The following is a 144,179-nucleotide window of genomic DNA, read 5'->3' on the forward strand; positions in this document are numbered from 1 at the left end:
ATAATTTTAAATTACATTGTTACTGGAATTTCAGACTATGTCAGCTAAGTTAAAGTAATTTTCATGACAGCTTTTTATTTTAGTATTTTTCAGACCAGAAGGTAGAAGCAATTTTGGCTTAATAGGTGAATCAGTCCCTCTCTTTTCTGAGATAGGAGCAGTAAATTCATAAGATTAGAGAGACAAACAAAAATTGAAATTAGAATCCCAGTCCTGGCATACTCGAGAAAAATATTTAAATTATTCATAATATTTGAGCATGCAGACCTACACATCTGCATGTAGCAAAACACGAGCCTATGATCTAAAAAAACTATTTTTCAAAAGACTTGTGTCAATATGAAGAGGGAAAGTCATCAAGTGCTTTAGTACAATCTTAAAGCTTTCATAACATTATGCCTAATGCCACGAGTAATTGAGCCAGTCACCTTTAGGTAGAGACAAAGTAGCTAGATATACTGTAATTACAGAAAATGCATTTCTGTCACAGTCGTGACTACTTGGTGATGGTGAAATTCAATTATTGTATCTCCTTAAATTTCAATATATTAAAAAAGATGGCAAAAGTTGTTTAGTTCAATCAGGGTAGTTAGACTGGTAATTTTTAATTCTACACATATATTCTCAAAGGGATTATTTTATGCAGCCTATAAGAAAACTAAATATTAGCAGCTGATTTACTGCTGTTTTTCAGATTAAGTAAAAGTTTCTGGTCCTGATCACCGTATAGCCTGTGAGAGGCTGACCATGCTGGTCCAGTAAAGAAGCATAAGCACATGCTTAATAAAACCCCCAAATTCATTCCATCACATTTGGCAGATGGCACCTTCCACAACACATTTCTCCTCGTTCTCTGTTAGAGGAGGGGAGTACACCACCTACTGAAAAACCACAGGTCTCCCACACAAATCCTGATACCAGAGGGACTACATACATAAACCCACATGCTTTTCTAAATGAAACCACAGTGTACTTTGCAGGACCATGCCCTTAGAAATAAGGGTACCTTCCTGAAAAGTAAGGCCCTGAACTACCTTGTACCACTCTTCAGCACCTGATTCCTGCAGTAGTTTCTAACATCCTTTTAATAATTTAATAAATGCTCTTTCACTTTCATTTGAAAATACTGTGTAAAGCAGCAAGTATGGAATGATTGCTGAACTGGCTGCAGTTTGGTACTGTAACTCAGCAACCTATAGACAGAGTAACTATAAAGTGCTATAGAATTGTTTCACGTGAAAGGTGCAAATAAATACTGTGTCCTCTTATGTGATCTCCCTGGAGACACATAGTCCTGGTGAGCCCACACTTGAGAGTATCCTCAAATTGTTGCTGCAGTTTAATAATGATAGTGATTTGTTACACTGGAAAATGCTTCTTTCTCCAATATTTAGTTAGTGTCCTACAGCATCATAGCCAGCAGGCCTGCTGCTTGCTCTCCACTAGCTGTCTTGCTGGATCCAAACACACTCTTCTGGATAGCTGAAAAAAGTTACAGTGCTACTCTGGGAATCTGCATAAAAATGGTCCCTTTAATGTGCAGAACTTGGGGCTGTTAGTTGCTTCCTTCTGATTGCCATTTGCTGAAAAGATGAACTGTCAGCACACTGTGCAGTGTCATTTCTCTTTTTGGTTAATAGGCTCAACATTTTAGACACTGAGTACAGCACATCTCCACAGCAGAATGCTGACAGGTCTATCAATTGTCATATTTTCCAGGATTTGGATTTTACCATTGAAATAGCTCTGATGAATGTCTATATAACTCACGGTACAGCACTGCAGTGCTTATAATCTCCTGTTCCCAAAAGATCTGACTATAAATGGCAAACATCTTTATTATTTTTATATATGAGGAACTGAAGCTCTACTGAGCGTGCAAAGTGTGTCAACATAGAGTCAAATCCCAAAAAGACTCAACGGAACATATTCTGTTGTAGTACACAGAACTCCCCTAAGAACAAGCAGTATTCTGTATTTCTACAGAGTAATTATTTCATACATTAGGGGTAAATTCTGTTCCCACCAAAATCAAGGCAAAAATCCCACTGAATGAAGTACGATCTGGGATTCTCATTATATTTGGAACCAAACTCAAGTACTTTGTCACACATAGCAGAAGTATCAAATAGCCTCACAACATGCTTGATGCAGTCTATTACAACTCTGAATGACAACAATGCACTATCAAACAAACATTTTGCCTTCTTCAAGTTTTTTCTATTCACATTGTGTTTCACAGGACTGCTGTTTTCCTTAACCGTGATTACTGCAGACTAAAAAGGGAAAAAGAAATAACAAAGAAAACAGAACACAATAAATCCTATTACCCAGTTGACTGAATAAATGTAGATTATCACCATGTCCATATCAAACCGCCATCCACGGCTATCATCCTCAAAGTCCATGTAGTCCATCCTGTGTGCAGCATGTGGGAAATGCCTCCTTGTTACAGTATCGGAACGTCTTTGAAATCCTGCTGAAAAACAGACTAGGGGATAAAAATCTTTATAAAAGCAACCAGATTAAGTACAAAATAAAACTTATCCCTCCTTCCCTCAGTTATTTGCGGGACAAATGGAAGCAGGAAGTCTCACACCTCACTGCTAGGTTCCTCACTTTGTAGGACATGAAGCTCTGTGTGGAAATGATTTTGAAATATTCAGAAAGTAACTCTGTCTTCTATGTCTGCAAAATAATGTGTACATTTGTTTGGATTTGGCACTCTATTATACTAAAGTAAAGCTATCTGCTTACATTTTCCAGACCTATGAGCACCTCTCTTTTGATGCCTTCTTTCACTGAACTTGATTCAGTGATCTAGAAGTGAAAGGCTCCATATACTGTAATTAATCTCCTGAGCAATTAATCTCTGGATTTCCTAAGTCTACTCATCTGAATTCTTTAGCAGTCGAGACACATCTCTATGTGTACACATATAGTTCAACAGTGCAAATACATATGAATTCCTATTTCTAGCATTTGAATATTTTTTTTTCAAAGCAGTCTTCTAAATAAATCCTGCTTGCTTCAACATTATGTCTCTATATGATACACATCAGGTTAAAATTCAATTGTTAAATTACTGTCTGTATGCTGATAATACCTTAAAAATATATAGACAGATGCAAACACAGTCTTTCAAGTGGAAGTAAAAATCCTGTGACTCCAAGAACGTGTGTCTGGTCCTGCCGAAAGGTCCTTTCACTTCATTCCCCCCCTGACTTCTCTATGTAGTAAGAGAAGTACTACAGGAGTGTAGTTCTTGCATACGTCAAGATATGAGGTTAGAGAAGTGTCTGTGCAGCTGTGTTAAACAGGAAAGAGGCTGTGAGCTGCACTGCAAAGGCAGCAGATCTGTCCCATTCTGATGAAGGATGAATGCAGTCATAGTGGTATGGATTTCCATTCTGTTTTCAGGTAACTCTCAATCTTTACGATGCATTCTTTGATTTTGGAAAACAGGTCTTTGCTGAGCTGCCCAGACTCTTTTGCTCTGCACTGACATCATGGCTTTTGGAGTCTCAGGGTGGGTAGGAAGTGTCCCCTTCAGTGTGCACCGCTGCACAAGAGTGTGCCTCAGCATGCGTTCCTGTTTTAATCTAATCTACTACTGTGCTGCCTTCTAGTCCAGCTCAGTTAAGCCCTCTTGAAGTTGCTCAGTCTTCTGTTTTTGTCTAATATAAATAATTGTGTATAACTGGTGTTCACATGCCAGTAATTTTCATTTTAATATCCTCAGACCTTATCCAAGATAACTGAGAAATATATTTTTAAAAAGTGTCCTAGTACAGAACTTTGCTGGAATTTCACTATTTTTCCTTTTCAGAGGTGGATATTGACTGTTTCTTTGTAATTTTTTTTTTTGAGTTAATATTTTGCCCAATTTATAGCACAATTGTTTCCATGCCTTCAAAAGAAAAGTATTTTCTCTCTTTGGTATCCTTTTTAAGATAGTTCATCAGAGACCTTTGACTCCAAATTACACAGGTAAACTGGTCCTCCTGTATTTGTTTAATGACTACTTTATTTAGAAATTTGACTAGACTACTAAGACACAGAAATTCTTGCTTTGCAGAATCACTCATGGTTAGACATGATGATGTCATTGCATTTATTTTTATTTTTTATTTTTAATGACAATTTGGATCAGTTTGTTATGTAGAGATACTAAGTTTCTAGATACGTGTACATCAGAATTTCTTTAACTTTATCTGTCTTATTTTGGAGACTATAAATGAAATCTTCATGATAGCCAAGAGAGTGAGGATGTTCTATGATGGTTTTCAGCGACTCCAAGTGGGCTAAGATTTGCCCCACAGCTAAATATGCTATACTGACTCTAGAAAAATAAATGTAAAAATTCTAGGGATTTACTTTTTACTTTTTAAAAAGAGTTTTAAATTATAATACCACAAAATTTTATGCAAGTGTATGAGCTAAACTTCTGCTTAAAGATGCTGAAGATCCGCTTTAAGTATGTTATGGACCTCTCTGTTCTTTATGTTATACTTTAGATCATGTTAATTTAAAAGAGTATCTTTGATTACTGAAAAATAACATTAGTAATTCAGTAACAAAATTCTGAAAAATGTTAGTCTTCCTTAAATATCTTTCTGACAAGTTGCAATTTACTTGAAAAACGTTCATTTAAAAACTTACTTCAATTTCAAACCTGTATTCTTCTTAATTTATCTTCTAACACTGTTTAAACATTATTGTCAAACAGAAACCTAAGTTTATGTTACTATGTTCTACTTCTTAAATTTAATTGCAAATGGCATTCAGTTTTATCACTAATGCTATATCATTCGCATTGCCTTTTACACATGAATTTTAGTATATATTATCTGCTCTGGAGGGTCTTAGTCAAGACTGCTACCCGTGCTTTTTTTTTATTTATTTCTAAACTTAAAGTAAATACAACACAAAATGCTAGAGTCTGGTTTTGAATCAACAGGGATAATCAGATAATTGTGCAAACATGTAGCCACATTAGCTTTGACTTGGTAGTCCTTGCCTTCTAGAGGATTTGGACAAATATGATCCTTGATTTCTATGTCTGTACAACTCACCTTAAAAAAACTTGCATTGAGTTTATCACAGATTAGACTTTGTAATGTAATCACTCGACATTCAAGAACAGCAGTTTCAATATAGGAAACTGGTGTTCTCTAATTGCTCTTCCTATAGAAAGACACAGAAAAATTGTTGATGCTGTATTAAAGGTATGTATACGATCAGGAACTGCTTACTACACACCACGCATAATCCTTGTGGCTTCCCAGAGTAAAGCTATTGAAAGTTGACGGCGAGTTATGTGAAATAGATTTCAATTCCATTGCTGAAATAGTCTCTTTTTTTCAAATCTGTGAATTAAGTAAGCTTCATCTGAAAATGCCAATAGTACAACTATTCTAGGACTTAACAGGGGCTAACAAAAATGAGAACTATTTCTTTCATGTGAAGCATATTACCATAAATTGCATACCATACTGAAACCAAGGATCAGATTTAGAAACCCTGTGTGATCATGCACAAAGGTTACTGCAGACATTATGATCCATACTGTGACTACTGTCTTCAATAAATTCTGGCATGAAAAATACCTTCAGATGTCTGCCTCTACAGCTAGAGTGGAAATAAGCCATGTCTCTGCGCCTGATTCTAGCCATCTGCAAATAAAAACTGAGAGCTGTAGAGTTCCTCAAAAACTGTATAGCAACATAGAGTAGGGGTTAGAACAGTGAAACAGAAGAGCTGAGGGAGCTTCAAATAACTTCTAATGTATTTGCTCCTTTTTTATAAAAGAAACTGTATCTTATTTGATTAATTCAGTCCCTAAATAATTTCTACGTGGGCATGTATTTATTAAAACTTATATTTTACTTTTTTGTGCATGCCTGTGTTGCTCTACTCTGAACAAGAACTTCCACTCAAATTCCATGAATATGTATGCATAGTGCCAGTGGAGTCTGGCAAACTGTTAGCGGAAACCTGATACTGGACAACAAAGACAATGTTGTGTGCAAATCACACTTTTATACCCACCAAAGCATGCAAATCAAAAAGGACTTTCACCAGAGCATCAATAGGCACGTCTGCTGCATATGTCCCTGCCAAAGTTTTTGCAACCTCTTGTTGAGGTACTAGCAATACTCTAAATAAGACCACAAACAATTTAAAATATTCTCCCAATTTTATAAATTGACTGACCTCATTTTGCTATGACTAAAGAATATAAGATATGAGATCGAAAATTTTACTCTAAAAATGTGCCCAAATTAATAATATGCAAGCTATAATAACCAGTTACCTTGTAAGTGCTCATGTAAAATTAAATTATCTAAGAACAAGTGTTCTTAGGTAATCAGACGTACCAAGGTAATTTTGACTCAGTCTCTTTTTTCTAAGTATGATCTGCAGCAGATAGATAGAGCTACAGAAAGACTATGAGAAAAAAGGTAAGTACAGACTGACACCTTCCCATATTAAGTCCTCACAGCAACCAGCAGCTTAGGACCCCAGCACTTTGGAAGCTGTGCTCAGAGCAATGTGTTAAACAGGCATTGATAGGATTTTCTTTCCTTACATGTGTCTGTGCATACTTTTGAACCAGATTTCATATTGTCTCCACTTACTGTGCTTTGTGTCCCTTGGTGTAGTAGTCTTAGAGCAAATAAATTTATTTCCTTTCAGGTGAAACTAAACCAGAAGATGAGCTCTGAGAGCTCTGATGTGTTCCAGTAATACGCTTCAACCACTAATGGGCATTCAGCCCTTGGGATTCAAAGTTAAGTTGCCCATGTTCCCTAAAATGCAAATGTGGACATCTGGCTCTCAGCACCAATTGTTTTGCCCTACCTATTATAGCTGATATAATTGCTAATGCAAGAATGCCTCTGAAAGACAGTGAACAGTCTTTCCTAAAACATCTTTATGCCATTCCTAATTTTATAGACCTCTTATAACTGTCTTCTGTGATATCCTTTAACGCGTAAATTTCCTTTGTATGGAAAAGCTTCCATACTTCAGATCATCCTTTTCACATTATGCTTCACACTGCTTTATCCTTCGAGATGATGTAATCCATAATTATATGCAAAATTGGAGATGTGGTATCACCACAAATCTAGGCAATGACATAATGTTTTCCATTTTGTCATGATCTTAATAATTCCTGCTTACCTTTTGACTATGGCTGTGCATTGAATGTTTTCAGAAAATTAATCACAGTATTACCCAGATCTCTTTTCTTAAGTGGCAATAGCTAATTTACAGCTCATCATAGTGACTATTATGTATTAGGGAGATTGCATAGCCTCTGCGGGCAGCTGCTCCATCACTTGACTGTCCTCACAGTCTAAGTGTTTTCCTTTCTGGCAGTCTGAACCTCTCATATTCATTATCGCTCATTTCCTGCCAAGCACCACTGTGAACAGCTGGACTGTCCTCTTGATGGTCTCCTTGTAGGTATGGTAAGGCTGCCTGGAGATCCTCCTCAAAGCCTACCTGTCTCCTGGGCAGAGACTGGACAGGCTAGTTGTCTCAGCCTCTTCTCACAGGTCAGGTGCTCCAGGCCCCTGAGTATCCTGATCTCCCTCCACTAAACCTGCTCCAATTTACTGCCATCTTTCTTGTATTGGTGGGGGGCAAACCTGCAGAATTTCAGATGTGGTCTGCTGAGGAGCAGGAGATAAAAACTTCCCTCAATCTACTGCTATTCATACATCATGCCTGTTCATAAAACCCAGGAAGCCGTTGGCTTTCTTTGCTGCCAGGGCACACTGCCAGCTCATGCACAGCTTGCTCTCCATCAGGACGCTGAGGTCCTTCCCAGAGAGCTGCCTCCCAGGCTGTCAGTGCCCAACCTGTCTCATTGTCAGGGGCTCTTCCTTCCCAGGTGCAGGACTTAGCATTTGTCCTTGTTGAATTTCACAAGGTTCCTTTCAGCACATTTCTCCGGCCTGTCTTGGTCTCTCTGAATGGCAGCCCTGCTGCTGAGTCTATCAACCTGTCCTCCAACTTGTAGTCCTCTGCAGATCTGATGAGAGTGCATTCTGTTGCCTCCTCAAGGCTGCTAATCAAGAGAACTGTTAGCTGTCAAGTTCATACTTATTATCATCAGTGAACTGAGTAATTTAGTATCACTAATAAATTTTATCAGCTGTATATATATCACTATTCCAAATCCCCTATGAATATTCGCAACTACACTGACTACTGTGGAATTCCAAAAACAATCCAATGTAGTTTGTTAGATGCTCTTTTACATCATATTTTCCATCTTCTACCTTGGTCTTCTTCACTTTTTACATGCTCTGCTGAAAGGGACTTTACCTGCTGAAGCACCTGCTTTACTGTTTCAGCCCATATCTCCAGCCTGTCTTGGTCTCTCTGAATAGCAGCCCTGCCACTAAGTCTACCAACTGGTCCTCCAATTTCTTGTCATCTGCAGACCTGATGACAGCATGAAGAAATTGGCCAACATTTCCAAGCATTCTGTACTTTTTTTTTTGCGAATAGAGTGTTTTTATGATGCTTTCACAAAGGAGGTATCATCCCAAACTTCTTGCATAAATATCGGCCTTCTTCCACACGCACTTCATGCGGCATCATATTCCGGTTATGCCAATATAATAGGTAAATTGCAAGAATTGCTAGTTAAAATGAGCAATGAGATCTGTATTTCCAACAAAGAAAAAAGACTATATTCCTAGAGAGGTTTATGAGAGGGTGGCACTTATGCTGTGTGAATGCCTGCAAGCATGTCCATTGACCCCTGATCTTACGTCCCATGGTCTAACTCAGTCTCAAGCCCTCCACCAAACTCAAGTCCCTAAAACATACAGTTCCTTCCCCAAACCAAGGCCATTTTTATACTCACTATGTTGTCTGTCTTACTAGCTATAGGACTTTTGCAAGGCTTTTGGTTTAAATCTTGAAATCTGTGACAGTCCCAGAGAGGTAAATTGTGTGTAAGCAGTTATTTGCATATGCATAAAATGTGATTTATTGAATTCACTGTGCATACAATACAGAGTCCTTCTGCACCTGAACAAATCAGCAGCATGAAGGCAATTTAGTGGGGAATACAGAGTAACTGGTTTTCAAGCTGTCAAAGAACGTTGTCTGCAAAGGGTCTAGAAAAGCAACTGATTACTGCGAAAATCTGAAAAAGCCATATCCTGAAGCCTTTCACATGGGACACAAGATTTGATTTCATAAGGGGCACTCCTTATAAGGCAGAGTGGTTAGGAACCACTGTTCTCCACTGTTACAGCTAGCTTTTTGTTTTGTGACTTTCATAATACATTTGATGTAAAAAAAAGAACATTGTGCTGCAGACATAACTATGTGGAAAGCCCAAAATGTGGTAAGCCACTAACTGACATATATATCATCTGTCAAAGCAAAAGGCTTATAAAACCTGTAGTCCTACAAGGTTATAAAACCTTGATATACAGAAGCAATCACCAAGCAAATAATGTTTCTTGCTGATCAGTATCAGCATAACTATTGGCACTTACATGTAAGAATCATCTCTACTCTCTTAAAACTCTATAAATCCTACATAGATTTGGGAAGAGAATATACACAAATGAACAAAAAATCACTTAGCAAGTAGAAGAAACCCCCCCCCCAAAATAACTCATGTAAGTTCTTACCAATATTTACTTCATACTGCTCTAACTGTCCATATTGCTTTCAAGATTATAGATACGACCATCTATTCCTTTTTTTTGTAGCTATTGTCTGACTTTTTCTACAGCGATATGTAACCAAAATAAGTCCTGGATTTAAGGTTATATACTACACATCAATACATAAAAGCCGTACTTGAATTAGACATTTCTTTGGACCATTTATTGTTAATCACGGCAATTAACACCTCTCAGGCCTCCAGGACAGAGAGGAGGCAACTTCTCATTTGAAGTTTTCTTCCTCCATGAAATACTGTAAATTTCATTCAATCAAAATTACAAATATTTACACTTGACAAAGAGGTCTGACAGTTTTAGTCTGGATAGGAAATGAAGATGAGATTTTTTTCCATTCAAATACAGCCCATGGGATTTCAGTAAGGATTATTTATAATTGAAGTTTTTTTCACATTTCTACCACTAGTTTGAATTCTAAGACACAAATATAGCGCCTCTGACATAAATTAACAATGACATTCTCAATATTAAGTAAATAAACAAATAAAATATGTAAAGGCAGTTACCTATTCCTGTTTGATAGACTAGTAATTCAGCTTTTACCATTAAAACACAAACCATAAAGCTCGCTAGTATATCTTATAAAAGAATAAGGTTATTGGAAAAGAAAACCAAAGAAAGCTTTAAAAAATTACAAAACCCATAAAGCCACATTAATTGCATGCATACACAATTTACATTGAGTATTTTGCACAACTAACATTTCCACTAATTTATTAAATACAAAAACTATTTCCCAATTTTATGAGAAATATTTAGACTGCTGTGCCCAGTCCCTTCAAGCACAACTAGAAAAACTTGTGTTTTCTATATTCAGCTGTTTATTTCCCTGGAAGTAAATGAATCAAGAAGCAAGAGGTCTGTGGGAGGGCAGAATGAGCTTAGAAAACATACTCTGTCCAAACATCTGTGATGATTCTGTAATTATCAATACTTGCACAAATACAAGCTAATTGGCTAGTTTAAGTGCTGGGATGCATACTAAACCAGGAGTAATTGATCTTACATTCCACAATGCAAAAGTCATTTGACTGTGGAAGCCATGAAAGAGTTCTGATAGCCAGTCTGCAAGCAGGTTTTTTTTTTTAAGTAACAAAGTGAACTATTTGTTTGCTTTTTCTTTCTTCCCTTAAGTACCAAACAGGCAGGACATCATATAACAGCTTTTTAAAATTATTTATAGCAAAACCTACTCTTCTACTTTAAAACCACTTTATTTCAAAATTCAATTAAGGGTGATGAAATAAAAATAATATACAAATTAAATAAAAAGAATATATAGTAATTGAAATATTATGTCCCTGTTTTTCAGGGTGGGAACTAGCTCTGTGAATAAATGAAACATCGGCTTCTTTAACTGCCCCCCCCTTCACCATATCTGTTCTGACTGCAATCCCTATAGTTCTGATGACTGATACCAAGAAATTAAGCTTCATGGTCTCCCTGTGATCTAATGTCATGGATCTAAATGCACTGTATGCACACATTCTAGACCATAAAATGTCTTCTTTTAATTTTAAAGGTAAGTTTTCTACATGTATATTGATGACATACATATTATAGTCACGGTAATTTTCATATATTTGCCTTTAAGAGGGGGATTTGTAATCACTTCTGTTCACATTTGCACGCAGATAAACTTTATTTTAACAGTGACTTTAACTTGTGGAGAACTTCTCTCCTTGCCATGACAGTGCAGACAACAAAACCCAGGGACTCTCAAACAGTAACCTAAAATATTTAACTTTCCCTGGTATGTGCAGCAATAATCTATATGAAAAATAATTCTAAAAACTATTCAGAATATTCTGTCTCTATGAATTTTCTTACTAATTTTTTATCTATTTTCCATTTCTCTTCCACTAAATATCTTAACTCATCATGGTCTCAAACTCTATTCATCATCAACACCCTCTTCTTTGTTCCTACTTTTTATCACTGAACATTTCTAAAAAGCATGTTGCAACTTTATGTTTTCTTTACATTAGTCATCTCCCCAGCTGATTAAATACTACATTTCAGCTGTCAGCAACCCCTGCTAAATTATCATCATAAGAGCCTTCACTCTTTTGTATCATATTGTTGTAATGGCATTACCTCCCTCTAGTTTCATTCTTCCCTACAACTCCTCCCTAACTACTCACATCCCTTCAGGCTCCATTTGTGTGGACTGCTACTGTACAAAATATGTAGAGGCAGAAGTTATTGATATTTATAGATTGGCTTAATGTAATAGCTCAACATGACCGAATAAGTATAAAGTAGCATTAAAAAGGATCTCATACCAATGCTTGTCTTTAGTGTGAATGCTACTTGGCTTACTGCTCAGTTCTTTTAGATGCTTATTTCCTGAATTGTATGATTGCTGTATTTCGTTAAAAAAAAAAAATTAACATTAAAGATCACTTAAAAAAACTTTACAGAGCTCTGTTATACACTGCTGTCCACAAGCCTTTCAGTGCTTAAGGCTTTAATGTTTTAAGCCAATTTTAGCGGAACACTGTAAGACAACAGCAATGGAATCACTTCCTTAAAAATAAATTTATGAATTAGCTCTACTTGTCTTAAGACAGGGTCAGTCTGACAGCAAAGGTCACAGGGAATATAGAAGATAGCATGCCAGGGCCTCACCACATCCCCCTATAAGACAAGACTGTATGCCTACACAAAGCATTTAGTTTATTTGCAAATCTACCTGTCTGGCAACATGCCTCCCTTAATTCCTCCAGAGAAACTGGTGAACAACCTATCTCGGAGGCATGCCGTTGTCTTCAAACAAATTCATATTCAGCTTTAGCTAATGTCAACCCCAAAAATTCTTACTTCCCCTCTCAGCAAACAAAAGAAATATTAATTCCTCCAGAGAATGAAAAATGCAAAGCACATATTGAGAAAGCTGGCATAGCTTTTCTGAACTGAAAGTTTTCTGATGCTGACAGTACTTAACCAGCTTTCAGGAAGCTGACCAAGGTTTTATGGAAAGACCTCTTTGAAAAGCCTTCACATATGTTCAATATAAAATTAAAAATAAATTGTCACACAGAAAAGTAACTTAAAAGGTTATCAAGAAAGAAGCTATTTAAAATTAAAAAGAAGTTTATGAACTGTTAAAAAATCCTTCCGTTAATCCTTCATTAAATGTGTAATGGTGGTTATCTCTGACTTTTTCTGACATAATTTCAAACATCCATCTTTATCTACTCAGTTAACATATTCACCGAAAGTCTCCTGACTTTATTCTGCTGTTTGCTCATCTCTTGCTTCTTTGAGAAGGTATGCTTAATCTGGTTCTGATCTAAAAAAAACACAATCACCTTTTCTTGCTTATTCTTCTCACATGTCATCTTGAGTGCTTTCATGATTTCTCTTCTGTCCCTCATCAAATTCAAATTTCAGCTTTTGATTTCACTTTTAGGGGGTCTCCAAATTTCTGCCTTGCCCAAAAAATGTTGCCTCACTTTTTATAATTATGCCACGCAAGCACCATATTCCTCCAGAAATTCTAGCAGCTTTCTACGCAAAGAGTGCTCTAGGATCAAACTGAACTTGTGTTCATGTCCAAATTTTGGAATTGTGTGGATCTATCTGTCACTGTTCAGGTGTATGAAACAGAAATCACGGGCATGTTAGGTAGCAGAAACACTGTACGTGTCCTACTTTCTTCTTTATTAACTCATTGATAGCGATGAAGCCAACTGATATCTCTACAATATATTCTCAGCCAAAAGTCCTCTGTTATTCTCACAGTTAATGGGATTTCTTGAAGCATTGAATTAAAACTAGGCAAACTTAAATTTCAAGGTAAGATGTGTTTACAGTAGCAGAGCTGAGACTCTTTAGGGGCTACTTAAGTACAAACTGCTCTCCTATGCAGTGCATTTCAGGGCTAAGTGGGTCGGGCAAGTGTGCTGTGGAAGCATGTCTGACATAACCTTTACTAAACATAATTAGTTCACAGCTAATTAGCAGTATAACCAATTTTACTGGTCATTGCTCAGCCACGATCTACCTTTTTGCCATTCTATTTGGCGCAGCTGGCAAGGATCATTCCCCATTTCCACTAAAATGCATAGAAAGATACATGCTAATTCCTGCCAGTGATGAAGACAGAAGGCATCTTTGCTTCCACATGTTCACAGAGACCTGTCATAACCTGAACTAATCTCAGCAGAATCTTACACACACAAAAAAAATAAGACCAAGAGATAATTTATGCTGTAAACAGATTCTGTGATGAAAGACTACCACTTCAAAAAGCTAGTAATTCAAAGTTTACCTAAGGTGGTTTAGCTAGAATTATATTGTTCTCAGATGTCTTTAGCGGGCAAATAATAAATATTTAGGTAACCTTATTTGATAAATACATAAAATCCTTTTACAATGCCCAAGTTAAAATTGTAATGGAAGACACCATTGTCATCAAATCATAGAATATCTCATAAGAACACGCATACTAGTCTTCCTACTCTATCATTCTTTCTCTGACAGAGTCAAACAATGAGGAACTGGCGAATGGCAAGGAAAGAACTTAAGAACAGGGCACACAAATTGCAGTACTTTCCTGGTATTCTCTCAGCTCCCAGGGACTTGCAGCTCAAGGATCTCCAAAGGCAAATGTGGTGTCTTTGAGTTTAATACACTTCACTCCATTTTACTTCCACGAATCTGCCATTATTTGAAACCATGTTCTGCAGTAATGATAATTTTATTTAATGTCCTCTAGTTCTTTTATTATGAGACAGTGAATAACAGCAGACCATTCACTTCTGCCATGCTTTTCATGATTTTCATGACCTCTATCACCCTCCCTCTTTAGTCATCTCTTATTTTCACTGAAGCATTCTAGTCTATTTACATATTCCTCATCAGGAAGTAATTTAAATCTGACATTCTTATTTATATTCTCTGTACCCTTCCAGTTTACTACCTCCTTTTTTAATGAAAGGAAAACAATGTAAACGTTGCTGAAGATCACTCTGTACCATGACAGTTTTCTGCCACTGCTTGCACTTGTCTTTCATTTTTATTATCCTGAATATTTCAGTACTGTAAGCAAATGCTATCACCTCATTTCTAGTAACAAATATTCTGGATAGTACAAGCTGTACCGTATACACATCTAGGACCAGACTGCTAATGTGCCTCCAGTGAGAAAAATGAATCATTTATTTCGATCCTTTGTCTGGTATCTTTTAATCAGCTATTAATGGATGAGAGGACTTGCCCTCTTATTCTGAACAGAACTACGTTTTTTTCAAGTATCTTCAGAAAAGAACCTTCTTAAAAGACTTTTGGAATTTGTAAGCTGCTTGGTGAAAAGCACAATACCTCTATCTCCCCTACAAGTTCATTTGGGTTGCTACAGTACAGCTGTGGGACCATGGCTGTGTAAGAGGTCTAAAATGTTCTTAGTTCGTCTTATGAGCCAGTATGAACACTTGGTTCCCTAAGCAGAACCAAAGATGCCAATCTAGCATCCATTCAGGGACATTTCACAATCCTTGGTGTTGCATAATTATATACATTTTCCTAGTACAGCAGCCTTATAATATCACGGCTAAATGGAAACAAGCAATCCTGATGACACATACAGATTAGCTAGAATTTGATTCCTTTCAATGCACTGATGAACCAATAGAGTCGACGGAGCAGCCATAATTTCTGAAAGGTGTATCTCTCTCCTACACTGGATAGCTCTGGATGTAGTCTTCAGGACTGGGAAAAGGCTAAGAAATATCTATTCCAATAGGACAGTGCCTCTGAAGAAGTCCCTAAAGAACAGCCTCTGCAAAACAGCTTAAAAGATAACCAAGGCTATTGATAACTTACACAATGCTTTGTACGAATGCTTTTGGCAAAACATCAGGGACAAAAGGCGGTAGTGCTAACAGGGCTGAAGCTTAAGACACTTCTGTGTCACTGACCTTTGTATTTTAAAGTTCCTTTTCTATTTTATTTTGTTTTTCTTTCAGATTCACTTCTGTTTGGTGAGGTGCAGAAGTGAAGGCTTGAAGGCTAGTGGGAGCACAGCTGCTCCATGGGACCCAAGCTGGACCTTGGAATCAAGAAATCAGTCTCATGTTACTTACCAGTGACCTGTTGTAGCTGAAAGGACTTGTGGGCAAAGAAAATGGGTGCAAGTGTTAGGGTCCAACTGCTGACAAATCAGCAAAATGACAAAGTTGCCATCAGTGCAGCTAATCTAAGACACCCTCAACCAGGGGTGCTTGGATTCTCTGTTTTCTGTCTTAGTGTACTATAGGCATAACAGATGCTCAAAGACAGTATTTACCAGCAATGTGTGTCTCCTTGAGGTAGAAAATTCACTTACTATGAAGACTATAGACTGTAAATGCATCTTGTGAGAAATGCGTATGTGCAAATTGGCTTTCTGTGATTCCACAAGATGATACTGAAGAATTTGATGGATCCTGGCTAAAAAATGAAAGCCTTCTGGTGAAGAAGCATGGTGAAATGCATGGTTCCACAACTGCAGTCTTGAGCAGTATGACAAAGTAACAAACAACTTAAAGAAATGAGGAAGTATAGAAATTAACGGAAAGAAAAGTGCAACAACGAAGGATGGAATAGTAAGATTTGGGGAAAATAGCTCATCATATGGATTATTCTGAGAGACTTCTTATACTTCAGCTTTACTCTTTATACCTAAAATCAATGCTGCACCTTCTATTTTCAGTAACACCTATCTTGTTCCTCTTCTCAGTAGATCACAGCATCAGAAGCTTGAAAAGCAGCATCACTTTTTTTCTTTTTAAACAGAGAAGTATGAACTTAAAACCTAGCTGAGGCGATTTTATAGATGTAAATTTTCACAGCTGTTAACATGCTTCCTTTATTGCCTATCTATCTGAAATCACAATAATAAGAATCTTGAATCAAGAAAGATGATTTTAAAGTGCTGTACCTCAATTTTAAAGACAGAGAGATACAGAACTGTATCAGCAGGTATTATTAAAACCACATTCACAATATTTATTTTTTTTTAAATATGTGCAAAATTGCGCACCCTTTTCTCTAGAGAACGATTACATAAAAGGACATGGCAGATGTGACCTACTGAGGTGGTTGGAATTTCCACTGGTATTAGCAAGTGTTGAAAACACTGTATCTTGCAGTCCTTGAATGATGAAGTCAATAGCTTTTTATTAAGGCACCGAACAGATGAGATCAATAAAGAACTAGCACAGATTTCATTGTATGCAACACTGAGGCAGTGTTTTCTAGATGAAGCATTTAAAAAAACAGATGAAAAGAATTACTCTATTTCTAAATAGCCTTTCCCACTGTCAATTTAATGATCATATTTTAAATAAAAACATTAGCATAAAAACTGTTGGAGGGAATTTCTTATCAGCCTAGGAATAATTATATCTTTAAATATCACCAAGCACTGTAACTCAAAGGTCTCATAATCCCTCTCTCTCATTCTGAAAACTTAGCTATGTACTTATCTTCAGGCATATCTACAATCTTTCTCTATATGCAGACAGCCAGCACCCTTTTACAGTGTTACCATTACTGTCTTGACTACTCTATCCTGTACCTCTGGTCTCTTCAATGTATTCCTATCTCACATTTATGCAAAAGCTTTTGAAATAACCCTTCTAGGCTCAGTGCACTAACTCTCTCAGTCTGTTTTTTTAATTCCCGCACTTGACTTCACCAAAGTCACTGTCAAATGAAGTATTATATTTTCAATTTAAATGATCTTCATAATTTCTTTCAGTGCACATTTGTGCTATGAAATTACTTCCGGAGACTTACCTTTAGTTTGTGAATGTTTCTGCAACTGTACAGTGTTTATAGAATGTAACTCCAATTTAATGGCATGCAAAGGCTATGCTTATGATGTTATTAAATTACAAATATATAACAGGACCGAATCGAGTGTATTTGCTATTTAACTATCCTATTCAAACGACACTATTTATTTATTTTTAAATCTGTTTAAGGAAACCATTATTTGAGATGTTATTTCTACTGTGCAATTACATTTTTAAATGTTACCAATACTCCAAACAGTAACTAATGTAATATCTTTGTTTATCCCACATAAAACAGAAGACATTTTAGAGGAATATTTAAAATTAGCTTGTGTAACAGGTCTGCATGGCAAGGTTTTGGTAGCGGGGGGGGTCACAGGGGTGGCTTCTGTACGAAGCTGCTAGAAGTTTCCCCTATGTCAGATACAGCCAATGCCAGCTGGCTTTAAGACGGACCCGCCGCTGGCTAAGGCCGAGCCCATCAGCGACAGCGTTTTTCGCCTCTGGGATAACGTATTTAAGAGAGTGAAAAAGTTGTTGCGCAGCAGGAATTGCAGCGAGTGAGAGGAGTGAGAATAGGTGAGAGAAATGTCCTGCAGACACCCAGGTCGGTGCAGAAGGAGGGGGAAGAGATGCTCCAGGCGCCGGAGCAGCGATGCCCCTGCGGCCTGTGGTGAAGACCACGGTGAGGCAGGCTGTCCCCCTGCAGCCCATGGGCGGTGGAGCAGATGACTGCCTACACCCCGTGGAGGGCCCCCACGCCGGGGTAGGTGGATGCCTGAAGGAAGCTGTGACCCCGTGGGAAGGCTGCACCGGAGCAGGCTCCTGGCAGGACCTGTGGCCCGTGGAGAGAGAGAAGCCCACGCTGGAGCAGGTTTGCTGCCAGAGACCCCGTGAGGGGGGCTCAGGCTGGAGCAGTCGGTTCCTGAAGGACTGCACCCCATGGAGGAGACCCACGTTGGAGCAGTTCATGAAGGACTGAACCCGTGGGAAGACTCACGTTGGAGAAGTCATGGAGGACTTTCTCCCGTGAGGGGGACCCCACATTGGAGCAGGGGAAACGTGTGAGGAATCCTCCCCCTGAGGAGGAAGAAGCGGCAGAAAACATCAGTGTGATGAACTGACCCCAACCCCCATTCCCTGTCCCCCTGTGCCGCTGGGGGGGAGGAGGGAGGAAAATTTGGATCAAAGTTAAGCCCGGGAAAGGAGGGAGGGGTGGGGGGAAGGTGTTTTAAGATTTGGTTTTATTTCTCATTACTCCTCTCTGAGTTAATTGGTAATAAATCACATTTCCTTTCAGTTGAGTCTGTTTTGCCTGTGACGGTAAATGCTGAGTGATCTCCCTGTCCTTATCTCAACCCCACAAGCCTGTTGTTATTTTTTTTTCCTCTCCTCTCTCCTGTCCAGTTAAGGAGGGGGAGTGATAGAGTGGCTTTGGTGGGCACCTGGCATTTTGGCCAGGGTCAACCCACCACAGCTTGTTAACTTTCACATGTATTAAAGATCTGAATGGTAAAAGAAGATTAGCTTTCATTCTTGAATAGCATTCTCACTTTACCATGAACCTATCCTTGACCAAATAGAGCATACCACATACAGTGCAATACCATATGTACTGTTTATGAAACAAATGGGAATTCTGTAATGATTTTAATTGGAAAAAAAATTCAGTGCAGTATAAGAACAAATTACTCTGGAGCAATTTTCGTCAGCTTGAAAGCACAAAAGTGCTACAGTGCTGAGGGTTCTTACTTTCTGTATAAAAACTCAAAAACTACTCATGTTTTGGTTATTTTTTTTAGTTAGAAGATAATTTTACATTCCTCACGGAAATTCTCATATGAAAGAAGACTCATATATTGATTACAAAATCTGATTGGCACAGTGAATCAGTCCAGGAAAAAAAGTAAGGAAAAAGAAAAGATGCCTGACTTTATCTAGCAGTCCTGCAATGTTCAGAAAGTCTAAATCAGTTCAAACTGATAAATCTTTATACAATCTAGGCTTCTCAACAGCCATCTTTCTCTCCTTGCATCCCAATCCAATTCTAGGTCTGGTTTTATCAAGTTTAGCACCACACAGTTTATCATTCAGAGTTTACCATTTTTTATGTCTAGAATATTAAAATAATACTGTTGAAGAGGTTTTGTGATATGGAAAACTGGAATCATATGAAGTTTGAAAAAAGCTGCTAGATTCTCAGTGCCCATTGAATCTGCTGGATATGAACTAGACAAAAAAGCACATGCATTTCTAACAGGGCCACAGAACTTCTTCTTTGACAATGCAGTATTGTCTTACAAAGAGGCAATTGTTCTCACATTCAAAACTGCATGTTTTTATTGCTTTCTAAGAACTGTAATCATATCCCTTTTCAGTCCAGTCACTCTACTCACATACCCACTCTGTTCTTCCCATTCTTTTTATTCTGCCTGCTCCAACTCTAACACTTTGTAATAAGGTTGTCACCTTCCTAATGAAACGAAAAATTAATCTAAGCAGCCTTTTTTCCCCTACCTTTCTCAGTGATATTAGAGTTTGCATTTGTGAGGGCATCTATTATGGTGTCAGAAGTCTTTTGCTGCCAGTGTGCTCAATCTTCTATGCCTGTAAAGTCCCTGGGAGCCTCCTGAGGCAGGGAACATGAGCAAAATTGAGAAAAACAAATATGGAACTTGAGATACTGCCAAGCACAATTTAACTGTAAACCCAAAAAAGCAGTTGAGGAAGAAAACATCGTACACTTGCGTTTTAAACTAGCACAAATCCTGCAGTAGCTTTTATTCAAATAAAAAGTCAGAAGAGAGAGACATGGCAGAAACATTTCGATTTAAGAAGACAAAGACAGTTTCAGACAACTATGTGGTTTGGGTTTCCTATTAACTAGATCTAATCATGTTCCCATTCGGTGTGGGACTTCTGGGCTATCCTTTGGAGACAAATATAGCATTCTGAATTACCAGTGTGAACAACATGCCAAATTTTCAGGTAGTACAATACTGAAACTGAATGACCTCTCAAGTTCTTCCTTTTATTTTTAATTATTTATGTTTTGTACAAAGCTCATCATGGTAGCTTTTCATATTTATGAAAGACATAGCTAATATGACACTATGGAACATATATGAACTATGTTACACACGTAAAGTAATGCATTACAATAAACCAATAAGCTCAGCATCAACATCCACACTACAGTAACTGCTGTTAGAGAAAAGAAATGCTCATCTCTGTTTTTCCTGCCAACAGCTTCCCCTCTGAGCATACCAAAGATGATCTACCAGTTCTCAAGCTTCTCAAGTCTGCTTATTTTTGATAGCTAGAAGCATTTCTTGTTATTTTCATTATCAAATCATGGTGTTGTGTGACACAGTTTTATAAGTGGAGGACCAGAATTTATCACATTTGACCTGCAGAAAGGCCTGGGTAGACTCACAAAAGGAATATAAAAATGATGTCCTGTTTTATTTCTTCCACATACATTTAGAAGCAATCTACATTGCTCTTACAAACAGGAAAAATATATCTGCTAGCAAGACTTATCACTATGGGAAGAAACTGTATAAGTAAATGTAGATGAAGCCTGGTGAAAAAGGCCATTAGACTGAAAACAGGGCAACATGGTTAAACAGTGAATCCCACATTTCATTGGTCTAACTTAGATGTTTTTCCGTTAACAAGCAGTTAATAACCATGAAAATGTTTAAGTGTTAAAGTAGCAACAAGGGGCCTAAGCTTCCTTCATATAATAAGCAAAACCACTCACCACACCCTTTACTTTTTTTTTGTATGTATAAAACAAGCAATACAGAATAATATATATTATATTATTCCAACTGTTTAATACGACTTGTTTCATGAAAGACTGATTCTGATTTTCTTTAGAGAGGTCTTTATTGACCACACTCAGAACTAGTAACTTTTTTCACAGAGTAATTTTCTTTAATCTACTACACAGAGAAAAATTTTTCCAAACAGAAAACTACATACAATTATCCTGATAATATGCAAAAAATTAAAGATTTAAGAATACATAAAAAGGTACATGCACAAATTGTCTTTTTACAATTTGCAGTTCATCTTTAGATTCAGAGCACTGTGTATGAGTCACCCAGGAGAATTTAAGTCAGCTCTATATTAATAACCATTCATCTCTGATTCTATGGCATATATTAGCTAGAGACTTATTTTCAAATATTATATGTGAGACTGAGTGAAGTTTAGGGAAAAACTAAAAAACTTACCTTCAAAAACTCTGAAACCTTTCTTGCAGCTTGGTAGAGGCCATTTTGCAGAATTTGATTTTTGAAAATTTTCTTTTAACTTCAAATATTCCATAGGGAAAAAAGATTTGGTAGAGTTGTTCAGTTCTACAATAATTAATGGGAAAGAATGTACACATCAATGCTATAAATATAGCAATAATTTGAATACGTTTATCCTACAAAATAAAAATGCCTTGTCTGCTGTGTAATCATTTTTCTGATTATAACATCTCTTAAATTGTTTTAAAAACACAAAAATTCAAGCATTTCCAGATAAGCAAGAAGTCTTAAACATGCTGTTTCAATTCTGTTCCTCTGAAAAAAAGCATTTAGGAAGGATTATGCCAAATTCAAGCAAAATTAAGTCCATAATAAATCAGGCTATTTAACTTACAAAACTAATATGACCTCTATGAATGAAAATGACTTCTATCAAACTGACTATGGTATTAGTTCTCAGTTCATATTTTTTTTGTGTAACACCATCACTCAGTAACAGTAATGCAAGCAGAGGGGAAGAGTGAAAAAATTTTTTGAGATTTTTCAAATGTTCTGGATTAACAGTGATTAAGACGATATTTGTAGAATTATTACTGACTCATTTCAAGAGCTGACAAAATTTATTAATCTCAAGAAATCATCAGCTTCTTGGGATAAAATTTGGGGAAATATCTACATGGGCTGCTACTCAAAACTGTCAAACTAACCTATCCACAGCAATACAACAATAGAAAACAATTTTCAAATAACCACATTTTCCTGCCACAGAGAAGAAGTGATTGGCTGGTAACAGACAGAATTGCCAAGGTAGTAGTTAAGGAAAACTGCAAAAGCCCCATTTTGGCCCTTGACACCACCATGGCTCCAGATAAATACTAATAATAGCAGCCGCTACCATAATTCCTTCTGTACCTTAAAAGAAAGAAAAAGCCCCTTCACAGATCTTTGAAAAGGCTTGTATATTATTACTTTACCTGGCTAATTGCAATTGTACATACTTTTTCAATAATCAATATTTTATGAAAGGATCACATCTTTTTCTCTGGAAAATTTGAGAAAGCTAAGCTTTTTGTGAACAAGCTCAAGAAAGAAGAAAAAATTCCAAATGTCCTTTGGTTGCAGCAGCTTCTTCTATGTAAGAGGAAGGCATTAGCAGATTTGAAGCACAGAAGTATGCTGGTCCTACTCCAAAAACTACTCTGTATTTCATGGTGTCAGAATGCAGGTGGAATGAGGCTACACAACACATGCAGAGTACCAAAATCTCCAAATCCTTCTTTCTCATTGTGTAAGAACAGCGCTACTGTACCCACAAACCTCTATCACTGAAGAGGACATTTTCTCTCCTAAATGTAAAAGGAACAAGCTGTGTATTTTTCACTAGTGTTTTTTAATTTTTATATAAGAGCTTTGTATGCTACTGAATGTCTTTGGATTAAGAACTATTTGGATTCAGAGAAATAGCCTCTGATGAGACTCTGTTTGCCTCTCACAGCATCAACAGAGAACAGTTTCCTTCCACAGGCCATAAAAATTGACTCAGTTATTTCAACTTGTCCAAATTTAAAGACTGAAATCTCTTGTGACGAATCTAATTCCTGTTTTTCAGAAAAGGCAGTGGTGAAAACTCTTAATGGCTTTTAGAAGGTTGCTTGGTTAGGCTTTTAATGAAAGATCCTTTCAGGCTGGCCAGGCCACATCTCTGTACATATGCGACCCTTTACCTGCCACATGTCTGGACCTCCCGTGCACAACCACTACACTGCATCTGCATTTCTCCAAAGTGGTGGATTTATTGTACATGAGTGCCAGATCTGGCCCTTCTTGGAAACACCTGACATAAATGAAGCTTTATACGAATGGAATTGTAGAAGCCAATCCCTGGCTCGCTCTTTCCTCCGACAGGGGGGGCATTTAAAAGACAGAGATGCTTGAAGTGGGTTGCTGCAATCAGATCAAAAGCTGTGGTCTTACATGTATCCTGGGCACTCCATCATCTGACCAAATGTGAATTTATCCTGATGGGAGAAGGATTTTTAAGAAAGCCTTTAAGAAAAATGGAAATGCGTGGCAGACACTAACAGAGCAACTGGCTCTGATCAAAAAAGGCTTTTTGCCTTCTGTTGCAGTTGTGTTCAGTTTGCAAATGTGTACAAGCTAAAAAGTGAACTTCTGAATATATCTTTAAATGTTTTCTTTTTGAGACATCCTTGTGAAATAAAGTGCAGTCATACAAAAGGAAAGCTGCAGAAAGTATGCAGAATAAATTAGTGATGGAAATAAGACACCCCAGCTGTAGTATTAGAGAAATATGTAAAAAATGCTAGCAACTTTGCTTTGCTGGCTGCACAAACCGATAGCAGCAGTGACTTTACCATAACTTTTAAAAGTCTGAATAAATCTCCTGAGTAAAAAAAAATATTTACTACCCTTTACATTGGTCTGGCACCATCCATCTTCCTTAATGTGTTGATTTTACTAATTTCTCTCAGGATATGATATCACAATCAATATTTCTTGGTTGATTTAAAAGCTGCTCAATATGTTATGCACTGGGAAATTACAAAATTTTTTTCATAATATATGTATAATAAACCAAAGTAAATTTGGTGTATCTACTTTCAAATATATTGCTAAGTCAAGCATATATTGCTATATACTGAATGGCAATACACAAATAGCTGCTGTAAGGCCATATGGATTTGTCTCATCTGAAGTTGTTAATACTATACACATCTCATATTGTCATGGCTATTTACAGTAGACTCTCTATTTACATATTTATGATAGTGTATTTACACGTTAGCCACACAAATCCTTTTCCTCAAAAAAACTACATACCTTTTCAATATTTTCACAGGATGGATTAGGTTGGAAGGGACCCCCTGAGATCATCTAGTCCACTCTGCTGCCCAAGTAGGGTCAGCTACAGCAGGTTGCCCAGGAGTGTGTCTGGTTGGGTGTTGAGTGTCTCCACAGATGGACACTTTACAGCCTCGCTGAGCAACCTGTTTGACCACCCTCACAGGAAAAAAGTGTTTTCTTGTGTTCAGATGGAATTTCATGTGTTTCAGTTTGTGTCCACTGCCTCTTGTCCTGCCAGTGGGCACCAGTGAGAAGAGTTCGTCTCCCTCTTCTTCATTCCCTCCCATCAGGTATTTTACACATTGTATATGAAGTATTCAAAGGCTACAAACAGTCCTGTTAATATTTCACTTAAATGACAGTACTTTAAATGTGTTGAGAAGTTTTGCAAATACGTATTAGCAAGCATCTATATTCTCTCTTTTTGTTCTCCCAGCAGTATTTTACTGCAGCAAATCTGTTAAATAGTTTTTATTTAAATCTAAATAGCCCTAAATCAACTAAAAGTAATTCTCTACTGGTGAAACACACTTCATCTGTATATAAATCCAAAGGAGCATCAAACATTAAGCAAACTAAATGAGAACAGCTTGAAACCTCTATACATCATCCAGGCAGGGTGCTAAGAGTGCTCAGGCTGCAGCTTTCCATTTTCTCTGCTGCAGTGCCGACATAGTCAGTCTCTACCCTGGCCACCAGCAGCTCCCCAGTGAACTATCCTGGGGCAATTAGCTTGTCTGAAAAATGCCTCCTTCCCACCCAAATGAGTTCTTATTTAGCCCAGTCAGTTCCTTGAACTGGTCTGCCACCAAATTATACGAAGTTGAGCCTGTGCAGAGGAAAAGTCTTGTCCACAACCAGAAACAGAAGCTGGGCAGCTGTTGATCAATGTGAAATCATACTTCAGTCTGCATTCCCAACCTGTCATCATCACAGCATTCTCTCAGTTTAAAGACGATCACTGCAAGATCCCTGCAGCATGCAAAAATAAACAAACACTCCTGCATGGCTGAGTCATTTCCATCACTTTGTGACCTGTCTACGCACAGTTTTAAGTGCTGTAAAGGGACTAGCTCCAGGTAACATAGTGTAATTTTATCCATGGTGCTTGAATTTACCTTTTTAAGCTCCAGGCATGAAAGACTGACTCATACTGTTCCAGGTATCCCACCTACAGTACTACTCACCCTCTTCTCTCCCTTTACCTAGTTGGACATCAAACACCCCCTAACCACCATGTTTTCCTACTGCTAAAAATCAGGAGCACTAGAGATGAAGGTGTAAGAGGCCAGGAAGGCAGAATTTAAAAACAAGATTAGTTAGGAGGATTCTATAGTTCTGCCAGCCTTTGTTTTCACTTGTGGCTAAATTAAAGCCGTAAACCCAAGAAAACCGCCTTTTTTTTTTTTTTTGTGATTAAGTTAGTAATTTTAAAAATGCTTTTCTGGCAGGGTATTTTGAGAAAATATTTATTATGTTGGAGTTTGTGATTATTTAGCAAGAGGAAACCAAAGAAATGCAAAATATGAGAATCTCACTACAAAAATCAAAAAGTTTTAAAACATGCATACAGAATAGTTTCTTGCCACTGAAGAAAGCCTGTATGGACTAGTCCTAGGAAGAGTTCAATGCAAAGAAAACCTCACTGTGGATTAACATCACCAAATTTTGCTTTGCATGCATTTTGGATGTGGTCTATTGCATATGATTTTTTTCTTTTTCTTTTTCTTTCTTTCTTTCTTTCTTTCTTTCTTTCTTTCTTTCTTTCTTTCTTTCTTTCTCTTTCTCTTTCTTTTTCTTTCTTTCTCTTTTTCTCTTTCTTTTTCTTTCTTTCGTTTTCTTTTCTTTCTTTCTCTTTCTTTTTCTCTTTCTTTCTCTTTCTGTTTCTTTTTCTCTTTCTTTCTCTTTTTCTTTCTTTTTCTTTTCTTTTCTTTCTTTCTTTCTTTTCTTTTCTTTCTTTTCTTTCTTTCTTCTTTTTATGACTATACTTGGATACCAGGGTTTTAGTATATTTTTAAATGCATATTTATTCAGGCCAGAAAGAGGAAGGAAAGCTACAAATATTTTTCTGTATTGTAAAAACTTTCAGTTTTATACCTGTTTGGAAAAAGACTCTCGCAATTGTAGTGCGACACAGTGGACATGGAGTGCTGGCTGGATTGTCTTTGGCAAGCATCCTTAAGCAAGGTTCACAAAAGATGTGGTGGCATGGATAACACATGTAAGGATTGAAATAAACATCCAGGCACACTGCACAGAGATAGCTTTCTTTATCTCCTCTGAGTTCATGCTCATCGTCAGTATGCAGGTTATCATTTGCAGTCTGCAAAAGGAAAAAGAAAACATCTTTTTACAGCTCAGCTGATAACTATTTTGGATAAATCAATCAGCAGGAAGTTGACTTTAAATAACACTTAAGAAGTTGGTACACACTGTTGATATTCTTAATTTTTAATATGGGTTACTTTTAATGAGATGATGAAACACACTGATAAGACAGGAATGTCACAACAAGCACTCTGTGAGAAAGGAGAACAAAAATCATATGAGACAGTAAAAGAAGGAAATAACAAAACCAAAAAGGCTGAGTAAAACTGTACTATGATCAGATTTCTTCTTTTAAAATGAATTTTAACAATTTATTTGTAACTTTATTAGAAAAATACCTGGTTACTTTGCCAAGAAAGGCAAAACAAAACAAAAATCTCTAAAAATAACCTGTGGATTGTTCTGACTTTGAAAGCTAATTTGTGAAAAGCGTGTTTCATCAAGAATAATGACTCACAGTTTGAAACAAGCCACAACTTTATTACCACAATGCAGGACCTAAATCTTACAGTAGAAAGTCCAGGAAGCCCTGACATCTTTGGTAACCACTTGGTTTTGCCAGCACATATGCTCTGAATTTCCTTGCATTGATATATTTGTAAGGGACACAGCTGGACTTCCCAAATGGTGTACATGCCATATGAGTGTAACAGCTTGTGTATATAGCCAGGGTCTTGCTTTGCTCTTGGGAGATTTGCACATAATCTGAAGATCTTACACTACACTATCCAGTGGTTTTGGCTTAAAGGAAAACATTTTTTTTTTTATTTCTATGGGAGCCACATAAGGGACATTAACTTTGCTGTAGCTCCTCTACCCATCCTCTCTCTTTCAGTTTCACAGCTAACAGAACTCAACATAGCCCAATATCCAAGAGACCCACCAGGAAAGAACCAAGACAGATGAGGGTGTCAGACACTGCTGAGTATCAAAATTCTTCTCTCATGCCCCTTGTTCTAAACTCCCAATCCTTACCTAATGATCTCAGTTTAAGTGTCTTAATTTAAGCTGCCTTGTATCAGTGACCTCTTGCAAGCTCCAGTATCCATACTCAATACCCTCGTGCCCCGTGCTCAATCACTGCTCTGTACCTACCGTTTTGCTAGCCCTGCAATGCCAGTCCTGCAAGTCCTTCCAGACACCTACTATTTACATGAAGCACCCAAGAAATACTACTCTGGGCCAGAGCAGCTGCATTATTTGCATCTAATTTGCATACCCACTAGCTGTGTATTACATAAGCCACTTTTGACACTCATAGGCCATGGCAGACAACACTGCATGATACCGGTATACCAAATGTTAATGACAATTATTTTGTGCCTGCTATAGAGATGGGAGTGTCTAGATCTGTTTCAGAGATGGTAACATGTATGGCTTATCAGTTTGGGTTTCTGTTGTCCCTCATTATAGTCAGTCCTGTTCTACCTGGGATACTGAAGACTGCAAATAATGAATAAGCCCTAACAGTATAGGTACTGTGGAATGCATTTAAAAATACAAGCAGAAGTATTTACCCAGAATTTATCAGTTCTAGATAAGCACTCATCCTGCCAGTCCGGCTCAGCCTTTGCATTGCACTTTCCAGAATGCCAGGTGCCAAGAGGACTTATAAATTCTGGCCTGCTGTGACATAAATGCATGGAGACAGTTTGGTTTTAGCACTGTGTCCAAATGTAAACTCTTGTGCAACCCTAAGCATCGATAACTACATGGCTCCTGTAGCACTTACCTCAGCACTTATTACTCCAGCTTGATTTTCTCCATGCCAGACTTGAGATGGGCCCAGAAAACTTCAGTGTGTACTGAAATTTACTGCAGAGGCAACCAGGCTGTACTGACAAGCAGCCGGTGTAGGTCTAGCTGGGACTAGCTTTTAGCTTCTCTAGCAGCCACAGAAGCTAGTCCCAGACAGCAACAACTGGGACTATTACTTCTAGCTCCATGCTGTAGAATAGAGTGTTGGAGCAGCACTGTATTACAACTAATCAACACTGTTTAACCCAGAGTGTCTCTACCAGAACAGAATGGCAAAAGGTAATGAGTTGATTACAGCTTTACAAAAGGTAAAAGTTGATTACAGCTAGGTAATTTTAGAATGAACGAAGCCTCATAATACTGTTTCTTTGACAAAAAGTGGAAAACAATTGGGCACAGAAAGTGGAGAAAGTAGTCTGAGCTCAATACATGACAGAGATGACTTCAATAGAAATTACAAAACACTAATGCATTGTTACAATAACAACCCCTGCCAACCCAGTCATGTGGACTTGGCAGTATTAGGTTAATGGTTGGATGTGACAATCTTAAAGGTCTTTTCCAACCTAAATGATTCTATGATTCTATGCAATAACAAAATTACAATTAAAAGCTAGCACAAAACCAAAAGGGGCAGGAATCAAGCTTTTGCTGACTCGTTTTGATGAACACTGATTGGAAAAGAAATATACAATGTGTATAGAGGAGCTGCCTGTTCCATGGGCTGCAAGGTAAACATCTCAAATGAGCCAATTATGTAAATGCGAGAGCTAGAGGCAAAATGGCTGAGGACTCAAGGATAATGGTTGGTTCTGAGACAGGTTTGTAACAATGGTAAGATGCACAGACAGGAGACTCTCAGAACCAATTGCAATTAGAAAGAAGATAAAAATTATTCTAATGTGTAACTAGACTCTAGTTAAGAGTAATTTGCTTAGTGGATCAGAGAAAGAGCTGTCTTTTCTATAGCTTTGCGCCCCTTCTCAAAAGACCTATTTAGGCGCATGGCATCATTTAGTAATGCAAAGCTAAAATCAGAGCAACTTCGTTATGCAAGAAGCTAATGCACTATAATTTAAACAGGCATTATTTTTCATTTGCAATTAAGCAGTGCATATATGTTTCAACTACAGCTAGAGCTTCGGTGTTTGAGAGCTTTACAAGCATAAACCAGAATGTTCTTGCAGAATTATAGTACAGACAAAATTGAGAAACGTCATGTAGACATAAAGGATAGTGATGGGAATAAAAGATCACCAAATACTAACAGGAAAACCTTGAAAGCAAAACTATTACTCCTAAGAAATGGAAGAAAGGTAAGAGCCTTCAAAAGTTCCCATTTTCCCAGATCACTTGGGAACTGCTAATACTGACTGGATCACCTGATGGTAACCCCTCATATTTCACTGGCTGGATGGCAGAAGGATGTTACCCAAAAAAAAAAAAGGAAAAAAAAGAGGGGAACAGAGGATCAAATTCTGCTTGAAAAGCCTATAAAGAATGTTAAATAACAAGGAGTCTAATATAGTATGGCTGGACTACATGAAAGTATTTGATTCAGTCCCACATTCAAAGAGAACACATGTACCAATCAATAACATGATATTTAATGTAAGATTTACCTTTAATCATGTGAAAGACCTAGAACTAGTGAACACAGATACTAACAAGACAAGATTCTATATGTACGCTACTGGTAAAAGGAGATTCAGAGTAAAATAAGGGAATATGATTAGAACAGTGATAGAACTAAATAAAGCACATATAACATTCGCCCTAAGATGCCAAACTATGAAAAAAACCTTGCAACCCCCTTCATTTTAAATAGACCAATTCAAAATGCTTTCTAAGCTCAGAAATGTCCACAGTTAAAGGAACTGATGACCAAGAAAAAAATCAGGCCTATACTTCACGTGATTATCTTGCAAAGACAACTGACTGAAATACAACTTGGAAAAAATACATAAAACTGTATTTCACAGAAATATTAACCCAGCAAAGATTACTGATCAATGAAGGAATTTTTCAAAAGGCCTTGAAGTTAAGTAAAAACACTAGATTTCTCTTTCATGTTTCTATGAACTACTTTCGTCTTTCATATATTTCACTTTTTAAACAGAAGAATCATAGAACGGTTTGGGTTGGAAGGGACCTTAATGATCATCCAGTTCCAACCCCCCTGCCATGGGCAGGGACACCTTCCACCAGACCAGGTTGCTCAAAGGCCCATCCAGCCTGGCCTTGGACACTGCCAGGGAGGGGGCAGCCACAGCTTCTCTGGGCAACCTGTGCCAGTGCCTCACCAGCCTCACAGTGAAGAACTTCCTCCTTTCATCTAATCTAAATCTCCCCTCTTTCTATTTGAAACCATTACCCCTCGTCCTATCACTACCCTTCCTGATCAAAAGTCCCTCCCCACCTTTCCTGTAGGTCCCCTTGAAGTACTGGAAGGCTGAAAACTCCAGCTCTCAGCCTGTCCTCACAGGAGAAGTGCTCCAGTCCCCTCATCATCTTTGTAGTCCTCCTCTGGACCTTCTCAAGCAGGTCCATATCTGTCTTATGCTGGGGGTCCCAGAGCTGAACACAGCACTGCAGGTGGGGTCTCACCTGGTTTTCTAGGCTGTGAGTGCACATTGCTGGCTCACATTCGGTTTTTCATATACCAGCACCCTCAAGTCCTTCTCTGCAGGGCTGTTCCCGAGTGTATGCTTTATCAATGCAAACATGACTACAAGTTAATTAGTAGCTGACTTACTATTAGTACATAGTAACTGAGCCAATAAATTGCCCCGAAATGACAGTAGAAGAAGAATCTAAATGTTTCCTACGCCTACATTCTTCTATTAACCAAGTGTTAAAATAGAAGAATGTCCATCTAAATTAAATTAGTGTGAAAGCAGAGTCAGGGATAAGCCAATCAGCATGAACATGCCTTTTTCAAGGGACTGCTTTGCAATGCTGTAGTACTAAGGATGAGAAATAATCTGTATAGTTTTAGATGGGATGTGCTAAGCAGGACAGTGCTGTGCAGTATGGAGGGCTAGAGAAACACTTAGCAGTGTGAGATGCTGGCCTGAGTACACGTTCACTGAAAAATAGCCAGGCGTTAGATAGCACAAGACAGTGCATAAAATTGTGTAAGAGCGATAGAGAGCTCTGTGGAACAGAGACTGGGGTAACAAGACAGATGCATTATTAATGTGTGGCCCACCAAATATATCCACAAGTTTTCTAAAAATAAGGAAGGCTATTCATCCTTGCCATAGAACTATGGAGATCCCATTCTAGACTGCACTTGTAACATAACAGTGACTGCATGCTCCACTGGGCAATCATAACCTCTTTCAGTAATTCCTTACTAAAAGATACTGGCATAGGTGGTGATCAGAATACATATTCCGTTAGATGTTACACAGACTGGTTAGGAGGGAAAAAAAATTTTTCTGTCCTTGTATGTTAATGGTGGATAAAATGGTAGCTGCTTTGTAGAGGAAACTCCTTCACTGTCCTGACATGAACAGTACCTCAAACGGTACCTCAAAAGGGGAACAGGGGTGTGGGAGGCTCAAGAAGCCACAATTTCACCCTTACAAACCAGGAGGAAGATCTGATTTGCTGCACATTCGCATACTTCACATTTTGAAAAAGCACAGTATGCATATTCTCCTTTCTTCTCTTGGAAGCTGCCTCTCGGTAATCTGTTCCATGCTATTGGTAAGCTCTATATAAATAAATCTACAATGATTTGCAGCTCTAAAATAGACTCTAAGCCTTCAGTTATATTATATAATCAGAATCATATATCCCAAGTCTGAAAAAGTTTGAAAAAATGAATATAAATCCTGTTTTGTACAGAAATGGATCCAAAAAAAAAAAAATAGTTCTTGACTGCTGCTGGAAAAAAAAAATCAGTGGGTTTAGCCTGAATTCCAACAGAAATGCAGCTTAGGGGAGTGCCATGTCTATCTATCTGTCAGGTCATCCCACAACAGCTTTTGAACCCGTCAATTGTAACAAATCTGACATAAGTGTTGTGACCTCAGGTATATCTGCTTCCTGAAAATTGCATAAAAATTGACTGAAATGAGTGACATCACTATGGGAAAGTCTGCAGGCTTTATTGCTTTGAACAGAATTTATCTAGCCTAATTTCTGCAGACTGAATTGGCGAATTTTTATGGAGTTTCAAAAGCCAACTCAGAAGATAAATTGAAGTCCAATTTTAAAATGTAGGAAAAACCCTACCAAAAATCTTTACTGCTAAAACTGGAAGTTCTTCCAAATCAGGCCATAAGGTCCACCAGGGTTTGTATGCCTTTGAGCACTCTATTTTGGTTGACTGGTATGATGGATGCAAAAGGGCATCTTTTCAGGTGTCTGGCAAATTTAAGCTTGAAACATGTAAATCATAATAGGGCAGAGGTGCCAGTGCCCATGGCTTAAGTATCTGTACAAATTAATAATTCAGTCTGCACTCCCATGCAACATTTCAGAAAAGAACAAGGGCAAGCCAAAAGCTTCAAAGCAGGGCAAAGCAGCCGAAGCAGCTCTCTGGAGCTACCTACTGTCATATCCTCCATCCAGAGCCTCTCTGCTGCATTTGGGCTGGATAAATTGCTCAAGGGGAAACAACTGAAAGACATTTTCTTCATTCTTCTTCTAGCAAACTTCTGTCTAAAGCTAACAGTGTATTTTATTTTTTTATGATTCCGTATCATTTACAAGTAGCTTTAGGCAGTGGAGTTGTTCATCTTGTGCTTTGCAGACCAAGGCTTTTAAGGCAATTGCTGATAGGACACCTATACTCTTTGTATACAGGGCTCTAAAGAGACAGCAATAAATTAATAGAATAAATAATAAAAGTGAAACTCAGAATATTCTCAACAGATACTTGCACTCTAACCTCTAGTTAGCCTCTTCCATGCTCCAGTGAAAAAAATCACCTATCTTCTTGCTTCTCAGAGAAGATATGCCCCTTAACACTCTATTTCCCTTTCCCTCTCTATTTGCGTTATCAAAGGGTGTTCTCAGGTCATGTTTATTCGTGAGGGTTACCGCTTTTCAGACTTGAAAAGACTTTTTGACCCTCCAAACTTTGTTTTTCCACACTCTAGCAGTTTGCCTAACCAAATACGCTTTATTTGATTTGTTTAATCAAATATATGTACACATACTAACTTCTATCAATCTTGAATTTTTTCTGTCTTTAGGTAATGACGGCTACAATAGCATTACTACAATCTTTTCTTAATGCTGAACGTTCTCTATATTCTTAATTGCTGAATGATAGTGAACAACACAGGCAAATAAAATTTCTTATCTAGTTAAAGTTTTCTGAATTATTATGCATAGGTCATAGCTGAGAAAATTATCAGGTTTTTAATGTTTACTGTATCCAAATACTACCCATGCTACAAACAGAGCCAGGTCACTAACTCTATGAGTTTATCATACTCCCGTCTAAGATAGTTTTCCAGTCTATTATTTTAGTGTCTGAGCACTTCACAAGTGCAAGTCATCACAACTTACCTGGTTAGCTGAATTTATTTTCTCTAATATGCACCTAAATTTATTGTACTTGCCTGCTGTGACTTTGTACTATTGCCAACCTACTCAGCTATGACAAACTCATGAAGTTCTGCACAGTGCTGTTTGGGCTTTACTAGGTGACTGCCTTTGCATAAATCACTGGTGAATCATTAGAAGGTCCAAGTCTGTTAGCCACAAATTAAAATGCATGCTGAAAAACTGGATAGTGTACAGAAAAGATATTAGAGATTGAAACAGTGAGCCAACAGCCTGAAGATAAGATGCTCATAGAGAGTGAATGACGCTTGCTAGTTATGAACCCTAATGTGTGAGCTGGCACAAGTACTGTTTTCTTTTGTTCAGATGCAATAAGAGACAGCTCAGAGGAAGGACCAAATGTGCTGACAAGGCTGTGCATAGTCAACAAGTCTTTGACAAGTGCTCTGAGTTCACTACTCTTCTCAAGAGTTAAAAGATGCCGTGTTGTGCGCCCTGAAATATAAATAAGTCTTCTCATATCCTGGCCTGGAAAAGTTAGCTTGAAGGTGTTGAAGCACAAAGAAGGAGATAGAAGAGGAGACATTTTTTTTGGTTGCAGATGGAAACACCTGAGATAACTGGGAACTAGGAGCTGAGCAACTATGCATGGACACAATGTTTTGCTTCAGTGCTTACAAACACCCTTTGGAGCAGCTCTACTGGAAACTATTCCTTATGACTAATAAGCAAGAAGTCAACTGTCCAGAGCTAAGGAATTATGCAATTCATTTAACCCATGTAATGCTTGCCCCTTTGATGAGGCCGTTCACATCAGCAGCATAGCCGAGATCCCACCAGTGGAAGATGTAGGGAAATGAAGAACCTGCCAATTCTATGGAGCCTTGTAAGGCTAAAAAATCTTCAAGTATTGAATGACATGACACCTTCATAACCAAGGGTAAATGTGGATCTAGAAAACCACTGGAAGAATATGTGCTTGATGAAAAGGAGTTCCCTCTTTTGCTGCCTACACAGACTGCTTTTAAAGGGTCTCCTAAAGTTCTGTACAGGTTGTTACCGAGATCTCTTCTAGAATAACATACCCAAGTTTGAACATCTACAATTTAAAATTGACTTGGAAAACTGGAGAGGGCACAACGAAAACATATAAAAGCCTAAAATACACCCTACAGCAGAAGACAAAGGAAGCCAATCAAGCTGATTTTTTAAAATCTACCATAAAAAGCAATAATAAGATGCCACATCTTACAGATGCAATTAACACTTCAAACTGAAAATAAGACACAAATCTGAAGTGAGAACAATAACAATTTAAAAAGATTATCGTGATAAACTCTCCACCACTTACAGGCTACATATGTGGACTATTTTTTCCAAAATAGCTAATCTCCTGTCCTGTAAGTTAATGGAGTAGGTATAAGACACAATAGAGGCTATTTATGAGTGTATAATTATTACAGTGCAGCTGCAGACGGAAGTCAACTAAGAGACAGTACTAGCACTGAAATGGCTGGACTAATTCAACACTATGGAAAACAAAGCCGATCCTTGTAAAGGTGCATTTCATTGGAGTCTAAGTAGGTTTCGCCTGCATTCTTCTTCTCTGGAGAAGCAGTTATACTCAAAAAACATCAAGGCAATCTTATCAAGTCAGACAATATCTGACTTTCATAGACCTAAAACTATTACAAAGAATCAACAAAAACCATGACTTACTCAGAATGAATTTAAAGTTTTACAGGATATATTTATTTAACCTGGCTGTTCAAGGAACCATGTCCTTTTTACACACTCCATTAACTACCAAATTAATTTAGAGCATTTATTAAACTTCTGGTTAGAGATTCATAGAGAGTTACAGAACTGTAATAAACTCAGTAGCCTGTCAATGGCAAACATTATTTAATATTAGTTAAATGCATTTTTAATATGATTTCTTTTAAGTAAAAGGACAATTTGAGGACATAACTAGAGTACCTTAAGAAAAACAAATTTATAAAATGCCTTGATATATTGCAAATTAATCAATTTGTCTCACTGAAATATTTTTACTTCAGCAGATCTTTAATCTTACTTATGACAGGAGAGAAAGGCTTTTTTTGTGGAAGAAGTGAAAAACAAAACTCGGAAAAACAGATAAAGGAGAAGAAAATTATCTCTTTTCTTTTTATTCCTGTACACACTTCACAGAACTAGAATGACTCTTTTATTGTATTACCAATTCATACTGTTTTAATCAGGTTGAAACAGGCCACACAGAACAGAATATCCTTTGTGCTAGATGTTGTACATGCGTATTATCCCCTTTCTTTCCAAGCATCTTATATAACATATTTCAGTTTCTTGTTATGCTGGATTTGAAATTATTTAAGCATTTTTTGTTATGCAATTTGGTTAATCTCTGCAGTTCCTTCTATGGAGTAACTGAGCCTTTGAGCTTTTGGAATATACATCTAAACTAGTAGCTCTAGGTATTATTGCCGTCTTGAAAATTTCTCTTAGGAGAATCATATTTACTGTTTAAGGAACATCTGTAAACACAGCTTTTACGCAGATCTTTTGAAGATTATGGCAACTACTTCATTGACTTATCATAAAGAATTATTCTTATTAAAATAATTTAATTATCAAGATGAATTCAGAGACAGGCCACTGGAATATTACTCAAAAGTACTTGAACCACAATCATCTTAATGCTTTAATATCTATACCCACCCCTAAACTATTATATAAGAAATAAGTGCCGTGTTAAAAGTCTACCTTAATTTTTAGTTTTCTTTTGCATTTAATAAAACACACACAATATTTATTCAGGCATTTAAGAGAATATGTGAGCATTATAGCTAAGCTGGCAAATGAAGCTTCATGCCAAAAATAAATATGCAGAGTAGAGCACCCAGTCATAGCTATTAGTGTCACTACACCTAACAATAAAGCAAATATTAATAACCATTCATCTTTACTGTAACCGGTATTTCAAACAAGGAGAAGGACAATTCATTCACAGAGGCTTGCAGAAACTTCTATGAATCTACTAGAGCCTTGATGGCAATGCCAAAATAACAGATAAAAGGTTGTTTTGGCCCTTCTGGTGTGAATTCCATACAGAGAAAACATCTTCCTTTTTTACAACTTATTTTTTGCACAGAAGTTGTAGGGGGAAAAAAAGGAGAGTATTGTTCCTCCTTCTGTTATTCCAGATCTCCTTTGCATTTTGGAAACTGAAACGATGTAGAACTGGCAGTAACATGTGAGCTAAACATACTATTGAAGTTTACAGAGATATCTGGACTGGTTAAGGTTAAATTATAGTCCTGAAGAAAAGAAGCTGCGAGCACAAATATTGCCTTCTGTCAGACCAAAGCTGTTGCTATCTACTTCTGAAGAGTCCTTCTCTCTAGTACAATAAGAGTACAATTGCTCTCTAGTACAACCTAGTAGTTGTTCTGCTACATGGTAAAACGAGACAGTCCTGTCAATTCACATACATAAAGAGCTAGAGAATCAATAAAATATTTCTGTTGAAATATTAATGTTATACCTGTAAAAATACCATATATTTTAATTTTAACAAAGAGATATGCAGCACTGAAATAACAGACAATTCATGCATTTTTCCATTCTACTTCTAAGCTTTGAGAGGATGTATATACTATTACTCTGTTAGGGAAAATACTCATAACAAAATATCTGTAAAAGAATACCTGAAACAATGCTGCTATAGTTTGGCACCTTTGCATAAATACAGTCATAGTATATCAAACACTGCATCTGAAATTCTTCTTGTCATTCAGCATAATCTGAATTAACAGGTAGTATACAAAAGGTCCTTTTGTGCAGAACGCCTACTCTTATCAAAATTGGTCTCTTCTCCAGCATTATACAGCAGAAAGTGGAACAGACAACACGGGAAGAGTGCTGGTCAGAAAGGGAGGTCCTCTCCTGTTCTCAACAGCATTTACAAACTGTTTATGTATCTCCACTTCTGGAACACTGATTTTTAAGTAACAACCTCATTCTACAGATTTGAAGTTTCCTTCCAAAGCATCACTGATCCTGGGAATTGTCAGTTTTGTCACAATTCTGTCTGCTTGTACCGCCTACAGCAACTGTTGTAGATCTGTCTGCTAACAGTTATCAACAGATCAACACAATGAGAGTTACACAGAGTTTCTGTCTGCTATATGTGGTTATAGAAGACTTACTGCTGTTTTGGATAGAAAAATGGCTTTGCTGAACTTAACTTTCACCATAAGCTTTTTAAAAAATGACTTTAAATAAATTTTACACAAATTCCTTAGCAGTATTGCATGAACTGCATGAACCTCCTTTCAATCATTAACTGTTGTGGCTACATGATCACTCAAATTTTATTGATATCGTAACACGGACTTCCAACACAGGCTGATGCAGAACTGAGAAAGTTCTTGTCTTTTATTCATCAGATAGAAGAGAATTTAGTAAGAACCATCACAACTGTGACTCAAAAGAGGTATTTACCTCAGCTAGATTAACTGTGCCCCTATCTGTATTCACCTGGATGCACATTATGGTATGCCCAACCCCAAATCTTCAGCTGGGCACCTGTCGAATGTGACATCCTTCCAACTGAGCTGGGTGCCCACAGTCCTTTGCATTGGGCAGAGATGTGCCTACCTCTCACCGCAAAGGTGACCCTAGATTTACGAATCTGCAAGTACCCTCAGTTTCCACAACTGAGGTGTACTTTGTGACATATTACAGTAAAAGAAGGATTCACCTAGTGAGATCAATTGCTTTAAAATAAGTCACCCTAAAATTAGGAACTAAATAAAACTATATTTAGACAAGTAAATGATTGTCCCAGTTTTTCAAAGTTTCCTTATCTGGATGGAGCAACTGAGTGATCACCTTGCTCAGAACAAATCAGGCCACCTATTTAAAGTGTCTTGGCCAAGTTTATTGAACTCAATTTAATTATTGATTACATGAATAGATTCCATCTCTAAACACCATTTAAAGTACAATTTTCCTTACACTGAAGGAAAATAAAGACAAGTAAAAGGTTTCAAAGAAGAATATATCTGAGAAAATTAGGGGAAAGGTAATCAGATTTCATCACTGTTACTTCATTTTTTTATACCTAGTAAGATCACTACAGAATAATCCTAACCATCAGAAGTGAATCTTTGTACTCACTTCTTATGAGTTTCAGGATGACTTGAAAAAATCATATACAGTTTTTCCTTAAAATTGAAACAAACAAATCACTGAAATACATAAATAGATGGGTTTACTTCAAAAAATCAGGAAAATTATAGTAGCTTTTCAACCACTACAAATTTGCAAGAAGTTCAAATCTGATTTCCTACAGAATTTGTATTGCCTTGCTGGAGATTTTCTCTAAATGACACTTTGAAAAGAAAAAATTATTTAAGGTTAAGACTCTATGAGTCATAAACAACAACAAGCAGCGAGATCTTTTTATCTGTTTTGATTACATAGTTACTCTGACTCAGTGAAACTTGCAGTTTGCAATCCATCCGTAGTACACATTGTAATACAAAATTAAAACAATAAACCATCTCAATACAAAAGTGTTTCAGATGTCTTCGTGCAGCAACAGAAAAAAAAAGTCCCTTTTGTTTCTTCTTTGCATGCAGCCTTCGGAGACTGACATTGAAATTTGATCCTGTGCTGCTTAAAAAAAATCCAGGTGGATCTGCAGTAACAAAATGCAATCCAACTGTTCCATATATTGCTTTTCTGACAAATAATATCTAGATGCTCAATTTGATTAACCAATCTCTCCTCAACTCTTATTCTTTATGGTATTTTATCAGAAAATTTATCAGAAATTTTTTCATAAATCATGATTCTGTGATAGCAGCTGTCAGCAATAAGCACTACATACTTTCCTTGGTATTTTATCCAGTCATATCCAAAGTCATCCAAACCGTGTAAAAGCTTGTTTTCCTCAAATTTAACCATTAGATGCCTCAGTCTGAAAGTGCTGAATGTGGATGGCTTCAAAGGGGTCAGCTGTCCATATACTGATCCTTAAATATATCCTCTTTCCAGATACTCAATTTAAGCTGTTGTTATCCAAATATTTTCTGTCTGATAGAGCAGAAATTACTACTTATTTTTTATTTCTCAGTATAAGTGAAAACTCTTGTATGCACACATGCTTATTTCTGTAATAATTAGTAATTTCATATGTCCTTCATAAATATTTCTTTTCATACAGAGCAGACTACATTCCCTGAACAGGTATTACAACATTCAGACTTTATTTTATGCAAGGCACGAATTTTCTGTGTTGTATAAGCAGCATATTGCATCCTACTTCATTTTCTCCAGAAGTTATTTATGAAGACGGTAAGACCATTTTAAATTTTAGGGTGGCAGCTTTTCTCTGAGCCTTCGTACCAAAGCCTTGAGGGGTCTGAATAACAACCTCTGACGATTTCAATCTTTTTTCTCTGCTATAGTTTAATACTGCACATTTTCCTTCCAGTGAAGTCTCTCATAAAGCTTCTCAGAAACTCAATATGAAAATCACACACACCCCCCCCCCCCCCCCAAATCAGAGAGTTTAAAGCATTTCTTTGGAATGACAGGATGCTGAAATAGAAAAATCGAGCCGAGCATCTGCTATTTCACATTTCACTGCCTGGATTAAAAAAGTAGGATGCAACTATTAATGTTGCAATATACTCACCAACAGCAAGATTTAAGAATTACTGCACTGAAGTCTATAACTGACTATAAACAGGACTAGTAGCAAAAAGAAAGCAACCTCAAAGTAATCAGCAACGGTAAGAGAGAGCATACAGATAAAAAACCATCCCAGACCATTTACCCTTGACCATCACTTCTCAAACATCATCTTCTTTGCAATAACTTGTTTAAAACATAAACCTTACAAAGGGTCTAGACAGTCAACAAACTGAAGCTTTCTAAATTTTAAGCAGCAGACCGATGACAAGATCTTTTGACAAGTCCTGCCAGCTGTCCCCTTCTCTTATAAAGAAATCTCTTCACTTGTTAGAAGGGGGCTAGACACGATATGTGGCATCTCTTTAACTGACATAAAGTTGTTACACACACTTTTACTTATAATACACATGCTACTCTGCTAATTATTATGCCCTAAGTTTATGTTTAAACAGCATGTCACTATGAGACTAGAGTTTTGGATTAAAAAAATCAAAAGAAAGACAATGCTAGATTTTGCTAGTAGAGCAACTGATCTCATCTACTTGAACTTTTGCAAAGCAGTTGACACTATCCTGCATGACATCCTTGTCTCTAAATTGGAAAGACATAGATTTGACAGATGGACCGCTTGGTGGATAAGGAATTGGCTGGATGGTTGTACTCAAAGAGTCACGGTCAACATCTTGATGTCTGAATGGAGATGAGTGATGAGTGGCGCTCCTCAGGGGACAGTATTGTGACCAGAGCTATTTAACAACTTTGCCAGCAATACGGACAGTGGGATTGAGTGCACCCTCAGCAAGTTTGCTGATGACATCAAGCTGTGTGGTGTGGCTGACACACTGGAGTGAAAGGATGCCATCCAGAGGGACCCTGACAGGCTTGAGAGGCAGGCCCATGCAAACCTTAGGAAGTTCAACAAGGCCAAGCCCAGCTGGGTTGGGGCAATCCCAAGCACATATACAGGCTGGACGACAAGTGGATCAAAAGCAGCCCTGTGGAGAAGGGCTTGGGGGTGCTGGTGGATGAAAAACTGTTCATGAGCCAGCAACGTGCGCTTGCAGCCCAGAAAACCAATCACATCCTGGTCTGCATCAAAGAAGCATGGCCAGCAGGTCGAAGGAGGTGATTCCCTCGCTTTGCCCCACTCTTGTGAGATCCCACCTGGAGTACTGTGCTCAGCCCTGCGGCCCCCATAAGAAAGACATGAACTTGCTCGAATGGGTCCAGAGGAGGGTCACGAAGATGATCAGAGAGATGGAGCACCTCTCCTATGAGGACAGGCTGAGAGAGTTGGCGTTGTTCAGTCTGGAGGAGCGAAGGATCCGGGGAGACCTTATAGTGGCCTTCCAGTACTTCAAGGGGGCTTATAGGAAAGGTGGGAGCTTTTATCAGGGAGTGCAGTGATAGGACGAGGGATAACAGTTTCAAAATGAAAGAGGGGAGATTCAGATTAAATATGACGAAGAAATTCTTTACTGTGAGGGTGGTGAGGCATTGGAACAGGTTGCCCAGGGAGTTTGCAGATGCCACCTCCCTGGAAGTCTTCAAGACAAGGTTGGATGGGGCTTTGAGCAACCTGGTCTTGTTGAAGATGCCCCTGCCCATAGCAGGGGGTTGGAAGCAGATGAACATTAAGGTCCCTTCCAACCCAAACCATTCTATGATTCTAAGATTTTCTTTTCTACTTGCATTGCTGATGAAATTTTATGAGCAATAGAAACAAGCACTTGGCTACATTGGTACAGGAATTAATGCAAAATTTCTCTTGTCTTTGTGTAAATTAACTATAGCCCTGTAGATGTCATAGAAGTGGCAGAAAAAGTTTTGCAAAGAATCAGCTGGATGAGGAAATAACAAAATCTGTCCCCTTCTCAGCATTTCAGGGTAGTCTCATAAAGGCAATAATTACTAGACAGAATTAGACTGCTCCTTGCTTAGAACATCTCGGACAACAATCTTCCAGATGTAGGCTCACTGCCAGTTACTAAGCTGAGATCCGTTGCTTGTAACATCACAGTTTCACTCTTGACAAGATTCACTGCTACAAGCTAATGTTGACTGAACATAATTTGTCTTCTGTGACTTACAGGGACAAGGTATCTGCCTCAAGACAGGCACCCATGTCTCCCTCTTCAGAGGGGATGTGAGATGTAAAGACAACTCAGGGGAAGGGCTATCACATTGTTGCAATGCTCAACAAAAAAGATTGCTTTTTTGGTAGCAGGGTGAAGCTCAATTGCTCTTCTTGCTCCAGTAAAGTTAATCCACTTTCGGATTAGCTGTGTAGGACAGTGTAAACAAATGTTTCTATTTTTGAGAAAATGTGCCTAGCAGTAAGTTATGGTTTTGCTACCCTGGGTGTTCTTTCATTCAGTGTATTTTGTGTCTTTCTTGTAATATTTACATTCACACTGCACACTAACCTGGCCTATATCTTTCCATTATTTTGGAATGTTAATATTTTAAATATTTTAAAATTAAATTTAATTTTTAATATTTTTATATAAAACAACCACATATTTTGTTAATGAAAGGATCTGTTTAGAAATGCTCTTTGTGTTTTCATTTTTACAAATTATTCTTTTGATAAAATTTTCTTATTACAAATGTCTTTGTAATAAGAAAATGTGCTTCAAATCTTCGGAATTGATTACACTGTAACAGAAACTTTATTACAATATTTTAATTACATCATCTCCAGAAGCTGAAGCTACTCCAACATATTCTGTTATAATTGAAGAATTCCAATTTCTTGGTAATTTTATGTGGCAAATACATTTCACCTATGTTTATCTCTAAAGAGAGCTCCAACTAACTCCTCCTTCCCATTTTGCTTACATGAGCAAACATTTAAAATGATAAAGCTTCCTTACAAAAGAACCAAAATACTTTGGTAAATGACAGTGAGTAATAAAAGATCACCTATGAAAAGGTTAGAAAAACCTCAATGGACAAATTCAGTCCTAAAATAGTGATAAGCTCTATAGCTAATTAAATTGCCATAGAAATCTTCATCAGCTTTTGCTGAAGCTATCATTCAGATTGGTTAGGTCAGTCTTCTTGAAGGGCCTTTACAAGGGTGTTCAGGGGTCCCATTTCACCTACCAACCTCCCTAAGAGTTACAGAAAATGACAGTCAACTAGAACACACAGGGAACACAACTTTATAATTAAGAAAGCAACAAATTGCCAAGCACAGCTGTAGTGTCTGGATATCTGAAATTGCTAAAAAAAGAATAAGAAGGAAACGCTCAAACACAATTTTAGCACTCCAAGAATATACATCTGATACAAAATAATAATAAATAGAATTTGAAAATAATGATCATAATTCTGGCTGCAACGCTAAGTACACAGAAGCAGAGAATTAAAGCAAAATAATTTTTATATTCAATTAACCAGTTAGCCAGTATCTGAAGAATTCACTAGTCAAATAGAACCAGCAGCCAAATAAAGACTAAGTTAAAAAAAAAGTATACTTGGAATAACTGAATAAGCTTCACACTGTCTTTTTTTTTGTTACTCAACTTACTGGGAATATACTGCTTCAGTCAAACAGTATGTTTTAGGGTCAACTAAAAAAAAATCATACTGAGATGTTAGGACAGCCTCTTACAGGAAGAATCCACTTCAAAGCCATATTACAATGAACATTTTCATAGTTAAGAAGCAGAGACAACGTCTGTCCGTTGGGATTCTTCATTAATTCCAAAAGCTTGCTGGACCCTATCTTTCAAGACTCAAGAGTATATGAAGGAAATAAGTTAATAGGACAGAATTAATTTCTTTTACTGAAAACCTGAAATACAATATAGAACGAGATTACGGGAAACAAAGCAATTTAACTCTACCAAACAGCAAGTGTAAATTTATAAAATACTCAAAATCTTCTGCAATTATAGCAATGCATTTTAAAGCCACAGTACTTTTGGCACTTTGGTAAACAACAGTGTGAAACTGCTGTCCCATTAAAGTCACCTGGACAGGTCTAGGATTTTGTTCTGCAGCATTAGATAAGAAGACTAAGCAGGCTAGTAGGGGTTTATTACAACAGTATAGCACGCAGTCCTTTAGAACTACTACACAAAACAATTGTATCTACAAAGGTACAGGTTGTAGCTACTGATTTTATGATATAAACAGAGGTAAAGTAAGTCTTAGCAGTTACTTATCTTTCAACAAAAGCAATATTACCATAAAATACTCTTTGTGATCCTTAGATGCAGGAAAGATTGTCATTTATAGGTTAAAATTTTTCAGAGAGTAGTCCAGAAAAAAAAGCCCAAACTGTAAACACGATCATCATCTGATACCTAAAATGGATCTCAAGCTTCTGAATTTGTCTTAGCACTGGTATACCTTATCTAAAGAGCTTAACTGCTGAAGCAAAACTGCCATATACATTCATTGAAAGTATCAAGATACCTGGATTTACAGAAGCGAATACACCGCCCTATACTTCATGCATTTGACCTAACTTAGATATATGACAAAACGAACGCTCCAATCTGACTGCAGTAGCCAACATACAAAACAATTCATCATCAGTAGACGAGGCATCTCAAAAATTTTATTGCTGACATCCTGAAAGTCCTTGCAAGACTGACACTAAGAAGGTATAAAGAATTTGGAAATTCGTAGAAATATAAACAAAACTGGAACACACAGCTTACAATGTTTTCATGTGAAGAACAGTTCAAAATATACACAAGGGAAAAAGGAACACCAGAAAGGGTTATTTCAGAGTCATTGCTCTAAATGATCAAAAATGAACTGCAAACTACTTCTGTGGCAAAGCACAGTATTCTAGCTTGATATCAGAATATACATCCCCTTTTTGAAAAATTCAATACTACAAAATTCTAATACTTCCCACTACAATTAACATGTTAGTTGAAGATGGTTTTATCTTTAATTATCTGTACTGACAGTAAGAAATGACACTACTTCCTACTTTGCATCTAGTAAAAGTGGGGGAAAAAAAGGGGAAACTATCAAAATAATCTTACTAGACTTCAGCAGAAGATATATCTTGCACAAGAGCATTCTGCATAATTCAGGACTCTCAGGTGAGGGCTTGGAAACTTTCTGATGTTAGCTACTAATTTTAATTTCCTTCATGTGGGCAGCATCCTATGTCCTAGTTTAGCAGAACAGAAAAAGTCTTTTCTAATGGGGAAACATAACAGGTAAAGACAAAAGACCAAATACAGTGAAGCACACAAAAAGAACCAATGCCATTTAGTTTGATTTTGCTGGGTTGGTTGCCTCCTTAATTTAAGTTTGTAACTGATAAACTGTGATCATTTTTAGATGTATTATTTATGTCAGTTACTCAGGCAAAAGCAGGGCATGTTTGGAGCAACAAAGCTCACTTCTATATTGTTCAAAGACCTGCCTACCTTAAAAAGAATAAAACCTTTTAGGTTACATGCTTTTCATTTTATGGCTTTCACAGGGCATTCAATGGGAGGCTACGACTTTACTTCGGGTCTTAAAGGACGCAAGCTAAAGCCCTCAAGCAGATGATGCACCATAAAGCCTTTGTGAAGGGTATGACCAGCACAAACACTTAGGAGTGCACATGACAAATTCAGATCCTCTAGTACCCAGCATTTTGTTACTAAAAAGAAGTTCTTAGCCCTCATTCTGCAGATAAACCTTCAGAAGTAATAAAATTTAACTGGTGGAGACAACCTGAAAGAAAAACTCAGTGATGCGAACTCTGCCCTTCTTAAGCCTGAGTGCAGTCTTAGCTCTGAAGTCCATCACTGTCAACTTTAGTCACTTAACCACGGATGATTTAGTGAATACATGGGACATGAAATGGCAACGAAACAGACTCAGCTGGGAACTGGAGATGCTGCTGGTAAAACAATGCAGAGAAAAATACAACAGTGTTTCAAAATCCAACTACCAATGACAGAAACAAGAAAATGTCTTCATAGTAGTCTGTATGGGGCTGTGCTTTGTATTTCTGGCCAAAACAGTGCTGATGATAACACACCAGTGTTTTGGCTACTGCTGAACAATGCTTGTACAGTGTTAATTCTTCCTTTCTCCCCACCGCTGCAATAGACTAGGGGTGGGCTTGTGGTTGGGAGTGGATATAGCCAAGACAGCTGACCTATACCACAGGATGTCACACTTGGCAATAAATCCTCACTGAGATGAGAAGGAAGATGGGATGTTTGTGGTTATGACATTTCTCTGTGCAAGCAACCATCACGTGTGCTGAGGCCCTGCTTCCCTGGAAGTGGCGGGACATCTGCCTGCTGATAGGAAGGAGTGAATAAATTCCTCTTTTTGCTTTGCTTGCACACACTTCTATGCTTTTGCTTTCCCTATTAAACTGTCACTGTCTCGATCTGTAAGTCTTCTCACCTTCTTCTATTTCCCCCTAATCCTGTGGGAGAGAAGAGTGAGCAAGAGGCTGGGTGCATGTTTGGCTGCTGGCCAGGGTCAGCCCACCAGAGCCCTGAAGGTACTGAGTAGATGTTACTAAATAAGTGCTTAATTATTCTTCCAAAGACTGTATCTTGTCAAGAATAAACAGGCATACAGATCACGAAATAATTTTCTTTAAAAACCAAAAAAATATTCAAACAAAAAACAAGTCACCTGTTGTGTAACTGTGGAGGATAATTACACAATTAAAGAATATAAGAAAGCATTATAAATTTTCCTCTGGGATGTATACAAGTTTAATAGTTCTTCAGCACGCAATCACAATGCATTCACACTGCTGCTTGCACTACTGTATGCAAACTTCTGAATTTCAAGACTTACTTTTTTAAATGCCAGAAGAGACCACTTCATATTAAGTGCTTTAAATGTTATTTAAGAAGATCTTCTAAGAAAGTCACACCAATACTACAATGTAATAAAATCCAGTTAGATGTTACTCCTGTAATATTTATAGAAAACGTCATCAAATGTGCCCCTAAATGCTGTTCTTAATTCAGTATCTCATAAGTATAATTCCACTTTTAAAAATGACAAGAAATTGTGAAAACTATTCTTTTGCACAATATTTGCACAGCTGCAGTAGAAAACTACAGAGTTAAACTGTACTTCCATGGAAAGGCAGACTGAAATGACATACTGTATGCTGCAAATGTAATTTCCCTAAGTGGTAGAAAGCAGAGTGTGTTAACTCACAGTATAAAGAATGCTTTATCATTTCCAAGTATTTCTAAAATAATATTTGAAGTAGTTGAGATTATACATCAACTGAATACTAGTTCGCAAAACAAAAATGAAGTCCATATAACATCTCACTTCATACCATGTGTGCTACCATTTCAAAATATATAAGCTTACTAGATAAGACTTTATATAATAAATATAAAACGCCTGCATAAAGATGGCAAAAGAAAACATTCACATTAGCTTTTGAAAAGACTAGACAGCATCTAAGAAAGTTAATTGAAAAATGCAAAATCAGTTTAATCTGCAAAATCAAAATATTCCTTCTAAATTACTACCAGTTCTAAAAAGATCAAAGCATTTGATACTGTCGCACACAACATCCTTGCCTCTAAAATTGAGAGACACGGGTTTGACGGATGGGTCACTTGGTGAACAAGGAATTGGCTGGATGGTCACACTCAAGAAGTTGTGGTCAATGGCTTGATGTGCGGGTGGATACCAGAGATGACTACGGTCCCTCAGGCATCCACATCGGGACCAGTATCATTTAACGTCTTTGTTGGCATCATGGACAGTGGGATTGAGTGCACCCTCAGCAAGTTTGCAGATGACACCAAGCTGAGTGGCGTGGTTGATATTCTAGAGGGAAGGCATGCCATCCAAAGGGGTTTTGATAGGCTAGAGAGGTGGGCCCATGTGAACCTCATGAAGTTCAACAAGGCCAAGTCCAGCTGGGTTGGGGCAATCCCAAGCACAAATATAGGCTGAGCGATGAGTGAATTGAAAGCAGCCCTGCAGAGAAGGACTTAGGGGTTTTGGTGGATGAAAAACTGTTAATGAGCCAGCAATGTGTGCTTGAAGCCTTGAAAGCCAACCATATCCTGGTCTGCAGCAAAAACAGTGTGACCAGCAGGTCGAGGGATGTGATTCTGCACCTCTGTTCTGCTCCTGTGAGACCCCACCTGCAGTGCTGTGTTCAGCTCTGGGGCCCCCAGCACAAGAAAGACATGGATCTGCTTGAATGGGTCCAGAGGAGGGCCACAAAGATGATCAGGGGGCTGGAGCACCTCTCCTATGAGGACAGGCTGAGAGAGTTGGGGTTGTTCAGTCTGCAGAAGCGAAGGATCCAGGGCGACCTTATAGTGGCCTTCCAGTACTTCAAGGAGGCCTACAGGAAAGGTGGGGAGGGACTCTTTTATCAGGGAGTGTGGTGATAGGAAGAGGGGTAACGGTTTCAAAGAGGGCAGATTTAAATTAGATCTTAGGAAGAAACTTTTTCCTGTGAGGGTTGTGAGGCACTGGAAGAAGATGCCCAGAGAAGCTGTGGCTGCCCCCTCCCCGGCAGTGTTCAAGGCCAGGCTGGATGGGGCTTTGAGTAACCCAGTGTAGCGGAAGGTGTCGTTCCCTATGGCAGGGGGGTTGAAACGAGGTGATCTCTAAGGTCCATTCCAACCCAATCCACTCTATGTTTCTATGAAATAATATTGTATCTTACACATGTGACAAGTGCTTAGAAGCACTGCACTCTGAATATGTATATTAATTATACGAGAATGAGTTTACAGGCAAAGGAATGGACAGTAATCAAGAATAGTTAAAAAACTGTAACAAAAATATTATTCTTCCAGGAGAAACTGCGGTATATGGGAAAGGGGAGAATGACACATCTTGCTTTACACAACTTCACATTTTGCAAACCAAATACCATCCCATATGCTCAGGCCATAGTCTTAGACATGCAATACCTACTCATAGTTTCATGTTGTAAAGATCACCACAGTGGTACGCTGTAGCAGATATAGCCACTTTGACCTGACAAAGGAGACATCCAAGACCTAATTACATCTTCAGACTGCAGAGCACCATCCGGGGCTCTGACCCAGAGCCAAGTGATTCGCACAATGGACACAACTAGTATGCTCTGGCAGTGAGTGAGCAATAAGCAGAGTCACAGGTCAGAGGATGACTCCTTGGCCCTCATTCAGCAATTACAAACGTACCCAGTACATCTACGTGCCTGACCTAAATCTATTTAAACTAGTGCAAGGTCAAAATATGATCTGCGGTGGCTACAAGGTCTTAGAATTACAGAAAATAGGATTGAAAGACTCTGAATCACTGAGCCCAGTATTCTAAAAGTGTGAGTAGTAAGACAGGACATCCACAGGCTGCCTTCTCCACTGCCACAGATCATAAACCCCATTTCAACATCCTGAAACAAGTTTTAGATTTGTACTGAAAGGCAAAAGCAAAAATTACAGCCTAACAAACTAAGAGGAAGGAAAGCAATGACAGATAATATTGGAAACGAAACTATGCCCTTGTCCAGAGGTCTGTACTACATACCTGCTTTCACCAGTTCAACCTGTGTGAAAAATTTCTTCCTGGAACCAGATCTTTATGTATACTTAACGTTAAATATTCATTAGTATCTTTAAAATGCAGATAGCAGCTCTATGAAAGCATATATAATCTTTTATAAGATAATAAATTAAAAACTCTTTTACCTGCCAAATGAAACTAAATTAGTAATTCAGACTGCTCCATAATACTACAGTCAATGCAGCAGCTTTCAACCGACCTGAGAAAAATACTTTGTAAGACTATGATTGTTCAAATAAGAGATGATTTGTTGTTTGCACAGGGCATATACTTACATATACATACATATTTATATATAAAAAGAAAATTCTTGCAACTGGGTAAGCTGGTCACGTAAGAAAACATGAATACCCCAAATGCCCTGCAAAGCAAACATAAAATTGCTTCTTTCAGTGTAACCTTTTGTAACACTGTAACACTGGAAATATCTTGTGAAAAATCACTAGCAACTGTCTGCTGCCATTCTTGCATTCTGCACAGGCAACTATCTGTTTCTGGGACATCTGTTTGGGCTGTGATTAACTGTCAACAGTGCAAAGACAACTGACTCTTTGCACAGTCATTTATATCTAGCAGGTCTCATATGACAGATCCAGAATCACATGAAAGCTGATCTTAACCTTCCAGTGCCAGTTAGATAAATGAGCAGTTCATCCACTTTCATATGGTGTGAAGAAATAAATTTAGCACATCAGAGACACTTCTGTGCAACGTTAGCTCAAATACTTCTGCATGATAAACGCAGAAACGGGAATGTATAGTGAAGACACCCGAATGACCCTTCCTGGATTCAGGTTGATTCATACAGAAGCTCTCAGATGGTCCTGCATCATGCTCTTTCTTGATGGTGCAAACCATGGAATCAACTTGTGTCTAGCCCTCAGTGCATTCATTCTAATTGTCCTGTGATGTTGCAGGAGACAGCAAAGGAACTCAGGAACATCTGCAGAATTCAGCTTGCTCCCTGAGACAGGCCTATTGGACATGATTCATCACTGGCCAGGCCAGATCCAGAACATTGCACATGCAACAATAGAAGTGCCTCTTCAGCATGGCTGGAGAATCCATTTTACTTAGGTTTTTCATTATTTCCATCCCTTGAAACACCCCAGCATTCCTAGTGCTCCAGATGAAGTACCTATGCTGTGCTCAGTATTCTCAAAGAAAAACCTCTACCTGAAAAACGTAATGTGCTTAGTTTTGCATCAGATCTAATCTAAATTTTAATTAGCATACCTAATCTATCTTACCTCACAGCACCATGTCTGTCAGTGTTTCTAGCCTCACCATAGCACACCTTTTTAATCCAAGTCTCTAAAAACTTTTTCTCGTACTGTAACCCCCCGAACGGTCTATTAGTTTCCACAGCACCGATTTCAGCCACAGTGAGTAAAGCATACACTATTTCTGATTTTGTTAACTAAATTAAGTTGGTCATGTGCTTCTTCACATGCAAGTTCTTGTTGAGCATTTAATTTTATTTCGCCAATTTTTATTCTTTACTTCAGCTGATCTTCACCATTTTAGTTGTCTGTTCTCTCCCACTGAATCATTACTGAAAGTAAACTGCATGCCCTTGAGGCAGGGATTATTGAGTTTACCTACACTTAAAAGCATCTAACACATCTGAAGTTCTCTGAAACAAATAAAGATGCTAGGATACTCTACCTCCTAAAGCTTTCATTGACAACACTACAAATCATTTCTACAGAAAAGCTACAGCCTAAATAAAATGTTTAATGTTGTTATAAACCAAATGGTTTAGATGATCTTAGCAATATTTAAAACAAACAGTATAGCAGGTTTTTTGGGGAGCTCTTACAGTTCTTATGCTCTCAGGTACTGTCACTGTGTATTTAGTGTGACTGCACACTGTACGTTGGTACATTTCCACACTTAACCTCATTTCTGCCCTTGCAGAATGTGATGTCCTTTCTTCCAATTTGTGACTAGCATAAGCAAGCTTATGTATCTCAAGAAGTAATACAATTTGTGGGTTACAAATAATCTGTGATGATGGCTGTTGTTTAGATATAAAGCAGTCTTTTCCAAAACAACACTACTGGAAAAAAGAATATAAAATAATTTTTATAGGCTTTGAAAGGCATGTCTAATGCAGTATGATAAAGCTAAGCTAAACCAAGTCCTCCTTATAGAGAGAAAGAATCAAGAACAAGAATTAGCCTTAATATTCTGGCAAACCTTTTCCTTTCAATTGCGTAATTGTTGGTATCCATTTTGGCATTATTGCTAGAGCAATATTCTATGGCAAAGCTGCAGTGTTGAAATAAGTTTACTGTATATCTTTGGCTAATTTATCAATGCACTTACTGCAGTGGACCATGTTTCGGAAATCTTTTATTCCTAAGAAAAAAACAACAGGAAGAAAAACACTCTCATTGCTTGACAGAATACAAGAGTACAGCATAGAATCATAGAATGCATTGGGTTGGAAGGGACCTCTAAAGGTCATCTAGTCCAAGCCCCTACAATAAGCAGGGACATCTCTAACTAGATCAGGTTGCCCAGAGCCCCATCAAGCCTGACCTTGAATGTCTCCAGGGATGGGGCTTCCACCACCTCTCTGGGCAACTTGTTCCAGAGAGCTACCACCCTCATATTAAAGAACTTTTTCCTAACATCCAACCTAAATCTGCCCTTTTCTAGCTTAAAACCTTTACCCCTCGTCCTATCACTACAAACCCTTGTGAACAGTTCTTCCCCTGCCTTCTTATAGGCCCCTTTCAGGTACTGGAAGGCCACTATAAGGACCCCCAGAGCCTTCTCTTCTCCAGGCTGAACAACCCCAACTCTCTCAGCCTGTCCTCATAGGAGAGGTGCTCCAGACCTCTGATCATCTTCATGGCCCTCTTCTGGACACACTCCAACAGGTCTGCATCCTTCTTGTGTTGGGGGCTCCAGAGCTGGACGTAGTACTCCAGGTGAGGTCTTGGACAAGCTGAAGAGGTGGACCCAAGTGAACCTCATGAGGTTCAACAAGGCCAAGTGCAGGGTGCCGCACCTGGGCCGGAGCAACTGCCAGTATCAGTACAGGCTGAGAGAAGACATGCTTGAGAGCAGGAAAAAGACTTGAGGGTACAAGTGGACAAAAAGCTGGACACGAGCCACCAGTGCGCAAGTGCAGCCCAGAAAGCCAATCGCATCCTGGGCTGCATCAAAAGAAGTGTGGCCAGCAGATCGAGAGAAGTGATTTTGACACTCTGCCCTGGTGAGACCCCACCTAGGTAATACAGTTGTTACTAATGAGGCAGTGCAATAGCTAAAGCTATGCTAGTATTCCCAGAATATATTATCTTTTCAGAACATATTTTTCATTTTCAGAAATTCCAACATGGCCTTACAAATTTTCTACAGAGATAAAATTAAAACATCACTGACTGAAGTTCTCTAAAACATAGTTGGACACTTTTTCTGCTATCAAATAATAAAATTATAATAACTTCTGAAATTCAGGTTAGTTTTAAAAACACTTGTAGAGAGTAGTTAATAGTAACTATGTTTATGATGTACTGCCACGTCCACTCAGGCTCCATTTAGCACAAAGTATGGAGCCAAACGTGAGAGTGAACATCTGACTTTCCTAGAATCATCTGAGGACTAATTTCGACCTCAGGGTACATCTTTAGACTTTGGTTATCCAATGTTATCGGCATGCAAGTCACAATTACTAGGTAGGATGCTCGTATTCATTGTTCTTTCATTACTGTGTGGAAATTAAAATGTACCCCACAGCATTAGATATGTTAATTTCTTAGGAAACACTTAGGAATCACCAGATACATAGTTTGCATTGTATTTTTTGCTTTTGTTACCATGCCCATTATGTAAGCCAAGAATATGCTCAGTGCCTTGGGGAAAGAGGGTTGTACATAGCTAGATAGGCAGGCTGCTCTTGGCGCCTAAGTGCTCTGTAAAATGATCGCTGTCAATTACTTTTCGTTACAGGAGTGGAACAGACAGCTGGAACTGGGGTCTCAGATTCACAATTCAGAATTAAGTAAAGAAATATTCGTATTAATATCCTTTATAAATTCCCCAATGTAAATGGTACTGCATAGTTACTGAAGCTGATTTTAATCAAAAAAGAGTCAATACATGCTTCTTTCCATGGTACTGGTCCTCCCCATCCCAGATCCCCAAACGTTTTAAGATTTCTTATATAACATACGAGAACATCTACTTTCAGAGTTCTTAACTTTTTGAATGTTTCAGATTCTGCTGCTGAAAAAGTAATCCTTCTCAAAAAAAACCTAAATTGTTATTTTTACAGCAGTATAAAAATGTTATAGAGCCAAAATACAAACTCCATGACTATGCTGCAAAGCAATGTCACGCTAGATTAGAATAATTAATGATTTAAGTATGGAATATTAAATACATTAAATATGTAAGGCTACAAAAGCTCCAAAGCAGATACAAAAGCCCATCTTAAAAATTTATGAAGATATAAGATGGATCAGTTTTTATATTCACATTATAGAGTCAGGGTATCAATACACTGTGATTACGCACTAGTCCTCAGTTCCATTCGTGGCAAATCAGTTCTGGATAATGTCTCAGACATTTCCACTGAAAAGAATTACATTATTATAGCTATCATAAGAAACATCCATCAAGTGAAGATGATTTGCTGATAGGAAACAGTATGACTGCAAACGACTAAAACTCTAACGTTGGCACATTTTCTAGCAGGACTGTTAAAATTTGAAACAAATTAATAGTTACCAAAAATAGTGAATATAAAGCCATGATTTCATGTTATAGCTCAGCTGATCTATCAGCTAACATTTCTTTATGTTTAACCACACACTTCCAATGATACTCTTATGCTGGCTGCAGTGACCTAGTGAACCCAGCGTGAGCTTAAGGGGCAGAAAAATCAACAGAGAATTATTTAGCTTTTGCCTTTTTTTCCTCTCTGAATTGGGGCAGTGTGGAGTCAGATGAGACAAGAGAAGGAGACAGTTGTGGTCAGAATTGTATGGGGATGCCTTTTCACCCACTGTAACATGAAACCACTGCCTAAGTTGCTTGCCTACTCATGCTATCATTTAAACTAGAAAGACAACTAGATACTGGCATATTTCGGCACTGCCATGTGGTTCTGACTATGTCGGCATTTTGAACAAAGAACCGTGGAAATTGCCCCGAAAGTCATTCATAAAACTATGCTGCAATAGCTTATCACTGACATGGTAAGTCATATACCTTCCTTGCTGCTCATGCTTGGCAAAAGCAAAACATAATTCCTGAAAAGTTCTGGTTCAGTCACAAATCCACTGTGACAATCCACCATTCTGACAGGCAGGTATTCTTCAGAAGAAAAGACTGAGAGAGGATCTTATCAACACTTATAAATATCTAAAGGGCAGGTGTCAAGAGGATGGGGTCAGGTTCATCTCAGTGGTGCCCAGTGATAGGACAGGGGGCAACGGGCACAAGCTGGAGCACAGGAAGTTCCACCTGAACATGAGGAGGAACTTTACTCTGAGGGTGGCAGAGCACTTGAACAGGCTGCCCAGGGAGGTTGTGGAGTCTCCTTCCCTGGAGATATTCAAAACCTGCCTGGACACGTTCCTGTGTGACCTGCTTTGGCAGGGGAGTTGTCCAGATGATCTCCAGAGGTTCCTTCCAACTCCTACCATTCTGTGATTCTGTGATTCTGTGATTCTGTGATTCTGTGACATAGATAAAATTCATTAAGATCCTTCACTGCTGTTGCCCAAGACAGGTTTTACAGTTCAGTCTGGAGACGATGCAGAGAACAACTGGGACCCCATCTCAGCACTCTGGCTGGGCAACCACCTCCTACTGCAGCTCTCCATTAAAAAGTGAGATCATATTTTACTAATAGTGGATCAAGTTAATCCCAAGAGATCCTCATCATACTCTGTCCCCACTGTTGTGGGTCACAGATTGTACTTTTTGGCATATGTCTCTAAAATTCAGTACTGCTCACGCATTTGTATAAAAATTGTTTCAGTGCACTAACCAATGCTACATTTATACTTAAGCTAAAGTGAACTGCGAGACTTTTAAAACAAAAGAAATCCAAAAGACAGACATCCACACAGTGGTTAATACCATTCCAAATATGGATACATTCCATAGATTACCAGACTTCAATCCAGAAAGATTTATCTAGTAGTAATTCTAATGCATTATTTATATCCGCCTAAACCAGCTTACTTTTAGAAACCAGATTGATCTGTTGTGCTGTGCTGCAGAGGGAAATAACAACATATTGCCACATCAAATACAGACTTTCAGTTTAGTAATTCCCTGTAGTAAAGATTTGATCATTCAGAAGAAATGTTTCTGTTCAGCTTTTTTTTTTCTAATGTATAAAACCAAAATTGAGTTTGCTAGTATATCAAAATCAGTATTCACCTTTACTGTAACGTAATTAACATTCTCATTTCAGCCTGGATTTTGGAGCCACCTCAAGAGGCATACTACTTAACAGCACAAGCTCTGTCATTATACAGCCAAGAGGAACTACCAGGTCTGTCTGTATCCAATCTTCAAACAATGTCTTTGCATACCCTGTTTTGTAGCAAGTGAAATTGAGCATTAAACCCACTTAACACCTGGAAAAAATGCAAAAAATAAAAACCATATACCATCGTCCAAATGCAATGCTGTATTTTTTCTCTGCTATTCTAGAATGTTACTGCTCCAATGTTGCCAATAAAAGAAGTAGTTCTCTAAACCATAGAAAATCCGCAAACTGTGCTACTAACAGGGAAGGATATACTTAATAGTTATCTGCTTCTGTAAGGTGCAACATTAAGTCTCTGTGATCTTAACAGGTATGGTAAGTTAAGTATATTTGGTATGGATCAGACTCGAGGAACATATGTAAACTAACCTGACTGAAGAACACCTGGTCCTATCTAGGACATGCTGCTTCTGGATGTCCCAGTGCTGGCAGGTCTGCTACCATGGGGTTGGGTTTCTACAGATTTTTGGTTTATAACTAGTATTTTTTTGTTCTGCAAAGTTCATGTACAGCATTTCCCACATCAGAGCACTTAAGAGTCTCCTAAGTTTACCTACCTTCCTAAAATTTCCTAAATGTGAGAACTTATCTGAAGATAAAGCTTACCACACCATAAATTCTGTCTGAAATGAACAAAGAGGATAAAAAACATTGAGGAAAAAAGGAAAAATGTAAGTTTTTTTCCACATGAATGCCTGGCACTCAGTTTTTACCTCTTCCCAGAATCTCAGGTGTAACGTTTTGTTCTAAGTATGCACACTTTCTTTTTCTTTTTCTTTTTCTTTTTTTTTTAATGACAAACTTTTTGCTGCACCCAACTGGAAGACAGTCAGAATGTTCAAAACCATCTACTCTTTCCAATTCAGGAAGCTCACTGAATGTAACACTCCACACTGCAGTTTCTTTCACTATTTTAATGGTTTTTCTTCCTTAACCATGAATGCAGTCAAACTCTTTTTCATATTTTAATGAATGTTCTTTGCTCTGTTTCTTACTAATTAAACAGCTTTCTATGACATTTTCATAACTTGTGGATTGATTTGCATGAAAACTAATACGACAAGAATAACAGTGAAGTAAGCACACAGTTGGAGTTTTGATTTTCCACTAAAGTGCATTTCGAAGTTGCACTGTAATTCTAGCTCTCCTCAGACACACTAACTTTCATCTGCAAAAGGAAGCTGAGATATTCTAAATTAGATCTATTTGGAACTTCTAATTTTATTTTTTCAAAAAGTTCATGGAATTGTTTTTTCTTACCCCATTTTTTTTGTTAGACACTTCTTCATTTTCCATGCAGCTTTTACTAAACCATGACCTAAATTTCTGCATCTGTGGAAGAATTAGAGAATCATCTTTCTTCACCAGTTGCTTCCTCTCAGTCTCCCTTAGCTAAGGCCACATTTTAGTTCTCAAACTCCTAGCTAATTATTTGCAATTTGCTCCAGAATCTGTGTTAGCAGTTCACTTTAGCAAAAAGTCTAAATCACAATCAAAACTCAAAACGGCTTTTAAAAGCTATTGAACAAAAGTCAAACTAAATAGATAACGTCATTAAAAGTTGGGAGAAGCATCAAATGATTTATTTCTTTGAGTAAGTGTTCATAATGTCAAATATTTATTTGATTCTATATACTTATACTAATCATACAAAATTGATTAGTAAAAGTAGTGCAAGCTCTCCTCATTCTGTACATAGAAGAAAATGAGATATACAAAATATGACAATAAGATAACTCAAAATTTTTCAATTTTTTGAGCTACAAGAGACTAAGAATTGATCAACCTTTTGTCAAACTGTTGGATTTCTTTCCTAAAGACTATGAGGAGTAAGCCTTACTTAATGAACATGAATTTCTGACTGATGGGATTTTAAAAAATATGAGATCATTACTGAATCAGAATGTTTCTTTTCATCATGTTCACTATGTCCAAACATTTTCTTATTCATACTCCAATCTCCAGTCTTTAGAAACAACACATCAAATCTCCTAATGCTCAAATGAAAGCTGAAATAATTTTAATTGGAAACTTGATTGCAAATTAGTAATAATGGGAACTGACAGATTTCTAGCATCTTCACACAAAGTAGATTAAACTCTTGAAAGAGAAATAAAAAAGAAAAAAATACCACACATTGCATTCCCCGTAATTTTAAATTGTATTAAACATGAAACATGTTTTTAGCTAAGTCATCTATAAAGCAAACCTTTCTCTCCTGATGTACAATCATTTTAATTTAGGTGTTGATATAAAGCATTAGGGAAGCACATGATATCAGAAAAAGCACTGTACCAACAAAATCTTGGCAACAGCTAGCTTTAAAAAATATATGTTGTCACAGCTTTACAGCCATAAGGGTGTTAGATAATAATACAGGAAACTTTTGTTTTATTTAACTTATTGGTATGAGCTTGTACTTTGGATGTGAAAAAGACGTTCATACGCCTAAAAGACTGCCAACTTCTTCAGCTGTAACAGTAGATGCTATCTTTCCTTATATTTAATTCTGAAATGCAGTTACCATACAACTCTTCAGTATTTTGCAGTACTATATATAATAATTCATTTCACTAATTTGCTACTTTAATTTTTCCATTTCCTACTAGAATCACTGATTGCTTATCAACTTCAGAAACAGAAAGTTTGTATGAAATCTATTCTGTTCTGTTTGTGTGACACCTTTTTGATGCATACAGTGACTTCTACTTCTCAGTGACTGACTGTAGTTTTACCTAAAACAGTTGAAGAAATATATGTAAAAAAAATTCTTTTCAGATAGCATTATTTTCTCCCAAATGCAGACATAAGGAAAAAAAATGCTTAGAAGTCGGATAATATAAAATTTAAAGGGGGGTCATTGATGAGAAACATTCATAGATGTATTGACCACTACAAAGCTTGAAGAAATAGTTCTTTAAAAAATATGGCGGGGAGCTTTAATTCTCCCAGATGTTAGGAATTTCATTTTTCCTGAAAAAAAAAAAAAAATTATTTTAAATTTGAAGAACCAAGCCCTGCACTCTACTTATATCTCCATGCAAGCAGCCTGTAATTTACCTCAGTTTATAGGTATTCAGAGAGTTCAGTACCATGAAAACAAATTAGAAATATAAAACCTACTCAAGTTCTTAGTCACTGAGTCAGTGACCATAGTGACCATTTGCAGAAGTAAAGGACTACAGGCTCGGAGCACAAAATTCTATAAAATTTATAACAATACATTATTTTCTTATGTAAAGTCTCATCTTAATCTCCCTCCTTACTGTGTATTTGATGTGGTCCTTCTGGTAATAAACAGTAAATCTCATATATACGAAAAGTACTCTTGTATTCTTGTTCATACCACCGTTGAACTTTGATTTTTATCTACCATGAGACATCTTATATAACTTCAATTTAGTATGCTCCTCACTCTATCTTTGTAATAAGAATCCAAGCTGAAATCATGGGATACACCTAACTGCACACCATAGCAACCTACCTCCATGAATGGGTCCTTGTCTTTCCTAGCTGAGGGACAGCAAGTCTCACAAATTGTTATGATCTAAGTAGTCTGTGGGCTTCTAGAAAAACTAAAATAGTAGTTGCTAATACTTACAGTTTATACAAGAGAAAAGCATATAGTATTTCTACAGTTCTAAGCTGTTCGTCAGAATTTTCTTCGAATAGCGATCAACATAACCTTGGGACAGCAGCAATGACTTATTAAAAAAACCCACTTTTTGGCAGACAGTCAACAATAAAAGAGGTAACTCACTTCACTGGGCTTAATTTCTTTCCTGTGTTGCTTTTGTCCAGCAAGATACAATGTCTGTGAGAACGGATCAGGATCTAATCTGAACATTAGCTCAGCTGTTGATCCTTAGGGTTGTAGCACTACAAGTGCAGAAAAACTACACCAAGGATGCTGGAAAAGCACAAAAAGGTCAGTGAAAATCATTGCCTGTTCTTAGCGTACTAACCAGCAAATGTGGCCTGGCATATGAAGTAGCAGATGATCCCTGCTTTTGCAAGATGGGCACTTAATACACAACAGCTTATGGAGTTCTTTCTGAGATTATTCTATAGCATCTATACATTCTAAAAGTATTTTATAGGCAAGCAGCCTTTTCATATATATTTCCACTTAAATTAAGGAATGTATTCATAGCACAGCCAGCTATTTTGGCCTTCAGTAAAGCTATAATATGAAAGTCTAGCTACACTATATTTTACTCTATATATTCTAGCTTCGAGATGATCATAAAAAATTTTAGAGTTTATACAGATACACTGAGACAATCTTGATATGTTGTATTTATCCAGCAGCTCCCTGAATAATTTTCCCTCTTTTCCAACATATGAGTGAAGTGCTAAGTAGTTTACAACACAATACATGACAGAAGGCAAGCAGAGTTTCCTCCTGAAAAATCCCTGGCAAATTTGCAGGGCTGTTTATCCCACTGGTTAATTTATTAAGACCAAATTGTGTAAAAGACATATCAAACAGTAGAAGAGGCCAGGTCAGACAACGCCCTCAAAAGCTGTAATCACAAATAACAGCATGAAAAGACTGCAGCTAAATGTAATTAAACTCTAAAGTGATGGGGTTTAAAGGCTTGCAACAGGAGCTCCAGATGCACCTCAGAAACCAGTAATGTTCATCTGCTACTCTCACAGAAACCACAACTGCAATTTAACAAAGATAAGTCATGCATTTGGGCATGAATCCATCTTTCTTAATACCTTCTTGTCAATTCAGTTTATAATCAGTGACAGAATTAATCTCCTAATTACAAAAGTCACTATGTAGTAACAATAGTTACAACCAAAGCAAAAGTAAAGACGGACAAGCTTTGGCTCAGAAGCAACTCGTGTCCAAAATTTCTCCCCTACTTGTATCAGCTAGTTAAAAAAGATACTGCTTCTTACTCATAACCACATATCCCTACAATGCAGTATTGCTGCTGCTAGGAACAGCCACAAGCTTTGAACTGAACCTGTGAGGTCTCAGGGCTGAGGCTGGCCATGCTTGCTCTGGCTGAACTTCCCTTGCCCTGCCTGCTGCTTGGTTTTACTTGGTTTAGCTGTGACAGCAATTTCTCTAACAGACCAGGTGTCTGTGGCCAATTGGTTTTACTTTTGCTATCTTTGTATGGGACAACCACTGACAGCAGTTAGTCCACGTAGAATGAGATATTTACAACTCTAATACAGTAACATGGAGTAAAGAAATACAGGCCTGCTGAGGATAGCAAAGGCTTTGAGAAATGGAGACCCAGGATGCAACACGGAGGAGGACAGGCATGGGATCACACGAGATGAGGCACGTGATTGGCACTGGAGACCACACAGCTATGAGCAACTTCCCAGAGGCCTGTTAAAGAAATGGATAATTGGACCTGGACAGAATCGGCTTTAAGGGTAGCAAACCAAACAAAGAAACTGTATCTTACATACATAAAAGGCACCACATAAGGTAATTTGGATGTAGTATGAAGCTGCAGACTAGCGAAGAAAGAGCAAAGGTATAAAAGTGTGTTATCAAACACATAAAAATGACCTCAAATGGACTCTAGGGTAAAGAAAAAAGAAACCATCAACATGAACACCATATTGCTCCTAGCCAAAGACTCCAGATACTGGAAAGACACAGTAATAGCACCCCCCACCAGACCCCAAGCTCTGCTGCCAGGCTGCAGACCCCAAGGGGCAGCACCACCAGCAGAATCGCAGGAAACCAGGAGGAACAAGTGAGTGCGTATAACAGTCTCAATGGCAGTATTATTGTTCCTTTTTTCTTTAACAACTAAATCGGGACTAACAATAATCACAGTCTTAAGATTTCAGTTATACGAAGAAAAAATTCTCGCCTTTATATACACAACCTATGTTTCTCTTTTGCCCATAAACAAGATGTGAGTGCAACACCCTGCTGCCTTGCTGCTCAATGGCTCTTAAACCATTATTGCTATAGCACCATCAGTGCAACACTACTATTTCAGAAAGAGTAAATCATAAATGTGTCAGGTCAGGGACTGTGAACTGTGCAACAACATGTTAACACAGAAGCACTTCAGCCTTCTTTATCTCAAAGTTTATTGTCCTTTAAACATAAGTTCAACGAGTTAAGTATAGAACATAACAATTCCTGTATTATTCTGAGAACTTACTCAGAGCAGGGGTGGTTTTGAACACCGAAATCAGAGTTTCCACCTTTTTCAAGTTGGAAAGGTTTGTATTAATATTTGATCTTCGTTTCTCTTTACAGTCAACCAAGGAAGTGAATGAGAAAGCTGATGCAGATAAGTACGAGCTGCACAGAGTCAAAATGTGCTCCCACTATTGCATCCCTCAGTCTTAATGCTGGGGATTCACGGCTAGTCAGTCACTGCAACTGAATATTACTTCATATTAAATCCACCATCCACCATCTTTTGGTACAGATCTCATGGTATGGGATTAGGACTGCCCATTTTCCCGTGTTTCCTCTCTCCTTCTAAGTTTAAGCAATTGAGACCTTGTAGTTACTGCTTGTCTCCTGCAGCTATGACTTCATTTCACTTTCTTCTCTTCCTGCTTTACTTTGGCACCAACACTATATAATGCTTTTCACCCTCCAACAGCCATCTGAGGAATCCATAAGCAGTCTGAGGATAATTCTTGTCACAAGTATCATCATAGAAAGGGCAACTGAAATCCAAGTACATAAATACATGACAAGAACCTGACACATTTACAGGTTAAATACAAACATGACAGTGCAAGAAAAACAATTATAAACCAATATACACATGAAGAAGAGACAAGCATAGATTAAGCAAAGTAAGGTCACAAGTTAAACCTTTGAAGCCTAGTGTCTTCACTACAAGACTGTCCGTTGCTGCAGAAAATCAGTATGGACTTGAAAACTGAAGGCTGCAGGGCAAGATAACAGCACCTGACAGTGTGGATCTACAATGCCGTACCTCACCCATCTGTTTATCATGAGCTCAGATTAACACTGGGAGCATGAAAGCAAACTCACTTCATGGAAACTTCATGGTCACCTTTGTAAGTAAAAATTTTCACATTTTGAAAAAACCCACAAAATAACTGGTGATGTGTCAAGACATAAAATCAAGCAAAAAGGCCAACAATATTTTTTTCTGACGGATCATGATCATTTACAAGAGGATACTGCAATTTTGAAGCTGGCTACATAGTCCTCCTCTATGTAAAATGATTGTCAAGAGAGATGGAATAAAACCGGAGAAGCCACAAATGGTATTTGAGCTCTTTCAGAAAATTATGACAAGCTTCAAACATTAGCAAACAATGCAAATATATAACAAGATATACACAAAAAAAAATTTATAACAGAAATACTTAATCTTCTTAGCTATAGCAACAAACCCAAGACTAATTATGAATATTGGCAATTCCTAGACTTAAGTAGTTGTTACCATACCCTAACAATGTACTAGAAAACCTAAAAATCTCCCCTGAACACAAACGTAAGCACACACACACAAAGTGCAGGTGTCCCCCTTCGAGGCGGTAAGAACTTCCCCTTGTAAAGCAGAAGAAGCTTGGGTCCCTCTGCTGTTAGCAGGCTCGCTCAGTCCTGCAGCTACACCTCAGAGCCTGCATCAGTGCAGGCCTCCAGGGGCAAGTGCCAGTCAGGAGCCCACAGAATCGCTCCTCTTTACAATCCCAGGTTTATACACTTCAACTTAATAACAGAGTGCATCCTGCCACAACATAGAGTTTATGGGCACATTTTGGCTTACCGCAAGACAGAAAACATGTGATAGATAAAGTTATCACAGCACAAAATAAACTTAGAGAAGCAGCTTATGTATTTACAAGGAAATTTCAAAGTCTGAACAAGTCTTTTCTCTTGGGACCGCTCTGCAGAAAAGCTTTCATTAAAGATAAAAATGAGATGCACAGTACCTTTAACAGAGAGAGCTTAGAAGAGATTTATTCATCTCATATCAGGGTTCTGCTGTTCTGAAAGACCTCTTAAAAGAGCACTTAAATTAAACACTTCCCACCAATATTTACCAAAACCCTTTCACTCCACCCACTCAAGTTTAAGCTTTTTTCTGTTTGTGAAGTTTTACTACCTGATTGCTTAAGCCGACATGGTAAGTACGCTGGAAATCACGGTTACAAGATACCACAGATCAGCTTTCTATTCTAAGTATCACTGTACCAAACCGCACATTTTTATGAGGAGGGGTGCCAGAACCCTGAAGAAAAAGGACATCAAGTGAAACTTGCAAGAAAAGGGAGGGTACTGAGACTGGCAGAAAAGAGTAGACCAGCCACGAAAAGGAGGGCATGGCAGAGGACCATCCCCTTTTTCAACAGGTCAGACTGCACAGACGATGTGATTTTCTAGATCCACATTTTCCTGGGGAGATGCCACAGCAATTGGAAACACAGCTGCACTAGCTACATTTGCTGCTTGACACAGAGTCTGAGAAGTAGGCCCGTCTAAATATTCCATGCCACAATCACAGGCTTTCACCAAGGTTAAAGAAATCAGTGCAAAACCAAAATACCTTCCCCTCAAAGCTACTATTCAAACCCAGGTAATTTATTTTACATACTTATTTTTCAATTTTTTCTACTTTGTAAACTATATACTTACTGAATAGACATGCCAGACTTAACAACTCTGTATCATTTGCTACATGAAACTTAAAAACAATGTAGGAATTTGTTAAGCATCGTTTAACAAGAAAAAGATCTGAAAGAATTTTTTTTTTTCTTAGCTACCACAAACTTGGAAAATTTGCAAAATTTGTACTACATTTTATTCTTGAAAGTAACATCTAACAGAGATTAAAGTGGCTGGAGAGACTGCAGATGACAGGACTGCGCAAATGCTCATATATACTGTGCTTTTTTTTCACTTAACAGAAGCAATGAGGAATTTTTAAAGCCATTTTAGGGACACTTAAGTATCTTTAGACTTACTAGAAAACAAGTATTCAATACTAAGACATCCAGATCTTGAAAAGGTTCTTTACTCTCAGTTTTAGGTAACTATTTTACAAAACAAGAACAAGTTTTTCACATCACAAAACAATAAGAAGGCCAACAGAAACTAGTTATATATACCCACTAAGGTTTGATTTTATATAGAAAAAAATGATTTGGTTTAATCAGAAAAACTACATGTAGGAAGACGTCATAAATACTTGTTTGCAGGATACTTGACTCCAGACAGTATGATGTTAAATGAGTATTAAAAGACAGCATCAAAAAAAGGTCAGAATGATTTGTAAGAGCAAGCCAAACTTTACAAAGTGCATAATTAATTTTAAACACCTACTTGCTTCTGTAGCCACCGTTCTCGCCTTCTTTGTTTTCTCCTCAAGCTTTTCAACTTGTTTCTTTCTCTCTTATTCAGCTTTTGGTTGAAGGAAATACTCATAGGCTGCACAAGACCAACAGGTGTGATGTATTGTTCCTCTTCTACAGAACTTGTAGGTGAAGAAAGGTTCATCACAAAAGGTGACACATCAGCAATGGCACTCCCAGAAGGTTGTCCAGTAGCTTCAAAATCACACTCACTTTCTGTTTCTCTATGTAGTAATGTGGTAAAGGAAGTAACTTGAAACTTTTTTTGTAGTTTGTCAGCACTGGAACTATATATGTCCTCAAAAGAACTACTATCTTTCCTATTGGATTCTAACTGCAAGCCACTTGGTGTGTAAACAGGTCGATTTTCATTTTGGCCATGGTAAATTGTTCCTGTACTGCAAGTTTCGTATAACACAGGTGAAAAAACAAGTCTCTCTCTGATATTTAAATCCACACTACGTGATCTTCTGTGAAAAGGTTTTACAGTGGATGCATCATTCATAGGATAGGAAGCAGAAAGATTTCTTTTTTGATTTAATACCTTTAAGGGAAGTTTTTTACTTTTCATCTCAAATCTGGGAGTTCTTACTTCTAGACAAAGCGCTTCTGTTAATCTTCCAGTGCCACTATTATTATTTCTGGATGTGTATGAAAGCCCTTGATTTTTGATTTCCAAAGTTGCAGTTACCACTTCATGGCAGATATCCTTGCTAAAACCAGACTGAATTTTGAGGAGAGGTAAGTGTTTTCCTGACAATTTTGCCCATTTAACAGAGAAAGCTGGCTGATAGTCAGTCCGACTTTTGCAGAAATGTATATTTATTACCTGTCCACAGGAACATTTTGTGTTGCAAACAAAGTTAAAGCCCCCTAAGCAGGCCTCACAGAACGGACAGTGCAGCTTTCCAATTGTCCACTGTGCCTATTGACAAGAAAAAAAAACCACAACACATTCATTGTAAATAAATAATAAAATCATTACTAGAGTTACCTTCCTCCTTTTAATAATGGGGTTTACTTTTTGTTTTTCAAACACAACAAAAAAGACTTCTCAGAAGAAAGAAAATCCACCATAAATAATGCTCTGGTCAAAACTGCTTGCTGCAGTGACAACTAACTCTTAAGAAATCTAGAACACACATTTCAAATTGTACGGGCTTTAAAATATGTTTAAAATTTGTCCATAGATAGAACAACGCTGCAATACTAATGAAAACATTAGAACTTTCAAAACAGTGAAATCAATTTACCATGCTAATCTGGAATTGGCAAGCACAGTTTCTCAGCTGAGTCTTCTGAGTGCTGATACATTTCTTGCATACTAAGTACAGTGGAAGGAGATTTCTTACAAACAGAATACAGCTTTTCACTTTGCTTATTACCCCATGAAAGCTTAAAATGGTACTTGTATTTTGGTGTATATAGTATTAAAATGTAATCTGTGTGCAGACACCATGACAAATACTCTATAAGAGGACAGTTATTTTCATTATTTGTAATACTATGAATTTAATTGCAATCTGAAAGGCACTTTTTCAAACGAAAATACATATCAAAGATAGATAAACTCCTACATATTTGCACAACTATTAGTATTTTCAGTAAATATATTCATCTGTCAGCAGAAACATTTTTAAGGATTAAAGTTATGCAAGTGTTTGTAGCATCAAAGCCCAGATGAGAAATAACATTATCAACTCCAGTCACACATTACTCACTACTGTGCCTAAGAAGGCTTGAGCCATGAATACAGAAGCTGCTCAACATTTCTAGTTAAAGCACTGCTTTCAGTTGCAAATGTCTTTCAAGGTAGTTTGGGAAGACGATTCCATGACATGCTTGTCTGATTGAAAGCTTCAGAAAGTTTTAGTATAACCAATTTTGCAGTTTCAGAAAAAAAACCTTGTGCGGGAAAAAGGTTATTTTCATATCCAATGCTAGAAAAGGTTCTGGAAACACTTTGAGAAACTTACTCAAAGTTGTGGGGTAAAACCTCAAAATTTCACAAAGTATCAAAGATGTGCCTTTCATTGCACCTATGAGAAACTGTATAAATCTGGACAAGTTTTTACCTTAGAGAAAAAAAACACCTTAAGGCTTTAAAATCCCTGAAAATTCCTTGAACAGGCACAGTCTCTCTCAGTTTATAAGGCTGACCAATGTGTGCATATGGCATTTTCAAAGAAAAACTCAGATGGTTCAGAGACTTACTATAAGTCTCTCACACACCATTTCCCAGATGCCACCGGCTAGGCACTAAAATTAAGGGAAAAGCACTTTCCATTGCCTTTAGTGAGTCTTTCTGACACTCAGGCACTATGGAATAGTAGCCTCGTAAAAATGAGAATAAAAGAGATAGCAGGGGAGAAAAAGGACATCTCTATGACTATGTGCACAGAGACTGGGAAATGAGGCGCAGTACAAGGGTGCCTGGGACTGATTTAGCCATGAATTTGGCAACAGAACTGTGGAAGCATTGACTCAGTAAAAGAAGTAACAGCCCAGTAGTGGAGGAGGTGGTAGGGGGAAAAGATCATCAAAATCTGGAAAGAAGCTGAGGGTACACAGATTTAATGAAGGACTGCATAAAGAGGAAAAACTGGGAGGGGTTAGCCAAAGAAGCTAAAACAAGTGATGAGTGATGCAGAAAAGAAAATGCAGGCCAATAAATGTCACTAGCAGCACTAGCTAGCTATTTATAATTATTGAAGATTATCTATACTCTAATGTGTGCATGAAACCCAATGAGATTGGTTAAGAACAGGGACAGATGGCAAAAAAGAACTGGCTGGGAAGCAGTGGGTTTTTATAGCCTGCAAATAGACTTTTTGCTTATGTAAAATGATTTAGCCTTTGGTTCAGGAGTCATACAGAAGAAAATAACACATGATCACAAAATTATTCACAGCCCAGGAGGATGTGGGGATAAGCCAAAATTGTTTAAAAAATGCCACACATTTATCTGTAAGCCCACAGGCTCTTTCCAGAGAAGTCAGAAGTGGATGAGGCAAGATTTCATAGAATCATAGAACAGTTTTGGTTGGAAGAGATTTTCAAGATCATTGAGTCCAACCTTTGTCCTAGCTTTATCAACACCACTAAACCATGTCCCTAAGTACAACATCTACCCGTCTCTTAAACACCTCCAGGGATGGTGACTCCACCACCTCCCTGGGCAGGCTGTTCCAATGCCTGACAGTCCTTTCAGTAAAGAAATTCTTCCTAATATCCAGCCTGAACCACCCCTGGTGCAGGTTAAGGCCATTTCCCCTTGTCCTATCACTTGTTACTAGGCAGAACAGACCGACCCCCACCTCCTACAACCTCCTTTCAGGCAGCTGTAGAGAGCGATAAGGTCTCCCCTCAGCCTTCTCTTTTCCAGACTAAACAGCCCCAGATCCCTCAGCCGTTCCTCACACGAGACATGCTCCAAATCCTGTACTAGCTTGGTAGCCCGCCTCTGTACCCTCTCCAGCACCTCAATGTCCTTCTTGCAGTGAGGGGCCCAAAACCACACACAGTATTCAAGGTGCGGCCTCACCAGTGCCCAGCACAGGGGCACGATCACCTCCCTGCTCCTGCTGGCCACACTGTTGCTGATACAGGCCAGGATGCTGTTGGCCTTCTTGGCCACCTGGGCACACTGCTGGCTCATGTTCAGCCGGCTGTCAATCAACAGCCCCAGGTCCCTCTCTGCCAGGTAGCTCTCCAGCCACTCCTCCCCAAGCCTGTAGAGCTGCTGCGGTTGTGGCTGAAGTGCAGGACCCAGCACTTGGCCTTATTGAAACGCATGGAATCGGCCTTGGCCCAGCGATCCAGACTATCCAGATCCCTCTGTAGAGCTCCCCTACCCTCAAGCAGATCGACACTTCCACCCAGCTTGGATATTTCCCAGGATAACAAAGGACAAAATAAATGCTAAGATACTTGCATTCTCTCTGCCACCAGAGGAGCATATTTCCTCTCCAATCTCGAGCAAATACGTTAAGCCTTTTCTGAGCTGCCTATGGGTTTTGCACTTCCCAGGTCTCCAACCTGAACCTCTAGGCTTTCTAATGCAGAAGGCTGGCCATTTACAGCTAAAGGTGAAAAGAATAATATTAGTATCATTATTGAATCCAATTTTACTGAAATAATATAACATTCTAAGTATTGTAAAAAATTGCATCCTTATGATCAAGCATTCAAGATTAGGCAATTCTGTAAAATAGGGAAATACCTCATCACCTCTAATTTTCACATCCCCCACAAGATTAATGTTTCTGAAACAGTTACACGATCCTGTCATGCACTATTGAAGTATAAGAGATCATTAAGTTTAAAAGGAGTTTAATTAATGTTTAACAAAATAAAACATAGAGTAAAATAATGAAGAAAGATGAAACAAATTGTCTTAATTTTTGAATGCTTAGTTTTACAGTCATAACAATTTTTTTCTTTGTGTATCATTTTCAGGGTGGATTTGCTTAGATCAGAAGTTACTTGCAGGTAAAGCTTAGACACTGAAGTCCAAACAGAAAGGAATGAAGATACCATTTGCCTTTCAAACCCAAAGACTTAACAAAGAAAAACCATAGGGCAAAAGAAAAGCACAAGCTTATTACATCTATGCAACATTAACTTCTAAACCTAAAATAACTTAAAGAAAATACTCATCTGAAGCAATCAGTACAACAGGAAAGTTATGAGATGGTTTGTAATTTCAAATGGGCAATTTAAAATTCAAAAGCAGTAACACTGGCTTGTCATCAGATCTTTGAATTTGCAGGAAAATAACTACTTTACATTCATATGACATAACAGCACATTAAATATAAAAGACATCACATCATATTCCAACAACTGATCTCTTAATAAACTCACAGTCCAGTTTTATGGAGAAACACATTTCTTACTGCCACTGTCAACTTATACGTTAGCACTGCAAGATATGATAACCAAGACAAACCAACCCCCAAAGCCTGAATAATAAATATAATATTAAGCATTGACAAAATATGCAGAGGTGCCCATGACACTTATTTTGACAAACATAAATACACTCATCTACAAATAGGCAAGAAGAGAATTTATCACTTGTAGGTTTTGTGCATACACAAAAAAACATTTAAGAGGGAAAAAAGACTGTAAATAGTAATCAGAGAAGTTACTGAGAAAAATTCCCTCAGTTGAAAGACCTCTATAATACATGTAGATCTTGGCAGAAAAGTGCCCTTGAAATTTGTTCCCCTTACTTATTTCACATTTTGAATAATAAAGATGAAGCAAAAAAAAAAAAGATCTACCTTTTCAATGACACATTTCACCCACTCTGGAATGGCTTCTAAGTTCACATGCCACACGTTGCAAGACTCCTGAGCAGCAGACGAAGGTTGTAATGTCTGCTAAAGAAACAATTCTTGCATTGATATTGAACATTCATGTAAGCTTTTTTTCATTTGTTTGAATACAGCTAGAAGTTAGCTTCCCAAATTCAGTCAGTATTTTATTAACAAATGATAAAACTCAAAGATGTTGGTCATCTTCTAAGCTAAAAATCAGGTAGATGCTGTCAGTAATTCTCTGTTTCTAAATCTAAGGCCATTGGACAGACTCCACTGTGGAGATGGCGGTGTTTGGAGGTATTTTTGTTTTGTTTACAAGAACAGAAGGTATGCAAATGCTGATCTTCCAAGCACATTCGGAAACTGATTTCAGAAGCACTATCAGGTGGCACAACTTCCCCGGAAAGACAGGAAAATTTAAGTTCTAGTTTATATGACGACTGTGGTCAGCCCTGCACAACTATGCTCAGATAGTTTTAAATTCATTTTCTAATGCTTGTTAGAATAACTAGCAGAGAAACCAGGGATTCTTAGCAACTTTTGAGTTTTTACTGCAACGATGTGACCAACTGAAGAGAAAACAAAATCTAAAAAATTGTAGCATTTTACTAACTGATACTAAAATAAAAACAATGACCTAACTATCTTTTAGCACAGAAGTGATACAAGTGTAATTAAATCTTTTAATATAATTTAGAATGTCAGTAAAGTTATAAAGATGGGTAAAAATATAAGGAAACTGCTGAGTATTAAAATCTTAAAATCAGTTGTTAAAATTTACGAATATGGAAAGTCACTGACTTCTGTTATGAAACTCATGGGAGTAAAAGTTTCATTACATTTTAAATTGAAAGTGGGGCTATAGAGAGAAGACAGAAGCCTTTGGAAATTCTCCAAGTAAAGAAAGCAGACAGAGTGATTTGTTTGCCATGTCTATGTTATCATCTTCATCCTATTTGTGAAGAGTACCCGCACATCAATTTGGACATAATTCTGATTTAAAGTGTTTATACCGCATTTGTAACATCAACATTTCTTTTTAAGATTTGTTCTAAGATTTTTCTCTGTTATTCTTATTTCAGCTATGTCTTTCACTGAAGGTCTAAAATCCATCATGGAAAGCTGACATACTGAAAACATTACTCCTGTCATCATAGTACAATCTTTGCCTCCCAATGTCTCAGGGAGTAGCATTAAATTACAGGTTTTTTATCTGCAATCTACATAATTAGAGAAGGAGCTACTTCAGTCTTGTGCACAATGATGGTGCATGTCCACTAGCAATTAAAAGTTCCACTAGGGCACACGGACAAAGATACCTCCTCCTTTTCACTACATTTTTTCCATTAAATGAGTTGAAATTCCACCCCCCACCAACAAAAATGCTTCAAATGATGCATAAAATAAAAACTCCTCAAATATAAAGCACAAAAAATATTCCAGAGACTCAAACTCTGTAAGCAGGGTGATTAAAATGAGGGTTATTAATAATACTAATTATATCAGGATCTTAAAAAATCACTTTGTTTCTACCTCTATTGGTTGTACCTTTCTCTGGTGCCAAAAAGAATGTTGTTGCACTTCTAGTGCATTAATTAAAAAGATCAACACCTTCACTTCTATTCGTTTTTTCGTTTTGACTCAAGACCACAGGATGCAAACATAGTCTACTTGGCATATTTGGAAAGACTTTAACCCTTTGTCATTACTAACTGCCATTACAAAGCAGCAGGAAATACTCTGTCATTGTTCTTATTACGTATGACTATTTTTCTGTTTATTCTAATAAAGATGATGTAAATTACTAAGTGGTACTTTAGCCTGGTAGGGCATTCCACCCCCAGGCAGGCTAATCTTCTGAACTATTTTTGTGCACAGACTATCCCCCACTTTTTCAAAATGAAGAGCAAAAGTTTCTAATGTAGGAATACTTGACACACAGTTAACTACTGCAGTGGAAATTAGTATCGGTATTTAAAACATAGCTTAGAAACATAGAGTTCTCAAGAGAAATTAAAACACAAAATTACTGCATTAAAACTGTAAAAAACAGAACCCATTTTTATCTGAAAAATCGTAACACTAAATACACAACCTACCAGTCAAACGTATCATGAATATCAGACATTAATATCATGTCACAGAACATAAAGGTGATCACTGCCTACTAAGCTTCACTAGCATTACTGCTTACATTACTCTGTACGGAATTGTCCATATTTTAGTAGTTACCTTCACAGCAGATTACTTACTACGTCAGGGCAAGTCACAGAATCACAGAATGTCAGGGATTGGAAGGGACCTCGAAAGACCATCTAGTCCAACCCCCCTGCCAGAGCAGGAACACCTAGAGCAGGTCACACAGGAATGCGTCCAGGTGGATTTTGAATGTCTCCAGAGAAGGAGACTCCACAGCCTCTCTGGGCAGCCTGTTCCAGTGCTCTGTCACCCTCACAGTGAAAAAGTTTTTCCTTACGTTAATGTGGTACCTCCTGTGCTCCAGCTTGCACCCATTGCCCCTTGTTCTGTCACTGGACATCACTGAGAAGAGCCCAGCTCCATCCTCCTGACACTCGCCCTTTACATATTTATAAACATTAAGGTCATCGCTCAGTCTCCTCTCCTCCAAGCTAAAGAGCCCCAGCTCCCTCAGCCTTTCATCAGGAGGGAGAAGTTCCACCCCCTTAATCATCTTTCTGGCTCTGCTGGGACTCTTTCAAGCAGTTCCCTGTCCTTCTTGAACTGAGGGTGCCAAAACCTCTCTCCACCTACTGACCACACCCCTTCTAATACACCCCAGGAGGCCATTGGCCTTCTTGGCCACGAGGGCACATTGCTGGCTCATGGCCATCCTGCTGTCCACCAGGAGCCCCAGGTCCCTTTCCCCCACGCTACTCTCTGACAGCTCAGTCCCCAGCCTATACTGGTACATGGGGTTGTTCCTTCCCAGACACAAGACTCTACACTTGCCCTTGTTGTATTTCATTAAATTTCTCTCTGCCCAGTTTAAAACTAACGGTACTGGAAAAAGTTACAACTCCCTTCAGATGCTATACTTACATCAGATGGTCCTTTTCCATGACATTTTGCAAGGCAAACAGAATTTGCTATATATTTTCTACATCTCCAGCAACGTAGAACATCAGCCTCTTGGTTACTCATTTTAACTTACTATTCTTCAGCTCTACAGAGCTATCTGTGTTTGTCTATCTGTAAAAGATGACAAGACATACAATTCAGTCATCTGTTAAAACCACACACACTTTCCTCTTGCGACCCAGAAGTCTAGCAGTAGTCTCTTCACCATAGAGGACACTAATACTTTATTTACAAACATCCTCTGATCTTGAATGGCATGCCACCTAGACATTTTAAATAGCAAAGCGAGACAGCTGTTTTCATTTCCAGGTTGCACACAGAACTAGAAAGCAACAATAAAACAAATTAAAAAACCAAACAACTTCCTCAATGTTTAGATGAACGACCACAGAACTCCAGTTTTCCCAGAATAAATACATACAAATGTCATTGATATCCTACACATTAAATACACACACACACATATATGAGATGCCACATAATAAAAATAAATGCTGACATAAACCTACAGAATACAAAGACTGTTTTCTCAATGTGCCCCTGGAGCCTTGCTCTCTTAAATTATTTTGTGTGGAAGGATCTGTGCTACTGGTGCAACAGACCTTTTCACAGACCTCAAACAACCTCTTTGTAAAACAGAGACCTAAATGAAGACAACCAGAAGGACAAGACAAGTATTTTCCTCTCTTTGTGCCTTGCTGTGTCCTGATGTGTCTCTGGTCTTCTCTAATCTGTTTCCAAAGCCTACCATTTTTGCCATGCTTTCTCCAAAGTTCCTCCAACTCTTCTTTCTACCTGCTTTTGTTTTTACCCCTTGTACTAGCTACATGAGAAAAATAAGAAAATCATTTCTGTCTACACATTCAAGTCAAGCACTACACTAGGGTTACACATACTCAAAGTACTAAAGTGCACAGCACTTACTGATAGGGAAGCTGGGGCATAAAACTTAAAACCAGCATTAAAAGAATCTCTGTTCTTCCACAATCCAAATATCCGATTTTGCAATTATTTCAACAATTTAATTTTTATTTAGTTTTCACTAACTAAAGAAACTCTGAGATCCTCAGTACAGGCTGTGTGAAGAGCAGTTTGGCTTATTGAGCCATCCAGACTTTTGCATTTTCCCCATTTCTACCTTTCCCTTTTCTGTCTTGTTTTCTGAATTAATTGAAGAGGTTATTCTTTATTTTTCAGTTATATCTGAGGTCTTTTTTCAGCAGATTTCCTACTTTTTCTATATATGTAAACAATCTGAAATACAGTTTGACAAGGAAGAACAGAAACGACACGTGCATACGTTAGACTAGCTGAAGTGTAGATGCAGCTTTTATAACCAGATCCATGCTAAACTTATAAAGTAAAATTAAGGCAAACATTAAATATTTTTTTGCTACTTCACAATAAATTAAAATGAATTTTTGTTAAGATTCCATTAACACATTTTAACATTGAGGTATTTTAAAATTAAGATGGACAAGCAAAAGATCATGGAAAAGACACTTACAGAAAAAGCAGAATTTACACTGGAAACCTGTCCTGCTCATGACAAAAATGTGATGATTCAAACGCCTTGACTCAAGCAGAATCTCTTTCAAGTTTTTATTAACTTTGCTATGTCAGTGCTGCTACTTTCTGTACTTTCAAGGCACATTTTGAAAGTGGAATGTATAAAAATGCTGTACCTCTCTATAAATAGCTTTTTTTCTTTTTTTTTTTTTTTTTTAAAAAAAAAGTAAATTCAGGTCCTGAAAGATTTTTACAAGCAATGTGCAACACTTTGCTGTGATAAATGCAGTATTAGACTTTGCAGGATTTTGAAAGAATGATTACCAGTTATAAACTTGTTTATATCACTCAAACACCTTAAAGCTTTTCTAATTAAGATATCCTTCATAATTGCATAACATATTTCTAGAATCAATTTAATCTTGCAACAGCTCAGTGGGAACCTCAGATCTAAGACGAACCAGAACGACTGAAAGATGTTTTGCATAAGGTTAGCTCAGACTTGCTTTTCATGTACAGCCATGTCCCCATCTACCAAAATATATTCTTGAAACATACTCTGGTTAGTGATATACATCTTGCACACCTTATACACTGTATCTGCATATTCAAATGGTATCTATACATTCTGTTCCCCTTATGCTAATTGCTATAGAAAAAGCTCTTTTGCTATCTGTTGAACACCTGTTTCATTTGTGGCTGACGATGCTTACCGGAGCAAGGTATAAAGCATTTGGTGATAGACCTCTGAACCAACAGATAGAGGACTGATGGATAAATGCACCTGCTATGCTTAAAAGACAAGGTCTGAGTCATGCAAACAAAGACTGTCTAAGGATCACCGGCATTTGAAGTGATACAAACATTCTCCTCACCTGAACAGCATCTAGCAAGCAAGCACTGCTTTACCACAAAATAAAAGCCAGTGTTTTTTTTATTTATATACTTTAAAAGTTTCTTCTTAGTTCTGCAAACACATTTCACTTAAGAATACACTTTTGTAAGAGAAATTAATGTATAATATATATGTAATAACCCACACAGCACAGGTTGTATTTTGTGTAACCAAGAATGCTGGTAGTGAACTACTTTGAAAAAAAACACCTCAAAGTGCAAATACTTTTTGAGACTATATTACAGGAGGCTGAAGTGTTCTTTTGGCCTAGCAGAACTTAAAAAGGAAAATTTCTGTAGGTCTATTAAAATTCTGTATGTATGTGCCTTTTGCAGTTCTTACAGAGGACAGAAGAAATGCTACGAATGCACAGTAACACGTAACAGAGGTTTCTACACGTATCATGCTAGAAAACAGCAAATGACATTTCTGATTTGTCACACAAACATTCATTTTTATTTTTATTTTGATTTGCACATAACTTCAACCGGAACTCAAACAAAAGCATACAAACACAGGATTTTGAAGTGTTTTATAGTTAAATGCAGTTTAACCATGGTGTTTTGGATATACTTTAATAAGTTTTTCTTTGCCTTGTTTTGCATCTAGCAAGAAATGCCAACCTAAAGATAAAAGATTCCAATTTGGCACTCAGAAACTAGACAGTGTAACTCTCAGTGGGTCTTTTCAGCTTGGCACTGGGCCATGTTTCTTGTGGTTGTACTGCTTTCAGATCAGTTGCTTTGTGTGAGCTCATGTTTGCTCCAAAATAGCCTGTAGACCTATCTGAATGTTAAAAAGCCTATGCTCCTCCATGGCTCTTGTTTTATGTCCTTCAAACACTTTTCTACGATTCAGTCCCAGAAAAGCCAGGAGCAGAGGGTCCGAAGACTTCCTTCCCAAGCTAGAGTCCCAGTTGCCTTTCTTGAAAATCGTTTGTCTAACCTTCTCTTACAGAAATCTCCATGAGATTTCGCAGCCTTCCACGCTATTTAATTACCTTCTATTCTTCTATTAACTTTTCCCCTAATGTGAATTTTCTCGCAATTTCCCTTATTCGCTGTGAAAAGAGAACAAAATAGCTTCTTTTCTTCCGTGCAAGAACATTTTACAACTTCAAACACTTACATTAGCTCCCCTTCAAAATTGTCTTTGGGCTAAATAAATCCAGTTCTTTCCCTCTTTCCTCACATGTCATGCTTTCTTGATCTCCAACTGTCACTGCTATTTTGTGAACTCTTTCAAATGGGTCAGTGATTCTTGCACAGCAGTTTTCAAATCTGTATGCAGAAGTCAAAATGGAGTTTTATCATCACTGAGTAGACTAGACAGATTATATACATTTTAAAGAGAAAAAAAAAGAATGGAGAATGCCTTACTAGGATGGAATCTAACATAAAATTCACTCAACCCATTTGAAAATGTTGTTTCTTACATTTGTAAGGGCTGGAAATACTGGAAGATTAAATAACAACTCCACAGCAGCAAATAATTTTTAAGTAATTTCAGCATGAGATCATTAAGATTTTCAGATTCAGAGATGCTCATCAATATGCTAAAGGAAGAGGAAACAGGAATCGTGTTTTTCCCCCTTCTCCCACGCTGTCTGGAAAACCTGTGAGCCACACCACAGAAAGCTAGTGGAACTATTCACAATGAAAACAACAAAAAACAGGTGAAGGATCAAGCAGCAGACATAGCAGTCAGAGAAATGGTACAGAGCTGATCAGCTTCCTGTTTATTCATCAGTCTTGATTGGGAGACTTTCCCTTCTGGCATCCTCTCACTACTAGGAAGTCCCTCTTCATATTTATATCTAAGTTTCTTATACAATCCGAATGGCATAATGTATGTGTTAAGCTTCAGCTATTTCTTCTTCAAAAAGACTGCTAGAAAGCATGAAGTAAAACGCCAAGAAAAAAATCTCAGATGTTCCAAGTGAAGAACTAAACAAACCCCCCTAAATTTCTGTTGAAAAAACTGGTCCAGAGTTTCTTTTCAGCTAGCTTGCCTCTCATCCCCAAATGCACAAAAATAAGTAAGTAAGTACAGCAGAAGTGGTTCTCAATGCCTTTTTGTTCAAAAGTCACATGTGATCCCTTCAGAACACTGCAGTCGTGAAGATTACAAAAACAATTAGGTTGCAACGAGAATTTAGGCCACAGACACTTGAACATTACTTACTGGGAGTCTTGAAAAAATACTAGATGAGTGGTAGTTTTGAAGGAGGATGACAAAGAGAAGCTAGATGAGCTGTCCAGGCCAACAAGTGTCCATACCAGTAGTACCTGCTCCCAGAAACTGAGGACCTGACACTTCGCTGGACAGAGAAACAATAATGGAAAGCATACAATTACACATAAAAACTTGCTGCTAGCTTCTGAGCGCCAAAGTATTTCTGCTTACAGAGACACTTTCAAAAGCATACATAACCAGTGTTTCTCAAGCAAGTAGCACTTAGATGAGAAGACAGAAAAGAAGGTTTAAAGAACTGCCTCCAGGCTGCCAGAGAAGCAAAGCACAAGATGCGTGAAGAGCTGTGCCATCTGCTCCTGTGCCAGCTCCTGCTCAATTACGACCTGTTCTACCAGTTCAGCTATTGTTGCATGATCAGCTTCCATACGATGGATCACTGGTTGACGAGAGAGGGTGGCCAGTGTGTGATACTCTTTCTCTTGTAGCACAGCCCATGTAATTACCAGGCAGTTAACATGAAAATAGGAAAGAATGTAATTTGCAACGTTACTACTTAATTTGCTAAAGAACACCTACTGCATGCTGCTGAAGTCAACAGGTCTACCAGATGTAGCTAGAGAATGTGGAGTTTAAATCGCTTTGGCAAGGAACAGACCTAACATGTCAATGGGAAACCACGGATCTTCCATGAGTTCCCGCAGACCTGTTTCACTCTCTCGCACGCACAAACATTAGCTGTTGCACTAAATAAAGGACTAAACAAGCAGGAAAACGGGGCCCACGTCCTAGTGCAACTAGAGCTCCTGACCGCAAATCACCAGGCAGCACAGCTGCAGCAACTGTCCCCGGCTGCCCTCGCCGGTGCCCGGACACCTTCCGCGCCCGCCCCGGCCCCGGCGCAGCGCAGCGGCGGCGGTGGGAGCCCGCTCGGTGGCCGGGCACCGACCGCCTCCGCGCCGCGCCTCCGGCTGGGGGGCAGGCGGCCGCGCCCGGAGCGGCGCAGGGTGGGTTGGGCTGGGCTGGGCTGGCAGCCCCGTGCTGCCCCGCACGCCGGTGGGCTCCCGGGGCGCTTCGGATGCTGACAGCCGGCGGCGGCAGCACCGCTAAGTTAACTCTGAGGAGAAGTCGGGGCTATGGCCGCCGCCCTCCGGCGCCCCGTCAGGCAGGCGCTGCGCTGGCCTCGGGACAGGCACCCCCGCCGCCCCCCGCCCAGCTCCAGGCAGGTTCCCGCACCTCGGCGCTCACCCAGCGGGGGCCCCGCTGCCCAGCTCGGCCCAACGGGCGTCGTCGGCGTCGTCTCCCTCCGCCGCCGCCCCCCCGCCCCCCCCCCCCCCCCGGCTCTGCTCGGCTTACCGGGCCGCGACGTGCGAGGCTGAGAGGAGGAGGCGACGCCACTGGGGCGAGCGGGCGGGCGGGGAGGGGGTTGCGCAGCAGCAGCTGCTCCTGCGAACGGGAAGAGACGGGAGACAAACGGCGGCGGAAAGCGCTCCGCTAGCGCGGCGCCTGCCCGCCCCGGCCCGCCGTGGGCCAGGGCAGTCCTCTCAGGCGGCTGCTGCGTCCCTCGTCCCCGCGGGAGGCCGGGCCCACCGCCGGCTGCGGGGCCAGCCCCCGTCGCCGGCGAAGGGGGCAGCGGCGGCGCCGGCCTGCGCCGTGCCCAGGCCTGAGGGTGGCACATCCTCCCGTCTCCTGACTGGCAGAGATGGAGCCGGGGTGGGGTCAGCCCCGGCGGCAGGCTGTGACAAGGGGAAGAGGCACGGTAGTGAAATGAGGGGAACTGAACGAAATCGTTTCTATAAAAACTGGGACCGAAATAAAATAATGTCCCTCCACGACCGAGGAACGAACCCGGACCCAGACAGCTTACAAAGAGCAGGGCCAGGGACATCAGAGGGACCGACAAGCGCCAGCAAGCCATCGCATACCGGGCAGGGTGTCATCAGTAGACCTTGACTTTTTTTAATATGTAGCAAGAGCAAAGAGAAAGCTTTAAATGAAATACGGGGGGAAAAAATGAAGTAAACTTGTGAATCTTTGCAGGGTATTGCTGCGAATCATGCAGGACTGCACTGGAGAAAAGGCAGGCATACTGCTCTGAAGACTGTGGGTAACAGCGGCATCATGGGCCCCTCGCTAGTCACTGTCTATACCTTGATAGTAGATAACAGCTGGTAAAGTAGATGGGCTCTGTTCCACCTCAATAGCGTTTTGGCCTTTTGTGACGATATGCTGACTTGATTGGAAGTTAACATGTGCTCATAGCTGAGAGTCTGGTAACGATAGTTGCTCTGCTTCAACTACAGGAAGGCACCAGAGTTATTAGAGCAGGATGGATGTAAGAAAGGCTGGAAGATTTCTGAGTAAAAAAAAAAATTAGCGTCTGCCCATTTTTTGGCCTGTGAAGGTGGTTTGAAACTGAAATGTCCATTTCAGTGTTTCTCGTACAATATCTAATTTGTGTGATTTTTTCTTGCATTTCGACGTACATTCCGTATGGGTCAAGATAAGGTTTAGTTGTCAGGTAGCTATTTTGGGTGATGTAGGACTCAGTGGATGCTCATGGGTACTGAAAAGCACTACCACCGTTTGTTTTTTTCAGTGCTTTCATTTACCTGAATTTTTCGCTAAACCATTCTATGATTCTATGCCTTGCTGCCCTGTTATTATTCTAACAGACTGCCTTGTAATAGTAGAATTATTGAATCTGTTTTCTTTTGGGAGAGGGTATGGGTTTATTCAGTTCCTGCTATTTAGACTCCTATTCATATGAAAAGTTTTCAAACAACGTGATAAAAATATTTTAAATAACAATATAACAACATTCATCCAGAAAGTCTTTTTTTTTTTTTTTTTTTGGTAATTACGACTAACTAAATTATTTTATACTTGTTTGTGCTTAAACACTGTAATTGGATGTGTTTTTTTTTTTTTTTTAAAAAAAACAACAACAACGAATTACCCTGTGTTATGATGAACCATTTTCCTGTCTTACCATTTTCCTGCTCCATGGTCAGAAAAGCTGTTGTTTTTATTTCTGAGAGGAGGATTGTTAGGGTCTTTTTAGTGATTATTACATTTGGTGAGATATTGTAGTAACAACTACTTTTTTTTTTTTGCTTAAGGTAGATCCAGTAAAGAAGGTCTACATAAGAAGTTCACAAGTAGGATGCTCACAATAAGTAAATTCTGGTTTGCTCTGCCATGATTGTACAGTAATTTTATGTAGAAGAGACAGGTTGTTATTTTGAAGTAATTTCTAGTGTGGTACAATATGCTCAAATTTAAACTGAAAGGACTGTTTAGAAAAAGCACTGTTTATCAGTCATAAAGACTTGCAGGTTATAAGGCATTTTCCAGCAAACTGATTTGGTAAACACATATAGAAACAAGTGAAAGAGGGACATGTACGAAGGAAATAAAATACAGGTTAAAATGACTAGCTGCTAATTTAAAGCTTCACCTTCTGACATAAAAGAATATTGAAACTATTATGGGAGAGAGCTTTTACTCTTAAAATTTTGTAATCTCATTTGCTTCTGCTTACATAAGATGTAGAGTTGGACTGTTTTAATTTAATGGCATCCCATGCTTAAGGAGAAATAGCAATGAAGACGGCACTAGGGGAAAGAAATGAAAGGCACTGTATGGCTCATGTCATAGGAATAACAAATGGAATAAGAAAGAAGAAAACCTTGCTATTGCTATAAGATTATATTTCGATAATTTTGTTCAGCATATTTGACATTACTAAGCAAGGGCAACGTACTGTTCAGCTGTGTAGCTAGGTGTATTTGTTGTCTTACAGAGGGTGTTTGTCTGTCACAGGATGAGGACAGGGCAGCTGGCCTGCGCAAGGTTAAGAGTGGGTGAAGTGATCACTAAGAAGGTTAATGGATATTGCTGGTGCTGTGGCTTTGGGATACATGACAGCCTGGTGCAGAAGTTAATTCCAAGGCAGAATATATATGAAGTGCTTTTTACTGGGATAGCCCCTTAGGTCTGTGGTGAGCGGTCTGAGGATCAGTGCCAAACTGGCACACAATAAATCAGAAAACAGAGAGTGTTTTTGACTTGCTTTTCTAAGACAAGGATGGTTTAGCAGAAAGACTGTGCTGAAGGCTGTATGCAGTACATCAGTGAACACTGAAACACACTGCAGTGACGTAGTGATTTGTGCATAGACAGTGGCACATACTGTTTTCCTGTCATGGCACATGGATAGTATATCCAGCTTGCAGGTGCTCTATGAACATTTCTAATAAGTGGTGGTGTATTCCAACAGCCACAGCAAAGATGTGTCATCTACCTTACCAACAGTGTTGATGAAGCTGGAAAAAACAATCTTTAGCTGCCTAGGAAAACGGATGACCTAATTTTCCCTCATGTAGAATTCTTTTCTTTACCAAAATACCTCTCCTATAGAAGAAACCATATTTTCTCCAGATATTCAATGGTGTGCTGATGACTACCATAGGCATTAACTCAGTTGCATAATCCCTCTCCCATTAGGCTGTCCCCATCAGCTCCGGGACTTGCCTGTCTATTGTTTGATCATCTGTGCTGGAGGAAAGTATCTTAGAAAATAGCCAGAGAGGGATCATTAGGATAAAGGAGCGAAGAAGTGGAAGCTGTTGGGTAAAACTTACAGGACTTGATACTCAGCAGAGAAGGAAATTTATTGTTGCTGTTACCCTTTTTTTTTTCTAAGCAGCTTGCATACTTGAACAGCATTGTATTAGGAGAAGCCCAGTGAGCAACACTGGCCTGTTTCACACTTCACTATAGAATTCATTGTTGGAAAAACTTTGGTAACACTAGGCATTACAATAACCATGAAGTACAACTTTTCACTATATGGAGATTATAATCTTTTTGCATTTTATTTTGTTGTCCTTTCAAAACTACACCCTGATTTCAATTTAACATATCATAAAGAGTTTTTCCTGTTATGAAGGAAATTGTAAGAAAATTACATTTCTTCCCCTTTCCCTTGAAGATAATGGTTTATATTACAAAAAGAGAGCCAAGGAGAACCTCCGTCCTTTATTGGATGTGGAGGGGAACATTGTCGCCAAGGACAAGGAAAAGGCTGAGGTACTTAATGCCTTCTTTGCCTCAGTCTTTGATAGTCAGACAAGCAATCCACAAGGTAATCAGTGCCCTGAGCTGGAAGACAAGGACAGAGAGCAGAATAAACCCCCCATAATTCAGGAGGAAGCAGTTAATGACCTGATACATGATCTGGACATTCACAAGTCTATGGGGCCAGATGGGGTCCACCGAGAGTACTGAGGAAGCTGGCAGAGGAGCTGGCCAAACCACTCTCCATCATTTGTCAGAAGTCCTGGTCAACAGAAGAGATCCCAAATGACTGGAGGCTTGCGGATGTGACGCCCATCTACAAGAAGGGCCAGAAGGAGAATCAGGGGAAACTACAGGCCTGTCAGCCTGACCTCAGTGCTGGGGAAGATTATGGAGCAGTTCATCTTGAGGGTGCTCACACGGCACTTGCAGGACAACCAGGCAATTGGGCCCAACTGGCATGGGTTCATGAAAGGCAGGTCCTGCTTAACCAACCTGCTTAACCAATCCTACTATGACCAGGTGTCCTGCCTAGTCGATGAGGGGAAGGCTATGGATGTCATCTACCTGGACTTTAGTAAAGCCTTTGACACCATCTCCTACAGCATTCCCCTAGGAAAGCTGGCCTAGACAGGTGTACACCAAGCTGGGTTAGAAACTAGCTGGATGGCCGAGCAGAGAGATTTGTGGTGAATGGAGTTAAATCCAGCTGGTGGCTGGTCACAGGCGGTGTCCCCCAGGGCTCAGTATTTGTACCGCTCTTATTTAACGTCTTTATCAATGATCTGGATGTGGGGATTGAGTAAGTTTGTAGATGACACCAAGTTGGGTAGGAGTGTTGATGTGCTCAAGGGTAGGAAGGCTCTGCAGAGGGATCTGGACAGGCTGGATCGATGGGCTGAGGCCAATGCTATGAAGTTTAATAAGGCCAAGTGCCAGGTCCTGCGCCTGGGTCACAACAACCCCAGGCAGCGCTACAGGCTTGGGGAGGAGTGGCTGGAGAGCTGCCTGGCGGGAAAGGACCTGGGGGTGCTGATCAACATGAGCCGGCTGAACATGAGCCAGCAGTGTGCCCAGGTGGCCAAGAAGGCCAACAGCATCCTGGCCTGTATCAGCAATAGTGTGGCCAGCAGGAGCAGGGAGGTGATTGTGCCCCTGTACTGGGCACTGGTGAGGCCGCACCTCGAATACTGTGTGCAGTTTTGGGCCCCTCACTGCAAGAAGGGCATTGAGGTGCTGGAGAGGGTACAGAGGCGGGCAACAAAGCTGGTGAGGGGTCTGGAGAACAGGTCTTGTGAGGAGCAGCTGAGGGAACTGGGGATGTTTAGTCTGGAGAAGAGGAGGCTGAGGGGAGACCTTATCGCAGGGATCGTCTCTGTGCTTCAGAATCCTGCTGATCAAGGAATCCTACTATCTTGAGGTAGGATGAAAGAAAACGCCTTAAAGTAGACACTTCTTCAAATGATGTTTATTAGATGTGTTCTGTTTATCACCTATTAGAAACAAGTTCTTAGAAGTGAAAATACTCATACAGAAAAGAGACCTAAGGTCACTTGTCTCTACAACTTGCATATTCATCCCACGTTTCCCATACCTTGGGAGAACATACTAGTTGCCCAGCTAAAGATAAAAGCATGTGGAGTTCTTTTCTCCATGGTGGCATAGCTTCAAAGAATTTATGATCTGTGTGATTATAAGGGACAGAATAGAACATGCCTCTGCCCAAAGAATTGTAGAATTCACACAGGAAAGGGAATTTCAGGGATCTTCAAGGACCAACTTAAGTGTTTTATGCTAAGCAGACTTGTAAAAATACATTAACAACCCTTTGAAGAGGGTTTCATACTATTTTGTATTTAATTTTGGTAAATAATAAGGACATTATTTTATGTATATCCAGACCTAAATGGATAGTTTTAGAAACACATGAATACATACAAGGAGTAGAAAAGAACAGAAAGGAATTAAAAAATACTTATCAGCAATAAAGTTATTTCTTAGAATGCAGAGCAGGAATAAAAACTGTTTAAATTGAAGCTGAATGAGAACTTGCAAAGAATATTAAGAAAGTACTTTACAACCTTGGCTATTAGAAAAGTGGAAGATGAATGAGATTCAGGAGAATAATGTGCAAAGTTATGCACCTGGAGTCTGATGACAAGAATTTCTGCTGTCAGCTGAGCACTCATCAAATTGAAGCAATAAAGAGGAGAAGTATTGGAGTATACTAATTGGTCACAGGATGGCTGTGCATTGACAGTGTGATGTAGCTCTGAAAAGGCAAATTTTGACCTAGACTGTGGGTGCATTTCCAGTACATACAGGGGAATATCAATGCTCTGGTAATTCTTTATTTGAAATAATACAGATAGTTCTAATAATCCATTTTTCAAGAAAGAGATTTGGGCTAGAGTAGGCACAAAAAAGTAATTCTAAGATGATCAAAATGGATAGATCCTGCCTTATGGGAAGATAGAAAGAGCATTGCCTACTCAGTTCAGCAAAACAAATGTTGAGAAAAGTTTTTCTTGATAGGTCATCAGTGAGGAAATTAAAGATTGCGACAGCCTTAAATAACCTAGAAGATGTATGACAAAAAAGTAGGTATGAATTGGTGATTGAGAACTTTAAGGTGGAAATTGAAAAGTTGTTGTTATTGCACCAAGGAGATAACTGGAAGAGCTTCCTAAGCAAAGTATTGGAAAAAACAACTAACTTGAAGATAAAGTACAGCTGTATGATGTGAAGCTTACAGCAGTTGGTGGTGGGATTGAAGATCTGGAAGGTAATCTCCGGTCCGCTCTTACTATGTTCCCAGCTGGGTTTTTGTTTTTGTTTTTATTTGTTGGGTTTGTTTTATTTTGTTTTGGTTTTGTTTGGTGATGGGTTTTTATGTTTTATTTGTGGGTTTTTGTTTTTTTTTTTTATTCTTACAGTTTTTGGGAAAAGGAGATTATTCTTGGTAATTGACTGCTTTGTGACTGAGTGTATCTCTGTGTGCTTAGTCCTGATTTTCCTGTCCAATGAGAGGCACTGCCTTTCAGTGCTTAATATGTATATAAAAATAAAATTTCCTAAGAACTGTAAAAATGTCTTTTATATCCTTCAGAAGGGGTATAAAGGAATTTAGGTTTTTTCAGTGCTGCTGTCATTCAAACATTCTGAACAGCTCTGCACAGTAATTTCTATTTGGTGAAGTTTTAGCTTTCATAAGACTCCAGCATCATCTTCTGTTTAACCATTGTCTAAATTAAATCTTTGCAAATATTTTTTATTCCAGTGTTATGTAGTTTATGAGAGTAGCCTGAAATTAATTCCCTTTCTAGAATTATCAATTTCACTCTTCCAATAGGAATTGGTAGAAAGCAGTGAACGTTTCTTTCACATTAGAACTAATGCCTACATGTCACAGCTTATTCTCAGGCTGAGATACAAATGAATTAATTATCCTGTTAAACTGAAAATTGTTTTTAGTGCGTAGGATCATTAAATCAGTTTAGCTTTTAAGCAGTGTTTTTCTTTATATAAATGTATGTATGCCTGATATATTTAATCTTATATCTTACAAATATTAAATAAAGGGGAAGTAGAGAGAATAAGAAACCTATCTGACTGCTGAAGAAAATAACATAATCTGTTTTTCATTTCAGAAGACTCCCTAGGTTAAGGCATCTCATTCTCCTTGAGAACAGATTAAATATTTCATAAAACCTGTTTAAGTGGAAAACTACGGTGAATAAGAAATTTTTGCATAAATAATGATTTACACAGATTTTGCAGTTGTATTAGATTCTTTTTTATCTTCTATTAATGACATTCTGAACTCTTAGCCTGTTAAGTTGCTGGAATTTATTAACTAAGAAACTTGTTATATAATAAATCTGTGGGCAATAAATTAATCTCTAAATTACTTCAGTGTTAGCTTGTTTACACACATGTTCCTGTTTAAATTATGTAATTAAAATGTTGAATTATGAAAAACTTACTTATCTTACACTCAGAGGATGATATCCTCACTCAGATATCAGTTTCAGTTGAGGACATAAATAATGTTGAGGTAATTTCTGGCTTTATTTTTTTGAAAATTATTTTGATTATTTATATCTCAGTTTCTGAGTGAGAATTGTGGTTTGAAAGATGCTGTGTTCTGCTTGGTATTTGCAATTTGATGGCATAACAAAAGCAAAACAGAGGACTTGGAAGCTTCATTTTTCTAACATGATACTGTGTTCAAATACTTTTTTGTTGTAGTCAAAAGAACCTCCTACACTCATGTCTCATTATGCATAATATTTTTACTATTACTGAAATATGATGCCTATGAATTCTCCTGCCAGATCTCACAGAGATCCAAAGTTCTTTTCTTATCATATAGTAATCCAAAATGTGTGATAAAATAAGACACTACAGTAAACAATATTTTCACCTTAATTATTTATCTGTTACGAGATTCTATATAAATGGAGTGTTACCTCACTGCTTTTGCTGTGGAATCCCTTCTATAATCCTTAAATGTAAACTTTGGTTTATCCCAACAAAGGGACCCGTTAAAGTGACCATTTTGGTTGCCAAAACTAAGTACTGATGGGCTGAAAGGAACTCCCTGCTTTAGTGAGGTGAGTCAGGGCAGCTGTGTGCCTGGGAGAGTCAGTGAAGAGTGAGATTCCTTAAAGGGTGACTCAGCACTGAGAGGGATGCCGCCAAAGCTAGTGAGTAAGACTGTATGCTTGTGTAGTCATAACACTGAACTCTCTTTAGGTAGAAGCACTGATACTACAAATGAACAGAGCAATCACTTTTGTGGCCTTTGGTACGGTTTAGGTATATCCTCACTCCAGGCTTAAGCCACAGCAACTTCAAGGACAAAGCTATGTGCCCACTGTTTCTGAGCAAGATTCTAAGTGTAAACATTTAGAAAATTTTATGGTTCATAATGTGGACATTATAAATTGCAGGCACTTTAAGAGCTGCTTGGCTGTGCAAAGCTGGTATTTTGAGACTGGTTTATGATTTTGATACAAGGCTTGATTGAGATACACACACGTATGTCTTCAGTGCTACTTAAAGTGCCTATATATTTATGATACTGGCAGGTAAGACATGGCCCTCAGGAGCAGCAGCTGGAGGCCAGGTTCAGTACCTGAGGGCATCTCAAAGGGTTCTAGGTGCTTATTTACTGGCAACTGAACTGAGTCTTAATATTCCATTGAAGTATATTTGAGATGCCCAAAAAGTAGCTGTTCTTATTTGCACAAGTATTTCAGTTTTTAAGGACGGTGAGTAGGAGAAGAAAGTCAGAGAAAAACTTTTTGGCCATCAGTTTCCTGTAGTGAACAACTCTCTGCAAATCTCTGAAAGTGAGGTTTGTGTTTCTATTGTATCCAGGGCATTTTCTGTGCAAACTGTGCCTTTGCTTTTGAGGTTCCTAACATGGCTTCTTAGGCCGTAAAGATTACTGATGGCTTCTTCTTATCTGTCATGCTTCAGCTATGTCATCTCTAGACAGCTTCTGCTTGCAATCAAATATGTTCAAGCCATAGAAGAGTGGCTGGTTTCTAAGTTCAAGGAATATGGGAGTGATTTCATTTTTCAGCTCCTGCCATGTACCTTATGGTGTTTGTTTTCTAGCCTTATGAATTAATTGAAAAATATGGTAACATCATGTTGTATTCTATACTCTTTGACAGCCACTTCTCAGTAGTTCTGTAGGATCTCACTAGGTAAGTAGTGCAGGAGCTAGACTTAAATGTACCATTTTAGATTTTCCTTAATACAAAGAATATTCCTTCAAGAAAGCCAACTTTATGATTCAGTCTTTGAAAACTGAAAAAAATTGTGAAATAGTTACTTTGAGATTTCCTATACTAGTTCCTGGGACTTGTCTTATGCTTACATATTACAAGGAAATACCTCACTGTATTTAAGCTACCTTAGAATTCTCCACCTCTCTGTAATTAGTGTAAAAAAAAGGTTGTGATGGTCTTGTCCATCATGGTGAGAAAGTCCCATGTTCCTGCAGAGTGTAGCTCCAGGCAGGGCCTGAAGGCATAAGAGGGGAAGTCCTGGCACCACAGACAGAGCCTGGACCTAGCTGGGTGGGGATTCCTTTTTATTTTCTGTTAATGACATTCTCCATTCTCGACTCTTTTTAGCCTGCCCCATCTCTCATTAATGCAGATCTGGCCTCCTTTGTGCCTCACTCTCTGCCCTGACATCTTGAGGCTCTGCTGTCCTGACAGCCTTTGCTGCTTGCTACAACCTCGGTATAGTTGCATCCAATACCTCCTTCTTACAGAATCACAGAATGGTAGGGGGTGGAAGGGACCTCTTGAATATCATCTAGTCTAACGTCCTTGCTAAAGCAGGTTAAACTACATCAGGTTGCACAGGACTGCATCCAGATGGGTTTGAATATCTCCAGGGAAGGAGAATCCACAACCTCCCTGGGCAGCCTGTTCCAGTGCTCTGTCACCCTTAATATAAAAAAGATTTTCCACATGTTGAGGTGGAAGTTCTTGTGCTCCAATTTATGCCCATTGCTCCTTGTCCTGTCGCTGGGCAGCACTGAAAAGAGCCTGGCCCTGTCCTCCTGACACCTGCCCTTCAGATATTTATAAATGTTGATAAGGTTCCCTCTCAGTCTTCTCTTCTCCAGGCTAAACAGACCCAGGTCTCTCAGCCTTTCCTCATAGGAGAGATGCTCCAGTCCTCTAATCACCTTCGTAGCGCTCCACTGGACTCTCTCCAGTAGTTCCCTGTCCCCCTTGAACTGGGGGGCCCAGAACTGGACACAGTACTCCAGATGTGGCCTCACCAGGGCAGAGTAGAGGGGAAGGATAACCTCCCTTGACCTGCTGGCCATGCTCCTCTTAATGCACCCCAGGACACCACTGGCCTTCTTGGCCACAAGGCCCCATTGCTGACTCATGGCTAACTTGCTGTCCACCAAGATGCCCATGTCCTTCTCCACAGAGCTGTTCTCCAGCAGGTCAACCCCCAGCCTGTACTGGTGCATGGGGTTATTCCTCCCCAGGTTCAGGACCCTACACTTGCCCTTGTTAACCTCATTAAGTTCCTCTCCACCCAGCTCTTCTTTTGCACAGAAACATATCTTGGTGCTGTGTAAAACCATGGTTGTACATTACAGAGGTAAGCAAGAGTGGAATGAAGGCACTGTGGCCACCTGGTCAGCAGGGTAAGTGCTGTGGCAGCTCAGCCTGGTGAAAACCTAGTGCCAGGCTGTGCAGGCCATGTCCTGGCAAAGCAAGTCTGATCTGGGAGGCCTTGTGCACTCCATGCAGAGCCTGTGCCATGCTGTTGGCAATGGCCGTGTGCTGTTCCTGGGATATGGGACTCAAGGGCTGGGGTGCAGGAGCATACCCCTGGGCATGTGGATGGGAGGCAGGGTGGGGATCAGATCCTGGCAGAAGCAGAGGCATAATACCCTCTACTTTATTCTCTCTGACAGAAGGTGGGAATACCTTGAACCAAATTCCTCAGGGATGCTCTGGCTTTAGTGAAGCTGTTCTTCACTGGAAACATCTTCTCAGTGTGGTCTGGGTGTGTTACAAGCAGTTTGTGGATGCCTGTGTGGAGCCCTGGTGTGAATGCATTTTGTGGTGCATGAAGAGAGAGCATTGCTAGCCAGGGCCTTGGCAAGAGCTTCTGAACACATGTGTAGCCACAGCAACTGCAATCAGTTTGTGCTGTCTTCTCATCTCCCCAGTCGGTAAGTGTGTGTGTGGCCTTTTCTGGGGAGAGATCTTCTGTTTCCATCTTGATTTTCAAAACCGATGCCTGCAGCCAGAAATTACATGCTTGGGAGCTTGTTCTGACCTGACAGCAGAAAAACTGCACAGTTCACGAAAGCAGTGGAAATTGAAATGTACCATTGTGTGGTCTGTCCCATCTGCTGTACCCCAAAGGCCTAATGTCTCCTCTGCCTGCCTTCTGGTCAGGAGTGAGAGCACAGGGACACTGTCCTCCCCACTTTGGATCTATCAGCTATTACATCATTTCTGGAAGAAGGTGTCAAAGATCCGCCTTTAGATCAGTAAATCGGTAAGAACTGCCATTTTGAAACCTAAGTCATGAACTGGCCAAGTATGTCAGGTTGTAGTTAGGAACAACACGAGCTCTTTCCCAGGATTGTTGTATTGAGAGACAACTTCCAGCAATTGCAAAGGTGATGCAGAACTTGTAATGTGGTTTGATATCATACATAACTTCCCTCTTTTGTGTATATAATAAAAAATACACACATTGAATCATGAAACATGATGAGGCTGTAAACTTTGCTTAGTGTCAAAATTTCTAATGAGTAATGAGATACTGAAAAAATAACTGCTCTTCATAGTGGGGAAAAAATCTGCATATAAAAATCATTCCACAGAAGATAATGAGAATGTGATCATGCAGCACACTTTCTTCTGTAAGATAACAGTTTTCTGCAGTTAAGTTTTATTTCCATCTGCCTTCACTCCCCCGACTGCTGCTTGCTTTGCCAAATTCAGGCTTAAAATTACTCAGCATCCTGATGTTAAGCAGCTTTCATTAGCCCAGTAGAGTTGATTGTTCGTATGTATCATTTATGTACTCATGGCTTCACCAAGGGGAAATCATGCTTGTCCAACCTGATAGGCTTCTGTGATGGCATGACTGACTGGTTGGATGATGAGAGAGCAGTGGATGTTGTCTACCTCAACTTCAGCAAGGCTTTTGATGCTGTCTCCCACCACATCCTCATAGGGAAGATTAGGAAGCGAGGGATAGACGAGTGAACAGTGAGGTGGATTGAGATCTGGCTGAAGGACAGAGCTCAGAGAGTTGTGATCAGTCGTGCTGAGTCCAGTTGGAGGCCTGTGACTAGTGATGTTCCCCTGGGATCAGTACTGGGTCCAGTCTTACTCAACATATTCATCAGTGACCTGGATGAAGGGACAGAGTGCACCCTCAGCAAGTTTGCTGATGATACAAAACTGGGAGGAGTGGCTGATACACCAGCAGGCTGTGCTGTCATTCAGCGAGACCTGGACAGGCTAGAGAGCTGAGCAGAGAGGAACGAGATGAGGTTCAACAGGGGGCAAGCGTAGGGTCCTGAACCTGGGGAGGAATAACCCCATGCACCAGTACAGGCTGGAGGTCGACCTGCTGGAGAACAGCTCTGCAGAGAAGGACATGGGCATCTTGGTGGACAGCAAGTTAGCCATGAGCCAGCAATAGGGCCTTGTGGCCAAGAAGGCCAGTGGTGTCCTGGGGTGCATTAAGAGGAGTGTGGCCAGCAGGTCGAGGGAGGTTATCCTTCCCCTCTACTCTGCCCTGGTGAGGCCACATCTGGAGTACCGTGTCTAGTTCTGGGCCCCCCACTTCAAAGGGATCAGGGAACTACTGGAGAGAGTCCAGTGGAGCGCTACGAAGGTGATTAGGGGACTGGAGCATCTCTCCCTGTCCTAGGTTACAGTGTAAAATGTGCCAAAAGAAAAAAAAGTATTCTATTACCATCTTCAGGAGCTGTTGAGACCAGGTGGGGCGGCGCTCCCTGCCTCCCCCCTCTGGACTATCTCCTGTTACTGGGCACAACAATGCCTTATTGCCTGACCTATCGATAGCTCGCTCCTGGACTATCTCCTGTTAATGGCCCATCAAGGAACTGCCTCACGACTCCTCATCCCATTGTGAGATGCTCCGCCCGGGGGGAAGGAGCCAAGCAGTCCATGCTGAATAAAAACTGAGATCTCGAACACCCTAGCAGACTTCTTCCACTGGATTTCCGGAGGAGTTTTTCCCCCACTGGAGTTCCAGAGGACAAGAGCTACCTACCTGCCACTGGACCTTCGGAGGAAGACCAGACCCTTTTACAAGATCACTGCTTCCACAGAACTACATCCATCGCTTCAGGAGGACTGCAGCCAGCATCTTATCAGACTGCTACTGCCACCCTAACAGGGTGGCAGGTTGTATTTCTGACTCTGCCAGTGTAAACCAGTGGGTTGTTTTTTTTTTCCCTGCCTTGTGTTTTATATATATATATATATATATAAGTAAAGAACTGTTATTCCTATTACCCATATTTTTGCCTGAAGGCCCGTTAACTTCGAAATTATAATAATTTGGAGGGACGGGGGTTGCATTTTCCATTTCAAAGGAGGCTCCTGCCTTCCTCAGCAGACATCTGTCTTTCAAACCAAGACACTCCCTATGAGGAAAGGCTGAGAGACCTGGGTCTGTTTAGCCTGGAGAAGAGAAGACTGGGAGGGGACCTTATCAACATTTACAAATATCTGAAGGGTGGGTGTCAAGAGGATGGGCCCAGGCTCTTTTCAGTGGTGCCCAGTGACAGTACAGGGGGCAAGAGGCACAAACTGGAGCACAGGAAGTTCCATCTGAGCATGAGGAAAAACTTCTTTACTCTAAGGGTAAGTGAGCACTGGAACAGGCTGCCGAGAGAGGTTGTAGAGATGTTGAAAACCCACTTGGATGCAGTCCTGTGCAACCTGCTGTAGGTGAACCTCCTTCAGCAGCAGGGTTGGACTAGATGATCTCCAGAGACCCCTTCCAACCCCTGGCATTCCGTGATTCCGTGCTGTAATAAATATACTTTCCTGTCAGTCTCTCAGGACACAGGTACTGTTGAACGAGCCCAAAATAAATAGTAGTCAACCATAATGGTTTAAACACAGGACTTTCCAAATATTAAAAAAATGCCAGGATTTATAGTGAGCTGATCTGTTGATGAATATTTGACACCGTTCACCTATCTTTAAAAGATAGGAGGTAGAAAAGGTGTAGGAGACTGAATTTCCAGAAACCTGTCCTGTCTTTCCTCATTCTGTATGAAACTTAATTCAGTTATCATGATTACCATAAAATAAATTAAGAAAACAGAAAGGAGGAAGAAAAGGAAAAGAAGGAGAAGGACAGGGCGAAGGAAAGGGAGAAGGAGGAGGGAAAGGAAATAGGTGAAAGGAAAAGAAAAAACAATTCCTACAATCTCTATACGTGGTAGCAAGGCATATTCTTACACCCTAGCATATAAAATGGTTTTGTATGTGTTTTGTATGGGGATAAATGCTAAAGAAAGATGAACTTTGTTAAAAAACAAACATCCAGGTGCTCTAGCTTCCCTAACGAATTACTGTATTTCTCAAGCCTTAGTAACAGAGAGATGCTCATTATTTAAAAAAATTGTCTTGTTTTTTACATTTGGATTTGCTGCTGTAAAAAAAGAGGATTTAAACTCAGAGCCTTATTTATGACAAATCAGTATTTCTAAGATGATTTTTCTTTTTACAATAATCAGCCAAAGACCTTACTGTATTCTACCATGGGAAAACAAATCCATCAAGGAAACCTGTGTTAGCACATCTGATAACAACGGACAAGGAGAAGGCTGAGATACTCAACAACATTTTTGCCTCTGTCTTCACTGGCAGCCTCTCTTCCCACACTTCTTGAGTGGACGGGCCCCAAGATGGGGACTGTGGGAGCAAAGTCCCTCCCACTGTAAGAGAAGATCAGGTTTGTGACCATCTGAGGAACCTGAACATATATAACTCTATGGGACCTGATGAGATGCGTCCCAGAGTGCTGAAGGAACTTGATGATGTAGTTGCCAAGCCACTCTCCGTGGTATTTGAAAAGGCATGGCAGTCAGGGCCTGGGAAGTTCATGGCACAGATCCTCCTAGAAGATGTGCTAAGGCACATGGAAGACAGGGAGGTAATTCCAGACAGCCAGCATGGCTTCACCAAGGGCAGGTCTTGTCTGACCCACCTAGTGGCCTTCTATGGTGGAGTGACTACATCAGTGGACAAGGGAAGAGCTATGGATGTCATCTATCTGGATTCCTGTAAGGCCTGCGACACGGTCCCCCACAACATCCTTCTCTAAATCAGAGAGATATGGATTTGATGGGTGGACTATTCAGTGCATGAGGAATTGATTGGATTGTTACATCCAGAAGGTAGTGGTCAATGGATCAATGTCCAGATGGAGATCAGTGATGAGTGGTGTCTTTCAGTGGTCTGTATTGGGACCAGTACTGTTGAGTATCTTTGTCAGTGACATAGACAGTGGGATCAGGTACACCCTCAGCAGGTTTGCAGATGACACCAAGCTGAGTGGAGTGGCCGACACTCCTGAGGGAAGGGATGCCATCCAGAGGGACCTGGACAAGCTCGGGAAGTGGGCCCATGCGAACCTCAGGAGGTTCAACAAGGTCAAGTGCAAGATCTCTCACCTGGGTTGGGGCAATCCCTGGTATCAATACAGGCTGTGGGATGAAGGGATTGGGAGCAGCCCTGTGGAGAAGGACTTGGGGGTCCTGGTGGATGAAAAGTTGGACATGAGTTGGCAGTGTTTGCTCACAGCCCAGAAGACCAATTGTATCCTGGGCTGCTTATTGCGGCCTTTCAATACTTAAAAGGGGCTTATAAGAAAGATGGGAACAGACTTTTTACCAAGGCCTATAGTGATAGGACAAGGAGTAATGATTTTAAACTAAAAGAACGTAGATTTAGAGGAGGTATAATGAAGAAATTTTTTATGATGAGGGAGGTGAAACAGTGGAACAGGCTACCCAGAGAGCGGTAGATACCCCATCCCTGGAAATGTTCAAATCGGTTTGGGTGGGGCTCTGACCAACCTGATCTAGTTAAAAAATAAAGTAGAAATGTCAGGAAAATTGTATTTTTGGCTATCCATAACCTTCCAAGAGGTTTAATTGTCAGTGATCAGGAGCAGCACATCCCTGATCTAAACTCATGGTCCTGTGCAGTTATAATTCAACACTACACAGGATACATACATTTCTCACAGTGCCTCATAGAAAGCACATGCTTGGGGTAGCCACAGAATCCAGCTCTAGGTAGCTGCCTTTGTTTTTTCATATTTTCCATGTTTCTTCTACCTGTATTTTTAAATGCACCTTTTGGTACCTGCTTAGTCTGTGTATTTTTTTCTGTAGTAATAGTTTTAATAGAATTTCTTCGTCCCCTTTGCAAACTTTCATATCTCTTATCTTGTCAAGATGCTAATATTCTTGTGTTCTGTTTTTTATCTACCCTTTTCTTATTTGTGTTCAGTACTTTTTTATCTGGCACTGCTTTTCTTCTTTTATTTGTTTACCAAGTATCTCCTCTTTCCATTAAATCTCCCTCAATTTTCTGAGCTCAATAGAAACATGTGGACGGTATCTCTTGCTCGCTATAAAAATATGTGTGAGATTGCTTTATGTAAAGCAAAAGAACCGTCTGTGCTTCCAGACAGTGGGCCACCAAACAGAAAAGATGAAACTGTAGATTAGGTCTGTCTGGTAAATGCTGGGTTGACTGTAAAATGTAAACGCGAGAGGCTCGAATGACCAGCAGAGGGAGAGATTTCCACAGTCAATACCCCTCTGTTAGGGATGCCCTCACTCCAGCCCCAAAGAGGGAGCATCAAAGTGCCAGCAGAGGCACAAGCATAAAGCTTGTGAGGAGATGTGTAAGAAAAAGAGATGGCTAAAGGAAAGTATGTAAACTACCTAAGCAGAGAGCACTATCTTGAAATGGCTGCAGTTCTTATTTAGCTAGTAAAAAGTTTGAGGAATTTAGGAGCTAAGAATACAGAAGTAATGGTTAGCTGACTAGAAGTGTGAGACATTACTGAAGAAATAATTTTAATTAATGGTGGTGATCTTTATCTTCACGATTACTACAAATCAAGTATTGAGGAAGTGAGATTAAGTCTTTAACAGGGAAATTTAATTCATTACTGGAACATGTAATTTTTCATATCAGTTCATTAGAGTGTAAACTGAAATGATACATCTTCTTAAAATGCTTATTGGTTAACAAAAATTTCACCACTAACTATAGAAATGATGTAAACAAATGATAAAAACAACTCATGAAAGCTGACCTATGAAATGAGTAATTAATTCACTGGTAGTGCCTGGAACATTGAGTCTCATTTTTATCAGCATGTTCTGAGAAGTAACAATGTAAAAATCTCTAGAAGTTATTGCAGAATGTTTGTTCTTAATGATTCTAAAGATTTTCATGAAGTACATTACTGTGAATGAATGGAAAAGGCAGGTTGACTTATCCATGAGCCATCAGCATTTTGCAAGCAGCCATTGATCTCTAGGTGTAATGAGCTCTAAGAAAGGTGTGGACTGTGCTGAAGTATTTAGCTATTGGTTTCTCTCAGTTTTTACTGGAAACAGAGAAGGGTGAATAGAGATGAGATACAGACTAAGTGGACTGACCTGAATAACAGCCCAGTAATTAAACTGACCCAAACCAGCTTGCAATTATATTTGGTATCCTGCCTTCCTTCCATAATTTACTGAAATTAATTTTCAGTTCTATTAAAAATAGGGCTGCTGGGCAACAACCCTCTTGTGTCTCTAGAAACAAAATTAGTGGGCTTGGTTATTATGAGCTAAAGAATAATTATTCAAACTAATTGTGAGGAAGTAAATGTCAGGATTCAACAAAAAGTCAATATTAGGAACAATACCATTCAATGTGCCTTGTTAATGATTCAAATAACATTTTAATTTATGGATTGGCAATGTTCTAGGATGTCATTTTAGATCAAAGTGCAAGATAAAATGAAAAAATAGAATAGTGTGTAGTTTTCAGAAAGAATACTGTAATGAAGTTTATTAACAATAGACAATACTGAATCACAACCTAAAACACACCTAGTGGAGTTCTGGGTAAGTAATCCAATCTGTAATACGTAGTATGAAACTTGAGTGAAGTAAGGATGCATACTGTTGTTGATCTTTAGGTCATGCCAAATAACAAATTAATATCTACCTAGACTGTTGTCATTGGGATGGGTAATGAAAGGATATTTTTCTCTGTTGGGGAAGGGCTACTTTGTTTTCCTAGCATTTTCTCAATATATCAAAACCATATTCTAAACGTGGCACATAAATTACTCATGTATTAAAATACATGGAAATACTTCTAGAATTCAATACAAAGAAGATGGAACCCGCAGCAAATCCATCTGAAAATTAACAACATTGCTTAATTACTTACTATGTATTTGATCAACACCTGCCACATGGCTTTGGTCATTAGGAGCTACTTTAAGGATATCTAGTAATAACATTCAAAGAGATAATACACGAACATCTTGCTCATCATATTTAATCACAAAATGTTACAGCAATTTCACAGTAGCCACAGCTGAGAGAGGGAAGTGTGTTGTGCTGGTACCATATTGGAACAGAATGCTTCTCCAAAAAAATCCCATCTCAAGTTGGGAACCATCAATGAGCAAAATCCTACAGGTATTGTCATCTGATAAAACAAGTATTAAGTCAGGTGGACACCTATGACTTATTTTAACAGTGTTGCAGTTTGAAAATAAGGCTTGGAATTAGCACTTTGATAACATCAGCCAAATTTGTATTATCCTCAGAAAGGGAGGTGATACTAGGTAATGTTTTCACCTTAATTTCTTTTCTTGATTAGAATACATGTAATTCAGATCTTAACAGAAAATTAAAATTTCAAAAGATAAAGGAGATTGAAGTTGTTAGCAGTGAAAAACATTAAAACTGAAGTATTAAGAGATGGCAAAGACTGTATGCACTGGCACTCTCAAAAGAACATGAAGATTAACGCAAAGGTTTCTACGTTATGTCATTGGGTCTAGTCAACATGTAACATCCACAAGAGCAAACTTAAATATGGGCAGGGTGATGACTGGTGAGTGCCACTAGCTAGTTTTGGCTCTAGCTGCTGTGATTATTTTGATATGGAATTAAGGAAGCCAATTCTTGTGAAATGTTTATGTGGTATGGGGTTTGAAACCCATAATATGATACTAAATATATCAAGGACTATTTCTGACAGAGTGAGTGTTCAGAAGTGTTATACCAGCAAGTGTCACTTTTAGGAATTTTTAAAATTTGAGATAGTTCCTTCCATTTGGGGGGAACAGGTTTCTAGGGAGGGTTAATAGCTTATCTCAGACTGACTGATGTGATCACAAAAATATCAAGCAGTGTTTCGGAAGTCTGACCTTCTTTAAAAAGAGACATTGTCAGCCTGCAGACAACACCCAAATATCATTATATAAATGGCTTAAGTATTTGTGAGAACAAGACCAAGATAGAGACACACTTACTTACTTCATCTTCACCCACAGTGGTATTTTCATCAATAACAGGAATTTTCACTGATTTTTGGGTATCAAAAAGCATCTTCTACATGTGCCACCGCAAGTTTAATCAACTTTTAGGTAATTGTCTAATGAAATATCTTTTTTAAAGTGAGATAAATCAATAACACTTTAATCATGTAGGTTAACTCCCACCATTGTCTCACTATCAAACGGCCTCCAAAATATCCTCCAAAATACAGAGTTCACCTGGTGTTACTTGTATTTTGGAGAAATTTTTTCCAAGGAAAAAATGCATGGTGGAAGGGACTGCTTATGCAAATTGACTAAAAAGAATATATTAACTTGTTGTATATTTTCGAAAGGGCATCAGGTTTGCAATAACCAAACAGTGAAAATGACTGGCAAGTTGTTTTTTCTCTGATTTTTCTGGGAATTAATATCATTTGGTAGATGCTTTTGGCAGGCTTCAAAAGGGGTTGGAACATACTGAAAGAAATGGGGAAACATAGTGTTTATAATTAGATCTTCCCAAGAGTGACTACTTATAGTAAAAATAGATATTTTCCTTTGGCAGAGGTGTTATTTCCCCATTACTCCTCTCCAAAGAGCCTTCCTTGCTCTGGCATGCATTGTTCTAGATATTCACCTAAAGTCACTTTGCTGCATTCATTGTTATTATTTCTGTAGTCACCATTTATATCTGGTATAATTAGCTGTCAGCTCACTACCAGTGGTATTTACCTTGAAAAGAATTGGTAGTAGCTTAAAAAGTGAAGGTGTATGTTGTTGCTTGTTTTGTATGTTGACTTGTATGTCAACTTCCAAAATTTATTTATCACCCTGTGGCATGACAAGTGCTTTCAGGTATTATATGACAAAAGCATAAGAAACTTGAAGAATAACCCTTCTTCTGACACCTCTTAGCATCTAGGGTGTCTCTTTATTTTAAATACAAACTGTAATGTGTGTCAGTAATAGGTGCTCTGAGTGGGGATTTACTGACTCTTATTGGCTCTGCCAGGTTTCATGTGTAAAGTTTGAGATTTCACACAGGTTTGAGTAGGCTGTGATTGCCCTCTCCAGCATGTCTGCCAAAACATTATTATTTATATCACACTAAACAAACAGAACAAATAAATACACAACTCTGGTAATTAGCTGTCCTAGGCTGCCCAGAAATGACATTCTATTTCCCTGAATAGAAAAAGACCATGTGCAATGAACCTCTTTCATTCCCGAATATTGAAGGGGGAAAAAACCCCAAACTAGTCCTTGAAAAGGTGGATTCCTCTTTTCCTTAACCAAACTAAACCAAATGATAATCAGGCAAGATGGTGGCCTTTATGGGTTGGTCTAGGCCACTTTATAGCAAAACAGCACCACGACCATAGCTATTTTTTAAGGGCTAGATGCTGGCCATCCATTTCCTCATTATAAAGGTATGCAGGAGAACACTGAGCTGTAGGATGTCAAACAGAGCATCTTCTCAAACTTCTAGAATTGATACTGAAATCACAGATCTCTCTGTGGTTTTACAGAAATCAGAGGTCTCTGGGGAGACCTTACAGTGGCCTTCCAGTACCTGAAGGGGGCCTACAAGAAGGCTGGGGACAGACTTTTTACAAGAGCCTGCAGTGATAAGATGAGGGGTAATGGTTGGAAGCTGGGAGAGGGCAGGTTTAGACTAATACAAGGAAGAAGTTCTTCACCCTGAGGGTGCTGAGACGCTGGAACAGGTTGCCTAAGGTAGTTGTGGATGCTCCATCCCTGGAAGTGTTCAAGGCCAGGTTGGATGGAGCCTTGAGCAACCTGGTCTAGTGGAAGGTGTCCCTGCCATGGCAGAGGGGTTTGAACTAGGTGATCTTTGATGCCCCTTCCAGCTCAAACCATTCTATGGTTCTATGATTCTGGAGCGCCTTTATTGCAAAAATATTTCTGACTTCAGTGAGATATACTAATTCTTTTTCTTATTCTGCAACCTAGTGACAGGCTCTTACTTCTTCAGGGAAATGAAGGTACATTTGACTTCATCTTTGGCTGAATGGCTTTACCTTTTGGCTGCTCCTCTCCCGTCTGTTGAAGTCAGCTACCTGAAATGAAGAAAGAGACAGACGAAAAGGGGATGAGGGGATGGAGGAAGAATGGGAATATTAGTAGTGCAGCTTGGAATTAAGAGACACAGAGGAGGCACCCGTCTAGCAGTCCACCCAAGAAGGCTTCCACAGGTTGCCAGCTGCTTTATGGATTTGAGTGTGTAGCTAAATGCTGATACTAATGCTAATTAATGCTTAGCATGAATGTTCTTAAAAGCTTATGGTGGTTTTTAACCCCTTCCTTGGTGAATTAAAATCCCAGGGTACAGCGTATTAAAAAATAGATAAATAAATCAGTTTGATAATGTCATTCATATAATGTTAATTTTTGATCTGGTACCATCTTTACATTAAGGATGCGTGCACTGCTTATTGCTCTTTTGGAACCTGGCTTGGGTTCATTACATGGAGCCCTAATCTTTCTTGCATTCAGAGCTGTATCAATAATCAAAACAGAAGGATGGTAAAATAGAAGCAGCACATATGGTAATAAATCCCATGAAAAGAACACAGACTGTAGCATAAATCTACCATCTGCTCTAAGATTTACAGACTCCCTTTTTGCTTACTAGATGACAAACAGATAGATTACCCACCCTGTTAGCCCACGCTGAAAGGGATTTTTCTACTCTCTAGAAACAAAATTAGCTAGGCTGAAATTTGCCTTGTACCTAGGTTTGCCCATCTGAACCTCCTCAGTGGATGGAAGGAGTCTAAGGTGTTAGTTCTAGAAACCAATCTACCCCGCTGCGAATAGAGGTGTTACTCAGGAGTCTTTGTAACAGCTAGTGGTTTCTCAGAACATGGTGAAAGGAGGGGCCAAAAGTTTCTACTAATGAGGCAAATCAGCTGTAAACTCGTATTTACAATTTAGACAGGCAACAGAATGAGAGCAAAGCACAGTCTTCTCTAGCTAATACTTTACCTTGCCATGGCTATTTTTTGCAACTGGGCTATCTGCACAGTGGGCCACTTTTGTTCCTGGTGTGGTCCAGCAACCTTAGTTGCTTCCACGTATAAGTAATGTTTACCTCTGTGCAAAACGAGGACAGTTCTGTGGTTTATACTTTCCAAAACTTCAGTTAAAAGTTTGGGCTGGAGTTTTATGCAGCAGAGCAAGACTGGAAGGAATCTATTTTCCACCCCTTCAGAAGTGCCAGTGATTTTCTTGCCTTTCACAGAAGCCTGCTCCATGCCCATGCATTTGCTGCCAGCACTACTGGAAACATGTGGAAGAATCTCAGTTTCTGTAGAAGGAATCTGAATCAGTGTCTTCAAAACTTAGCTATTCTGTTTCTACCCTCTGCTAACTGTGATCAATTAACTGAAGGACAGCAGTCCGCAGTGGTGAGCAAGTACAATGGTGTAACATCTACACTGCCTCGCGTTCTGGAAGTAGCAGTTGTCTCTTAGTGAGGTATAACACCCTCAAGCCCTAATGCTTTGTCATCCCCCTGGAATGTCCCTTCAGATTAATTTTTCAACTCTGATTATAACATCATTGACAGTATTGGTATTTCAAATGTCTACATTTGACTCCAGAGTTAAGACCTCAGACATAAATGAGGCACTTCAACTTTTTCCTCTCAATTCTTGTTCCACATCACTGATCTGCATTCTCATTTGGATCACACATAGGTTTCAAGCACAGAGCCATAGCTGCAGCTAGAGGAAGTGGAATCTGAAAAGATCTGAAAAGAAATCTTTGAAACTCAGAAAACATAGGGAAATTTGTTCACCTTCAGTAAGAAAACAAAACAAAACAAAACAAAAATCAAAATAAAATGGAGAAAGAAGGAGAGAATGTTTAGGTACCAGGTAAAATTTTAAGAGATATTAAAAATGCACAGATAGACCATTAATCTGTTTGATTGAACTGGATTTCCATAACATATCGTGCTTGTCCTTCTTAGAGTGTTTTCTCAGTTGTTGAGAAGTCTTGTAAGTTCCAAATCGAAAGCATTTTAAGTAAGACAGTATTTTATCTGTTCTTCTGCCTTCTTGAAGATTTCTGCTAGAAAGTTCATTTGTTCTTCTTTTTCTTTGTTTGAGAATTTTCAGGCTCATAGGAAAATAGGAGACGCTCTGAAAGGAGGATGGGAAGAAAAATTTTCCATTCTGAGAACACCGTTTTAATCTCTAAGATACTCTTTAAAAAATATATCTTTAGCATTAATGCCCCAAATACTTTATATTTTAGATAAGCAGCAAGACTTATCATAAAGATAAAGATATAAAGTTCACAAAGACATACTTAAGTCAGTTAGCTTTCTTTAATATCAGCCATTTTCTTTTGGTCAGTATTTCTTTGAGAATTCAGGATGCTTCAGATTAGGCTTTTTTCCTCTTCTGTCTTCTGCAAATTTTCAGGAAATTGGAGAAATTCTGCTGCATCAGAGACTGGCTGGCTTTCTGGAACTCTCGACAAATATGAGCAGGAATGTTGGAAAAAACCTCTTGATACTGTTTACCATGTAGCTATTATTATTGTTGCACAGAAATGGTGGGGAATTGCTCCTGCAAGGGTTGAAATTATAAGTATATCACTTTCTTGAAGAGAAAAAGAACAAACAATTGTATTTTTCTTTTAGTGTGATGATTGCCTAACGCATCCCTTGTCTTAATGACAGTTAGACTTGATGATCTTAGAGGTCTTTTCCAACCTAATGATTCTATGATTCTATGAATGATTGTTATTCTGTTGCAGGAAGTAGATGTAGCCATTGCGCTTCGTGTACACAGACGCTTGCATCACTGACTAGACTGTAGAAATATGTAACCAAGCAAACTACCTCAAATAGTTCTAACGGGCAAAAATACCTCACTGTTAATCGTCAGTTGTCTTTTTGAAACCTAATAGTAAATAGAGCAGTGCAAGGGAACACTCCTGAGCACTGAAATTCAATTGTACATGCTGTGAAATTTTTAGTGTGGTTCCTAGTGTATTTTTGGCCCACACAAGCTTATGCTGTTCCAAACAATTTCCCAGCCCAGTTTGTGATATACTATGGATCATTTCCACTAGGCAGTTTGTATGTGCCCATGCTGTTTTAGAAGCTAAGAAAATTTAGGTGTGTGGAAGTGAGCTGTTCTCTCATGGTTGACGTCAGCAACTGGTACGCAGGCAGACTTAACTTAAACTTGTGGAATATCAAGTGACACAGGACACACTACATCATTTTGATCACTGCCATAATGAAGGCCTAGTACAATCTCACTTGTAAGGTTCACTTATTCCCCCTTTCAGAGAAGCCATCCAGAATGACCTTGGCTTCTTGACATCTGGCTAAGCATCCTAAGATCAGCTGATACACCAATCTGCTTGCTTCCTTCCCTCAAATCTCAACCAGAAGTGATGATACTCCCTGTAACAAAATCTTTGCATACTAATGTACAGAAACTGTTGCCAGCTCTCAGTCACAGGATTTACTAGTGTGAAAGCATTGATCGTCCTTCTAAAAATGCATCTGGGAGTGCATTTTCTTACTCAAATTAGGCAATAAAAAGTGTACACTGAAAATCACAGACAATATACATTATTGCAGGAAACTTTGTTAGGCATTGTGAGATAAGAGAGAAATCCCAAAGACATAAACCAGGCAGCGTACAAGCTATGTATCTGAATATCACTCTAAAACAGGTGCCTGCTCTGTTTGTACCCATTCAGCTTAGGCCAACTAGTACAGATGCTAAAAGTGCAGACTACTCTGACTTAAGGTATTCTGAGAAGATAATTTAACTTTACTTGAAAACAATTGCTAATACAGTGATGTAGCTGAATGAAAATAATTAACTCATATTCTCAAGTGCAATTTGCTACTTGTTTAAATATAAAGATATCAAAGAAACTCTTGAACACATAGAAGGCAAGAGGTCTATTTGTTATCACACCTATCTAAGTTAAATATATTCTGCAGAAATCTGAAATAAGTAGTCAAACATTTCATGTCCTCTTTAGTGATAGAAATGGAATTCCCTGTTTAAGACCAATTGAAATCTGTTTTGCCTCAAATCCCAATTGGCACTGAAGCACTGACTGAAGCCTTGAGTTTCATATCTTAATTGCTAATTGTTAAGGCATCCTTTATCTATTATCCTGACGTCTTCCTACATTCTGGAGCAGTCTCATTATTCTTCCTGGATAACACTGTATTCTGCTTGTCACATGCTACATCTGTCGTGTTGCAGATTCTAGATGAAAGAGTTAAAGAACCAGATAATGCAGGTAAAAGATCAAAAGTAGCTGAAAGTATTTTGCCACAGATGTGGGAAGATCTGGAAGTATTACTGAACAGTATTTCTTACTCTTGTCTTGAAAACAGTTTTGAAGACTTCAGTAATTTCAAGGATTATCTATTTGAAGATTTCAGTTTCATAGTTATCTTTCCTTCCCTCTAAAGGTCATTAATATAAGGTATAAATAATTCTTGAATGAGGATTGCATATTCGTTTAATGTCTGTCTATTCACAATATTTGTGTTAGCTTTTAAGCTGCTTATTATTTTTAAAGCTGCACATGTTTCCTTCATGCAGCTTATAACTAAAGTCATGCTAAAATTGCACAGGGATGAAATATTAAGAACAGCTATGCAATACAATTAATTGCTTATGGATTTGATAGAAAGGGGGCCAGAAATGCTGCAATTCTTCTGATGGCAAGTCACATATTCCACAAATTATAATGAACAACTCAGAAAAGTGCACAGCCACTTTTGTTAAACAAACATCTGTGTTTTTTTCCACACCTACTCTTGCAATCTTTTTGCAGTTGTATCTTTCCATCACTCCCAGGCTAGTGTACCCTGAATCGAGGCTGTGAGAAAAGGCAGATGGAGTCACAGATAGAAAAGACTTTTGAGATTTGGAGCATAAGCAGAGCTCAGTTGCTCTTTCTCCTCATGTAAAGTGTGCTGTGTAGCTCTGGAGAGATGCACAGGAAGATGGCTGATTACCACGGGTTGAAAACATTAGTAAGAAATGTGAGAATCACCAGACTAAGAACTTCCAGTCTGAACATACAGAAAAGACAGGAGATGAGGAAAGGGAATGCAGTATGTAGTCACAAATGCTGATTTCTGTATATGAATTATGATTATGAGTTATAATAAGAAAGCTAGCAAGTTTGTCTCACTGCTGATTTTCACTGAAGTCTTGGCAGCTGAACTTGGCATTACGGCTTTTTTTTTACTGACATCCATGGGAGTCAGGCCATATATATGGTCTATGAATTCTAATAAAAACAAAAGCAAACATCCTTCCTTGCTTTTTAAATAATGAAACACTAGCTTGGCAGAATCCTAGTAATTGTATACTCCATTTTCATATAGAACACACACAAGAGCAGGCCTTTAACAACAGTAGTGTTTTGATGAGTCTTTTGGAGTTGAACTGTGCCTTTGTGTATGAATTCTGGTATTTTAAAATTTTTTTATTTCTGATTTCCAGAGTGGACCTTTCAGGGCAGTTAAATCAAGGCACTACACTTTGGCCACAAAATAACTGAGCAATAGAGATAGAGGCAAAACATTCTTATGAAGACACTCTTTGAAATAACAATAAACCAGATGTAGTATTACAGTCTCGACTTGGAACCATCTGTTTTATCTAAAAAATCCTTTGAAGGTCAGATTTACAAATGAAATCACAGGTAATAAAGGAATCTCTTCTCACCAGTTCACTTACAGTCCCAGTGTGTTGGGGTTGAACTTCCCTTTTTTGTTATTCCATTTAAGAGATTATCTATGAGGACCGTATTTTCCAAAAGTTCCATCAATGTTGCTAATTTCTGACAAAGTAACTGTGGAGGGCATACTGTAGAATGAAACAAACAATTTGAAGAACAATCTACAGGTGAGGTAAATGGCAAAAATGGCAACCATCCAAAATGAAAAGTGGTGTGAGAAAGAGAAACTATCAACGATCTGTCAGTTTACATCAGTTAATTATAAATGCTTCTGTGTATCAAGCTCAACTTATTTTTAATACGAAAATCAAGAGGTAGTTTCTTCATTGCTAGACGTGTTTAAATTTCTCTTCCTCAACCTCATCTGATGGAGTTTTGCTCCTTTGCCTGCTTCTACAGATTTCACCTGGTCTCATGGTAAAAAGCTGTAGACAATAAAATGGGCAGGCCTTTTGGGCTTTTAACATCATTCATTTCTCCTAGCTGAGCTAAAGACTTTGATTCTACGTGTTTTCTTCATACTATTTCAATATCAAGTTCCTGTAAATATAGTAAGCATGATTATACAATTAATTTTATGATTCAATGCATGAAAATTCTATTTCAGTAGTGGATTAATTGTCACAGAATCTCAGAATTGCAGAATTGCGGAATGACAGGTTGGAAGAGACCTCTGGAAGTAACCCTGTCCAACCCCTCTGCTCAGGAAGTGTCACCTAGAGCTGGTTGCCCCAGATTGTGTCCAGACAGCTTTTGAACCGAATCATAGAACTGTTCAGGTTAGAAAAGACCTTTAAGTTCACCGAGTCCAACTGTTAACTTAACAGTGCCAAGTCCACCACTAAACCATGTCCCTAAGCACCACATCTACACGTCTTTTAAGTACCTCAAGTGGTGACTCAACCACTTCCCTTGGCAGCCTGTTCCAATGCTTGATAACCCTTCCAGTGAAGAAATTTTTCTCAGTGTCCAATCTAAACCTGCCCTGGTGCAACTTGAGGCTGTTTCCTGTTGTCCTGTCACTTGTTACTTGGGAGGAAAGACTGACCCCCCCACCTGGTACAACCTCCTTTCAGGTATCTATAGAGAGTGATAAGGTCTCCCCTCAGCCTCCTTTTCTCAGACTAAACAACCCTAGTTCTCTCAGCCGTTCCTTGTAGGACTTGTCCTCTAGACCCTTCACCAACTTCATTGATCTTCTCTGGTTGCTTTCCACCTCTCCACAGCACCGTAGTGCCTGTCTTGGAGTGAGGGACCCAAAACTTAACATAGTATTCAAGGTGCAGCCTCAATATCTGCAAGGAGGGAGACTCCACAACCTCTCGGGGCAACTTGTGCAAGTGCTTAGTCACCCTCACAATAAAGAAGTGTTTCCTGATGTTCAGAGGCAGCCTCCTGTGTTTCAGTTTGTGCCCATTTCCTCTTGTCCTGTCACTGGGCACCACTGGAAATAGTCCGGCTCTGTCCTCTTTACACGCTCCCTTCAGATATTTCTATATATTGATAAGAACATCCCTGAGCCTTCTCGTCTCCAGGCTGAACATTCCTGTTGTCATTGTAAGCAATCGCACAGTTAGGATCCTGAGGGCATGCCATACAAATAAATATTTTTCACCTTTGCTGTTTTCTGAAAATTGTTTTCTTATGATAGCTTTAGACCAGTGCAAGTTTTTAAGAGATTTATGTCTGTGATTTTTGACAGCATTGATTAATCTGCTTTCTGTTGATTTCAGTGTGTTACTACAAAGCACCTTTCCCTTTCCAAAAAATTACAGAATAAAATTAATTTGTACTTCTCACAATAAAAAGAAATAATCTGTTATTATTTTCTATTTCTTTAGAATTTTCTTTGCAACAATGTGATTGAACTCAGAATAATAAAAATAAATAAAAATCTGATTTAAGATGCTCTTGAGTCTTCAAATATGTATTATGAGAGACCTGCCTGATATCGTAATTCAACAAAACCTCCCCTGGCTGGAGTAGTTTTTTGAATTTGACAGCCTCTGCATGCCAGTTCAAATGTGTAGAGAATCACATAATTTTCTCCATCTGCTTTGCCAAAGTTCACATTGCCTTACAAAAATCTGATAGCAATTGTGATATATATTATTTTTGTTGGTAAAGTCCACTGTGTTCAATGCACTGTTATTTCAAACATCACAATGAATTCTTGATTAGGGAAATGTCTATAAAAATGTCATAGTTATTTCTGTATCAAATCAGTTTATTTTACTTTTTTTTCCTCCTATCTTTATGTGCAGACACAACTAGGATCAGAAAATCAAAGTGTATTCTTTTCTTCCAGTATTCAGTAAAGGTGTAGTTCTGCATAGGTCACATTTCACTGATAAGGAGTTAAATCCTTCTTTCTCCTCTGTAGCTGAGCAGGTCTGTTGCACTAACAGACGCAGGAGACTTACTAGACCTTTCTTTATGTCAGGTTTTCTTCTACTTCATGACCCTGTACAATGAGGGCAGAATTTAGATCTCAGACTAATAAAATCAGTGGATTGTACACATCAAACACTGAAGGAGCTATGTTCTTTTATCAGTATTGAAACAATAAGAAATGGTAGAAGACTGCTGTCTGTTGTATGTTACAGTAGTTTTCTTTCAGCATCTTTCTGCAAAGCTGCCCTTAAAGAAGACTTAGCTTTTCAAGGTTTCAGCTGTGTTGGTACCATGCTCCACCAGGTCCTTGTCTATTTTGAGGCATGGAGGATTAATTCTAGATCCAAAAATGGTGCCAGTGCTGGGTAGAGTGTACACTAGGCTTTCTTGAATCCCCTTATGCATAAAATGAGAAAAAAAGCCCAAACTGACTTGAGGACTAAGAAACGAAAAAAAGGTTTCATGGTGCATATAGGTCACCTAAACTAAAGAAGATGTCTCGTGCGAACAGGAGACACATTAGAACATAATCATCCTGCTTCTACACAGAATGACAATAATACATAACATTAGTTTTTAAATAATATTTTTTTTTACTTTTAAAAAGTAGTAACGTTCTTTAAGCTCAGAGTTTGCTATTCTAACAGTCCTGTGCTCATGCCAGACTTCATTAACAGCCGTAAAGAAATACCCAATTGAAGATAAGAGAATTTTTCCCCACTGAGATGGGGTCAGGCTACAACCAGAATGAGTTATCTGCATGAAGAAAGCTGTTAAAGAGGGCTCTTGTGAGGATCTTTACTGAATATTGGAAATGATGATGAATTTTTATATCACTTGTCTGTTTGGCAAGATGTATGAGCAAGATAAAAATTGCTAAATTTGTCTCTTCCACTAAAATGACTATGAAATTGTATGAGAAGATTGTCATGTCATCTATTCAAGTTTCCACTCTACAAATAGTTTTGAATTATTTTCCTCTTTTTGGTTCATCAACGTGTACTGCTCAATAAAATTTATTAGAATAGATTATGATAGAATTTCTTTGTTACTGAACTGGTTGTTCTGCCTTTGCACACTTCTCTTCAAGAAGATGCAAAAGGTGCCCAAGAGATACAGCCAGCATCCGAAGTTCTGCAGTTGAGAATATTTTTTAATTCCATGAGCAGGGGATTTTCCATATATGGAAGAGCATTTAGCTGTAGATTTGCCTGTCTGGGTGTATCAATGGACATGATACACAAGAAGCTTCCTCCTGAAAATTATAAACTATATAAACGAAAAACATTGACCTTTCCTGCGACCTTGCTTATACAACATTGCATAGTCTTGCATATGCTTGCACATGTATTTCAATTTCCTCTTCGTGCTTATCCCTTCAAACCATTGAGTCATGATTCCTTAGCTCAAACTGCAGCAGTTTGATTCTTCCAGTTATAAAAGTCCCCCATTTCGTCATTGTGTGTTGGACAGGTGGCAGCCTTTACAAACCGAGATCCCCTTGGATTGCCCACTTAAGTAAAAAGTTGCAGTAGGGTAAACTGAAGCAGCTTACATGGAGCGGTTCAAAGGCCTAACAAAAAGCGTGCTTCATCTATTTTAGTTATTGTTTAACTGAATTAACTTGAGTCAGTAAGTTACCTATGCAAAATAAACATAAACAGGAGTTCAACTAATTTAAGTGTCTCTGCATAAGGGCCCTTTTATAGCTTGGTGAGCAGCAGGGGAAAATGCTCATCTTCAGAGGCTCAGAAAACAGGAGGCCAGTAAACATGTTTTTTACTTTGGCTATAGAAATGGTCTTATTTGGGCTACTTGACAGCAGTACACAGGAGTAAAATATCTTCCAATGAAAAAAGTTATTCTTGTTATTTTGTGATCTGCTACCTAAAGTTTACATGGTTATGTTTAAAATTCACAGTTAAAATTAAGATTTCACTATGCTAATATCATAAGCTGCACTCTGATAAACTATATAAATCACAGCTTGTCTTGACACTTACAGATTACCAATTAAATTCTGTGTGATTCATCTAAAACACCTGTTGCAAACTATTTTATTATTGTAATGGTCTTTGATAGAATAGGATAACAGGGTATTTTTATATTGTTTCTCTTCTCTGTGTACATGTACCTCCAGGTAAAACTGGGATTTCTTGTTTGGTTGGTTTTTATACATATTAATTACTATCTTTGAAATAGCATTTTAAAAATCTAGCACAGTCATATTGTATTTTGAATGTAATAGGCAGCCAAGATAAACCCTTATCTCAGTAATTTGATTCATTTAGTGTTCCTTTTGACAAAATCTAACATGTTAGATTATAATTTGATTTAAAAAGTGACAGAATTAAGAAGTGTTAGCCAGCACCCTAATAAAGAAGCACAACCACTCACTGTTGTGCTCTGAGGCAGTTGTTTCATGATTGTTTTAATCTGATCTAAATGCCATTTTCTCTACCTTCAGCCACTTGTTCCTAGTCCATCCTTTCTTGTGCAGATCTTAGTGTTGAAGTGAGGGAACTGGGCCTGGGAAGTGATCCAGCTGGAAACAGCAAAATAAACAAATATCTTAAAAGATTAATTTTCGACTGGATTAATTTGCTGTTCTGATTCATCAAGTGACCAAACAAATGTTCACACGTGCTGTGAATGTGCTGGTGAGGGTTATATGGATGACGTAAATCGCCTGCTTCAGCAGCAACCTGCGTTTATGTTGGGACTAAAGTAGCATGAAACCACATTCTGAATGTACCCAGCAACAGTCTTAGCCGGCAATGACGGATGTCTGATTCCACTGACAATTTTTTACAAGTGATCCTAGTTACATCTTATCTTACAATACTTTAAAGATTGTTCAGTAGCTCTAAAACGATAATGTTTTACGCAAATCCATATGCATTATATCCAGTCATAGCAAAGTTTTCACAGAATGGTAACAACTGCATTGCAGTTGCTGCGCTCAGAAGATACTCAGGAAAGAAAACCAGGTTATGAGAACAAGCAGTAAGAAATACTGAAAATGCTGTCAATGGCTACACATAATTTTAAATATTTCATCTGTCATAGTCAGGGACAAATTTTAAGTGTAGCAGTGTTAAACAATACTTATTCTTCTGGGTTTTTTTGGTTTCCTTGTGAACAAATGCTAATAGTCATTTGAAGCATGCCTTCTACCTAGCTTCAGAAAAAGTCCAGTTAGAATTTCTACATCATGATATCTGAAGGGTTGTTCAGCTTTGCATAACCTTGAGCACAACAGGCAAAAGAAGAAATTCTTTGCATTTTGTGATGAATTTGAGATTAATGATTTTTCCACAGCAACTTTTATTTATTTGAAGTGTGTGTGTGGGGGGAAATCCATCAGTGTTGGAAAGCTAATCATCCCTTTCTTCCATAGGCAGGAAAACCTGAAATACAGAAAATGAAGTTATTCAAACTTACACACTCATTCAAAGGCTGCTGATGGAATTTGTACTCTACTGAGTATCAGCTACTACATTACCCTCAAGATCGTATTTTACCATATTAGGCAACTTTGGGTGGTTACAGAGAAGAGAATTTACACCTTTCTTGTCTTCCTGGTAAATGCGTGCTTTAATCAGCCACAGCTTAATTCAAACTTGATTCACTGTAGTGGTTTGATGTTTGCTCCCTACTACGTAAGTCCAAACCTGGCTTTAAGCAAGTGTAACTAGTGCAATTGTATCAGATGCTATGCTCAGAGGAAGTCCCTGCCTATTTGCTACACTGATAAGATCTGGGCAGGAGGTGGATTTTTGATTATCAGCTTTTATGAGAAAATTTCCCAGACTTTACTTCTCCTCAGAAAAAGAGACTACCTTATATTTAAAATTAATTAAGCAAATTATTTTTCCTTTTTTTTTTTTTTGATTGATGCTGAATGCAAGAGCTGTACAGTAAAATCACCAAATGCTATCTTTAGCATTTAAAAATAATTACATTGAATTTCCTGTTTCGTTGATGTTTTAGCCTTTGTTGGCATTTTGGGACCTGCTTAACAAGAAGCAGGACCAGCCCAAAGCTTTAGTATGTGGTACATATAGCATGGGACATACCACCAGAGTCTGTAAATCACATGAGCATTACATAATGTGACAGAAGTGGATTTGTCCATAAAACGAAGAGATATTCTCTTTGACTATATCTTCTTCAGCTTCCCCTCTCCATTCTCTGCTTTTTCCAGCACTGGGTCTGTGTTGTTTCTATTACTTTTGTACAATATTACGGAATATGACACAGATGATTCAGCCTTGCCAGACGTGTTTGATCCAGTTATTCAATAAAAACACCATTCCCTGGTTCTCAAAGGAATCAGTGCTATAGCAAGTACAAAAGCTGCTAGAAAGGTTGTATCTGCTTTTCCTGACTTATTCCCAGCTCCCCTTGGAGGTGAAATTATCACAAATGACATCCTGGTGCTGCCCTCCTGTTACAGTAGTTTTTTTCATCATTATAAGCTGTAACCAGTAGGAAAATTGGTCAGTTAGCAAATAGAGCCCTGGTGCTGTAGTGAGTCGACCCTGGCTGGATGCCAGGTGCCCACCAAAGCTACTCTATCACTCCTCCTCCTCAGCTGGACAGGGGAGAGAAAATATAATGAAAGGCTCATGGGATGAAATAAGGGCAGGGAGAGATCACTCACCAATTACTGTCAGGGACAAAACAGACTCAACTTGGGGAAATTAGTTTGATTTATTAACAATCAAATCAGAGTAGGATAATAAGAAATAAAACCAAATCTCAAAACACCTTGCCCCCACCCCTCCCTTCTTCCTGGGCCTAAATTCACTCCCAATCTTGTCTGCCTTGTTTCCCTGAGCAGCACTGGGGACAGGGGAATGAGGGTTGTGGTCGGGTCATCACATGTTGTCTCTGCCGCTCCTTCCTCCTCAGCGAAAGGACTTCTCACACTCATCCTCTGCTTCAGCACGGGCCCTTCCCATGGGAGACAGTCTTCCACAAGCTTCTCCAACATGAGTCCTTCCCACGGGCTACAGTTCTTCACGAACTGCTCCAGCGTGGGTCCCTATGGTTTCACAAGTCCTGCCAGCAAACCTGCTCCAGTGTGGGCTCCTCTCTCCATGGGTCCATAGGTCATGCCAGGAGCCTGCTCCAGTGTGGGATTCCCATGGGGTGACAGCCTCCTTCAGGCATCCACCTGCTCTGGTGTGGGGTCCTCCATGTGCTGCAGGTGGATATCTGCTCCACTGTTGACCTCCATGGGCTACAGGGGGACAGCCTGCCTCACTGTGGTCTTCACCACGGGCTGCAGGGGAATCTCTTCTCCAGTGCCCGCAGCACCTCCTCCCATTCCTTCTTCACTTGGTGGCTGCAGAATTGTTTCTTTACATTCTCACTCCTCTCTCCAGCTGCTGTTCCACAGAGTTTTTTTCCCCTTTCTTAAATATGTGATGACAGACGCACTACCACCATTGCTGATGGGCTCAGCCATGGCCAGTGGTGGGTCTGTCTTGGAACCAGCTGGCATTGGGTCTATTTGACATAGAGGAAGCTTCCAGCAGCTTTTCACAGAAGCCAGCCCTGTAGCCCTCCCGCTACCAAAACCTTGCCTTCCAAATGCAATACAGGTGCTTCCAGTAAAAGTTAGCGTCTCTCTGGAGGTTGTTTGTAAAGTGCTTTTTCCAGATTCAGTTTTTTGTGAGATAGGTTTGCCCTTGATAGATAAAACATTTCATATGTTTTCTTTTAAAATAGCTAATTATCTGGAGCGATAGATTGTCAGTGGGATTTCTCTGGAAAAAGTGTAAACGAAATATTTTAATAGAATAGAATTGAAACATAAAATCTCTGAAGGTTTGGCCAAGGAAAGCATGTTAGTGCCATCATCTTCACACTATTTTGTGATTTGTTCTGAAGTATACTTGGCCCCTCAGTTTAAACATCTTGATCTAGCTATTAGGAAAAAGATTTCTGAATACTCCCTCAATCTGCACCAAGTCCCAAATGGAGAACCTGTTTTCTAGTATGTGAAACCTGAGGTATAAAAAAAAGAATAAAATCTTGCAATAACAGATTTTTTTAATTTCCTGATATTATGGAAGACAATGACCTTTCTGCTAGTATTTGTTATGTATTTAAATGTCCAGGTGCATTTAAACTCCTCCTATTTTTTTTTTTTTTTAAAGTTTATATCAAGTTAACTTATTCTAATGTCAGATTCTGTTAGCTTTTTCAGAAGTAACATTTATGGGAGAAGAATTAACAGAACTTGATGGAAAAATGATTGCGCCATACAGGTTTTTAATAATCATCCAAGAGCATACAATAATTTGAATAAAATCATTTGGAAGGATGTCTTTCTTGAGTACAAATCATAGCTTGTTTCAGTAATTTTTGCAATCTGATTTTCTGATTTCCTCCTTGATTTCTTCACTTTTGCATTCCATAGGACTTTCACAGGGAGCTTGCAATTACTCTAAGCAGCTCCTGGCATCATGAATCATAACAGACCTCTGTATATTGAAAAACTGATTTTTATTACAAGAGATAAGAATTTGTTGGATCTAGAAGACTGTGCAACTTTAGCCAGGCTTAATGCCAAAGTCAGGATTTTTTTCTCTTTTCCTTAAAGCAAAACAGAAAATACATAACTCTTTTTGAGATATTGTGGACTCTGTATTTTCTGTCTAGATAGTCAGATTATAAATACACAGAAAAGTCTCTTCATACAGAACTGTACTAAAGTATGTTTGTTATGGGGCTTTATGAGCAAGAAAATGGACCAATACCTTTGGGGGAATAAGTTGATTTAGATTTACCAAATTATGGTTGTCTAAAGGTGACTGGATTTTGAAGGTAACAAAACTGTGGTAAATACTTAGATCAGAAACACTGGGAGAAAATTTCCACAGCTGTAGTAGCAAAGCAGAGGGAAATCAAAACATCAATTTTCAAAGGACAGCAAATCTCACTCTGTAATTTTATGATTTTCCGCCAGTTAACAGCATAGGAGAGGTCGGGTTGGATAAAACAGAAGTGAAGAAAACTTCAATGTATATCAGCCATTAATTTCAATCAGATAAAGGAAAAATGTGAAGAATCCCATTTCTGTTAACGCATATAAGAATTCTATAATGATGGGAAAGTTTACTCAACCGTGATCTAAAGAGACTAAAATTTGGTACTGTGGGGACACAGATAAAAGTGTGAAGATACACAATATTTTCATTGCTAGGACTATAAGCAAGTGCTACTTTGAGTAGAAAGTACTTAATTATTTTCGCTGCTGAGAACTGTTTACAGAGAAAATGTTCATTTTTTTAATAACCTTTTTATATTTTGTTCTCTAATTTTATCTACGTGTAACTGTCCAAGTTTCAGTTCAGTTTACTGTGTTTTCTGTTTGCTCTTTCAGGCTTTGGGAGAATATTTCTTGTATATATTTCACTGAGATCTCTCTCCTTCTTCATGCCAGACCCTTGCCCTCATATGTACTGGTGGCATAAAAATGCACTTCTTAGCATTTGCTGATGTTACAGAATCTACCTAGTTCAATGGCAAACACTGAAAGGGTGGTCTCTCGAGTGAAGGAAGAACAGACCCTGAAGTTCTCACAGGAAGAGCAAATGAAATGCATTATCATGCAGGCATTAACTTGCTTCTCAGATCACAGATAATACTGAAATTTTTGTTCCTAAAAGGCTATGCCACAAATATGCTTGTGTAGGTCATTGTGAATGAGAAAACTGTTTGGGCTTTCAAAGTAGAGTTACATTTCTTGAGTTATAATTGTATATAGTTGACCGTATGACTGTGGTAAATGTCAAAATCAAGGACACAGGAGGAAGACTGAAAGAACATAGCAGACCAGGGGTGGAAAGGGGAGAAAGGGCAAGCATCTTCCCACAGATTAAATAATTTGGTTTGAACTGTGTTGATTAAATATGGAATTAGCACCTGTGATTACATTATTTTTTCTGACAGGGCCATGTCACATATGTCTGCTCCTCAGAACAGATGCTAAGACGCACAAGGAGGCATCTTTGGGAGTTACTTAACCCACCTAAAATTCCCAGACACACTCTTAGGTACTGGAAGGAAAAAATAAAAGGAGTGGGTATGACCTATAAGACGGTGCGAGGCCTGTAGTAAACCCCCACTATAATGTGCCCTGTCTCTGCCCTCTCTTTGGCCCATAAGCTCTTGGTCAGTTCCTCATCCATCCCCAGGCAGTGCTCCACTCACTCCAGCTGGTTGATGTAGAGGGCGACACCCTCTCCTTATCGTCCCTAACTGTCCTTCCTGAGGAGCCTGTATCCTTCCATTCCAACATTCCAGTCATAGGAGTCATCCAACTGTGTCTTTGTGATGCCAGTAAGGCCATAGCCCTGCAGGTCTGCGCATGTCTCTAACTCCTCTTTTTTTATTCCCCATGCTATGTGTATTTGCATAGAGGCAGTTAGGTTGCCCTCCCCCTCCCCCCCCCCCCCACCCCCCACCCCCCACCCCCCCCCCCCCCCCGATGAAACAAACACACTTACTGGTTGGAATCCCTTTGTGCTGCCCTTCAGGTGCTCTCCTGCTGACCTGTGATCCCCATTCAGGCTCTGGGCATCTATTGCTGGCACTGGCATCAGACTGGTTGGAGTGCGATGGATTGAGATTCCCTTTCCCCGGCAACTTTGGTTTGAAGCCTTCTTCACCAGCTTGGCAAGCCTATGAGCGAAGTGCTTTTTCCCTTCTCTGACACACGGACCCCATCAGTCCCCAGTAGACCAGGTTTCTCAAAGTGAGTGCCATAGTCTCAGTAGCTGAACCCAATGGCTGTGGCATCAGTCATACAACCACTTGTCGACCTGCTAGATACGACTGGCCCTTTCAAACGACTTCCCTTTGACTAGGACAACTGATGAAAAAGCTACCTGCGCTACAGAGTCCTTTACTGCTGCTCGCAGGGCTCTGTAATCCTTCTTGATACTCCCCAGGCTGCTCCTGGCTGTATCACTGGTGCCCGTGTGAAACAGCAGCAGTGGATAATAGTTGGTGGGCTGTATGAGGGCTGGTAGTTTCAGTTACATTCCTGATATGAGGCCCTGGTAAGAAGCACACCTTTCTATAGAGTGTCACATCACTAGACGGATGCGTCTGTAACTCTCAGAGGAAAGTCACCTACTACAATTGCCCAGCGCCTTTTCTCAGTTGCACAACAAACATAAGTTGTTCTTATATGGGAATTACTGGAACTGATTAATTCCTATTAATGGAATTTATTTCTAACAAGCTTGAGGATCAGTAATGGAAACAGGGTTCTATTTTTGTGTTGTGTTTCTGTCTGTATAAAGTCTATTATAGTTTTCAGCAGCTGTATTCACCTTATTCTTTCTGGTATCCTTTTGAGTCAGGAAAATATGGAGAAATAATATGACAAATAAATCTTTTGTATTCTATCTAATAGGCTTATATGCCTTAAGTTTCAATCTTGATTAATTATTTTATTATTTTAATAATTTCATGCAGATACAGATGCTTCCAGTAGAAAGTGATTAATCACTGAGCATGATTTCCATTGCAGACTATTGCACAATGGCTGAATAAATCTGTTTTAAAGAATACACCCACCCGCCATATGATGCACAGCATGCAGCTGCATATTATTTTTATAATCAGTAAATACTGTAGGGAGACTTCTGAAAGATTAGACACCTCTAAAAGACATTGCTGACAGCCTTTAAGTGTTGCATAGCAGGAGTGATTCACAGCCTTTAGGCAGACAGAAATTACAAACTCTGAGTGTCATTTTTCTATTCACATTTAAGAAATGGTAAAATAGGATCTTCTTCTTTATTGTTACCTCCTATATGAAAATTAGGTCCTTAAAAGAGTAATTCTCTATTACCCTGCATGATGTGGTATGCATCAAAGCAAAAGGAACATAAAATACTATCATCTGGTCTTGGCAGCATTTTAGCTTTTGTTATGTATTATTGTTAAGTAGAGAATTTTATAGGTAATACAGGAGGAAATCATCCACAAGAGGAGAAACAAGTTCTGCATAGTACAGACTTAGGTGTATGAGGTGGTTTAGATTATATATTTACCTTTGCAATATTTAAGCATAAGTGTGTACATTCTACCTTGTTACACTGGACATGTGTGATTTATGTAGCGTGAAGACAAAACATAAAGACATAAAAACTTGCATTCATCCTTTTAGCATTAGCAGAACCCAGAAGTCCTCAAAGAGAGATAAGTAGTGTTTTAAGCTGTATGAGGGCTGGTAGTTTCAGTTACATTCCTGATATGAGGCCCTGGTAAGAAGCACACCAAGTGGCCTGTCTTGGAGGTCAGGTAAAACTTGGGTGTTTCTAATATGCCAACTAGTTTTCCAGAAGTTGTACATATATATATATACATATATATACATATATATATACATACACACATACGGATTTTTCAGCAAATCCGCTGCTAATCAAAGTCCTAATCTAATGGCTCCATATAGGTGAAATGTGTAGTAGACCTGAGCAAGTTGCCACAGTTGACTTTCTTTAGACGTTGTGGGATGTGCATTGTTAGAGCAAAACCAGAACCCTAACCTTGCTACCTATCTCCTTGATAGCTCTGCCACCTTTGAAGCAAACCCACCTGAACACTCAGGAGTCCATTCAGTTTTCACTCAGTGTACCAAATTAAGCCTCACTTCACACAAGTGCAGACACATGGACACGAGAAATATTGCCTATGTCAGACAGCACACCAGAGCATCTTGCTTATCATTCATGTGATTGTTCACCTGATTTCTAGCATAATGCGCAAGTAACCCACAGACTACAGATCTGGTACCTTTTGACTGGAATCACCTGTGATTACTTGAGATACAGGATAATATAATTTCTTCTCTTACTTAATTTGTTTTCTTCCAACACATGATCCTGAATGAATGTGATATTATTCTGAACCGGTAGCTGGAGACTAATCTAGGAGGAGTCAATAGATAATTAGAAAAAAAATAGGTGCTTGCTAATATCTTATTTCAGAGAACTAACGGGAATAGAAGTACTATTGAGTAAAATTAAAATTTCTTCGGGAACAGAAATTACTAAATAAGAAGTAGAAACTGTTTAAATTCAGATATTTAGTAGTCATAACGACTAAACACATGCAGAAGTAGGAGGACAAAGGCAGGTATAAAAAAGCCTCCACTGCTTTGGAAATTGGGTGTACTTTGATATAGAACCAAATTCAGCTGCTCTTATGTGCCTGAAAGGAGACCTGAATAAATGCAAAGAACTCATCAGTGGGGTCTTAGAGTGATCATTTCAAGGAATATGTGAGGGAAAGTAATTAGTGAAAGAAACTTTATTGAAATCAGAATGGCAAACTGACATACAGTAGAGAAAAAAAAATGAGTAGTACAAAAAGGAAGAAATATGGCTGCATCTGCTATTATTTAATGGGCAAGCAAGCACAGATATATAAGGGCAAAATTAAAAAGTCTGAAGAGTAAAAGTGACACAAAAAACCCATGAAGAAACTGACATTCTTCTGTAAGAGAAAGGAACAGATAGGTCTATTCTGTGAAGGGAAGAGGTGGTTCGATAATCATGGTTGCAGAAAAGGATGAAACATTCTCTCAAAAAGCCATTACCACTTGGTTAATGAATTTTTCTTCACAAGGGTAGACAGACTATAACACAAAGGAAAAGAAAGTATGTGTATATGCTGTAATACTATAGGTTGCAAGGGCTGGTGAAACTCAGTTTAGTTTGTTGAAGAAATACTGAGCAACCTTGGAATCAGTAGAGATTATCACTTCAAATCTGGAAAGGATACGGCAAATATGGCACATACCTTGAAAAGAAGCATGGAAGGACTTCAAGAATTATAGATATGTCAGCCTAATGTCAGTATCGGTTAAAGGGCTAGAACAATCAATTTTGTGGGCATCTGTGGGATAACAATGCTGGTTAAAGTAGCCAGTGTGGATTTGTCCTCTTCTGGTAAGAGAACAAGTAAATGAGGGAGAAGCAGGTTATAGGATGTGCTGGCTTCAGTAAGAGTTTTGTCACTGTCCTGCATGACATTCTCATTTGCAAACTAAGGAAACATGGTCCAGATGAAAGTAGTCATCCAGTGGGGAAATACAATGTGATTCTCAACAGAGTGCTCTCAGTCTGGGAGGTGGTTTCAGGAGTACTGCGCAAGTCTGTCTAGGGCAAACATGCTCATGTTCAAGAATGTCGTTAATGGCCTGGATGGTGAAATAAAGAACATATTGAGAAAGTCTACAGATACTGTTGGAGTACAGTGGGTTTGAAATACTTTGGAGGAAAACGAGAAGGACTGGAATTCAGAGTGTTCTTACTGTAACAAAGAGTCCAGACTTCAAAAAGCATTCCTTTTGTGAATCACATCCATAAACCAAATGTAAATAATATTCCCTTTATTTGTATATATTCAATTTTTGAAGGTTATTTTTCTCTTTAAATTCATGGCAGGAGTGTACAGACACTCGGGGAAAATATCTTAATAAGCGTTCAGTGATCTTCACAGAATTGACTGACCCTGGAATTCACTGTGCCAAAACCCACAAAATGACAGAGGAAGTGTAAACATTTTCTGAGGAATACATGAGTAAGATTTTCATAGTTCAGGGAGCAACCAATGTGATTAGAAGCTATTTTTACTTAACCCAGAGAAACAAACCAGGCTGGATAGATGAAATAAATTGTGGTGAACATTTAGGAACAAGCAGTCAAGCATAATCACACACAAGATATGTGAGGAAAATCCACAGAACTGGGTACTCTGAGGGGAGATACATGATCGGAGGTGAACAGAACTGATAAGAGTCCATTTTTATGGAACTACAATGAAAAAGTAAATTTAAAGGAAAAGCTGATGTCATATTGTACGCAACAGGCCATACTGTTTATGCTAGAGAGATCCATAAACACACCATCAGGCGGTCTAAACTGGCAAACAGCGGTTTGTACATATGGAGAATAATTTCATCACAGCAAAACAAGATATTCCTGGTATCTCTTTTCCTTTGTGTTTTTCCTCTGTGGAAAAGGACTCTTAAAATGGACCATGAACTTTTCACCAGCTGTGTTCGGTATGCAGGCTGTTGACCCCTTTTTTGTTCCCTCAGTGGAGCTGTGTTAGTTTTTTGGAAAACCATCAGTGGAGACTCAGGCATGTCTGACCACCTGCTCTTTGCTGTGAAATGGAGGAGTACAGTCTGCAGTGGTGTTTCGTGAGGAATGGCTCCAGAGCTTTTTCTTGTAATAAATAGGGAATGGGGTAATCCCTTTAATATTTCTAATAGTGGTGTTTTTCTGTTGCTTTCTGGGCCGAAGGGATGAGATACTGGTGGAACCTTATCTACTTGCTTTATTGTAAGACATTAGATTAGTAGAATCCTTGGTCCAGCCTTCTGTGAGGTCTGTGAAGAGGGTGATTTGAGACCAGGAAAGCTGTGTGGCCAGAAACCTTCCTTCATCCACTGCGTGACCCTCCACTTCCATGAATAATGTGAATAATTACCAGAAAAAAAATATCATAGGATAGAAAGAATCTGTTGTTTAAAGTATGCTGAGAGAGGGTGAAAGAGTGGAGCAGGACATTGTCCTACTTACACAATCCCTAACTAAAAGAAAGTTTATTACACCCAATCTGTACTTGAGCAGGCAAAGGAGTGGATATTGGAAGTATATGTATGTGTATATAGGAGGTGATATTTCTCTCGATTACCACCCTGCAGTCCTAAACTCTGTATAATGGGAGATTTTTCCAGCTTTTGCTGGAAATTCACATTAGATATCAGAATTAGAAAAATATTGAAATAATTGTACCACTGGCACCTCTTTAATGGCTGTTGTTTTAAACTGTCTCACTGCAGAGCAAGGACATAGTTTCACAGTCATCAATACCAAATTAACCAATTATTGAATCACTCATTTATAAGAATATCATCCAAATCAAGCATGCAGATTATGGCTGCAATTATGTTGCTTTAGCTGGAGCACACTGTGAAATTCATGACTGGTTTTATGACAAAAGGTCAGATGACACTTGCCTCATGGTACAAATTCAGCCCATCAAAAACATGCGTGAAAACATCTCAGGCTGCAATGGATTTGTGTTGGATCAGTGCTTTTATGGTAGTGATTTTGATCTGGTCCTGGGAGCCCTAAAACCAGATTCAATGTGTCATAGAACTATGGACAGATGGCATAGTAGTTGCAGTTATTTTCCCAAGTATATCGCAGCTGGTATAAAAAATTTCCCTTTGCTATGCTTGTGGTTGGATGTTCTTATTTCCACATTGCAGTTTGTCCTCACCTCGTATAATGTACTTACGTGGCAAGGTTTTGGTAGCTGAGGGGCTACAGGACTGGCTTCTGTAAGAAGCTGCTAGAAGCTTTCCCTGTCTGATACAGCCAACGCCAGCCAGCTCCAAGATGATGTCTTGCTTTGAAAGACAGGTGTCTGCTGAGGAAGGCAGGAGCCTTCCTTGAAATGGAAAATGCAACCCTCTTCCTTCCAAATTATTATAATTTTGAAATTAAGGGACCTTCAGGCAAAGATATGGGGAATAGGAATAACAGTTCTTTACTAATATATATATATATAAAACACAAAGCAGGGAAAAAAACCAACCCACTGGTTTACACTGACAGAGTCAGAAATACAACCTGCCACCCTGTTAGGGTGGCAGTAGCAGTCCGATAAGATGCTGGCTGCAGTCCTCCTGAAGCGATGGATGTAGTTCTGTGGAAGCAGCGATCTTGTAAAAGGGTCTGGTCTTCCTCCGAAGGTCCAGTGGCAGGTTGGTAGCTCTTGTCCTCTGGAACTCCAGTGGGGGGAAAAACTCCTCTGGGAATCCAGTGGAAGAAGGCTGCTAGGGTGATCGAGATCTCAGTTTTTATTCAGCATGGACTGCTTGGCTCCTTCCCCCCGGGTGGAGCATCTCACAATGGGATGGGGAGTCGTGAGGCAGTTCCTTGATGGGCCATTAACAGGAGATAGCCCAGGAGCGAGTTATCGATGGGTCAGGCGATAAGGCATTGTTGTGCCCAGTAACAGGAGATAGTCCAGAGGGGGGAGGCAGGGAGCACCGCCCCACCTGGTCTCAACAGCTCCTGAAGATGGTAATAGAATACTTTTTGGGGCACATTTTACACTGCAACCTAGGACAGACGGACACGCCGCTGGCCAAGACTGAGCCCAACAGCAATGGTGGTAGCGCCTCTGTCATCATGTATTTAAGAAACGGAAAAAGTTCCCGCACAGCAGCAATTGCAGCCAGAGAGAGGAGTGAAAATATGTGAAACAACTCTTCAAGACACAAGGTCAGTGAAGGAGGGAGTGGAGGTGCTCCAGGTGCTGGAGAAGAGATTCCCCTGCAGCCCGTGGTGAAGACCACGGTGAGGCAGGCTGTCACCCTGCAGCCCATGGAGGTCAATGGCAGAGCAGATATCCATCTGCAGCACATGGAGGACCCCATGCTGGACCAGGTGGGTGTCCGAAGGAGGCTGTGACCCCATGGGAACCCTGCGCTGGTGCAATCTCCTGGCAGGACCTGTGGACACATGGGAGAGAGGAGCCCACACTGGAGCAGTCCATTCCTGAGGGACTGCACCCCATGAGGGAGACCCACACTGGAGCAGTTTGTGAAGAACTGTAGCCCATGGGAAGGGCTCATGCTGGAGAAACTCATGGAGGACTGTCTTCTGTGAGACGGACCCCACACTGGAGCAGGGGAAGACTGTGAGGAATTGTGGCAGAAACAACGTGTGATGAACTGACCACAACCCCTGTTCCCTGTCTCCCTGTGCCACTTGGGGGCAGGAGTTCGAGAAATTTGGAATAAAGTTAAGCCTGGGAAGAAGGGAGGGGTGGAGGGAAGGTGTTTTAAGATTTGGTTTTAGTTCTCATTACTCCTTTCTGATTTGATCGGTAATAAATTACGTTTTTCCCCAAGTCAAGTCTGTTTTGCCCGTGATGGTAACTGGCGAGTGATCTCTCCCTGTCCTTATCTCAGCCCATGAACTTGTCATTATATTTTCACTCCCCTGTCCAGCTGAGGGAGTGACAGAGTGGCTTTGTTGGGCACCTTGCATCCAGCCAGGGTCAACCCACCACAACTTGTTGTTGCTTGTTTATTCTTTTTTAGACTGGGCAATCTCAGGGATTCAGTGATTCAATTTACAGTGGGTCTCCATTAAGCTGTGCAAAAACAGCTGAGGATTGTTGCCTTGTGGCATGAGGCAGGAATGAATACTCAGGGATGGGAGTCAGGTCAGTTTTGTCACTTAGGTAAATGTGCATAGAACATCACCCACAATAAAACTACGATGGTCTTCTGAACAAAAGGGCAGTGAGTCTGACTGCAGCCAAATCCTTGGCTTTGCCCTGAGCCTACCAGTTCTTGAATTGTCTCAAATGGCCAGTACTCTGCAGATGACCCCAAAGCCTCTGCTTTGCAATGGAATCAGCGTAACTGAATTACTGAACATCACAGATGTTTTTGTTTTAGTATGTGGAGAAGTGCTCTGTATTAAATGTGCATTTATCATACATAGCCAGTGCATATATCATTTACAAGTGATGATAACATCATGGACTGCAAAGGGCTTTGCTAAGGTTGAAAATATACTAGGTCTCAATTTTCCTTGAAAAGAAATAGTGATTTTGAATGTTTTTACTTTCAAAATGAGTGAGTGCTTTAGTGTCCAAACAATGAATCAGGGGAAGCCGCTGAGTGCTTACGAACAGATGCAGAAATACCTCCAAAACTGCTAGTGAATGTGATTCTTAAATGGAGAAGTATAGTGAAAAAATATACCACAAACTTTTAAAGAATTTTTCCAAACTAGGAGAGATGATTACTCTGAAAGTTACTACAATCCCTTATTTTTTTTCTTTGAAATATCTTACAGCTAAAAACTCTCTCCTCTGACTGTAAAGAAAAAAAATAAGAAGTGTAGTTGCTGTAAATTAGAACTGCAAGCTGGAATGATACTAATTCAAACTGGTTGTTAAGCATGGGCTTTAACAACAAAGGTGTAAAATATTGAAACGAATTACCAAAGTATTTTTTTTTCTTAATGACTGAATGCCTTCAAATCAAAATCGGATAACAAATTACTTGGGTAAGTATAAGGGTAATTGGAAGAAAAAAAATGGCCTATGCCATATAGAAGACCAGGTTAAAGGATCAGAAATTCCTTCAGGACTTAACTTTATCAATCTATGGGCAAAATCTTTCTTTACTACTGCCAAACATGCTCTTTCACTAGCTGAGGATCCTGCATAACCAGCTGTGGCACATTTTCTCATTTTATGGGTATTGTTAATTCCAGCAAGATCCCATTTCAGCTATCCTGTGTCAAAGGCTAGTAACTGCAGCCTAGTTCAGTGCCAATGTCAAACAAAATGATTAGTAGAAAATCTGGGTGTGGGAGCAAAGTAGATTAACAAAATTTAGAATTACTTGAAATTTGTATCTGTTTAGCTAAAGGAGCTGTCCTTCCTCTTCTAGAATCTGGGCAGTTTATCACAGAAGACTCTTGAAGTGTTCAGATTTGCACATGTGTGTGTATGTGTGTGTGTGTATGAGAGAGAGCTTAGACATCAATTTCTAACAACACACCTGAATTCTGCAACTACATCTACCACTGCAGTTTACAACTTCACAAATTGCTAAGCAGTAGCGCAAATGCACCCATGCACTGGAATACCTCCCCTTGTACTACATGAACTTGCCCTGGGATGCCTTACATTCCACTCATTTACCACTTCCAGTCAATTCCTGTTCCTTCTCTGGGTCGTTACTAAACCACATATTGCATGCAACTACCATCTTCTGGGTGCTAAGAGAGTTTGTTAGCATAGCTGCAGGCCTTTTCAGACATTTCATTTCAGTGCCCAAGAGCATTCCCATTTTCTTGACTAGAACAGACAGTGTGAACTGCCTTCCTTGGTCTTTACTGCATGTAGCTGCAAAACTGGCTGCTGTCAATGGCTGAATCTCCCCAGCTGTTTAAATTATTAATAGAAAAGAATAATTGAAGCAGAAATTAAATATATTAAAATGCTTACTTGTTCTGTTATTACTTTCCATTAGGGAAACATTGTCAAATGTACTCATTGTTAGCCTAATTTTTTCCCCTGATGTCCATGAAATTCCCAGCCCATAAATATGCAGTATCTACAAAGATGTATGTTTTACTTCATATCAAGTGTGACCCCATATCTCAGGGTGATAAATAGTGGGTAGTGTGGCTAAAAATTGATCAGATATATTTCTGGGCAATTTCTGGCCGTTTGTCAAAACCAGTCTGGCTTGCTGAGGGAAGATGATCCTGGAGAGTACACGTACATGTGAACTTGCTGTGCTTGGTCCCTCCACACAGCCAGACTCCACAGTGGTTTTGACCTGTATGCCTATGGGAATGAGAAACATACTAAGTGTGAGCAGAAAGAGTTTCTGGAGGAGACATTGCTGAATGGCTATGGTTTGTCTGCTTTTTCCTCACAAGCTCAAATACTTGCGTATATACCATATCACTGCTAAAACCTAGATATAGTCATTTTGTCATTTCCCTTTAAAGGAAGAGTTGTTCTTTAAACTACCACTTTCTTTGATGGTGGGTTATATTTATTCCAGTCAATAATTTTTATTGTACTTCTTTCAACTCTAGCTATAAAAAGCACGTAAAACCTTGACCAGGGCATTAAAAGTTGAGCTACCAATAATTTAGTGACAAAGTTCTCCCCAACTTCATTCTGTTATGCTAGAAAGGCTTCTTTGCATAAGAGATTCATATCATAATAGCTTATATTTGTTAATTCATTTTTTTCAGAATTTCCACCCTGTGTATATGAGGAACATTTGGCAGGTTCCTAGCTAAATGATGAAATTTTAGCAGCTGGAGTCAGCCAGGACACTGACGTGTTTGATTCAAGTGCTGATGAGTTGTTTCTTTTACAATGTGAAAACTGTTCTTGTTCCTTCTATGGTCTGTGCATGATTGGCTTCCTGAGGTCTGTAATCAGTTGGTCATGTTCCTCTTTAAATATTTACTAAGCTACCTTCACCTCGTCCCATATGCATTATTTGCAAATATATTTGTTACTTCATGATCAGAAAAATCCCCCTCAAGCCCCAAACAAGCAAAAAGTCCCCGGAGAATACAATATAAACTGAGCTAATTTGATGTTTCGAGCTATTGCAATGTATTTGACAAGTACTGGATTGCTTGGATCACTTCTGCTAAAACTGAAGCAGTGTGTGAGATTTCCCACATCTATTTCAACCTCCTTCAGTGTTTTCAGGCACACGTGAGGGTATTGGCAGCATTTCTGGCAATTCTTTATACCTCACTGCAGCCCAGGCAGCAGCTGAGATCTAGTTTAATCTTAGGATTGCTAACCTGAACTGGAATGACAACTAAGAGCCAGCAAGCTCTATAGGAAGCTTATAAAATGCTGTTTGCTGGGCTCAAAACTGAGTGGTTTCATCCTGAAACTGCTGAGGATTATGCATTACATACTCTAAGTCTTCTTGCATTTTACCTGTTAACAGATTGCTAATCGCAGGTGGCTGAAAGAAAAAATTAGAGATGCCTGTCTGGAGTACCACCACATGCTGGTTCATTCTGACCACTGCTTGTATATATATATTTAAAGTGCATCTTCACCTACTCATGGTTTAAGGCTGCTTGTGTTCTGGTAATTCCCTCTTGTGTCCATATCACCATTTAATGTGTTGATCTGATTTAGAGATTTGACAGATTTATCTGCTTCCCTGAGGCAGAAACACCACTGAAACGAGTAAAGAGTACAGACCTGTGTCCTAAAGCAAATATGCAGCTATGTAATTTCATTCAGCAGCACTGAAGAATATAAATGCCTGCTAGTTTCAACATTTTTTCAAATATTTTGCTGAATCAGGACTTACCTGTAAACATACAAATAGTCCCACTGAAGTCCCTGGAATCACTAGAAGTTAAGGGATGTGCCTTGCTACTTTAATTGTGGGCTTTAAACTCTTCACAAAAAGACTTGCCAAAAGCAGAACATTTACCAGTGCTCTTTAATCTGCACGTTATCCCTTTTTGATGAGAACTGTTATAGCTTTTGCTGCTGCTTTGCTGTTTTTCATAACTATTAGCTGACTTCTGAATGGAATTCTCAAAATTTGGATTGCCTTCTTGCAGCTGAGTTATATTTAAAAATTAGTCAGACTGGCAGTTTCTGGTTGCCAGCTAAAATACATTTAAGCACATTTTCATCTAATTTCAAATGATGGAGGGTTTTTTCTTCCAGCTTGTTACCTAATGCATTCCACCAGCCCAGTTTCTTTCCAGCAAATAAAATATATTTAATCTTTCTAAAGATATGCATTGATCTAACTTACAGTGTTCATGTTTGAAATCTCACCTGTCTCTGACTAGGAGAGCTGCTCACATCTGCATTTGGTGCAGAATTTTCACCTAGTGAAAGTGGATGGGAACTTTGAACTTTGAACTTTGGTGGAATTGGGATTTTGTTCACAAGTTTCATACTCTTATCTATGAGATTTCTTTTCATGCTTCTAAGCTCTTTTTGTTTCCTTTCTCTGGCTTTTCAAGACAGTTTGTGTCAGGTGTCCAAAAGAGTGGCATCTACATTTTTATATGCAATTGTGTGTTGGCAATTGTTTGACATATGATGTCTTTGAAGAAAAAATAGCTCAACATTGTGATCCTGGGCAACAAATAAGACATTTAGTCTTAGTTATAGAAACCAGTAATATACATTATTGTTGTACATTTTAAACTGCTGAATGCTTCCTGCCAGCTAAACCATCAGTGCAGAAAAACATTGTCATTGATAGAGACTTGTAAATTACATGGGGATAGTCTTTGCTTAGGAAAAAAACCCAGCAATGACAGAACTTTAATCTAGGACAGTGGTCTTCAAAGTGGGTTGTGTATGCCCCAGGGGATACACCAGGCAATCTGTTGAGGTGTGGGAAGAACATATTTTTTGTACCATTAATAAAGAAAATAAAATAATATTTTAAAATGTCTTTATTTCATATTTATCTTATTGTATTTTTATGTGCATTTTATAATGTTGTAGTGGGTTGACCCTGGCCAGACGCCAGGTGCCCACCAAAGCCACTCTATCACTCCCCCTCCTTAACTGGACAGGGGAGAGGAAAAAAAAAAAATAACAACAGGCTTCTGGGTTTGAGATAAGGACAGGGAGATCACCCAACATTAACTGTCACAGGCAAAACAGACTCGACTTCAGGAAAATTAACTCAGAGAGGAGTAATGAGAAATAAAACCAAATCTTAAAACACCTTCCACCCACCCCTCCCTTCTTTCCTGGGCTTAACTTTGATCCCAATTTCTCTCCCTCCTCCCCCCCAGCAGCACAGGATGGGAACAGGGAATGGGGGGTGTTCACTCTGTTGTTCCCGCCGCTCCTTCCTCCTCAGGGGGAGGATTCCTCACACGTTTCCCCTGCTCCAATGTGGGGTCCCCCTCACGGTAGAAAGTTCTCCATGACTTCTCCAGCGTGAGTCTTCCCATAGTTCAGTTCTTCATGAACTGCTCCAACGTGGGTCTCCACCATGGGGTGCAGTCCTTCAGGAACCGACTGCTCCAGCCTGAGCCCCCCTCACAGGGTCTCTGGCAGCAAAGCTGCTCCAGCGTGGGCTTCTCTCTCTCCACGGGCCACAGGTCCTGCCAGGAGCCTGCTCCGGTGCAGCCTTCCCACGGGGTCACAGCTTCCTTCAGGTATCCACCTACTCCGGCGTGGGGGCCCTCCACGGGGTGTAGGCAGTCATCTGCTCCACCGCCCATGGCTGCAGGGGGACAGCCTGCCTCACCGTGGTCTTCACCACAGGCCGCAGGGGAATCGCTGCTCCAGCGCCTGGAGCATCTCCTCCCCCTCCTTCTGCACTGACCTGGGTGTCTGCAGGATGTTTCTCTCACCTATTCTCACTCCTCTCACTCGCTGCAATTCCTGCTGTGCAACAACTTTTTCACTCTCTTAAATACGTTATCACAGAGGCGAAAAACGCTGTCGCTGATGGGCTCGGCCTTGGCCAGCGGCGGGTCCATCTCAAAGCTGGCTGGCATTGGCTGTATCTGACATAGGGGAAACTTCTAGCAGCTTTGTATAGAAGCCACCCCTGTAACCCCCCCACTACCAAAACCTTGCCATGCACACACAAACCCATTACAAATGTCCATAATATATTAGTACATTAGTACATGTATGTAACTTACAAATAAATATATAAATAAAAATATATTGGGGGTGCACAATCAAAAAGATATGGACACGACTGCTCTAAGAAAGAATCCTAGATGGATGGCAGAGTGGTATGCAGATGGTCATACAGCTGATTTTGCTTTTACTTAGTTCAATTTTAAACCAATATGGTTTGAATTGAATTATTTCTGATTTTTCCACTATCAGATCATTGTCCTGTCATTCGTAATTGGAAAAGTGGGGGCTTAGTGCAAATGAAAACGCTATGTTAGCTGCAGGTTTGCAATTGCTGAATCATGCATAGAAATATCTTAGACCTCTTGCAGCATGCTGTAAGCTTGGTTTTCACAGCCCTGTTGTAATCTAGGAGAAAGTACATTGAATTATACTGGAGTAAATCTGATGCACAGGAAAGAAAAAAATGCCTAGTCGCTGTTAGGCTATCTATGGCTGAAAGCCTCTAGAGACTTGACAGAGACTGTGCTCCTGGGAATTAATTTTTGGGACTGAGATTTTATAGGACAAGATATGGGCTGCAGCTTAATTTTTTGAAAAATACATATCCAGGTACAGTTAGCATCCCATGCACAGATAAAGAGCCATGACCATATACCTGCATTTAGCGACTATTAGCCATTTAAGGATCCTGTTGTGAGAGAAGATCTAGCCTGCAGGTATCCAAACCTTGTGGACTTACACAACTCATGGTTTGCCAGTCTAAAATCATGAAAGTGAAGACAAATGCTCATCCTTAGCCTTTGCAACCAGGCTGTTACTGTGACAAATTCAGAGAGAGATGTTGAGTTACCAAATATGCAACCAAACCTGAGGCCGCCAGAAAGGAAATACCTGTCTAGCCTGGATTATTCTAGCTTTTTAGGTAAACTCCCTCCTGGTGCAAAACCACAATTGACTGATTAATCTAGAGCCTGAAAAGAGACCTCCAATCTCAGTTCAGCAACTAACAGTCTAGTCTTGAAATATGTTATACTGCTCCATAGTCAAATAAACTGCCATGAAGACATGGGAGATCTATGGTTGTCAAGCAAATAGTCATTACCCCTGGCTACTATGGATAGCAATTATTTGTGATAACTACTGATTTTTTCAGGTGGAAAAATATTACCTCTCTACCTGCTTGGCTGTTAGGCTAGAACTTGTTAGGGTTAGAATTTAAATGTTTTTGATTTCCATGACAGTCTAACTCCAGTCTTCAGTGTCTCCTAGACACCAAGGCTAAAAAATGTGACATTGGAGGAAAAAATGTTGACACTAAGAATAACTTTGTTCCAAGACAGATGTACAAATTCAGAGCTAATATCTGTAGGAAGGACAGTAATATTTAGATGAAATCCTTGTCCTCAGAAAGGGCCTGAAACTGAGAAATATGAGACTGAGAAAAGGAAGGCCAAGGCACGGCTGCAGCTGAACTTGGAGAGGGACGTAAAGAAAAACAAGAAGGGCTTTTACAAGTATGTGAACCAGAAAAGGAAGGTCAAAAATAGTGTACCATCCCAATGAGCAGCAATGGTGAACTAGTAACAACAGACGAGAAGGCTGAGGTTCTCAACAACTTTTTTGCCTGTTTTCACTGACAACCTCTCTCCTCACAGCTCTCAAGTTAATGGCCCACAAGGCAGTGACCAGGGAGACAAAGTCCCTCCCACTGTAAGTGAGGACAAGGTTTGTGATCGTCTGAAGAACTTGAACATACACGAGTCCATGGGACCTAATGAGATGCATCCTAGAGTCCTGAGGGAATTGCCCGATGCAGTTGCCAAGCCACTCTCCATGATATTTGAAAAGTCATGGCAGTCAGGTGAAGTCCCTGGTGACTGGAAGAAAGGAAACATCGCACCCAGTTTTAAAAAGGGTAGAAAGGAGGACCCTGGGAACTACCGATGTGTCAGCATCACCTCCGGGCCTGGGAAGACTGTGGAACAGACCCTCCTAGAAGATGTGCTAAGGCACATGGAGGACAGGGAGGTGATTCAAGACAGCCAGCATGGCTTCACCAAGGGCAAGTCTTGCCTGACCAACCTAGTGGCTTTCTACAGTGGAGTGACTACAGCAGTGGACAAGGGAAGAGTACAGATGTCATCTACCTGGACTTCTGTAAGGCCTTTGATGCAGTCCCCCACAACATCCTGCTCTCTAAGTTGGAGAGATAGGGGTTCGTGGACTGTTCAGTGGATAAGGAATTGGCTGGATGGTTGTATCCAGAGAGTAGTGGTCAATGGCTTGACGTCCAGATGGAAAATCGTGACAAGTGCTGTCCCTCAGGGGTGCATACTGGGACCACTGTTGTCTAATATCTTCATTAATGATATTGACAGTGGCATTCAGTGCACCCTCAGCAAGTCTGCTGATGACACCAAGCTGGGTGGTGCAGTCGATATGCCAGAGGGAGAGGATGCCATCCAGAAGGACTTGGACAAGCTGAAGAGGTGGGCCCAGGTGAACCTCATGAGGTTCAACAAGGCCAAGTGCAGGGTCCTGCACCTGGGCCGGAGCAACTGCCAGTATTGATACAGGCTGGGAGAAGACATGCTTGAGAGCAGCCCTGTGGAAAAAGACTTGGGGGTCCAAGTGGATGAAAAGCTGGACATGAGCCACCCGTGCGCCATTGCAGCCCAGAAGGCAAATCGCATCCTGGGTTGTGTCAAAAGAAGCGTGGCCAGCAGATTGAGAGAGGTGATTCTGCCCCTCTGCTCTGCCCTGGTGAGACCCCACCTGCAGTGCTGCATCCAGCTCTGGGGCCCCCAGCACAAGAAAGACATGAACCTGCTCGAGCAGGTCCAGAGGAGGGCCACAAAGATGGTCAGGGGGTTGGAGCACCTCCTCTGTGAGGACAGGCTGAGAGAGTTGGAGTTGTTCAGCCTGGAGACGAGAAGGCTCTGGAAGGACCTTATAGCAACCTGCCAATACCTGAAAGGGGCCTATAAGAAGGCAGGGGAAGAACTGTTCACAAGGGTTTGTAGTGATAGGACAAGGGGTAAAGGTTTTAAGCTAGAAAAGGGTAGATTCAGATTGGACGTTAGGAAAAAATTCTCTAATATGAGGGTGGTAGCTCGCTGGAACAGGTTGCCCAGAGAGGCAGTGGAAGCCTTATCCCTGGAGACATTCAAGGTCAGGCTTGATGGGGCTCTGGAGATGGCAACCTGATCTAGTTAGAGATGTTGCTGCTTATTGTATGGGGCTTGGACTAGTTGACCTTTAGAGGTCCTTTCCAACCCAATGCATTCTATGATTCTATGAAATATCATAATTGACAGCTGGATCATTAGGATACATCTCTAAGGTCTTGAACACATGGACTGAAGTCCTCCAAACTCTGATTTATGGGAAAGACTTGACCTTAGGTCTTTTCCACACTCAGAAGCCATCCTGGCTGTGAGGCTATTTGCTATGCTGAAGTAAGGCACTTTTCATCTTGTGGTGGAGCTATTCAGCAGCTTGTTAGAGCTGTGACACTTTGTATAAACAATCTGTCATAGGGGCAGGGATCTGAAACAACTTTATGCGTATATGCACCAAACCACTGAATCATTCTCTCTGTGGACTAGTGGATGTTTATTTATTTACAGAAAGTAAAACAGTTTTAATCAAGAAAGAATTAGAGAGACAAATACTAACTCTATACTTTCCTTTGCTATCCTTCTACCATTTAGGAAATGAACAATCAGTTAGCATCAACAATACATTAATAGAAGCATCGTTATTTCAATTAGGGTGACTACTGGGTCTCATCTTCTTTTAGATTTAGTCAAATGTGTTATTTGCCGTTTATATTAGTAATTAATTTTATTTTTTATCAAGTGTTTTTGAATTAGGGTTTTTGATGTTCTGGGAAAATAAAAGAGAATCTGTTCCAACAGATGGTAAACATTAAAAGAAAACGTTGAAAGAAAGCATGTCACTGAAGACAATGGAAAGATCTTCAATGCAAAAAAATCTTGGTTTTAACATGGCCAGAGTTCATCCATTGTTTTGTCTTGAATTCTGAATATTTGTGGGGTAGTTGGCTTGCTCATACATGTCAATGGGACATACCTAGGCAAACAGACCTGTATGTTTGTGGAGTATTACATATGTGCTTAAAGTACTTTGCAAAACCTGCACCCTCAACTCCCTCTGGCTGAAACAAATTCAAGTTGTGAACAGAAGAAAATAATTTGTTGTTTGAACAAAGACTCTTATTCTAAGAGTCCATTTATAAATGGATATATGCTTGCCATAATCTTTATTTTCATGTAGTTCTAAAGAAAAATGTTGTGAAGCTGTCCATGTATACCTGGTAAACCTGTAGCGCTTATGTTGCAGGACTTTCATTAAAACCAGTAGGGATTTTCCTGAGGCATGAACTGCTGTAACTTATCGCTGACTTCATCCTGTGTCCAGTCTGTAAACATTATCCTATGGAGAACTGGAACATCCACCTCAGGTATGGAGGAAACCAAGAGTCTAGTATAACCATAGAAGACAGAAATTGATAAAGATCCATCTTCAGTAAATCTCAACAGAAGACAAATCAAAACTAGCAAAAGGAGTCAGAAAAAGTGACAGGTACATATCAGAACTTCTCTTCAGGTGATCTTCATTACAATGACCCCCAATACAGCAGGCAAATAGAGCTGCTATACAGCTAACAACTATTATAGAGAGAGTGTTTGTTACAGGCTGATCAGAATGACATGATAAACATTACAGCAAAAATTGGCAGCTACCCACAGTCAGAAATGTAGCTGTAACAGTGGTGATCCTGTGGATGAAGCATGACGGGTGCAGGGTTACAGCCATCATGCAGCAGAGCAGATATTCCACAATAGTCTCATAGAACAGTTTGCAGTTTTTTTCACGGTCTTGGGTGTATGCATTTCTACACTGCTTGTATTTTAAAGGAATGACACATTTTCATCCAGTTTCTTGCATCTGATGATATCACCCTCATTTGCATCTCATTAAGCAAGATAGGACATGCTTTATTAGATGAAAAAGATGCAACTATTATTGTGGTGCAGAGTAATGAAGAAGCAATTTCCTTTCAGCGGCAAATTTTTCAGCGCACTTTCTTTCCCTCATTCAACTACCTTAAAAACACAGAATAATGGAACATTATTTACAGCAGCCAAGATCTTTAATATAGTGACCAAGTGCAAGTGGTAACCAGTCTTAATTTTTATCTGTGCTCATGCGACAGAGGATATTTTAGCTGTCACAGACTTCTTTGAATCTGACTATGTTCTCAGTTCTTGTTATAATTTGTGGCCATTGATAATGACATTTTGATTTAACTATCCTGATTTACAGCAGCTGGGAAATCAAACCCACATCTCTTAATAATGACATTTATTCTAACTAATTCCCACAGTTTTTAATCCAGGAACTTTCTTTAGACTTTTTAATTTAAATACTGATCATTAATTTCTAAATGCACTCATGACTAATAATATTGCCAATGTTATTACCTATTGAAAAAGCTTGAAATCTGTTTTTCTATCTAACCATCACAAAGATGGATGCAAGAGGAACTGAATATTACACAGAAGTAGGAGTTTGCTCCAAACTATTTATTCATTGAGTAAGGTAGTTCAAGGAGAGAGAATAGCTGATTATAGAACTAGTTACTGGTAACAGTCTTCTGAAAACTGAGACTAGAAGCAATAACTAAATTGGTTTTTCAGGAGACAATTTCACATTTGCAGAACAGAATCCTCTCAGGAAAAAGAACTTTGCAGGCTCTCTTCTCCTGGGACAACGCTTCCAAGAGACACAACAGGTACTCCAGTTTTGAGCAGAGCTTAAAGAGCTAGAAAAGCTTCCCTATGATGTGAAGAGACTGGAGCAATTCTGTTCAGACAGAAACTTATTATAAAGATATACAAGAGGTACATAAAACAAGGATATAGAAGGTATATATATATATATTTCTTAATACACAAATAGAAGGCTTGCTAATAAAAATATAAAAACCCATTCATAATCCTTTACACAACATATAATTAAACTATTCAACTCGTTGCCAAATGTGAAATAAGGGCCAAGGGCAAAATACGCTTTCTTTTTGAACCTAACATTTTTATGACCTTAATTACATTAGGGTAAAAATGTATGTAAAGAGATATGACTAGATTCTCTCTTGCTTTTGAACACACATTAATCATTAACTGTGTGGGACTGCAAAATCTTTCAGTAATTTCTCCAATAGCTATATTGCGCATATTTGTCCAGGGCGGGGGGTATGCCTTCCTCTGAAACTCCAGTTTGTGATCCCTGATGGATAAAGATGCATCACTTGTCTCAATGAGTGAAGCTTCTCCCAGCTGCAGGTTGCATTTAGCCTATATGGCCTTCAGAATAAAAGGGATGAGGCCAAATCTCCCTCTGAGTTATCCTGACAAACCCCCTCGGACTTCGGTACTTTCAATCCAATCGACTTAACTTTTTGTATAATGCACTTAAATGTCAGACACAGTGTCCTGACCCCACAAGACTTAAAAGGCGGGATTTCTGGTGACAGAAATGAAGGACAGGTGTTTCTCCCTTTTTGAACCTTATGTACTCGCCTACCACTTAGTGAATGATGAGATAGAAGTCCCTACAGAGGAGGATTCAGCCACAGTTTAAAATACAAGTCCCTAAATGAACAACCAGGATTTGATCTGTGAGGAATTGAATGGGTAATTATTTTTTTCCTGTGATGCTCTGTTGCATGGTTTAAAGATTATTAACTTGAATGATATTGCAGATAGAGAGTCATAAATATCAACTTCCACAGCTCTAGTCTCCCTCATTGTCTTGTAATACTCAAATGTAAGTAAATTTATCCCCACAATGGCAATGTTACTCTGACTTCAAGATAAACAAATCCAGATATGTGCATTTATGCAGAAACCAATTTACTCCCTTTTTTGTTTGAAAAGCCTTAGCCAGCATAATTACTTACAAAAGTCCTGCAGAAACAGAAAATAAGCAAAATGCAATTGAATTCAAGGACAATATCATAATATTGATTTCTTACTAAAAATGGAGTGTGATGCAGAAGAGAACTAATACAAAGTGAATAGATACATGAAGTATATGTATGCAGTGTTAATTTTCACTGAATTGTTTTTAGAAAAATCTAATAACTTTGTTCAGTTATTGAATAAAATACGTTGTTTCTTCGTTCACATAATCAGAGTGTCAGATGGCAAAATGGGGAAAGGAAAATGCCCTACAGCTATTCAGACAGGGAAGAAGAAAGAGGTTTTTGCCATACACCTTTTTCTTTTGACAGAGATGAACAGGTAACAACTGGCAGTTTACCCTTCCCCCTGGAAAAGTGGAAAGGAGGAAATTAATTGCTCCTCTCAGAGACATAATTCTATGCTTCTTCACAGTAATGCAATTATATATTTCACCAAAGTACAGGTGAAAGAAAGCTTATCTAGCCTTTCATGACTAACATAAAATGCATCTTAGCAAGAAAAACTGTGAAGACCTTGAGGGATGCATGATGTACTGGATACCTAAAACAACTGTGGCTCTTTTGTATGACTAGTCATGAAGATAAAATTACTGGAGAGAATGTAGAGGAAGAGTCTGGTTTGTTAGAATTTCCTTAGCACCTTGTTCTCAGATTTTGTTTTGTATTGGTAAAGATACTGATGCTAAAATGCTGAATTCTTGGATATAAGTAATTGGAGACAGCATCGAACAAAAGTAGTAAAGGCTGGCTTTGCAGCTAAGATCATTACTGCAACATGTGCCTGCAGGCAAAATTTTGATCCTCACAAAGCCCGCTTGTAGATGAAGATTCCTAAAGTTTCAGCAGGACACTGTACTACAACTACACTTTACATCCTCCATGGTTGTAATGTGCCATTCAGATAGTCTTGAGGGCCTCAAAATCTGATCCCATCTGGTCAGATGAGGATAAAAATGAAGAATTGATAAGTAGGTGATCTCAGGAAAAAAACAAACAAACAAACCTGTTTTTACTCATTCTGAACCTAACAGTGATAACAGAAACTGCAAAGAGGGAGTTCAGATGACCATTGCAACTAGAAAGGAAATGAGTGCCTGTGGCAGATGTGATGAAGCTCCTGAGAGTACAGAAACTTTGCCTAGCACTTAGGAGCTTTTAAAATGTGATTAATATGAAAGAGAAGCAGAGAAGAAAAAAGCGCTAGGAAAGAACTAATGTCATGAAGGAACAGCACCAGCACCCAAGAAATAACACAAACCCCTCCATATTCTTACAGTGACGTTTAAGATCTGATCAAGTCTCACTTAACTGTAGCTTCGTTAGCTTTGTTTCTTTGGAGAAGACAGGGTCTGTTTGGCTTATCTTGGTAGTAAACCCACCCATTAGGTTATATAATGTGTTACTCTTTTTATGATTCTAAGTGCCATGATTAGCCAAAATATCTATTCGCCCTCAGTGTATGTTTTCCCTTGCTGGCCTCCTTTAAGAATCATTTGGTGAATGGACTTGTCCTGGGTTACAGTGTAAAATGTGCCAAAAGAAAAAAAAATATATTCTATTACCATCTTCAGGAGCTGTTGAGACCAGGTGGGGCGGCGCTCCCTGCCTCCCCCCTCTGGACTATCTCCTGTTACTGGGCACAACAATGCCTTATCGCCTGACCCATCGATAACTCGCTCCTGGGCTATCTCCTGTTAATGGCCCATCAAGGAACTGCCTCACGACTCCCCATCCCATTGTGAGATGCTCCGCCCGGGGAGGGGGGGGGAAGGAGCCAAGCAGTCCATGCCAAATAAAAACGGAGATTTTGAACACCCTAGCCGCCTTTCTTCCACTGGATTCCCAGAGGAGCTTTCCCCCCCCCCCCCCCTGGAGTTCCAGAGGACGAGAGCTACCTACCTACCACTGGACCTTCGGAGGAAGACCAGACTCTTTTACCTGATCGCTGCTTCAACAGAACTACACCCATCACTTCAGGAGGACTGCAGCCAGCATCTTATCGGACTGCTACTGCCACCCTAACAGGGTGTCAGGTTGTATTCCTGACTCTTGTCAGTGTAAACCAGTGGGTTGTTTGTTTTTCCCTGCCTTGTGTTATATACATATATATATTAGTAAAGAACTGTTATTCCTATTCCCCATATCTTTGCCTGAAGGCCCGTTAATTTCAAAATTATAATAGTTTGGAGGGAAGGGGGTTGCACTCTCCATTTCAAGGGAGGCTCCTGCCTTCCTCCACAGACACCTGTCTTTTCAAACCAAGACAGGACTGAAAGTGAGGTGGGGAGCAGTGGCATGCGCTACTCATCTGTATCCTGGACTTTTCCACTGCTCTGTTGTCTACTGGTGACTTCCCTGGTCAACTTAAGACAGCCCACATCGTTTCTGTGATGAATACACAGAAGTGATTATTTCCTGGCATACCTATGATCTAGCTGGATTCACAGACCGTGAGTTCTGTCCAGCAGGTTTATTTTGAACTGGCCTAATCCCGTTTAACATAACCAAGAGGATGTAGGTAGTGGTGCCTCCCATCACCTTGTACCCCAAAACTCATTATTTTTTAAACTACTTGAAAACAGACAGCAACTTCCTGAGGTTTCTAGCTTTGCTGGTGGAATTAAGTATATGAACTACTTTGATGAGAACAGGCTAAGTAACAGTCTTCTTCTTAGCATTTGCCATTGGAAAAATTAAGAGGCTGTATGCTCAATGTGCCAACTTATATGGATCTGGTTTTTTGGGATCTCTGAAGTCCATTTGTTACACAGGAATCCTGGGTGAATAACTTAACCTGCACACTGCTAGTTAGTAGGGCGCTTAAAAGTTAATGAGCAGCCACAATGAGTCAAGCCTTACAAACTGATGTCAAGTACAGGATGCCGCTTTAAGGGGCATTTCTGCCTTACATTGTACCCTTGGCCATATATTCCAGCTGCCTCAAGCACTAGCATTTGTGCATGGTACAGTGATTGTACTAAAACTCATAAAGAAAAAGAAGTGCTTTGCAGCTGAGTGATTCCTCAAAAGCACATTTACTTCCAGCAAGAAAACAAGACAACCTTCCTCCATGAATAAGGTCCCAGGTTCCTGGGAAAACATGGTGGTTTAGTACTGTGCCAACTAATGCCCTACGTAAAGGAGATTAATAGATCAGGAAAGACAATATCCTCATTGCCTTTGCAAGGTCACTCTAAAAGCAGAGTCTGTGTGGGCCTCTATGACTAGATGTGACTTGTCTCTGTGTAGATCAAATAAATTGTTTTTCATTTAAAAGGGTAGTCTGCAAAGACAAGACCTTCCTAAAATTTAATCTCTACACATCAACGCTGCTTTTTCCAAATTGTCTTTTAAAATAATAGTATTCATTTTAATGAAAGGAAATTAAAATTAAATCATAATACCATAATTTTAAAAAAATGCTCTTAGATTAATATACTATTGAACTGCAGTCAACAGCCATAGGGTTTAGCTCCAGTCAGTGTGCATCAATTAGGAGAGTTTATATTCTTTATAAGCGATGATGTTGAAACTCTAGCTGCCGTATTTATTGATTAAGGAGGAAGTGATGCTGCATAATTTACTTTTAATCTGTAGTGTAGTATTGAAGCTCTGACATGATAAAAGCAGAGGAAGTAATCTGTTGCTACACCTGCAACTCAATTGTAAGATTGAAGTACCGTAACTTTATTGTAGAAAGTATTCACAAACTCCTTTAGATTGTCCTGATATTTAAAGTTGAGGTCTGTAGAAATTTAGGTAGCGAAATCAGGGTTTTTTCCGTAACTTGCTATTCTTATTATTTGAGAATAATTTGTGTCTTACTTTGTCTCCTCTGAAGTGAAATAATGTATGTATATAAAAGTGGCAAAAATGGCCCTTGGAATAAAAACCTTTGGAGCATAAATCTCCCTAAGCTAAAATTAATCTGAAAGTCTTTCAATGCTCATTGAAAAAATTCCTTCTCATCTAGAAGCTAGTCCATTTTTTTTTGCAGGGGGGTGGGGTGGGGTGTGTGAGGGGAACAAAACAAAAAGCTTGTATGTGTCCACTAAAATGTATCCATAAATAAAGTAACTAATAAGCGAAAAAATAAAAATGCTTGCAAAACGGAATATATTGGCAGTCCGTGTTTAAACAATCATGCAAATATTGTTTAATACGTGGAAAAATTGCTTGGTATCTAGA

At 39.2% G+C, this 144,179-nt stretch overlaps 1 protein-coding gene across 1 annotated transcript; it reads right to left on the reverse strand.

Moving 5' to 3' along the window:
* Positions 1–2,276: 2,276 nt before the first annotated feature.
* RNF180 (ring finger protein 180) lies at positions 2,277–74,841 on the reverse strand. Its single transcript, XM_086480119.1, has 6 exons — positions 74,740–74,841; positions 71,641–71,736; positions 66,324–67,277; positions 26,734–26,959; positions 21,751–21,876; positions 2,277–2,479 (listed from the first exon to the last, which is right to left on the reverse strand). The coding sequence occupies exons 1-6, from the start codon at positions 74,839–74,841 to the stop codon at positions 2,277–2,279; spliced, it is 1,707 nt and encodes a 568-aa protein (XP_086336245.1).
* Between the last annotated feature and the right edge of the window lie 69,338 nt (positions 74,842–144,179).

This window comes from Leptosomus discolor, chromosome Z (genome assembly GCF_034619465.1).
Source record: "Leptosomus discolor isolate bLepDis1 chromosome Z, bLepDis1.hap2, whole genome shotgun sequence".
Taxonomy (NCBI): Eukaryota; Metazoa; Chordata; class Aves; order Leptosomiformes; family Leptosomidae; genus Leptosomus; species Leptosomus discolor.

Coding starts and splice junctions, on each gene's coding strand:
- RNF180 (XM_086480119.1), bottom strand. CDS start 74,841: ATGAGTAACCAAGAGGCTGATGTTCTACGTTGCTGGAGATGTAGAAAA. Junction 71,737..74,739: donor ATGGAAAAGGACCATCTGAT/GTAAGTATAGCA, acceptor TTTCTTTAGCAG/ACATTACAACCTTCGTCTGC. Junction 67,278..71,640: donor TGAAATGTGTCATTGAAAAG/GTAGATCTTTTT, acceptor TCTTGTCAATAG/GCACAGTGGACAATTGGAAA.